The sequence below is a fragment of the Cryptomeria japonica genome, chromosome 9 (genome assembly GCF_030272615.1).
Source record: "Cryptomeria japonica chromosome 9, Sugi_1.0, whole genome shotgun sequence".
NCBI classification, from domain to species: domain Eukaryota; kingdom Viridiplantae; phylum Streptophyta; class Pinopsida; order Cupressales; family Cupressaceae; genus Cryptomeria; species Cryptomeria japonica.
In genome coordinates this window covers 488,065,257-488,209,435 of record NC_081413.1, presented here as the reverse complement: position 1 = coordinate 488,209,435, position 144,179 = coordinate 488,065,257, and positions in this window count along the sequence as shown.

Below are 144,179 nucleotides of genomic sequence, written 5' to 3'. Positions count from 1 at the left end.
GTGTTGAGATATTTGCCTCTTGCTTATAAACATAAGGTTGTTGCTATTGATGAGATCCAGAGTGTGACTACAGTAACAAGAGATGTGTTGGTTAGAAAACTTGTTGTATTTGAGTTGTGCGAAATTGGAGAATCACATGGAAATTCTAAGACAACATTTAGAGCATCAGCGTCAATATCCTGTAAGCAAAAAATTGATCCTAATGAATGCAAGATATCTAGATATGAAAGAGAAATAAGAGAGATAGTAGAGCAAGAAAGAGGGCTTGATGAGATTGAAGCACTGCTTGCCCAAAGATTGCCTAAAGAAGTCGGTAAGTATGATGGAAAGTTGCCTCTGAAATATTTTTCTTGTAATAAGATAGGACATTTTGCTTCTATATTCCCAAAGAGAATGGCTAAATATGACAAACATGATAAGTCTAATAAGCATGATAGAAATGATAGATATGAGAAGCATGAAAGATATGATAAGCCCTATAAGTCTAACCAGAAGTCTAGGAACCAGAAGAACTATAATTAGCTATAGGTGAAGTGTTACAGATGATGAATCAGAAGGAGATGAAGTTGTTTTTATTCCCATTAAAGAAGATAGACCTGTACCTATTGATTCCACTAGTTGTTTTGTTGAGGAGAAAGCTTTGACTGCTAAAGTAGAAGAGAAGGGTGAATGGGTGATTGACAATGGTTGTCCACATCATATGACCGGTGATAAAAGAAAATTTGTAAGCATGGAAAGGTATGATGGTGGAATAGTTAGATTTGGAGATGACAAAGCCTGTGTAATCGGTGGGAGAGGTTCTATTTCTTTTGATGGTAAGCATAACACCGATGGTGTCTTGTATGTTGAAGGTTTGAAGCATAATATTTTGAGTGTTGGACAGATGGTTGATATGGGTTATGATCTACAATTCAAGGATGGTAAATGCAAGATCTTGAATGCCTCTGGTATAGAGATTGCATCAAAGACTAAGACTGAAGGTAAAAAATTTCATTTGAATATTGGTGAGAAAAGTTGTTTGATTGCTAAGATAGATGAGAGTTGGCTGTGGCATAGAAGGATGTGCCATGTAAACTTTGATTCATTGATTAAGATCAGTTCTACACAAGTTGTTAGAGATCTACCTAAGATTGTTAAACCTGTTAATCTGGTATCTAAGGAATGTCAGTTGGGTAAGCAAACGAGAATTTCTTTCAAGAGAAAACCTTATACATATGATGGATTGCTAGATCTTGTGCATACTGGCCTATGTGGAACTACAAATATTAGAAGTGTGTAGGGTGATAGATACTTTATGCTGATAATTGATGATTATTCCAGGATGATGTGGGTTGTCTTTTTGAAGTGAAATTAGAAGCATTTGAGAAATTCAAGATATTCAAAGCTAAAGTAGAAATTGAGTCCAGATTGAAGCTGAAGTGTCTGAGATTTGATAGACGTGGAGAATTTTTTTCTAGTAAATTCAATTCTTTCTGTAAGATGCATGGAATTAGAAGACAACTATCCGATCCTATAACCCCACAATAGAATGGAATTGTTGAGAGGAAGAACCGTACTGTTTTGGATGCTGCAAGAAGTATGTTGATTGAAGGAAATGTTTCAAAGATCTACTGGAGAGAAGCCATTAGCACTGTATTTTATACATTTAACAGAGTTCATATCAAAGGTGATATCGGTAAGACCCCTTATGAGCTTTGGTTTGGTCATGTTCCTACTGTGAGATATTTCAAAGTTTTTGGTAGCAAGTGTTATATCAAGAGAGATGAGGATCTTAGAAATTTTGATGCTAGAAGTGATGAAGGTACCTTTTGGGCATATTCTACAAAGAGTAAAGCCTACCGATGCTTTAATAAGAGATTGAGAAAGATAGTTGAGAGTGCAAATGTGAAGGTAGATGAGAACCTTGGGAAGGAGATCAGAGCTTATGATGATGGTCAACATATTATCTTAGCTCCTATTCAGCCTGAAGAGCCTAAGAAGAATGATCCAATAGAGACTGTTAATCCAAATGTTAATGTTGATGATGAAGAGGATCAGAACAATTAGAAGACTCCAAGGTCTGATAGATTGAATCATTATGAAAAATTAGATTATTGGTGATAAGAAGAAAGGTGTGATGACTAGAAGAAGGTTAGCTGCAAAAGAAGTATGTTTGATTTCTAAAGTTGAACCTAAAGATTTTGTTGAAGCCTGTAAAGATGAAAATTGGATAAGAGCCATGGAAGAAGAGTTAGACCAGATTGAAAAGAACAACACTTGGGAACTTGTGTCTAGACCTAAGGATAAAAATGTTATTGGTACTAAGTGGGTTTTTAGAAACAAATTGAATGAAGTCGATGAAGTAGTCAGAAATAAATCTAGACTGGTCTACAAAGGATATTCACAACAAGAAGGGATTGATTATGAAGAAAAGTTTGCTCCGGTTGCTATAATTGAAGCTGTTAGACTGCTACTTGCTCATGCTGCTTATAAATATTTCAAGGTATATCAGATGGATGTTAAATCTGCATTTTTGAATGGTGACCTAGAGGAAGAAGTTTACATTGAGAAACTTGATGGATTTTCACTATCCGATGATGGATACATGGTATGTAAGTTGAAGAAATCACTTTATGGATTGAAACAAGCTCCTAGAGCTTGGTATGCTAGATTAGACAAATATTTGTCGAAATTGGGTTTACTAAAGGTGTTGCTGACAGTAATATGTACTTTAAAATTGAAAATGATAACATTTTGATTGTTGAGGTCTTTGTTGATGACATTATCTTTGGTGGTTATGATGATATGAGTATGAAGTTTGCCGATGATATGCAGAAAGAATTTGAGATGTCTATTATTGGTGAGATGAAATTTTTCTTAGGCTTGTAGATTGTATAGGCAGGAAAAGGTATCTTTATATCTCAAACTAAGTATGTGAAGGAACTATTGAAGAAGTTTGGACTAGATTATTCCAAACTAGTTGGAACTCCTATGGTGACTCATTGTAAACTATCTAAAAATGATGAATCCCCAAAAGCTGATCAAAGTTTGTACAGATCTATGGTTGGTGGATTGTTATATCTTACTCAGACTAGGCCTAACATTATGCATGTTGTGTGTATGGCTACTAGATATCAAGTTGATCTGAAGGAGAGTCATGTCACTGTTGTTAAGAGGATATTTAGATATCTAAAGGGAACTATGAATTATGGTTTATGGTATCCAAAGAATGATGATTTCATGTTATGTGCTTACACTGATGCAGATTGGGTTGGTGATATAGATGACCAGAAGAGTACTACCAGTGGAGCATTCTTCTTGGGTAAGAAGTTGGTTTCTTGGGCAAGTAAGAAATAAGATTTGGTATCTCTATCTATTGTTGAAGTTGAGTACATTGCTACTACTATTAATTGAACTCAGATAGTTTGGATGAAGAAAATGTTGAAAGATATCAAAGTTATTCATGATGAGCCTACTATTATATACTGTGATAATTCCAATGCTATAAACATGTCAAAGAATCTGGTGCAACATTCAAAGACTAAGCATATATCAATTAAATATAATTTACTTGAGAGAGAAAGTCACAAGATAAAGTTGGAATATATATCTACAAAGGAGAAAATTGTTGATATTTTCACTAAGCCTTTGCCTACAGATACATTTGTCTACTTGAGAGACAAGTTAGGGGTATCCACCCCTCCTGATGAGAATTATATGCATTGAGTTTCATCGATCCGGTGGATTTCAGAGCCCTATTCTTTTATCCGGATTGATGAGTTGGTGTTTCTCCTCTATTGGAGTAGTCTATTGATTTGGTTGTATGTTTCAGGGAGAGAGATTTGTGTTTCTATTTTGAGAGGGAGTTTGATTTTCTCTTTTGGAGATCTTTATCTATCTTGATCTTAGGGGGAGTTTATTGGTGATATCTTCTTTCTTTGCATTGATTGTTTTTCACATTCATAAGTTGTCATCAATGTCAAAAGGTGAGATTTTTGGATTTGGTTGATCATTGTTGTTGCTAGGGTATGTTGTTTTCATTGATGTCAACATATTCCTATGATTTATTCTAGTGAGTTTCGGAAGATTTTCTGATCTGGTTTTGTAGTTTGGTTTTTTTGATCACTGTTTTACAGAGACTCGTATATTCTGATGTAATTAGATCTTGTGCTGAGAATTTGGGATTTGTTTGGGATGATCTTATGTATCTTCATTTCAAATGATTCATGATTTAGTGCTCCACAAGTTATCTTTCTTCGCGATAGTTGTTGATTGGTTGTGTTCTTGAGATTTCTAGATGTTGATCGATGAAGATTTGAAAAGTGGTGGTTGTGCAACTGTTTCGGATGGTTCTAATGTTCTTGTTGTTTTTTCCTTGTCATTTCCTATTTGTTTTGTTGATTTGCATTCATTGTTGTGTGGGTTTTGGTGATTTCTATGAACCGATGATAATTTTTGTGTTATGCGGTATTTCTGATGGTGTAGCGTATTGTGATTGAACTTGGCGTGATTTCCAGTGGATGTGATCATTTAGGAATTTGAATTAGGTCCATTCTATGTAACGTGAATCATTATATTGGTCTGGTGATCGATCTCTGTATCGTGTAATGTATTTTTTATAATTATGAGTTGAGGGTTGAGGGTTTAGCCGACCTTGTTATCAAGGTTGATGATTTGTATATATAGGTGAGATACTTATGTAATTTAGGTGTCAATATTAAGTCTACATTAACAAAAAGAGGTGAATGTGCAAACAAGAGATTTATCATTCAATGAAGAGTTCAAGTGAGATTGGTGTTGTTGAGCAGACAATTGTGCTTAACCAAAACTATCATCAGCCATTTGTAGATGCTATCATTGCATTTCATTTCTTCTAGATTATAGTTTGAATTATATTGTAAGTCAATGAGACTTCCCTGAGGGTTGTAGCCTTTCGGGAAAATATCTTTTGAGCAGTGAGATCTAGGCAGTGTGCCTGAATGCATGTGCATTCCCCATTGTAATAGTTTCACATACTACTATAGAGTATCATCTTATTGTGGGTAGGTTCCCACCATGTTTTCCCTCTTAATCAAGTTTTCCACGTCAAAAATCTTGGTGTTGTGTGTTATGTTGTTAATTTGCTTATCTGTTATTGTTGTAGTTTATCAGTTTATGTTTTGAAGTTTAATTTTCTTAGATCTGGTGAAGACTGATTCACCCCCCTCTTCCTTCCTGTTTGCTGCTAACAATTCATGCCTCGAGCAACCATGTTAGCAAAGATGAGACTTTTATGACTCTTTATAACTTCTACTATTTGGGCATTATCTAGATTTGAAAGGAATTGATTGACTAGATGGACTTGGGAGTCTGACTCATCAGGTTGGTTGATCATGGTATCATCAGGGATGCTAGGATTGAGAGGATCATAAGTGGTGATAATGTTCCCTGATATGATAGGACTGACAATTGAATTGGGATTTTGTTGTGGGTCTAAAAATCCTAATCCCAATTGAGAAGGTTGTTGTTCCATAGCATGTCTAGATCAAGAACGAGTAGTGATGGGCATGAACTATAGAATGAGATGTAGAGATAATAAAAGTGTAACTCTAACATCAAGAATTAGATTAATTTGATTAGATCCAGCTGGTGAGAGGAATGAAATAGGGATGAAAGCTATGCCCAATGAGAGATGGAATGACAAAATGGTCGATACCTAGATTGCAATTGTGATGATCATAGAGTAAAATAATATGACAATAGAGTTACTCAAGAGGGTGCACTCAAGCAATGAAATAAGTCAATGGGAGTCAAATCTCTGACTCAAGGTGACAAGACCACAGTGAATGGCAAGATAAAAATCTAGACGCAACATAGTTAAAGAGTCACCAATGTCACATAAAGAGATGTAGACTATTTTGCAATTTGGGATGATGAAGACCAAAAGGATTGAGTTGATTTCAACTGGTGAATTAGACCATTGGAGTGAAAAGAATGATGGATTGGTGAAAAGATTCAACTATAAATAGGAGGAACTAATTTTGAAGAAATAGATTATCCTTGACTTTAGAGCGATCGTGCAAATGGTGATGAGATCTAAGCAACACGAGATGAGAAATGACACGAGTATCAATAATGCAGTCGCAAAGAGGAAAAATGATGATCGAGATGAGAATCGGATGTAGCTAGCTGACGAATGGACAAACCGACAAAGTCCAGTTAAAGGAAAATAAGAGAAAACTTGATGTACTAGAGCTCAAACCGGCCACAGAACAAATTTGGCAACATAAGAAGGCAAAAAGGGAAAACTCGCTGAAGTAAATGATGAACCCACCATAGTAGGGATCAAACCTACTAGACCTAAGTGCACGCCCATTATAGTATCAATGACTAAAAGAACTAGCAAGACTAATAGCAAACCTGCTAGAATAGGGTGTGAACCTACTAGATCTAAACACAAACCCAGTAGACCAAGACTGAAAGCAGATCAAACAAAGATAACACGAACCCACTATAGTAAAGAGCGAACCCATGGGTCTTAGCAACAAACCTGTGAGTGTTCGAGAGACAGTGACTATGGTAAGTATGTCAATCTAGCTCAAAACAAAAGCGTTCCCTCCATAACATACAAAAAACCCACTAGAGGATACCAACACACCCGTTGGATTGCATGAAATGTGACACATTTTATAACTTAGATTGAATTTGACAAAATATTTCTTGTGACACCAAACACAACAAGTGCATAGGTATGATAAATGCATTAACAGTCATGTACTTCCGAGGATGGTCAAATGATAGTACTTTTTGAATCCCCTTGCCAAGAATACCACATTCAGTTGGATAGATAGAAGCTTGGCAACACTGGTTCCACTCCATGACACACACTTCTCGAGCATGTCAAGCTTCGAATTTCTAAGGACCTGAAGATCCTAAGAGATTTACTATCTCAATTTGAAGGGTACATGAGGGGTTTATTTGGTGTGCCCATATCACAACACTTGAGTCAACAAGTAGAAGGAATGAGGTTGCTAAAAAAATTTGGTTTGTAGTAGGGAACTTCAGTGGAACCCAGTGTCTACCCATGCAACAATGACTCATTTAAGAACCCATTCGCAGAACTCATCCAAGGGTACCCAAGGGTGGCAAACCGTCGATGCAAGTGTGGTGCTCTACGACATCGGTGCCATTGGTAGAGGAACTTTTGCATGAATCAGGGAAGACGACGAGGGTTGTTGTGAGGACACCTATTGTTGAGAGGGTTCTTGTAGACTCACAGTCATAGGTGCATCAGGTGATGCAATTGTCATATTGGATTTAGTTTATTATTTCTATTGCTAGGGTATTTTGTTGTCATTAATGTCAACATATTCCTGTGATTTATTCCGGTGAGTTTGGGAAGATTTTCTAATCCGGTTTTGTAGTTTGGTTTTGTTGATCACTATTTTGTAGAGGGTACCAAAAGTGTTCCCTCCATAACATACAAAAAACCCACTAGAGGATACCAACACACCCGTTGGATTACATGAAATGTGACACATTTTATAACTAAGATTGAATTTGACAAAATATTTCTTGTGACACCAAACACAACAAGTGCATAGGTATGATAAATGCATTGACAATCATGTACTTCCTAGGATGGTCAAATGATAGTACTTGTTGAATCCCCATGCCAAGTATACCACATTCAGTTGGATAGATAGAAGCTTGGCAACACTGGTTCCACTCCATGACACACACTTCTCGGGCATGTCAAGCTTCAAATTTCTAAGGACCTGAAGATCCTAAGAGATTTACTATCTCAAGTTGAAGGGTACATGAGGGGTTTATTTGGTATGCCCATATCACAACACTTGAGTCAACAAGTAGAAGGATTGGGGTTGCTAAAAAAATTTGGTTTATAGTAGGGACCTTTAGTGGAACCGAGTGTCTACCCATGGAACAATGACTCATTTAAGAACCCATTCCAAGTCATCGAAAGGATGATTGAACTTGGCATGATTTCCAGTGGATGTGATCATTTAGGAATTTGAATTAGGTCCATGCTATGTAACGTGAATCATTATATTGGTCTGGTGATCGATCTTTGTATCGTGTAATGTATTTTTTGTAATTATGAGTTGAGGGTTGAGGGTTTAGCCGACCTTGTTATCAAGGTTGATGATTTGTATATATAGGTGAGATACTTGTGTAATTTAGGTGTCAGTATTAATTCTCCATTAACAGAAAGAGGTGAATGTGCAAACAAGAGATTTATCATTCAATGAAGAGTTCGGATGAGATTGGTGTTGTTGAGCAGACAATTGTGCTTAAACAAAACTATCATCAACCATTTGTAGATGCTATCATTGCATTTCATTTCTTCTAGATTATAGTTTGAATCATATTGTAAGTCAATGAGACTTCCCTGAGGGTTGTAGCCTTCCGAGCAAATATCTTTTGAGCAGTGAGATCTAGACAGTGTGCCTGAATGCATGTGCATTCCCCATTGTAATAGTTTCACATACTACTATAGAGTATCATCTTACTGTGGGTAGGTTCCCACCATGTTTTCCCTCTTAATCAAGTTTTCCACGTCAAAAATCTTGGTGTTGTGTGTTGTGCTATTAATTTGCTTACCTGTTATTGTTGTAGTTTATCAGTTTATGTTTTGAAGTTTAATTTTCTTAGATCTGGTGAAGACTGATTCACCCCCCCCCCCTCTTCCTTCTTGTTTGCTGCTAACAATTCATGCCTTGAGCAACCATGTTAGCAAAGATGAGACTTTTATGACTCTTTATAAGTTCTTCTACTATTTGGGCATTATCCTAATTTGAAAGGAATTGATTGACTGGATGGAATTGGGAGTCTGACTCATCAGGTTGGTTGATCATGGTATCATCAGAGATGCTAGGATTGAGAGGATCATAAGTGGTGATAATGTTCCCTAATATGATAGGACTGACAATTGAATTGGGATTTTGTTGTGGGTCTAAAAATCCTAATCCCAATTGAGAAGGTTGTTGTTCCATAACATGTCTAGATCAAGAATGAGTAGTGATGGGCATGAACTATGGAATGAGATGTGGAGATAATAAAAGTGTAACTCTAACATCAAGAATTAGATTAATTTGATTAGATCCAGCTGGTGAGAGGAATGAAATAGGGATGAAATCTATGCCCAAGGAGAGATGGAATGACAAAATGGTCGATACCTAGATTGCAATTGTGATGGTCATAGAGTAAAACAATATGACAATAGAGTTACTCAAGAGGATGCACTCAAGCAACGAAATAAGTCAATGGGATTCAGTCCTCTGGCTTGAGGTGACAAGACCACAGTGAATGGCAAGATAAAAATCTAGACATGACATAGTTAAAGAGTCACCAATGTCACATAAAGAGATGCAGACTATTTTGCAATTTGGGATGATGAAGACCAAAAAGATTGAGTTGATTTTGACTGGTGAATCAGACCATTGGAGTGAAAAGAATCATGGACTGGTGGAAAGATTCAACTATAAATAGGAGGAACTAATTTTGAATAAATAGATTATCCTTGACTTTAGAGAGATTGTGCAAATGGTGATGAGATCTAAGCAACAAGAGATGAGAAATGACACGGGTATCAATAATGCAGTCGCAAAGAAGAAAAATGATGATCGAGATGAGAATCGAACATAGCTAGGTGATGAACGGACAAACTGACAAAGTCCAGTTAAAGGAAAATAAGAGAAAACTCAATGTACTAGAGCTCAAACCTGCCACAGAACAAATTTGGCAACATAAGGAGGCAAAAAGGGAAAACTCGCTGAAGTAAATGATGAACCCACCACAGTAGGGATCAAACCTGCTAGACCTAAGTGCAAGCCCGTTATAGTATCAATGACTAAAAGAACTAGCAAGACTAATAGTAAACCTGCTAGAATAGGGTGCGAACCTACCGGATCTAAACACAAACCCACTAGACCAAGACTGAAAGCAGATCAAACAAAGATAACGTGAACCTACTATAGTAAAGAGCGAACCTGTGGGTCTTAGCAACAAACCCGTGAGAGTTCGAGAGATAGTGACTATGGTAAGTATGTCAATCTAGCTCAAAACAAAAGTGTTCCCTCCATTACATACAAAAAACCCACTAGAGGATACCAACACACCCGTTGGATTGCATGAAATGTGACACATTTTATAACTTAGATTGAATTTGACAAAATATTTCTTGTGACACCAAACACAACAAGTGCATAGGTATGATAAATGCATTAACAATCATGTACTTCCTAGGATGGTCAAATGATAGTACTTGTTGAATCCCCTTGCCAAGAATACCACATTTAGTTGGATAGATAGAAGCTTGGCAACACTGGTTCCACTCCATGACACACACTTCTTAGGCATGTCAAGCTTCGAATTTCTAAGGACCTGAAGATCCTAAGAGATCTACTATCTCAAGTTGAAGGGTACATGAGGGGTTTATTTGGTATGCTCATATCACAACACTTGAGTCAACAAGTAGAAGGAAAGGGGTTGCTAAAAAAAATTGGTTTGTAGTAGGGAACTTCAGTGGAACCTAGTGTCTACGCATGCAACAATGACTCATTTAAGAACCCATTCCCAGTCCTCGAAAGGATTTTTACACATCTCAACGCATCTCACACAAGTGTGGATATTAAGGGAAAATCATCAGTGTAGATGCACATCACCAGGTAGTCGCGGCTTTCACCCGACTTATTAATTTATATAGCGGGTTGAAGAAGTACTACTTGGGTTGTTCTCTCTCACTCGGTCTTAATGGTCACTCGAGTGGCAGACCCTCTACCTACTAGAATAAAATTTAGCATCACTAACACTTTTCTCTAGCACCTAGGACCATGAGAGCTAGGGGAGAGGATAGTGTGTGTTAGTTGTAGGTCCTCTCTACAAATGCACAAGTGTGCCAAACACAAAAGACATGGTGTTCTTCTCCTTTAATAAATTGAAGTGTTCCACTAAGCTAAAGCATACAACAATGGAAAAATTAAGGAAATTAAAGGAAACATAAATGTTTTCATGAAACCCCTCTTTAGCAGTCCTGCAGCAAAGTGTTATTGTTTTAAAAGCCTGGTGTAGTGTAAAATTTGTGTTAATCCCTTAATCATCAATTACACAATGTTTAATGAAGCATTACATGAAAGAGTAAAAAAACAAGTAAACAAATTTAAACAATTCCCTCAAATCGCTCCATTGTTCTCCATTCTTGAGGACCTTGTGTATTTATGGGTTGTCTCTTAGATGCATGATCACAAGATGACAAGTCAAGAAATGAGAGTGATACAATGCAATTTTAAGATCTAAATGATATGCAAATCCTAAATTATCATGATAAATGCAAGGGAAGCCATTATGCAAAATGATCTAATTGATTGCTAATTATGATGATAAAGCTAATGAGAGTGTTGTTGATAATGAGGATGAGATTGCTAAAAAATGCTAAGAAATGCTAAGGGGGGCTGTCATGGTTGAAAAGAGATCTATTTATAGACTTTCCAAGGCCAACGTTGAGGTACCATGAATCAACGGTGAGGATTCGATCCAAAGATATCAACGGTCGAAAGTGAAGAAGTTAGGAAGGAGGTTGAAGGGGATGACATGTGTCATCCCTAGAGGGAGAAGTGTCAGGGAATCTCCACCAAGTGCCAAAATAGAGACAAGTAGCAAGGAGAGGAGGGGCAAGTGGCAAAGGTGCCATGTGTCCTCAAGAGAGGGTGAACAACCCACAAGAGGTTAGGATAAGGAGGTTGGAGAAGATAGGGTTGGTTAACCCATGGTTAGATTAGGGGTAGGGGTTGGAAAGAGGTTAGGTTAGGAGGTGGTTAAGGGTTAGGACACATGTATCCAAATTTGAATTAAAATTTTTAATTAAATAATGAGAATGAATAAATAAATAAATAAATTGATTAAATTTGCCTATTTAATTAGAAAAATAGAAGAAATGAATTAAGGTGGGATGAATTAGGAATAATGAACTATATAAACAAATTATTAAATTCATTTACATAGTAGAAGAATAAAAAGCTTTAATTATTTAAATAAATTCGTATTTAATTAATTATCTCCATACCAAATTGTAGTGTATACATTTTGCCCCTCTTTGAAGCGATGTGTGACAATGCAATGGTTCAAAGAAAATTTTGCTTGATGCCCCAGACGTTCCAGATATTGATAAAAATGTCAATTTTTGCCCCAGATTTCAATAATCATGTGATAATACGTGTATGCCCCCTCGAGAGATGAATCAGATAATTTTTCCGATTTTTTAGGATTTTTCAAAAAAAATTTAAAATTTTATGATTTTTTGAAATTTTCCAATTTTAAAAAAGATTTTTGATTTTGCAAAAAATATCAAATCTTTAAATTTTATCGATCGATTCATCTCCCAATAGAATGAAAAAAATAATTAAATGGCTTTGAAAAATAAATTAATTTGAAAAATAAAACCATGCCACTTAATTCACTTACCTTCTCACCTTTTAAAAGGGGTAAATGTAAAATTCATTTACCATTTTAACTCATTTGCATTTTGGTAACTTGAAAAAATTGGAGGTCTAAGACAAAATGGTTATCCCATGTCGAACCCACCAATTCGACCGAGCACGACGATGTCAACGACCTCTCAAATATTGTCCTCTAGTACATAGATCAAAAAACCCTCTCTTGTACAATTTTTTTTTCAATTTTTAGCATGCTTTTTGGATTTTAGCGTCGTCCTTTTCATTTTAGCATTTAGGGTATTTGTTTTAGCATTTTCAGTTTTGGTTTTTAGCATTTTGCATTTTTTAGTTCCCTGGGTCTTGTATTTAGTGAATAGATAATAAACTTTAGTGCTTTCATTATTTTAGTGCTCTAGTACCAAGATGTAGCATTTTGATTACTCAGTTTAGCATTTCATTGATTTGGCATTTGGATCAAATGATTTAGCATTTTCAGCACACAGATTAGCATTCTCTTTTTTTTTAGCGCTACCAAGCACTGTTTTAGCATTTTGAGGAGGCACTTTAGTGTTTTGGTATTAGAATGATTAAAATGTGATAATCCATCCTTATGTTTTGATTAGTCTTGATTATTGTAATATGCATTTCTTGATAGGATAGATTAAAAACAACTTGATGATGAATGACAGTCGATGATAAATGTTGAACGAGATTGATTGAATCTCACCTGATCTACTTAGGTTGATAGATTGATTGACATATAGATTGATATGTCAAAAATTGATATAATGATTTGATGTGATTATAGGAGTACTTAGGTGTTTTACAATCTCGAGAGAGATTCTCGAAGACATGGCAGTTGATACCTGAGCTTAGATAGGCCGAGCTTGACATAATTGACAGATGCAAATTATCCTCACTGATAGATATGCCCCTATATACAATTAACTAGGGTTTGTTGACCACGCTAACCTAGAGATGGCATAGCGAGCATAACACCTTTTACCTACCTACTAGCGAGATGACTGTGACACGAAAGGACGTCTACAAGATTCTACGCATTCCTGTTGTGGGTGACATTGTTTTCTATGATTTGGTCAAGCAGGGTGGTACAAATGCCTTGAGGAGGATATTTCATGATGAGTAGATTTACAGGTATGACATCCCTTGGCAGGAGATGCTTGGCTTATCATATGCTCCCCTACCTTCTATTCTTGTTAGATTCGTTGGAGGATTCCTTGTCCTGGTCATAGGTCAAAGGGATTATCAGTTGGCTGGGGTCGCTTGCGAGAGAAGATGATCATCCAAGGTACGTAATATTCCTAGGGCTCTTGCACGCTTGCATACTTGTATCATGATCCCCATAGGGTTGTTTATCTTGGGGCCACCAATCTATTAGGAGTCACCCTATTGCAGATTTGGGTTTGGGAGCACATGGTCATTACTGTCTCTTGGCAAATACGGATCGACCAACTAGGAGACTGTATGTCTATAGCTATGCAGGTGTGGTTATCCAATGAAAGTTGGGAAAAATCGAGTATTGGCAATGGGTGTTGAATGAATTGGATACGGTCATTTATAGGCCTTACCAAGATTGCAATCCATGGCCAGAGGATGGACTCAAGATGCCTTATGTATTTTCTTCTCCATATTCGATTGGATGTACACCCTTTGTTATTAAGCGCTTCATTGTTACTCAAGTGTTGAGGGAATATGGCCAAGTACAGGGTCCTCCATAGGGTACAACACATTATGCGTAGAGACAATGGGATGTGGTCAATTGGGGGCCTACTATTTCGTATGATCAGGCTTGTGCAGAGTACCTGTTACTTGGAGCATGGGATTGGGACTATCTATGGGGAGCCATAGATTGAGGGATGACTACTGAGTATGCACATTATTTTATTACCCATCCATTCACTAGATTATCATGTCCCAATGAGACAATTGTAGTCTTTGATGATGAGGAGGAGTGACCACCACACAGGGCTCTGAGACAGCGGAGAGATGGTGATGAGTGTGGGGCAGGTGGAGGAGGCGATGGTGGAGATAGATATGGAAGTGGTGGAGATGGAGGAGATAGAGGTGGAGGCATCAGTTCAATAACAACAACAGGTACAATAGGGGCTAGCAGTTCTAGGCATCCTAGAGAGCTACATGGTGACTTGGAGACCCAGGTGGTTCGAAGGAGGAGATCTGGGAGAGCTCTTCCATCGGGCACATATACAGGAGTAGTGGGTGGAGCCATATAGGTACAAGAACAAAAAAGGCCATGGAGAGTACACATCAAAGTGCCCTCCCATCAACAAGATGCACAGATTTTTTCCCTACAGACCATGGTCTAGGGCCTACAGGGACATTTGACTCAGGTACATGGTCAGTTGACACAAGAACAAGCACAAATTGCCTCACTAATAGTTGAGCGGGATGTAGCTATAAATAGACCTGAGAGGGTACAAAGATAGACTAAGGGCACTAGTGTAGGTGAGACCATCCGAGCCATTCAATACTCTACCCAAGAGACAGATTATTATCATTAGTTGTATTATATAGTTGTCCCTATAGAGAAAAGAGCTCCTAGTTTTGCACAAGTCATTAGAACCACAGGGTGGAGTCGATCGTTGACTAGGAGTAAGTTCGTGACAAGACCATTGCAGAGAGACCCTAGATATCTGGATGTAGGTCCATCTAGAGGTGCAGTACAAGGATCAACAAGATGTGTAGCGTCCGGAGAGAGCTTAGCTCAACATCCCACTTGATGTGTGGATATGTTGATATTTTATATATGGATGTATACACATTTTGTAGACATTACATGATTCATGCCATTTTTTTATGTATCTCTTATATTGATGGGATATCATTGTACACTTGACACTGCTTATTTTGATTATATGAGATGCAACAAAGACTTGATGAGGTGCTTATATGCTTATGATATGATGGATGCACTTGGTTACACTATGGATGCATTTAATTTTACATGCTTTATATGGCTTATATGATGAATATATGCATTTTCTTTTACATGTTGTATATAATCCTATGATATGCAATTTATATGTTTTTGTTGATTATGAGATGTATTTCTATTTATGATGTAATTCATAATTATGTACATGATTATGATTATGATGATCTCTGGTGTTTATGCTATGAGTAACTAATGCCAAAATGATAATGTATCATGTGATGTATTCTTATATGATCATTTGATATTTCTACATGTATGATTTTCTCATGTACAATTGAAATAATTGTGAAATGGATGAGATGTGATGCAATTCTATGCAATGTGTAATGATATTTTGTGAATGCAATATGTTATAAAAAGTGATGATATCCTAAATGAATAATGCAATGCATGAATTAATTACATGAATGCACAAGTCTATAATGATCTAAAATGGAACTATGAATGACATGATATGTGATGATTAGCTGAATGCAATTGTATACCAAATGATTAATGTAATGCAAAACTTTAATACATCTACATGTGAAACGAATCTAATGACGATTGAATGCTAATGAAATGACATGTTATGCAGATGAATCACTTGTTTTTATTAATTTCCATTGTACTCAATCCTTTAATACTCGAGATAACATCATTTGAAACCTTAGCCTTGGAAAAATGCAAGATACAATATGAATGTAGTCTAGTCTAAGTATGCAGAAATATAAAATATTGCAATGCCATCATCGGACCGATCATTTGATCATGCTTTTTATCATCATTAAGCCTTTAAAATGATGTAAGCTAATACAAACATCAATGATATAGTTGAACAATGACGACCTGACTATCACTTACATGGATTTTGATATTCCAAGTTAACACAAGCATCGAGGTATGATTAAACCCAGATGACCTGAGTGTTGCTTGTGTGCAACAAATAGAAGTTAATCATTTTCCTTTGCAACTCTAAAATGTCCTCGATGATGCATTATTGATCATGTCTTGTGACAAATTTGCATAGTACTAATGATTAACTAACAGACAACAAACAAATAAAATATCATGCTCCTTCCTTTCTCCTCTAGTTCGAGACATCCTTGAGTTACTTGAGAGAAATGATTTCAAAAATCAAGATACAACAGTTGAACATTCAGGCTAAAGTGTTTCAATCATGATTCAAAAGATATCATCCATTGATATTTTTTTGTTTGTTGTTGAGTTTGATTTTGATACTTATGTTCAATGTTCAATGTTAGATTTTGCGATCTCTAGTTTTATAAGCATTGTTTGATTATTGTTTGTCTATTGTGCTTAAGCTCACTGCGGATTGCCCCCAACTAGGTTCATGATCTTGCCCCCAGTCTAGAAACAAACCTTTATTATGGATATATATTGTAGTCACATAAATCTATCCACTTAATTAAATGAATATTTACTATTTATTTAATTATTTAACCATCAATAATCAGTTAATTAAATTAATATTTAATTAATTCATCCTCAACCCCTTCTCCTATGAATTAAATAAATTATTGAATTTATTTAAATTAATTCATTAAGCTACATTCTAAATCAATTAAATGAATAAAAAATATTTATTTAATTTAACCCCCCTTTTCCTCTTTTAGATAAATAATAAAATATTTATTTAAACCCCTAAACTACCCCCCTCCCCCCACTTGCATTCTCCTACAAATGCAAGTTGCAACCATAATTGAAATAAATAAATTTTATTTTAATTAAAATCATATTTTCCCTCACCCACCAAACCCACTTGCGATCCTAAATCCCCTTCTAGAATCTTCTAACCACTTTCTAAATTCTTCTAACCACTCCTAATTAGCCTAATCCATCTCCTAAATATTGTCACATTCCTAAGCAACTTGAAGTCACTTCTCAAAGCCTCCAAAGTCTTTGAAAAGCATTTAATGCTTTATGTGTTCAACAAGCTAACCCCTAAAGTCTTCCAAACCACTAATGGCTCTTACATGACCATTAATGGATCTTACATAACCATTTATGGTTAAATCCACTTGCCCACATGGTTAGAGACTTTACCTCTAACTCGACCCTCATTTGACTCATGGGTCTCTTCAAGCATTTATTGCTTTGACCATGGTTATCCTCACTAACTCTTGCACAAGAGTTTATCCATTGGATAATGTCTTTATTCATTCAACTCAACACTAACCTTACCTCCCAAGTTAACCTTCAAGTCATGTCAAGCATTTAATGCTTCTTCCCTCTCCTCTCAACCCATCTCATGATGACATTTGTCATCCTGGGATTGGATTGAAAACCCTCACATGGATCATAAACCCATCAATCCTAACCCTTGTTGAGATTACTCAATCTCAACCATCCATTTCTTTATTTTTCCTATAAATAGAGTTCATTCCTTCATAATCCAGATCTTGAAATCTTGTATGCATCTAAGTTATAGTGAATTTTAGAGAGAATTTTAGAGTAAAATCATAATCTACATTGTCTTTTGGTTAAAATTGATAAAGCTAATTAACTCATTTTCTTTCATTCCTAGCTAGCTTGCATTTGCATATTTTCATAATCATCTTCAATATTAAATCTCCATAAGATTTCCATAGTAGTGCAAAGTTGAGAGCTACACTCATGTGGAACTTGGAGAGGAGAGGAACAAGGGAGGAGCAACTATGAGCATCTTTCTTAGCATTTGGAGGAGTGTAGTTTATCTCTTTTATATTTGCATGCTTTCCATTTCATGTTTAATATCTCTCTTGATATGCTTGCTTAGGATAATCTTTTGTTGCTAACACTAATGTTTCAACTTGTTTCTTGTGTTGTTTTGTTTGCATTACTATTCTAATCCTTTTTGCAGAGCATCATTTGGTGAACCCAATGTGAATTGAACATGCAACCTTCTGATCTAATTTGATAAACTACTAACTTTTCTTGTTGAAATTGACACAGGTCGTGCTTTAGCACTTTTGAACTCGCTTTTAGCGCCTTCAAAAGTCGGTGTTTTAGCGCTTTCGTTAGCTAAAGTATCACTTTCATCCTTCAAATAGCACTATCGTCTCTAGTTTAGTGCTATTGTAATTAAAATAGTACTATTGTACTTAGTTTAGTGTATTTGCGCTCTTTGTTTGACAAGATTTTTATTCTATTTGACAGAGTCTTTTAGCACATTTGCCTTTCTTGTAGCGCGGTTGTATCTATTTTAGCATGTTTGTCTATGATTTGGTGCTTTCGTGTTAAATAGTTCTTCTATTTTTACATAGAGTAGTGCTATTGTAACAGAGAGTTGTACAAAAAATTTTGTAACACTAACAAATCGATTTTCTTGTGTAGGTTTTACTAACTTTTTTGAACGGTTCAAAGAGTTAAGTTAGGAATCTAAATTTTCCTTTTCTTTGCTTTCTAATTTGTTTCAAAGTTGGGTTTGAATTGGATTCTTTTTCCCTTTTGGATTAAAAATAAACCTCTTTTACTTTGGGTCATAAAATCAATCACATTTTTTTCAATTTGGGCTTAAAGGGAACCTCATTTTGCAAATTAAAAAGAACCACAAAACTCACATCAAACAAATTTGTTTCATTGCGAGTTGGGGAAAATTTTCAATTGGTGTTTAAAATCAACAAACAAACTTTCATTTTCTTGCAAAAGGGCTAAAATTCATAATCAACACTTCATTTGTGCAAGTTTAAAAAGAACAAACAATTTGTCCCTTTGAGCTACAAATTGATTTACTTCAAGCAAAACGTGCTTCAAATTCACTTGACCAGGAGTTCAATTTCCTAGATTACACAACATTTTGCCTTGAAGTTAAAAAAAACACCATTTTTTGGAGCAACATCTCCCAATAGCTTTTAGATCACATTGCTATAAATCGGTTAAAAAAAACAAGTGTTTTCGGGGATTGGCACACTTGTGCAAAAAGTTTGTAGAGTGGTCCTACTTCTAACACACACTATCCTCTCCCTTGGATTTCGTGGTCCTAGGTGCAAGAGAAAAGTGTTAGTAACACTCAAAATTTTATCTTTTTAAGAGAGGCCTTCCAAGAGACACATCACTCTTGGGAACGACCTCGTGCATTAAATCCTTTGAGCTGCTATATAAATTAGGTGAGAGAGAAAGTTGTAGCCTTGGGTATAGTTGTTCCTACAGTGTAACTTTCTACAAGGACATATGGGCCCCACCACAAGTTACAAGGCTCTTAAGTGAGTCACTACAGAATGAACTTATGTCCAAAAACATCGAACATTACTAGACACCTTTTTATATAGAAACCCACCCGTTCTATCGATTGAGAATATTTGTGAAAAGTTCAGTGTAAGAGCATAGATGGTTTTGCTCCCAAGATACTCACCATACATGTTTCCTTGAGTAGAAACAGGGCTTTTTGAAAGGCTACTTGTAGCTTGATAAAAGTGGTGACTCCCCCATCATAGGGATCATCTATCTGTTATGCTCATGCAAGACATAGTATATCACATCCTTACCTGCTAAGACGGGATTCATAAGGTATCTAGTACCAAAGTTGAAGAAATATCAAGATGTGGGCTAAAATTATTGCAATGGGCCATTTGACCTTAAGGATAAAGTGTGTTTGAAGTGTCTTTGTTTTGTGTCAGACCATTGATAATTTGGGTTGACTTCAAGCTTTTGGAAAAACATACAAAAACATTTGAAAAGGGGTAAAAAAGTACAAAGATTGGGTTGATCTAGACCCACACCTATTTGTGCCTTTCAAGGCAAAATTATTGTGTTTGTGTGCTTGCTCTGTTTTCTTGTCAAAGAAATTCACAACCAATTCAAACCATGTATTCATCCAACACAATTTTCTATCAAACATTTGACCAACCAACAAACATCAAACAAAGTGTAAAACAAGATATCAAATTATATGACCATCCTTCAAATCTTGAGAAAAAGGAATCTTCATCAACATATCAACTTGAAGAAAAGACCATTGAGTTCAAAGGCTTTTATCAAAAGAAGGAAATTTCTTCTATCTCAATAGACAAATTTTTATCTCACACGGAGCCTTCTTGCATCATATGTGTCTATATCTTCAAGGAAAATCCAATGAGTGCGATAAAGAGCCTTTGAAAAATAGAGCTTTTACTCAATATAGAGCTTTGAGTTATCACAAAAACAAAGGAAGCAAAACCAACCCTGCTTTCTTTCCAAACATCTGCATTACATATAACATAGCTCGAGAAGAACCACCAACCCTTGAGCAAGAAGAGGAAGAAGAAGTCCCCTTTGTGACACGAATTTTTTATTGAGGTCCACATTCTATCCACTCTCACATTCATACATCATCAATCCATTCAACTCTCAAAACATAAAAAGGTCTTTTCCTAAGTTCTTTTTAGATATTGCTTATATCAAAACAATACATCACTTTTTAGAGTGTCTCTACATCTAGGATAAATCATCCTAAGAGGCATTTCTACGTAGGTTAAAACTAGTCTATGAGTGCATCCTCTCATTACTAGGTAGCTTGGTTTGTAACACATCTCAAACCTTTCTATACCTTATCACATCAACATTGTTGACAACACAAAGAGCAATTCACAAAGAACTTTGGTAACATCCAACCTTCAATGTTAGAGATACATCTTCTTAACACTTCACAAAAACACTTATTTCTCATTCCATCACCAACTCATAATCACTTTCACTAACCTCAAATAAATTTCAAACAAAATGGCTCACACCAGATCAAAAACTAAACAACTAGAGATCAAAGAAGAGGAGGATGAAAACCTCAATTATTTTCAAGAAGCCATTGGAGGAGGCCCAAATGATGAAGATCCTAGTACTCTGACTCCTGAAGCTATAGAAAGAGTGCAACACAACCCCAGGTTCAATCAAATTTTCGATGAAATCCTTAAAAACAACGCAAATGCTCATTTTTTGAGACTTGCTAAAGAGGGTGCTAAACTACCCTCCGATTTTGATACCGCACAAATATGGAAAAAATCAGAACACCATAGCCATAATGAGGGTGGAAGAGGTAGAGATTACTTCTGATATGACATTAATCAAGGAAATCCCCCACCTCTTCCTCCTACCGAAATAGACATGTTGAGGGAACAAGTCGCGAATCTCACTCAACAAATCCATAGTGGTGTGAAGATTACACAGTTTTCACTTAATGATATTTGTCCCTATCCCTTTGATAGGAACCTACATATGCCACCTTTTTCGTGAGGGTTTGAAACACCTAAGTTTGAAAAGTATCAGGGAAAACAAAACCCTAGAGATCATGTCCAGGAATTTCACTTAGCTTGCCTAGAAGTGGCTTATGAAGACACCTATCTAATGCGCCTCTTTCCTCAGAGTTTGGGGGGAACAACCACGCAATGGTTTTCTCGATTACGAGGTGGCATTAGGACGTTTGAGGAACTAGTCCAAAAGTTCCTCACACATTATTCACACAACATAGAACATGATGTTACCATGGCAGATCTATGCAATACCAAACAAAAGCCAGGGGAGTTGTTTTCAGCTTTCCTACAATGGTGGATGCAATTGTCTAGTAGACATTCTCTTCATCTACCTGAACGAGAGCTAGTGGAAATATTTATTTCCATCTAGACATGAAGGGCACAGAGTCCTTTGAAGACATGATCACCCAGGGATTAAAATGTGAACAGGCCCTTATCAAAAAGGGACTTGTCAAAATATACAATGAACCAAAAGATGGCCCTCGCCCGTGTTTTAACAATGATAAACCCAACTTCTGGAATAAGAACAAGAACATCGTCAATGATGGGGTCATAGATGCAAGGAATGTAAAAATTGCACAACTTGTGGTCAGATTTGTAGGGCAAAATCCCCCTCCTAAAAACAACACCATTGCTCCTCCACAAAATCAAGGTCACAATGTGTTGCAAGAGGAACCAAGACAACGACAACAAAACTATAAACCAAAACGTACATACACACCCTTAGGGGAACCCATCAAAATGAATTGCGTCAATTGGTCTCTTTGAATCTGGTGACCTTACCGAAGACATCTAACTATGAACCTCAGGTCAAACCTCCATGGTGGAGAGATAATGAACATTGTGAATTCCACTAAGGGAAGGGCATAAAATGAGTAACTGCCATAGACTGAAAGATCTTGTTCAAGATCTTATTGACTGAGGAGAAATTGAAATCGAAGGAAATGACCCAAAAACATCAAATGATGATCATCTAATGTTCAAGAATCTGCTTCCATCACATGATAAAAGGGGTCCTTCCACCTCAGGGCAAAACACAGATACAACTAATTATACACAAGTTGCCTATAATTATATTGTGAATCACTTCTATGAAGCTGATGAACAAGCTGCAACCCTCACCATCAAAGATCCAAATCCTGCCTGCAATGTTGTTACACGTCGTAGTAGGATCACTATTAAAGCAGCTCCACAAGGAACACCATCCATCCCTATCCATATTAGAGATTTTGCACTTATCCCCTTCACATAAAATAATCTTGGATCAAGCTCTCCAAGAAGCGTCAGTCCCCGCCAACCTTAACACAGATCAATTTCAAGCCATGGTTGGTAGTCTCAGGTCATCACCATGCCTCACTTTTTCCAAAAGTGACAATGCTTCATTCCAACAACCACATAACACGTCCCTTCACATTGAAGGATTTGTTAAACAACACAGAATCAAGTGAGTCTTGATTGACAATGGAGTCGGCCTGAATATATTCACCTTACAGTTGGCCATAGCATTGGGATATGTAGTTGAATCAGTGGACCCCTGCAAAAAGATAACCATTAAGGCCTATGATGATGCAGAGTATTCTTCCAAAGGAGCGGTTGTGTTACCTGTTAGAGTGGGCCCAGTGATGAAGCACATCATCTGTCAAGTTCTAGACCTTCCTCTGCCATATAATTTGTTGTTAGGAAGACCTTGGATAAATGCCATGCAAGTCGTTCCATCCACCTATCATCAATGTATCAAGTTTCCCCATAATGGTGTAGAAATCACAATCCTTGGCGATGCAAATCCATTTGCATATTGTAACAATATTAACCATCAGCCAGAGATTATCGTTCCTAACAACAAAGAAGCTATCCAGTCCACATCATATGTTAGTCCGGCCTCTCTTTCCAGCTCAATCACCCCTTTACCAAAGCAAGAGAAGCTAAAAAATGAAAATGGCAGAGGAAGGTCATGGGGAATATAATCTAAGCCAACTCTTTTGTGTTGGGAAATTACCCACCTCCCCTAGAACTCGTGGAAAACCTCAAAAGTTTCTTCAACCACCATTGGCCAAGCAAGCATGCACTTTGGTGCAGTTTATCCCTGGTAAAAGTTAGGAAGAGGAAACCAGAGATGAGGACCTAGCATAATGGATCTACAAAGACCATATCACCACAGAAATCCCATAGGCTAAGCTTCCTACTGATAAATATGGAAAAGGCCTCACCATTATGCAAAGAATGGGCTATGATGGTCAGAGTGCTTTGGGACATTGCAAACAAGGACGACACGAGCCCTTGCAACCTGAGTTGAAACCCAAAGATAACACTGGATCAGGCTTTCAAAAAGAAACTCTTCCTAAGCTCAAATTCAAAGGTAAACCCATCAAACCTATGTATCAAATAGTTACTCCAAGGAGTCCCTCCTTGATTATCTTTGTGGCACCAACGAAACCCACTGCACCAACAAAACTGATAATCCCATCAGTAGCACCAGTAGCACCAGTTTCACCAACAAGACTGATAATCAAATTAGAAGCATCACTCACACCCATTGCACCAACAAGACTGATAAAACCATCAGTAGCAGTAGCAGTAGCACCCACAGCATCAAAAAACCCCATAACTCCATCAGCAACATCAGTACCATCGGCAGCCTCAATAGCACTGATAATTATATCAAAAATAGCAGTAGCACCAACAACACTGATACTCCCAGTAGTAGATTCAACGATACTGATAATCCTACCAGTGGCACCAACAACATCAACAACTCCTACAATCCTACCAACAACACCCACAATCCCACCTATAAAAGTGCATACACATGTGACCAAAACACTCTTCAATACAAAAGACACCCCAGACTGGTACAGTAATAGGATGTTAGAGAGTGATTTAGAGACTGACTCGCATGAGTGGGAATTTGATACAGTGAATCTAAATACTTCAGATGAGGAAGACATGTCACCTCTTCTGCCTCGTAAAGATATCCCAATTTATAGAGAGGCTTGGATTAAAACCTTTTGGGGTCGTGAGGAAGCAACACCTTCCATAGGTCCTACATCAAATCTGACACTAGAACCTGACAAGGAGAGTACCATCAATGAACTTCACTCATCTATCTTAACCCCCACTGATGCCTCCTCTGAACTTAACTTAATTGATGAGGTCATGCCCATTATCCACCTTGAACTCATTAACTGGAACCAACCAAATCCCCCATGTTTGGATCACTTCCAAAACAATGAGGTGCTCATCGACTTTTTAGAAATACAGGATCACATACCAAGCAGGGATCACAAAGTTGGATTTTCCATCGAACTTAATAGCACAACATACTTTGGGGCAGATGCCAAACCTTTCAGCTACAAAAATATCACAACAAAACATGGATCTTCGAGTGAAAACCACACAATGGCACTTGTTGATCCACAAAAACTAAAAATAAAGAGCGTATCCAAAGGTGAAAACCTCTTTGAGGCGTCTGAGGATGAAAGGTTTGACATCCTCCCTTCTAGTACAAATCAAGAGAGATTGACAATCCTAATTGAAGAAACAAAATAATTCAATGTGGGGACCCCTGAGACTCCTCACCAAATACATTTGGCATCTCTACTCACTCCAGACGAACAACCAAAATTTGTAGAATTCTTCCAGAAGTGTCAAATCAACTTCACATGGTCTTATGTAGACATGCCTGGTCTAGATCCTAATTTGGTCATGTGTCATCTCACCGTGGCATAAGGAGCTAAACCGGTAAAACAAAAGCTCAGAAAGATGCACCCACAAATTGTTGTGCTTGTCAAGGTAGAACTCAAAAAGATCTTAGATGTTGGTTTCATCTAACCAATCGATTATGTTGATTGGATCTCCAACATTGTACCTATCGGCAATCCTAATGGGGGCATCCATATCTATACTGACTTCAGAGATTTGAATAAGGCATGCCCGAAGGATGACTTCCCCTTACCAAACATCGACATGATTTTCGATCTCACAGTAGGTCATGCCATGCTTTCTCTTATGGATGGATTTCTAGGGTACAACCAGATCAAGATTGCTCCAGAGGATCAACATAAAATTGCTTTCACATGCCCATGGGGAACCTATTGTTGGAATGTGATGCTATTTGGTCTAAAAAATGCAGGGGAAACCTATCAGAGAGTGATGACAACCATCTTTCATGACCTAATGCACACTATAATAGAGGATTATATGATTTACTCACTAAATCATTAACAAGAGAAGGTCATCTAGCAATCCTGGGTCAAATCTTTGCTAGATTAGAGCAAATCTCAAGCAAAGGCATTGAAGTAGATCCGGTGAAAGTCAAAGCAATCATGGACATGCCATCTCCCAAGAACATCAGTCAGTTAAAGACACTACAGGGGTGGCTACAATCAATTCGGAGATTCATTGCACAATTGGCTGATAAGTGTCATCCCTTCATGCATCTATTATACAAGAATATTCACTTTCAATGGGATACAAAGTGCCAGCAAGAATTCCAAATGCTTAAAGATTACCTGATGAATACACCTTTGCTAATCCCACCGGATCCAAGTAGACCTCTATTGTTATATATTTCAGCTACAAATATGACATTAGGAGTACTGGTAACACAACATAATGTAGAAGGAAAAGAGTGTGATGTATACTATATCTCTCACACATTGTTAGGCTATGAACTCAATTACACACCTATTGAGCGAGCTTGCCTAGCAGTCACACTCAATAGGTGTGTAATTGAGTTCATAGCCTAGTCGGTTCCAAATTCAACACACTACGAGTTCTTGGTAGAATAGCTTTGGATCCCCACATATGATATCCCCAAAACTGAAATGATATATCGCCTAGTCAGTTCCAAATCCCCATGGTACGATGAGTTCTACACCTACCTCCGTGATCACACACTCCCTCCTAACCAATCCAATAACCAATACAAAACCTTTATTCGCCAAACCGCTCGATACACCATCATTGCCGAAACCCTATACCAACAAAGTATTGATGGTACTCTCCGTTGATGTTTGGAAAAAGATGAGATAACAAAGGCCTTGGAAGAGGTACATAAAGGAATTTGCAGGGCTCACTCAAGCGGTCCTTCACTTGCAAAGAAGATCATGTGCACTGGATACTATTGGCCATCCATGGAAAAAGAATCCTACTATTTTGTGAGAAAATGCAAGAAGTGCCAAGTTCACAGAGCCCTGATACATGCACCAGCATAGGAATTACAACCAATCACAACACTACGGCCCTTTTGTCAATGGGTACTTGACCTTGTGGGTAAAATTTGTCCATCTTCATCCAACGGCCACAAATTTATCATTATCACCACCAAATACTTCACAAAGTGGATCGAAGCTATTCCATTTACCTGTCACCGGCAAGCAGATCACCCCATTCATCCTTAATTACATCATCTATCAGTATGGTATACCCATGTCCATCATCATAGAAAACGGGCTTCCTTTCAAAAATCAGGATGTTCGTGAGCTCTGTGAGAAGTTTCAAATCCAACACTATTTTTCCACCCCCTATTACCCACAAGGCAATGGTCCGGTCGAAGCATCAAATAAAAACATATTGAGAATCCTCAAGAAGATAGTCAAAGATGCTGGTCATGATTGGCACGTTCAATTAAATCCAGCACTATGGGCGTATCGATCTATCATTCAAACCCCTACAGGTGCAAATCCCTACTCACTAGTCTATAGCGCATAAGCCATCCTTCCTATTGAGGTTGAGATACCATCTCTATAGGTTTCTTTGCATAATCTGATAGATGATGAAGCATACCGAGTTTCCTATCTTCAAGACTTGGAGCTACTTGATGAAAGATGACAAGCTACATACAACCACCTCAAGGCCTATCAACAATGAATGAGTAGAAGCTATAATCATCAGGTTACACCTCATACATTTGAGGTAGGTGATATTGATCTCACGGAGAATCCTCATAATCAACCAAACAAAAAACATCAAGGAAAGTTTGAATCAAATTGGCTGGGTCCATATGTTATCACTGCTATATTTGGATTTGGGGCATATCAGTTTGCTACTTCTGAAGGAGAACCGCTCACAGATCCGATCAACAACATGCACCTCAAACGATTTCATACATAAGTTGTACAGAGCATCAGGCTCCAATACATACCAGAAAAACACCAAAAACATTCAGAAAAATGTCTTGAAGAAAATACAAAAAAAAAAAATGGTAAAAAGACAAATCATGCATCCAAACGATGAACAACCCACTCCGCTGGCACCTTGGGTAAGTATGATGGTGAAAACTTGGCAAACATGCACCACTCGTAAAGGCTATGGCTCCATTGTCTTTCAGACTTGTTGCGATCACATCCATTTCATCCATTCATTCATCATTCAAACCATGGCTTGTTATTGATTTGCAATTAGGGATAGTACTTCATGTGTCCTGCATCTTGCTTTTCATAGTAATGTCTAAACTGGGGGCAATACTCTTAACCTATTGATGGAAGTGGATTCTACATTATTTGTGATTCATTGATTTCCTCATTCAAAACTGTTTGGAAACAAAATCCAAAAACATTCAAAAAACACTCACAAAATCCAAAAACATTCAAAAAACACTCACAAAATCCAAAAACATTCAAAAACACTCACAAAATCCAAAAACATGATAAAACATAAAAAATCAATTAAAAACATGGCAACGCATAAAACCCTTTGTACATACACATCGCAAACAAACATCAAACAAACATTTGGAGCTACTCAAACAATGATCACTTATCAAATCAATCAATCAATCAACACAGATACACACAACTATCTTAACAAGGTTGCATCCTTCCTTCCAAAACAAAGACATGATAACATTTTCTTTGACAGGAAAATTATGTTTAAGCTATCAAGTACTTGGTCGATTTGTTAGTTATTTATTCATTTATATCAGGTTCCTATGTACTCTGGGATATCCACAAGTGATTAGAGTAGTCAGGATGGTTCCTAAGTATCATTTTATTTATTATTTTTGAATTGTTCCAATGAAGTTTTGGGGCATGTACTAATGGTGTCTACATGGGAAGTTCACTAAGCTATGTGATCATATGCAAAAATCTAATTATGGATCACTATGTCTTACTGACTACAACGTATACCTCGACCATCTACACACGAACCAGAATGGAGGGTCCCATTCTTTTACTTGTCTCAAATGCTTTCTTACAGGTGAAATGCTCCAAACTTGGTTCCTACTACCTCGGCCAAGAACAATACTACCATGCTCAATGAGGAAAATAAAGCACTATGAATACTCTATGGAACGTCATTCCATCTCATCTATTTATATTGCATTCTGTTGCATATCACCCATCCATTTGCTCATTCGTTATTCATATCCATTGTTGCATGCAAATAACTTGTCTTGGGTACAAAATCGTGATGAAGTTCTCTGATACATCATCTCACATTTGCATTCCACATTTGCAAATTCTCACCAACTTGCATTTATAAATAATGTAGGCTTGGCATTCTCATGTTAGTGACATAAACTGCATTTAATTCATTATCATTTAGTTTCACTTCAATTCATTTCAATAATCATTTAAGTGCATTAATTTGTTAATCCACTTTAAGGCATTTAACACATCAGATGCATTTATTATCATTTACTTGCATTTCATTTAAGTGCATTTGGTTATCAAGAGCATTCATTCATTCATATAGTGCAATCATTTTCACAACATTCATTATGCATTCCTTTCATGTTAATTGCATTATGGTGCAGTTATTCATTATCATGTTAATTGCATTAAGGTGCAATTATTCGTTATTCTTTTAATTGCATTAAGGTGCAATTATTCATCATCCCTTAGTTGCATTTATTTACATTGTCATTTCACTTTCATTTATCACTTAGTTATGTTTGGAATCTTTTTAAGTCATTTAGATTCATTTTTACATCACATTACTTAAATACATTTCTTTCAAGTGCCTTCATACATAAATATTTGTATTCACATGTTTGTTTATCCATATAAAGTGCATTCATTTAGAATCATACAAAAACATTTGTCTCAGCATTTGTTTATACATGTAAAAAATGCATTCATTTAGGAACATAAACATTTGATTCATTTAGGTTCATCCTAAACAACCTGCATCATTTACTCATATCCTCATATCATCAACATAAAACAAGTATTATCTATCCCATAATCATCATCATTCACTCATCAATATGCATACATAGTCAGCACTGCATCACATAACCGCATTACAACAAAGTATCATACATCTGCTAACCTGCATCCACATGTTAGCACCACATCCATAACATGCATATAGAAATCATAAAATCATCACCATACACATATAGAAAGCAAAATCATCCATAGCATGCATCTAAGCATAAATTATAAATCATCATCCTGCATAAACCCATACATATCATCAATATGCATATCATCACAAAATATGGGATCTCCTCATATATCATCTCGCAAAAACATACATGTATCAGAGTACAATGATGTCAAAAATATATCGGCTACCAAGAGCCATCCAAGTCACAATCCAAAATAACAATGTAACAAGTACATAAACTCTCTCAAATGGCACTCTGGCTAGATGTTGCACCACCATCACCACCTACTCCACCACTACCCCCTGCTCCACCTGCACTATCTCATCATGGAGGACCCATAACACCACCACTGCTCTGTATCCTCTAAGATCACTCTGACCTCACTGGTTGCATTTGGGAATAGCTCAATGCCCGCTAATTGGATGGCACCACCTGCTCATATAAACCCTACCAATAGTCAATCTCTCCACCTGTCTGTTGTAGTTCCCTCACCATCGAATCAGTAAAACCATGTCCCTGTGCTCCCTCCAAGACCCAAACTCTCTCCTGCAGCTAGATCACCCTATCAACTACATCATCTCGCTCTCACCTCACTACTGTCAACTCTGACTCCCATGCAAACAACTGAACATCTCTAGCTGCAATCTCTGCCTCACTATCCTCCAACCGTGCCTCAGCTGCTATTAGTCAAGTCTGTAAATATACTATCATGTGCTCCTGCAGGTCTCCCCCTCCCATCTCCATAGGATCCTCTCCTCCACCTGTAGCTCCCTCTCCCATCTCCATCGGTGCTCCACCCTCACCAATATCGCTACCTCCTACTCTGGCTGCTCCCTGTATCAAAGGACCCTATGACAGTCGCAATGGTTGTCCCCCTTTACCTCTCCTCTGTAATCATCCTCCTCCACCACCTCCACCTCCAAATCCACCCCCAACCCCTCCACCTCCTCTTGCTCCTCCAAAACCTCCTCAACCTCCTCCTCCACCTCCATCTTCTCCTCCTCCTCCATCACCTCCATCCCCTCCTCCTACTCCTCGGCTTCCTCTCCTCCTCCATCACTGTCTCATGTCATCCTCAAAGGATGGTATCAGCTCGGCTGGATCTAAAATGTGTGGAATAGGATGTGTAGTACGATACTGCGTGTACTCCTCTATCACCCCTGCATCCACAATCTCGAGCCTCATATGTCATGGTCTCGCCTGTAAGGTCCGAAACTTGGCTAGGGTCTGATTGTACGGTAACACTGGCCCCCACTTAAATCTCTCTCATACTTCCCGTGCATACTCCCTTGATCACCTCAGCAACCCCTACCTTCGTCCAAACTGTCTCATCACTCTACCTAGTACCTGTCTCTCTACATTGTAGGTTTTCCTACCAATCAAAAACTGTGTCATAAATACATATAGCAAGGCCTCTACATCATCCTCCCAAGGTTCACACTCAATATATGGCCTCCATATCACTGTATCCAAATCATCTAATGCTCGCTGCCAAAACTCCAACTTCCCCAAGTGGGGCTGGCTCATCATACCTCCATACATATACACATAGGGCTGATTTGTTGCCCTAAACCTCAAGCTGACCGGTCATGTCACTGGCAGGTGCTCCCATGCCCAGATATGTAGCAATGTAATCCCTACCCCTAGAGAACTCATCTCTCGATATACACCCTCATGTAGCTCCCTGTACAAATGTGAAAGCATGCATGGTTCCCATGCATAGCGGGTCCCATCTGTCACCATGTGCTTTATGACCTGGCCCCAACCCACAACCAGTCCATGTGATCGTCGATTGGGGAAAAGCAAGCTCCCAATAGTGCCTGATAAAATAGCTGGTAGTGGCTCATACAAGGCAGCAATCTCCTCCCATGCTATCGAGCCATCATGAATATACACGTCCTCTGGAAACATTCATCACATAGCTGTTGTCCCCAATGCTCGATCATATGTCACCAGCTCCCCTTGGATTGGGATGTGTAGTATCCTCTACACATCCTCTAGGGTAACTATCATCTCTCTTGTCGCCAGGTGGAAGGTACACGTCTCACTATGCAATTGCTCAACTAGTGTTGTCATCAGTCCATGATTCATCAAAATCACAGGGAGATACAACATATCGTATAAACTAGTCGAAGCAATACAATATACCTCTATCTCTATCAACTGCCCTCGCAGCTGCTGTATGGCAAGATGCTGCTCCGGCATCTGTAAGACGGGAAGATCCTCCTACACATACACACATCAAACATCATCATCAGTTGTTTTGTTTCAAACTTTCTTAAGTTTAAACCTAGACTATCAACAAATACTTTGATCAAGTATCTTCGAGTCTCAACAGGTAAGCGATCATGGCAAACCTAGACTACAATAGGCATTTATCATAATGACCTAGTCCTAATGGGGTGGCTATGATTCAAAACAAGTCATCTATCCATCCACCCAACACAGGCATCAGGAGATCATTTTCCGAACATTGGGGCATCTATTTTTTGGACAATAGCGCTATTCTACTAACAATCGCGCTACAATCTATACACAATAGAGCTAAAACCACACAAGCGCTAAATGAACCACACAAATGCGCCATTCCATGACAATAGCGCTACAACATTGATCCAATAGCGCTAACAATGCAATCGCACTATTACTAATATACAAATGTGCTACACCCATCGACGACGCTAAAACTACCACCCAAGAGCGCCATTGCGGCACAAAATCGCTATTTGGGCTAACAAAAGCGCTAAAACTGTATTGTCTTGATTAGACTTGGACGCTTGCAAAAAAATATCAAAAAAGCATAAAAAGAACAAATTCAAATTTTTGTACCCCTGGTCCGTAGTCATCTGGCCGCTGGAATCGACGGATCCACTCTAGTCGATGATCTACTATAGGTACCGACATGATGATCACTGCTCACTCCACCAAAAGTCACTATCAGAGCTCTAAATTGCTACGGAGATGGATGCAAATGAACCTGTTTTTACTCATTCACCCCCATATATACCCTCTAGCCCTAACCCAATTTCTCCCCGCTCGTCGTCGTGGTCCCTGTGAACTTCCAATGCCTCTTATTTCTTTGTTTTAATTCTGATTTCTTCCATTCGTTCACCATTAGTGCTAATTTTTTCTATTCTACCTCCCCTCTACTTTTCGTCCTTTTTCGAGAGATCGCCCGATTTTTTGAAATTTTTCAGCCCATCTCTTGAAGGGGCATACCACCCACTAAATTAATATTTATGGGGTATATTTCTTCACACCTATTTTTCTTTCTTTGAAATGACACGATAAACCGCACCGTCTCAAAGAGGGGCAAATGTAGTCACATAAATCTGTCCACTTAATTAAATGAATATTTACTATTTATTTGATTATTTAACCATCAATAGTCAGTTAATTAATTCATCATCAACCCCTTCTCCTATTAATTAAATAAATTATTGAATTTATTTAAATTAATTCATTGAGCTACATTCTAAATCAATTAAATGAATAAAACATATTTATTTTATCTAACCCCCCTTTTCCTCTTTTAAATAAATAATAAAACATTTATTTAAATCCCTAAACTACCCCCTCCCACTTGCATTCTCCTACAAATGCAAGTTGCAACCACAATTGAAATAAATTAATTTAATTTTAATAAAATTCTATTTTCCCTCACCCACCAAACCCACTTGCAATCCTAAATCCCCTTCTAGACTCTTCTAACCACTTTCTAGATTCTTCTAACCGCTCCTAATTAGCCTAATCCATCTCCTAAATATTGTCACATTCCTAAGCAACTTGAAGTCACTTCTCAAAGCCTCCAAAGTATTTGAAAATAATTTAATGCTTTATATGTTCAACAAGCTAACCCCTAAAGTCTTCCAAACCACTAATGGCTCTTACATGACCATTAATGGATCTTACATAACCATTTATGGTTAAATCCACTTGCCCACATGGTTAGAGACTTTACCTCTAACTCAACCCTCATTTGACTCATGGGTCTCTTCAAGCATTTATTGCTTTGACCATTGTTATCCTCACTAACTCTTGCACAATAGTTTATCCATTGGATAAAGGCATTATTTATTGGATAGTGGCTTTATTCATTCAACTCAACACTAACCTTACCTCCCAAGTTAACCTTCAAGTCATGTCAAGCATTTAATGCTTCTTCTCTCTCCTCCCAACCCATCTCATGATGACATTTGTCATCCTGGGGTTGGATTGAAAACCCTCACATGGATCATAAACCCATCAATCCCAATCCTTGTTGAGATTACTCAATCTCAACCATCCATTTCTCTATTTTTCCTATAAATAGAGTTCATTCCTTCATAATCCAGATCATGAAATCTTGTATGCATCTAAGTTATAGTGAATTTTAGAGAGCATTTTAGAGTAAAATCATAATCCACATTGTCTTTTGGTTAAAATTGATAATAGATAATTAACTCATTTTCTCTCATTCCTAGCTAGCTTGCATTTGCATATTTTCATAACCATCTTCAATCTTGAATCTCCATAAGACTTCCATAGTAGTACAAAGTTGAGAGCTACACCCATGTGGAACTTGGAGAGGAGAGGAATAGGGGAGGAGCAACTATGAGCATCTTGGTTAACATTTGGACGAGTGTATTTTATCTCTTTTATATTTGCATGTTTTCGATTTCATGTTTAATATCTCTCTTGATATGCTTGCTTAGGATAATCTTTTGTTGCTAACACTAATGTTTGAACTTGTTTCTTGTGTTGTTGTGTTTGTATTACTATTCTAATCCTTTTTGCAAAGCATCATATACAATTATCCAAACCATGGTGAGGATTTACCTATGATGTCTGATTATGCACAAAAGGTTTTATTTTGAATATGTACAATGGTAGCAAATGGATGCAAGCAAAAAGATGCGTGACCGAATAGATGAAAAAGCTAGCTTACAAATAGCACCTATTTCCAAGTTTTCACTATTTGTTTTTATTGCACTTTTTCTCATTTTTCTTTCTTTTTTTCATTTTTTGGATTTTTGCTTTTTTTTTATTTTTTTGTATTTTTCTTTTTTTTTGATTTTTTTTAATTTTCTTTCTTTTTTTATTTTTATTTATAATTTTCCAGACATAAAACTTTTTGGGATGCAGACTGTTAATAGGTTCTTCAAGCGGATCTCCTTCAGGTGTTGATAACTGATAAGCACTGGATCCATATGCAGCTGTGAATGATGAAGGGGCTCAACCAATTTGGCTCAAACTTCCCTTTCTTTTCTTGATCATGTTGGTTACATGGATTCTCTTCTAGCACTAGATCTCCAACTTGAAATGCCCTAGGCTTAACCTTGTGATTGTAGCTTCGTGACATTCTTTGTTGGTATGCTCTCAAATGATCAAAGGCATTTTGGTGGTGTTCTTGCAATAATTATAGCTCTTGTATCCTAAACACTCATTGTTCTTCATCTGGAATAAGACCCTTGAGTGATACAAACAGAGATGGTATTTCTACCTCAATAGGAAATATGACTTCATATCCATAAACAAGAGAATATGGGGTGACACTGTGGGTGTGTAGATACTGGTACAATACACCCATAGAGCAGGATTCAGTTGAAAAAGACAATCTCTGCCAACATCATTGACTGTCTTTTTTAGGATTTTCAAAGTTGTTTTATTTCATGCTTTTGCTTGACCATTCCCTTGAGGATAATATGGTGTCGAGAATGTATGTTGAATTTCAAATTTCTCATAGAGTTCTTGTACATCTTGATTCTTAAAAGGTCATCCATTATCAGTAATGATAGTCATGGGAATGCCATAGCGACATATAATATAATTCAATATGAAAGAAATAATCAGTTTCCCTATGACATTTGTGAGAGATACTGCTTCAATCCATTTTTATGAAATATTCGGTAGCTATGAGAATAAATTTGGAATATTGGAAGAAGGAGGATGAATTTTTCCCACTAGGTCAAGACCCCATTGACAAAAAGGCCAGGATGTTGCTAAAGCATTGAGCTCCTAAGATGGTGCATGTATGAGATTGCCATGGATTTGATAATGCTTACACTTCTTAATGAACTGAAAAGAATCTCTTTCCAAATTTGGCCAATAATATCCCAATCGTATGAGTTTTTTTGGGAGAGTAAGACCACTTGAATGAGTACCACAGATACCATTATGAAATTGTTTCAAGGCCTTCTCAGATTCTTCTTGCTTAAGGCATCTAAGGAAAGTATTTTCCAGACCTCGTCTATAGAGTGTATTCACGATAATAGTGTAGAGAGAAAATTGTTGAATGAAACTCTACTTTTAGTTTCTTGATAGGTCAGGAGGAAGGGTACCATCTTTCAAGTAGGTATATATTTGGCCATAGCAGGAGGAATCAGGTCCAACTAGGTGGCATATGAGTTGGTTATTAGGACAATCATAGGCAGGATAAAACAATTCTTCCACCAGGGATTTGTAACGATCTTGGTTTTTGTGTGTTTGGAGTAAAGACGCAATTGAAGCCATGGTGTTTGCTGCTTTATTGTCATTTCTTGGGTTTTGTTCAAAATAATTTTCCACAAAGTACTTTTTGAAGTCATTGACCATCCTTTTGTAAGGCATTAGTTTATCATCTTTTGTTTTGTAATTATCGTTGACTTGATTGATTACTAGCTGAGAATCTCCATAAACCTAGAAATTTGTGATGTTCCATTCTACAACCATCTTGATTCTTGTGACCAATGCCTTATATTCTGCCATATTGTTGGTGCAAGTAAAATTCAATTTATATGACTTCGAAATGGTATGACCTTGAGATGTGATGAATAGTATGCCCACTCCTGATCCATGCTATGTATAAGAACCATGAAAATACAACTACCAAGTTTTCTTGGTAACTGTGTGGACATCAGCATCTGGAAATTCAATGTGCAATGTATGATCGTCATAGAGTGGTGCCTCTGCAAATTGGTTGATGATCACCTTCCCTTTGATGGATTTTCTATCAGCATACTCAATATGAAACTCGCTCAAGATCATCATCCACTTTGCTAATCTACCTATTAAGGCCACCTTGCCAAGAAGATATTTCAATGGATCTTATTTTGGCTATTAGTTTGATTGAGGGGGTTAGCATATAGTGTCACAGCTTCTGGGATGCAAACACTACTTCTAGACATGCTTTCTCAATAGGTGAGTAATTGAGCTCATATCCAACTAAGGTCCTACTTATGTAATAGATGGCTTGTTATTTTCCTTCATGATCTTGTTGTGCTAACAAAGCTCCCAATGATACATTAGTGACTGATATATAATGAAACAATGGTTTGCATTGGATTGGTGACATCAACACAAGTGGATTCATCAGATATTCTTTTATTTCATTGAAGGCTTGTTCACATTTGTCATCCCATTTGAAAGCAACATTTTTATGCAGTAGATGAGCAATAGGATAACACCTATCTACTAATTGAGTGGTGAACCTTCTGATGGACTAAAATCTTCCTTGGAGAGAACATAGTTGATTGATATTTTTAGAAGATTTTATTTCCATGATTTCCTTTACTTTAGTCGGGTCTACTTCTATCCCTCGCTCTGAAACAATATATCCCAGAAGTCTGCTAGATGTGACTCCAAAAGCACATTTCTTTGGATTTAACTGTAGCTTAAAGTTTTCTAATTTGTCAAAGATCTTACCTAGGATTTCCATATGTATTTCTCTAGTGTGTGATTTTGATGGACTTGAAAAGCACTGAGAGGGGGGGTTGAATCAGTGACACCAAATTAAACACTACTTCAAACACTAACCAGTAGATGAACTTAACAAAGCTTTTAAACACAATGCATGCAATCCAAAATGATATTACAACATCCACAAAAAGTAAAGCATCACCATAACACAAGTGTTTATACGTGGAAAACCCAAATAGGTAAAAACCATGGTGAGATGGACCTCACAAGTTAACTATCTGTAGTAATAGATAACTGACCGGTTAAGGTCTATAAAGTGCTCTGCTAGGAGCGAAACTTGTTAGAGATCCCAAAGCTTGATTAGAAGCTCATACCCTGTTAAGAGTAGTACCCTGTTAGGAGTAACCTCGCTGGAGGATTTAAGAATCCAAACTAATGGATCACCTTGCTAAAGGATTTATACATTGAATCTTGTTAGAGCTTACTCGGTTAAGGGATTTGATTCTGTTGTAATGGTTAGAAAAAAACAAGAATGGTTTGATCTATTCTGAGTAGCACAATACTTTCTTGATTAGATCCTTCTAATTACATTCAACACTGCTCTTCAACACACTCTTCATCTTAACACTTATCGCTCTTCAACAAAAAAAAAATTACTCTTTATGCATACCATCACATATAAAGATTTACTGAGATGTCGATATATATAGACATTCAGATTTCATGTCAGCCTAAGGAAATCATGACACAATTTCCAAAGTGCAGTGTATCTAGACAAGTGATCATAACTCATCACAAAAATTACCGCCAAGTAGTCAGTGCTAGTAACTCATCACAAAAATTAACAAATACTGGTTGGAACAATTAATAATGATTTTGAATCAAACATATGAACCATTGTCCTTGAGTCTCCACTTGATCTTCATCTTGATGTCAACTTAGTATAACCATTGTTTGTCTCTTATGCACATATTGGTCAACACAAAGTACCGGTTGACAGTGTAAACAATTGAAGTTACACCGATAGTCAATATAATCATATGTGTGTGTGTGAGTGTTTCATCAATAACAATAAATGATGAATACATTACAATCATCATCAAGCCAACAGATTTAGCCAGTAGGTTACCAACAAAATCTTCCATAAATGTATGCATCATATCATAAAAAATTGTTGTCATCGCTCTTTGATATGTAGCACGTGCGTTCTTGAGCCCAAAAGGCATTACATTCCAATAGAAAGTACCCCAAGGGCATGTGAAATCCATCTTTTCCTGATCTTCAGATGCTATTTTGGTTTGATTATAGCCTGAGAAACCATTCATGAGAGAAAGCATGATGTGTCTAGTTGTTAAGTCCACAATGATATCTATGTTTGGTAAAGGAAAATCGTCCTTTGGACACGCTTTATTGAGACCTCTAAAGTTTGTGCATACCCTGGTACTCTTGTTTGGATTAGAAACAAGAACTATATTTTATACCCACTCTAGATATTCTACTAGCCTGATAAACCCCACATCTAGTAGTTTCTTGAATTCTACTTTGACCAATAAGGCTATGTGGGGATGTGTTTTTCTCAATTTTTGTTTTATAGGTTTAGCCCCTGGAGAGACATTTAGATTATGCATTATAAGATTTGGATCTAATCCTAGCATGTCTTCATATGACCAAGAAAATTTTATTTGTCTCTACTTGAAGGACTCAATGTAGTTTTTCTTCTCTTGCTCTAATAATGATGCTTTTAGGTGCAAAATCTTTGGATTTTCTGAGGTACCAATATTAACTAATTTTGTTGGCTCAATCAATACACAATATCTTTCTTGATAATATTCAAGAAGAGTGTCAAATCTCCCATCCTTTGGTGCCTCAAAGAGGTTTTCACCACTAGATACGTCCTTTCTTTTTACTTTTCCTTGATCTAATGTTGCCATTAAATGGTTTTCAGCATTACACCTGATATTTGTTTTTTATTTTCACATTTGTGGCCGAGAGATTTGGCACCCCCTCGAGTAGAAGATGTGTTACTGTCTTCAATGGTGGAATTTGTTTTAGGTTCTATTGCATTGAGATATAGAGAAATGACATGATCGTTAGAAAAGGTGTCCATCTCAATGGGTCCATCGTTTTCCCAATCAATTAGTTCAGGATGTACCAAAGGTAAAGGATCATCAGATTGTTGTGTGTCAAGGGCATTAAAGGTCATAATGGAGATATCAAAGTCTTCAATAATTATTTCTATGTCCAATATGTTACCCTCCTTAGAATGACCTCTCACAAGTAGTTCTTGATTGTCCTCCATGAAATCAGAATCGATAGATTGTGATTCTAATTCAAGCAATCTGTACTCTGACGTTTGTCCTTCACACGAGTGGACTACATTGACGTCAACATCTTTTACATAACTTGAATCTTCAAAAGATTGTTCAGTGTGATATGAATCCCACCTTTACTCATAGGAATCCGTTTCGCTAGAAGCCTGTAGTCTGAAAATTTGTCCATAAAGGTTATGGGTAGCTTCTTCTCTCTTTTTAGCGAGTTCTTCTTGTCTTCTTTCCTTTGCCTCTTCCTGTTTCTTGCGAGCTACTTTTTCATCTTGTTGTTTACAAACTGCTTCTTGTTGTTGTTTGTGTGTAGCTTCTTCTTCTCTCTTAATGGCAAGTTCTTGTTTTTGTTCATATTCTTCTTCTTGTTGCTTGTGAGTTGCTTCTTCTTGTTGTGGATCTAGATTGCTCTGTCCAAACCCCAGTCTTGATTTATCTTTAGCATGTTGAGAAGGATGTTGTAGGGGTTCTAAGATACCTTCTTTTCTTTTTCCTATGGGACCACTGCCATCATATCCCATTTTCTGCATGATATCATATCCTTTTCCATACTGCTCTAGTGGGATGCTAACATTGTTAATCGTTGGTTGAGCTTCTTCTTCATCTTTGTATAACCATAGTAAAACATCTTTATCCTCATTTTCTTCAAAAAGAGTTCATGCTTTGACAAATGACCCATCAATTATCTTAAGTGGTTTTGACGTCACTAGCTTTCCATATGATTTTGGAGAGAGTGGTAAGTCTGGTAATGAATATTCTCCTACCCCGGTGTCCTTCAATTGCACATTTTTCTCAAAATTTTCTAAGATTGAGGCAAATGCCTTCTCTTTAAGTGGTGTACTAGAAGGAGATTCCTCTCTATTGTGTGGAACAATGACCTCTTGCACTGGTTTCAAATTATTGCAATATTGGAACGGATTTGAGTTTTCTGAAATTATGATCTCTTGCCCATTGTAGGGAAACATGAGGCACTGGTGGTAATCTGAAGGAATAGCTTGCATGTCATGGATCCATGGTCTTCCCAAGAGTATATTGTAAGATAGATTTGGGTCCAAAACTTGACATACTATATCTTTTTGCACAAGTCCTACTCTAATCAGCAACACTACTATTCCTTTGGAGGAATGCTCTTCTTCATCATAAGCTTTGATTGTGATATTTTTGTGAGGATCAACTGCATCTTTGAAATAACCTAAGGCACGAACAAGACTTAATGAAAAAATATTTAGGCCATCTCCTCCATCTATTAGGACACGTTTAACGCATGTTTTATGGATGAGTACTTCGATATGCAAGGGAGCGTTATGTGGATGTTGTAAAGACATGTTATCATCTTCAGTAAAGGATAGGCAATGAGGCGTTGTTATGTGTCCCACCATGGTTTGGAATTGATCAACATCTAGATCTTTGGGGATTGTGGTATGTATTAGAGCTCTTTCTAAAATCTCTTTATGTGTGGGTGATAGTTTTAAAAGTTCTAGTATTGATATTAGTGCGGGAGTCTTCTGCTATTGGTCCACTATATTATATTGTTTAGAAGTGGAGGGTGTGTTGGTTGTAGGACTCGAAAAAGTTACCTTAGCCTTACTCCTAGTGATGGCATGTGTGGGTTGTCTATCAAGTCTTGAATGACATCTTTCAATCTTTGACAATCATTTGTTTGATGTCCCTTACTTTGATGATACTCACAATAATGAATGTCATTCCACCATGCAGGTTTAACTTTTTGCTTGAAATCCCTTACTTCTGGTAAGCTGCTCAAATTATTTTCAAGGAGCGTTTTTAATGCTAATTTGAGTGGTTCACTGATAGGTGTTTTCTGCGAAGGGCAATGAAAGGTGGTTTAGGTTTATTATTGTTGGTGTAAATAATTATTCATCTTGGATATTATTACACCTTACTTAAGTTTACTTAGGTTCATGCATTTCATAGCAATTATGGGTATGAGACACTTGGGTGTTTGTGCCACATTGGGATAGTGTGTGTAGGATAATTTCCACCTTTTATGGTGTGATCTTGTTACTAATTTATCATATCCACTTATTGTGGAGTGATAATTCCACCTTCGGTGGGTGATCCACCTCATGTGGAATATTTTATTGTTTCTCCTACCTACCACACCTATTTCCTACCTACCCTTGTTTCTTATTGAGCCACATGTCATGTTTGAGTGCTCACATATCCATATAGCCTTGCCTATATATGTAGGCTCATATTCATTGTATGAACAACTATTGATCTTTTCATCACCTATCTATTCATGAGAATACAATTTATTCTTGTCCTATATTTTGTCTCTCTATTTTGTACATTTCATTGAGTTATTGATCTTGGAAAAATCTCACATGGTATCAAATCCATTAGAGTGTCATTGATTCATCCTTGAGAGGCATTATTGTGACGTTAAGAGGTAGATATGAGGAGTAGCATCTTTTGGAGGCATCCTAGACCAGATCCAACCTTGCCATTGCGTCCAAGTGGTCGTTTCCATGAATTTTGACTATAAATTCGGCCTATTTTGGTGAAAATCAGATTTCGGGCTTGAAGTAAAACATTTGCCCAATTTGGGCGGTACGGTACGGATTTTTGAAATTTAAAAAAAATTCTGCAAAAATTTATACAGCTTTAAAGTTTTTGCAAGTCGTGTTGTCCCGCCTGTTCCACTATCATTGCCGCCATCTGTGCTGTTGTTGTACCTAAAACTGCATCTACTCCCGCATGACCTCATCTCCTGGCCCAACCCCTCTGTCATCGGTGACCCCGCATGTCGGCCTCCCTCTTGTCAGGCCCCTCTGCCACGTGGGCCACCCCGCCACACGTAAACCAGCCAGCAAGGAGGCAAAGTTTGGGCTATGACTAGATGGCCATCAAATTTAACATCGTGAATCACTGACATCATCTTTTTTTTTGAAAATTGGCAGGCCCCCTCTGTTGAGCTTTCTGATTTTGTAGTTCAACTTCAAATGGCCATATCTTGCTCATTTTTGCTCCTTTTTTGGTGCAATTTTTTTTAAATGGGCTAGAATTTCATTTAATTTCTTGTGGTGGAATTATTTTCTAATTTGGATGGACATATTTTTCATAAATATCAGTTTTTGGTGACTGTACCTGTCCAATCCCCGTTTCTGCCACTTCCGAGACTCCGTTTGGGCTCATACGAACTCCTTTTCAGGTGCCATTTTTTATTAAAGTGCATAATTTTTTGTCTACTTTCATAATATGCTATCGGTTTGTAGCAATTTTGGGTAGAAATTGTACTTTCAAAAAATGGTCTTTTTTGGCCAATTTGGCACTTGTATTGCATAGATCTATCTTACTGGTCTTTTGCATTGTAGTTCTCAACCTATTGGGGCAATTGTAAAAACAAATCAGAAGTCCACCTTGTCATTGTTTGCAAGTGGCCTATTGTACATGCACTACATATAAACTGCCAAAACCATCATTTTGTGGGGGCTGGGGGGGGGGGGGGGGGGGTACTTTGATTGATTGAATTTGGGGGGGTGTCTCTTGTGGTTTTGTGCTCTTTTTCTCCTTCCTTTTTACTGCTATGGGTTATCCTAAGTTTCCTCTCTTAACTCCTCATAATTATGCTACTTAGAAAATTGATGCATGGAGTAAACTTATGGAAAAAGGACTAACTCATTATATTGATGGAACTATTGTTGCTCCTACTGATCCTAAGGCTGATCTTGTTGGTCACTTGGATTGGCTTACTAAAATTATCATGCCAATTGGTACCTTAAGAAATTATGTATCAAAGGATCTCATTTTCATATTGATAAATGTACTCTAATCAAGGATGCTTGGAAAAAGTTTCAAGACTTGTATGGTCAAGTTGATGAGATTAGGGGATATCAGATTGAAAGTGATCTCACCATGTTAGATCCCAAGAACTTTGATACTATACAAGATTATGTCACTAAGGAAAAAGAGTTGAGGGAACAACTCAAGGATTGTGGCATTGATAAGAAGGATACTCAATTGATCTTCAATTTGATGGGCAAGCTTCCACAAGAATATACAGCATTTGTTTCTAGTTTCCAAACCCATAGGATGACAATGGGTTCAAGCTACACAATGCCTACATTTGATGCTTTCATTGAAATTTTGATGATGGAACAAATTAAGTTGATAAGCATGGGCATTCTTAAGGCTACTAAGTCTCAAGCATTAGTGGCAAATCAAGGGAACAAAGGAAATCAAGGAATGGACAACTCAAACATGAAGAAATGGAAATCAAAGTCTAAAGACAAACCACCATCTTCTCCACAACAAGGAGATTCATCCTCTTCCAAGAAGGACTATTCACCAAAGAGGGAGAGACCTACTTGTGCCTATTGTAAAAAGTTTGGTCATAGGAAGCATTGTTTCCATTCTAAGAAGATTGATGAGCTCACTCATTCTTGAAAAAGCATAACATTGATTTGCCTAATGTCTACAAGAAGGAGGATTCATCACCTTCCACTTCCTCACACTCAAAAGGAAAAGGGAAAACATTCATGGCTTCTACAAGTGAGAAGACTCACTCTTTTGGGACAAGAAAAGGAAAATCTCTTTGTGCAACTACAAGTCATGATTCAAGGAGATGGCTTCTAGATTCAGGGGCTTCTCATCATATGGCATCTTTGCAGTCTATGTTCTCTTCATTTGAGCCTTGCACCATGCCGAAGATTTTGATGGGCAATCATACATACATGGATGTGATTGGGAAAGGAACTATTTCCATTGGGGATAACTACTTCAATGATATGTTGTGTGTGCCCCATTTGACAAACAATCTCCTTTCTATCAATCAAATCACACATGTTGGAACTAAGAGAATTGTGGAGTTCACACCTGAGTCAGTTTTCATTAGAGACTTGGAGACTAGAGCTATCATTGCAACTGGGGTGGTTGATCATGCATCTTGGTTATAATCCTTTTCAGATTTTGTTGATGATGATGATTTCACATGTGATGATTCTACACATGATGATCACACTTCTTGTGATGATTCAGATTTTGAGGAGAACTTTGGGTACTTGAACTTGGGGATTCTCACATGTGACCTCGTTCATGAGCCTTGTGTTTCATCTCCTCCTATTGATATCACATTACCTATTGCACCTGATGATGCAGATAGTGCGACATTTTTTCCTTCTTGTGATTCAGTGCAGCAAGATATACCTTGTCTTCCAGCTTCAGTTTCATGGGATGAGTACTTGACAGACATTGCAGGTTTGTTTATGGAATCCTACATTGCAGATTTGGGAGACATCATTGATGATATTCATCTTTTCTTTGATGAAGATGATCCTTCTTTGATTGTTGCGAGGGAACACTCTGACCCTCTTGTTCATTCTCTACATGATCATTCTTTCGAGGTTGACATGATTGTGGATACTTATGTACAACAGTTGGAGCAGGTCTCTTTATGCTTTGAGGAGACATGTGAGTCTTTGGGATTTTTTCTACTTTCTTCTCCACTAAATCTTGCAGTGCCTTTTTCAGCAGTGTGGAGCAGTTCACCACCTTTGGAGGGGGTATTTTTCAGCATCGATATGGGGACACTTTAGCAGTTTTCAGAGATTCCATTCATCATGAGTTTTTTCATACATCTTCCCTTCATGATTGGGGAGACTTCATGGATACACCTTTGGTTTTGTTTCTTCCTAAGGGGAGGAATGTTGTTCGACGTTCATGGAGAAATTTCTTCATACATCATCGAGCTTCTATCATTGGTGCAGATTCCACATTGAGGGGGGCTTCCTATCTTCTCTTCTTCTCTCATATGGGGGGGACTTTTTCCTCACATGGGGTTTTGTTCCTCACATGCTTCTATGAGAGTTCTCTTGTATAGTTTTCATCTCTCTTTTGGGGGAGGGTTTTTTCCCATTGGGTTTTTCTCTCTTTCCCCACTTTGTGAGAGATTTCATTGCATTGGTTTGCATGCATTTGCATTTGTACATCATAGCCGGGACCCATCTTGCATTGTAGACTTAAGTGCATTCCCCTAAGTTGCACTTAAGGGGGGGTGTTGGTGTAAATAATTATTCATCTTGGATATTATTACACCTTACTTAAGTTTACTTAGGTACATGCATTTCATAGTAGTTCTGGGTATGAGACACTTGGGTGTTTGTGCCACATTGGGATAGTGTGTGTAGAAGAATTTCCACCTTTTATGGTGTGATCTTGTTACTACTTTATCATATCCACTTATTGTGGAGTGATAATTCCACCTTCAGTGGGTGATCCACCTCATGTGGAATATTTTATTATTTCTCCTACCTACCACACCTATTTCCTACCTACCCTTGTTTCTTATTGAGCCACATGTCATGTTTGTGTGCTCACATATCCATATAGCCTTGCCTATATATGTAGGCTCATATTCATTGTATGAACAATTATTGATCTTTTGATCACATATCTATTGATGAGAATATAGTTTATTCTTGTGCTATATTTTGTCTCTCTAATTTGTGCATTTCGTTGAGCTCTTGATCTTGGCAAAATCTGACAATTATTATCTTGATTAACCATTGTTGTGTGACTTGATAGATTGAATATAGGTTGCTTTGGTTTCAAATTGTTAGCGTCCACTATTCCATCATTGACAATGTTTCTATTTTTGTTCCAAAACTTGGGTTTTCCAGTGTTGTTATTAGTGTTATTGGAAAAATTTGTCCCTTCTTTATAAAGTTTCAATACTTCCTTATTGACCAAAGCTTCCTCAATCTTGATCTCATTTTTAATCATCTTGTAAAAGCTTGGTGGACATTGCAATTAAGTCTATAAGGCATTTCCTCATTTAGATTGTCAATGCAAATGTCCATCTTTTGATTATCAGGCACAGAATGAGGATATCTTGCAAACAATGGTCTCCACCTATATAAAAATGTCATGAATGGTTCTCCATTTTTATGTTTTGTGTTGTACAAATCAAGCATGGTGATCTCATGTTGAATATTATAAGAATATTGAGAAACAAATTTATCCACCAATTCTACGAATGTTCTAATACCAAGTAAAAGTTTAGAGAACCACTCCATGGCTTGTCCAATTAAACTCTTTGGAATAATCTCATTAGATAGTTGTCGCCATGTGCAAACTCCATGCTCATTGTGCAAAATTCCCTCAAATGATCTTGCGGATCAGTTCTACCATTATATTTGTCATATTTAGGGATTTCACAATTTGGAGGGAATGGTATCATGTTTAGATTTATGTCAAAGAGATAAGGGTAGATATCTTGTAACGAGTACCTCTTTGTAGTTCCTCTTTGCATATCTTGAATTTGTGCCTGAAGTGCTTGTATTTGTTGAGTGAGAGCCAAAAGAGAATTATCTATGTTCCTTGGTTCGTTGTCTTGGTTGTTTTGAATTCTTTCATTACGAGTTTGAGTATCATTGCACTAACTCATTTGACTGCAAAATCTGACGAAAATTTCCAATGAAAGATGCATAATTAGATGTATTGTTGGATACCTATGATATTTAATGTGAAAATTTCAATTTATTTTAAATTTATGCCCGACATTCATTGAAATTTCAACGAATGTTCGATGGAATTTCAACGATCCATATTTTTGTCAAAATTTTGATGAACGTTCGTCGAAATATCGACAAATGTTATTTTAATAAATAAAAGTGAGCTTGACGATTTATAAATGACTAATTTGATCATCAGATAAAATACACAACTAAAGATTAGATCTATGCTTGAACAACCGTTATATGTATGTATGTATGTATGTATGTACACATATATATGTATATGTATACGTATACATATATATACACATTGTATGTATGTATACATAGATATATGTATATATGTATATATATACATGTATATATGTATATATATACATGTATATATGTATATATATATATATATATGTATATATATACATGTATATATATACATGTATATGTATATATCTATACATGTGTATATATATACACATATATATATCTTATATGTATATATATGTGTTATATAAATATATATATATATTAATAAATATATATTTTTATGTTTTTATATATATTTATATTTTTTAATATAAATAAATATATATTATATTTATATACATTTTTATATGTGTATATATATATATGTATATGTGTGCATATATATATAATATATATTTAAGTTACACCAAGTTATGGGTACCTAACATTATGGTCCCACACTATGATGCTAGTCATTTAATTATTTTAATTTCTATAAAAAAACTTCCAGCCACAATCCTAATGGGTTGTGCAAAGAATCTCATCCATTAGATTATTTTAATCTCTACCATTGGATCTTAGGGCTTGAAAGGAAAACCCTAACATATATTAAGATGGAAAGTAACCCTATTATTGCATTTGAACATTTTCTCAAGCTTTCTAACCCTAGCCTCCTCCATTGAAGCAATTGTTGCAAGTTTCTCAAAGTGCTTCATCAAACAAGCTATGGAATCAAAGCTCTAATTTTTTTCTTACATTGTTTCCAAATTTGCAGGCTGGGAAGGAGTGGCGTCCATATGCATTTGTGGGAGATCAAAATCTTCATTTTATTTGTTTTGGGTTTGCACCAATTTTATTTTGAGATTTTTTTTATTTCCCTCTTGTTTTCTTAGAACCCTAGTTTTAATTTTTCTCTTATACTGTTTGCAGATATCTAGTTTGGGAAGGAGTGGCGACCATATGCATTTTTTGGGAGATCAAAATCTTCATTTTATTTGTTTTGGGTTTGCACCAATTTTCTTTTGAGATTTTTTTTATTTCCCTCTTGTTTTCTCAATAAAACCCCAGATCTAATGTCATTTTTCTTTTGTTTGCAGGTGCAGATTTGGAAAAAATGGTGACCATTTGATACATAAAAAATTAAAATCTCCATTTTATTATTTGCAGAAATTTTTATTTTTATATTTATCATTTTTTTAAACTTTTTTATTTGGTTTTGGGAGGGTGTGGGGAGCCGAGGCTCTACCCACGACCCCCCCCCCCCCTAGTTGTGGGTTACCACAAATGTGGCAGCCTCTGTGGAACCCATGGCCTGTGGTTTCCCACAGAGTCATGGGGTTTTCCACGGCCTATGGCATCCATAGTCGTGGAACCCATGACTGTGGATCTCCACAGTCGTGCAACCCACGGCCTGTGGTTTCCCACAGAGTCGTGGGGTTTCCACGACTTGTGGTTTCCACAGAGCCGTGGGTCTTCATAGAAGTAAAAAGTTTTGTTTTAAAATTATTTAATGTTATATGTATGTATGTATGTATGCATGCATGTATGCATGTATGGATGTATTTAGGTATGTATGTATGTATGTATGTATGTATGTATGCATGCATGTGTGTGTGTGTGTGTGTCTATATATATATATATATTAGTTTAATAATGAAGGTTAATTTTGAAAAAGGTTTTATAGATGAATGAGATTTTTGTGAAGTTTATTTTATAGTGTTTTTTGAACTCTAAATTTAAAATAATAGTGGACATTTTAGTAACAGTATTGCAATATTCATAATTAAAATGAATCTAACCAACATTTCATATCTAGATGACATCCAAACTTATGAATAATAGTCACTATCTCTTAATTGTTTTGATGCAAATGACTAAATATACTATAGATAGACATAAATCAATTGGTATTTAAATGACAATTAATGATTACAATGACTAAATAAATTACTACCATGACTAAGTAAATGGCCAGTTAACAAGAATCAATGACTAAATTAACCACTAAATATATTGTTGGCTTGATGATGATTGTAATGAATTCATCATATGTTGTCATTGATGAAACACATACACACACATATGTTCATATTGTCTACTAGTGTGACTTAAAAGTTATTTATACTACAACCAAAATATTAGAGGTTTATATCTAACCAGTACATGGTGACAACTGGTATATACATGGAGACAACCAGTGGATATACATAACTCGGCATCAACATGAAGATCCAACAGAGATTATCACAGGAGCATCAAAGGATAAACGATTTATATGTTTAACTCCAACCGGTATTCATTGATTGTGTGATGAGTTATCACAAGTCGTGATGAGTTATCCTTACCAACAAGTTTTTGCGGTATTTTTGTGATGAGTTATGATCACTTGACCAGATACACTACACCTAGGTAATTGTGTTATGATTTCTAGAGGCCGACATGAAATCTAAATGGCTATATATTGACATCACAATGAATTATTTTGTATGAAAAAGAGTGATATGTTATTTGCGAAGGAAGAAGTGTTAAGTCATAGAGTATGTTGGTAAAGAAGTGTTTAGTGCGCAGAAGAGGATCTATACAAGCAAGTTGTGACACTACTAGATCACCCCACCTGTTTGTTTCTAATCACTGCATTGGTCAAATCCCCTAACCGGGTAAGCTCTAACAAGCTTCATTGTACAAATCCTCTAACCAAGTGATCCATTAGTTTGGATTCAGAAATCCTCCACCAAGGTTACTCCTTATAGGGTATAGATTTTAACTAAGCTTTGGGATCTTTACCAAGATTCGCTCCTAGCAAAGCACTTTGTAGACCTTAACTGGTCAATTATCTATTATTGCGGATAGTTAACTTGTGAGTCCCATCTCATCGTGGTTTTTACCTATTTAGGTTTTCCACATACAAACACTTGTGTTATGGTGGATGTTTTACTTATTGTGGATGTTGTTATATCATTTTTTATTACATGCATATTATTTAACAAACTTGTTAAGTTCATCTACCGCTCAGTGTTTAAAGTAGTACTATTTTTGGTGTCATTGATTCACCCCCCCTCTCAGTGCTTTACAAGTCCATCAATTGGTATCAAAGCCTAACTTCCTTAAAGCCTAATCTCTTGGAAGAAAGCCCTAAATCTACCATGGGGGATATGAGCTACTTTGAGATGGCTGGAGAGCTTGAGGCTAGTAGGAATGAGCTTGAAACCCTAAGGGTCAAAATGAAAGCTTCTCAAGTCAAAAGGAGAGAGCTAATTGAACAACTGTTAGAAATATCTGATAATAGTTCTTTAGATGAGGCCAATATTGATGCTTTAGCTGAGGAAGTTGAAAAACTAAACAATGAAAAGCTAAATCTGAGGAGAGAGCTAGAAGGTCTTACTATCTGCATGAGTCAGGAACTGGAAGCCGGGAGAACTATTGAAGATCTCATCAAGGAAAGAGATCATGATATTGCCAAGATTAAGCGAGAGAATGCTACCTTGCATGAGCATTTGAATGTAGAAAGAGAAGAAAAAGGGAACCTACAGCTAGATCTTGAATTAGCATCATCTCTGAGAGAGAACCTGTCAAAACATAATGAAGATCTCACCAGATAACTCACTGAAGTGAATGGGAAATTGGAAAAGTTCAACAGAAGTTCTACCTAGTTAGAAGAACAAATTCAATCACAAAGGATGAATGGTGACACTTCTGGACTTGGTTTTCACACATTTGAAAAAGGTGAATCCTCCGATACCAAGAGCAACACTCTTAAGAACAAATCTGCTCCTAAGGTCAAAAAGCCTACCGATAAGAAGGTCTTTAAACCTGTTTGTTTTTTTTGCCATAAACCTGGTCACACTACAAATGTTTGTAGAGACAAACCTAATAGAAATGCAATCTACAATACTAATGCTAGGTATGTGTCCAAGAAATTTGAAGGTCATTGCTTCACATGTAAAATGTATGGACATAGATTAGTTGAATGTAAATATGGAGCGAATAATCTCGTACCACATATGCATCCAAGACCAAAAGGCAACTGGATGATTAATTTTGACAACCGGGTCAACATGAACTGACAAAGACCCTACGACAACTGGTTTAGTCCATTTGAGATGGAAAAAGTAACAAATGTCATTTGCACCATCTGTAACAACTTTGGTCATGTGGCTATGAATTGGAGAAGAAAAACTAGGAGAGGTAATGTAGGACCTTGGAGATCATCTGGTATGACCTGCTATCATTGTCATAAACTGGGACACATGGCAAAATTTTGTAGATCCAGAAAGACCAAACTGGTCAATCCTTCTAAAGATCAGAAAGGAAAGCAGAAGTCAATGTTGAAGAAACCAGAGAAGAAATGAATTGAATATGAAAGAAGAAGAGTGATGACTCACTTGGAGAAGAAACTGTTCCTTCACCAAGTGTGGAGAATCTTGCATTGAGGAATTAAACCTTTTCAATATGGCTAAGGGGAGCATAATGGTAAATCCACCTCCAGACCCCTTGAAATGAATGAGTCGTAAGAGAACTTGAATGCATGAAATTTTGATAACTTTTTGTCAATCGGTTATCAACCGGTTTTACATCTATGTATCATTAAGCGGTGTAATTAGGATTTGTAACCCTAACGGGTGAGCATTTAATGCAATAGGTAAAAAGGATAAAAGCGAGTTTTCACTTTGTTATTTTTACCCTAACGCATACGAGAAAGAATTTTTGAGCGCTTGTAGAGCTAAGAAAGGATTGTTAGCTGATTTTAGTCAGAGTTGCATTGTGATTTGAGTAATCAAGCTGATTTGAAGGTTGGTGAAGACTAAACTGGTGTGCACTTGAGCATTCAACCAATAAATGAGGCAGCGTGCGTGAAATAAGGTATTTCTTTGAAAAATCTTGCTTCGAATCTAGTTTATCTAGAATGGCAACATCTTCTAAAATAGTAGAGAAATTGATGATTACATCTGAACCTATGGAAGTGGTAAAAGCGGAACGAATTGTGTCTTATAATGCTTTATCACAAGTTCCTAGTGGTGTTATAGTGAAAGGAGATTTGTCCAGCTACATTGATTGCAAGATTGAGGATTTAGGATCATTGTCGATATATTCTCAGTTGAAATCCCTTTGCGATGAAAATGGAAAGATTCAAATATAATATATTAGGGTTTATGAAAAAGGTTTTCATAACGCAGCTTACTTTCTTGAAGATTTTGAAGAAGAACATATCCGAATTATTTTGAGTTGAGTTCATGGAGAAAACATGTATTTGGAAAGGACTCATACTATAACCAAGGAAGCTATTCAAGCTATATATGGTTTTTACTCAACTAGTGAAGTACCTAAGCTGAGGCATATTTCAAAAGAGACAGTAAACACTCTAACCAGATCAACATCTGATGGGCGAGCTTTTTCTGTCAATAACATCAGGGACCTAGCGGTAAAGTTGGCGGCTATGGTTATAGGCTACCGGGTATTCTGTTCTAGCAAATTAAATAGTGTTCCATTAGTAGCGGTGCATAATGCTTACAAGATGATTGCTAAAAATGCTAATTATGACCTATGTGAGGCCACAAGGAGCCAATTATTGTTAAATCTTCAGTCTATCAAGAAGGACATCAGTCTAAAGTTTAAATTTGGACAGTTATTGATCGGTCTATTCTTTTATTTCCATAATTTCCTACCGGGAATTGGTGATCTTGAATGGTCTAAGAATCTACTAGTATCTGCCTAGATTAAGAACAATATCAAGGTTGTGAAGAACACCTTTTTGGCTGCAATGAACAAATACTTAAATGAATTTCAAAAGAAAATGAGCATGAGAGTAAGATTGCTTGAGGATGTGGTAAAACACTTTGCTAAGGACATTATTTTCACAGTTACCACTGATTTTTGTCTGATGGAGGCTATTGAGCCTAGAGAAGAAGAAATGGAAGACATGAGCTATGAAGTAAACTATGACTTATTGATCGGTTATGCCAATAACCTGTTGGCATCTCCAAAGGATAAAAAGAAGGAAAAATTGGATACAGTTGAAGTTTAGACTGCACAAGTTGAAACCAGTAGTGTTCCTACCATAAGTGGTAAACGTAAGAAGAAGAAGATTGAGAAAGCACCTCCGGTGATGAAAAGTACAAGAGTGACATGAAGTGTCCAAACCAAAAAGGAACCAAAACCTAAAGTATATGAAAAGAAGGAGAGTTCATCAAAGAAAAGAGGTCGGAAACTAATTCTCCAAGAAGAATCTAAAGGTACTGATATTGAGGAAGAACCCAAGAAAATGAAAGCAACTGGTAAAACAGCCAAACCAGTGAAGGAAGTGCCAAAGGCAACTATGTCTTTTGATATCTCAACTTACAAGCTTGAGACTATCTTTGAGAGAATAGTGAAGACATTAGGAAGAAACAGATTTGATAATGTCAAAAATCATTTTGATTCATTCAATGAAGATGAAAAGGAACAAATTATTCAATAGGTAATCTATTATTTGTGCCATTACAATAGATTACCTCATGATCTTGAAAAGGATATCTCTAAATCCTTATATGCTATTCTTCTGAATAAATGGGACGAAGCAATAAAGAAGGGAAAAGGAATTATAGATGATATATTTGTGCAATATTTTCCTAATTTGTCAAAGGATGAGTTGAATGAATTGGTTGATAAGTACAAAGTTCATTTTGCTTACAAAACCAGAAGATTGAAGCTAATTAGTGGAAAGGTGCAAATTGTTGAGACTGAGACTCATCAGATAGCCTGTAACATCCAACAGATGGAAGAGCTTATACATTCTTCTAAGGATGAGCAAGATACTGTTGATTGACCTGAAATGGATGAAGAAGAAATTGTGCAAGCTAATGTTGTCTATCCTGTCAAAGAAAAGGATGACACTATTGTCCAACAAGTCATACATGTTGATGATATTTAGGATACAATTGATCTATCTAGAAACATTATTGTACCAGATATGTAGCCACCTGAAATCACTGACTTATAGGTTAATTCAGTTGAGAAACCGACAACTCAACCAGGAGTGGATATTCCACCAACAGAGGAACAACCTAAGAAACCCCAATCCCCACCAGTTTCACAGGACATTTAGAAGGAATCTAATGAAAACGTTGATACACAGATTTTTGAATAGGAAACAAAGAAAGGACAAGGGAGAGAAATTGTTAAGGTAACATCTTCTGAACCGGTAAAAACATTAGTCATACAACAGACTGATGAAGATGATGATGACTCATTAGGCATCTTGGGGCCTATAATTTTTTATAATATGAAGTGATGAAGATTGTAATTGTCATGCAATCTAGAGCACACAAGAAGAGACTTAAAGAACAAAGAATGGAAGCCGAAACAATTCAGAATGCAGTGGATATTCTGACAAGTCTACTACCAAAACTTCTACAGGGCATCTGACAACCCCTATTAGAAAACTTGGTCAATTGGTTGCTGATGCATCTGACCAAATTAAGTCCCTTGAAGAAGAAGCACAAACTTATGCTGAGAAGAGTTATAGGAAGAAGCATGGAGAGAAACTTATGAAAGAGATTGATACAGGAAAACTTTCTCTATCCCTTAAAAAAGATTTATTAAGAAATGCTATTGAAACAAGAGGGAGATATCTTGCATCTACTTCTAATGTTTCATTCTTTTATTCTGATATCAATAACAGGCGAACTGAAATAGAGCAAGAGCTAGAAAATATATGCATTGCATATGTACCACTTCAAGATTCTATTTTTGCTTTTAGCAAATCTATGGATGATTTGCACAATAGGTTAGACACCTATGATCTTGAGAAAGAAAAAAGACTCTGGTCACTAAAGGAATTGAAGAGTCTACTCGCATCCCAAGTGGACATACTGCAAAGAGCCTACAACAATGTAGAAGCTATTTTGGCTACTCCAGAAACCTGTACACTTGATTCCATGGAAGAGTTCCATACACAAATTATGTCTACACTTGAGTACACTGAGAACGTGCTGGAGACATGGAAACATGCCATATCTCAGTTGAAGAGAAACTTTAATGTTATTTTCATGAGACTTGCAATGCATGAATCTTGATTCAGTTTTTCAAGTTTTTGTATATGTAAAACATTTTGATACAAACTTTTCTATATATATATATATATATATATATATATATATATATATATATATATATATATATATATATATATATATATATATATATTGCTTATCAATTTGGCATTGTTGTCAAAGGGGGAGTAGAAATATGTATGTGCATTTTTTGAAAATTTTGTATGATGTATGTAGTAAGGGGGAATATGTGTATATGTGTATAAATTTTTCTTTGTAAGCACACTTAGCAGAATTATTGTAAAATTTTCTAAGTGTTGCCATCAATGCCAAAGGGGGAGATTGTTGGCTTGATGATGATTGTAATGAATTCATCATATATTTTCATTGATGAAACACATACACACATATGTTCATATTGTCTACCGGTGTGACTTCAAAGTTGTTTATACTACAACCGGTATACTAGAGGTTTATATCTAACCAGTACATGGTGACAACCGGTGTATACATGGAGCCAACTAGTGGATATGCATAACTCGACATCAACATGAAGATCCAATAGAGATTATCATAGGAGCATAAAAGGATAAACGATTTATATGTTTAATTCCGACCGATATTGATTGTTCCAACCGGTATTCATTGATTGTGTGATGAGTTATCACAAGTTGTGATGAGTTATCCTTACTGACAAGTTTTGGCGGTATTTTTGTGATGAGTTATGATCACTTGACCAAATACACTGCACCTAGGTAATTGTGCTATGATTTCTAGAGGCCGACATGCAATCTAAATGTCTATATATTAACATCACAATGAATTATTTTGTATGAGCGAAAGTGATATGTTATGTGCGAAGGAAGAAGTGTTAAGTCACAGAGTATGTTGGTAAAGAAGTGTTAAGTGTGCAAAAGAGGATATATACAAGCAACTTGTGCTACTACTAGATCACACCACCTATTGTTTTCTAATCACTGTAACAGTCAAATCCCCTAACCGGGTAAGCTCTAACAAGCTTCATTGTACAAATCCTCTAACCAAGTGATCCATTAGTTTGGATTCATAAAATCCTCCACCGAGGTTACTCCTTACAGGGTACTACCTTTTATAGGGTATAACTTTTAACTAAGCTTTGGGATCTTTAACAAGATTCACTCCTAGCAGAGCACTTTGTAGACCTTAATCGGTCAGTTATCTATTACTGTAGATAGTTAACTTGTGAGTCCCATCTCATCGTGGTTTTTACCTATTTGGGTTTTCCACGTACAAACACTTGTGTTATGGTGGATGTTTTACTTATTGTGGATGTTGTTATATCATTTTTTATTACATGCATATTGTTTAACAAACTTGTTAAGTTCATCTACCGGTCAGTGTTTAAAGTAGTACTATTTTTGGTGTCACTAATTCACCCCCCCCCCCTCTCAGTGCTTTACAAGTTCATCATATATTAGTATACTACCAAATTGATGACTAAAATATATTAGTATACTACCAAATTGATGACTAAAATATATTAGTTTTTGTCAATTTTCTGACGAAAACCGGTTCATCGCTTTTTTGACGAAATTAGGTTCATCGCTTTTTCGACAAAAAATTTGCGACAAAATTTGTAAGGGTGTTTTGTTGATAATACGACAAAATTTTGTCGATATTTCAACAAACACTCATTGGAAATTGGTGCCAAATATAGTAGTGTTGCTATCGTTTCGAGTCTCACTTGCCCTTTCACTTTGTTTCAATTATGTACAACGTCAAAGTCATGAGAAAACTTAACGCCTTAATGTGACAACATGAGGAAATATTTCTCTTTATCCATTTCCAAAACTTTTTCCATGAATTTACCAAAATTTGGATCTTGTTGGGCTTCTTTGATTGTTTCCTCAGTTATTTCATCATCATCATCATCATCTTGATTATGGGATCTATAGAAAGGATTTTCCTTAGCCATCATGGATTTTTGTTTTTGTTTTTGTTGTTTCAATTTCCTCCTCTGATTTATAGTCACAACTAGCATACAAGTGGTTTGAGATGTTTAAGCTTGGATCTTTATTTGGAGTGAAAGTTTAATATCATATAACCTAATCAAATAGGAAAGGTCCTATTGATAAGACTAGATTAGTCTAATTTTAACAACCTTTGCTTCATGATAAAGGATAATATATCCCGATAGAGGAACTGAGTTGAAAAATCAGTGGTTGGCGATATTAACTATGCACGTATGATGTTTGATCTTAGCTTTGTTAAAAAAAGGTTTCACTTGTAATACTATTCTTCCCATTTTTTTAATCAATCTAACAGTGATGAGGAAGTAATCTACTCCAAAATGGGTATCCAAAACTGTGCTTATCTTTTTGGGAAAATTCCAAATTTTCTCTCTATCTGAAGTATAAAGTTATCAATGCACTAGAACAGAGACTTGAAACGCTAAACTATTCTACCAAAACGCTACTCTGGGCCACTGATGCACGATGTTGCCCCTGCTATGTGCTAATATGAACCACTGATATGCTAATCTGGTTTTATGTCATGTTTCATTGATGTGGTTTTGATGCTTAAGTGTTGCACTAATCTGATCCCTTGATGCACTAATTTGGACTATCAGTGCGTTAGACTGTGATATGAGTACAATAATTTGAAACAGTAGAACGCTAATGTGTAGAATCTATGTGCTAATGTTTGTTCTGAATACGCTAATGTTTAGGTTGAATACGTTATTCTGAGATAACAATATGCTATAAAGTGGTCGGGATACACTAATGTTTGGTTTTTATGTGTTGTTCAGTATCGGTGAAGCGTTAAAATATTCTTTCTAGTTCAGTGTGAAGTAGTTTGACAGTTTGAGGTGTAATTTTGACTAATTTTGGGGGCGTTTCAATGGATGATATTTCTAATCAATGATTTTGAAAACATAGAAGACAATATTCAAGCAGTTGTCTTTGCCTTAAATTCTAAACACCAAGTGTATGTTTGAGGCTCAAATAAAAGCCCAAGATTTCCATGGGTTTGCACAAAGAAAACACTTCAAGCAGTTCTATCCTAAGGAATAGGATACAATGCAACAACTCAACCCACAGTATGGAATCTTCGTAGCGCAAGTGTAAACACCCTAAAGGGGGATGTCCATTTTTGTCGTTGTCAAGAGGTGGCAGATAGGAGCCTCTAGGATTGGAAGGATAACCCAATCACCCTCTCTCCAGAAGACTACAAGTAGTCTATAAAAAGTCAAGGATTCTTGCCTCTCCTCCAAAGAACCAAATGGTGAGTGTCTTGGGGGGAAAACTTGCTATCCCCTGGCACTGAAATTATCGCACCAAGGCTTATAAGGGTAGCTTCTATTCTAATGGTACTAGTAGGGGAATCTGTTTGGCATGTCGGAGTATAAACTCAATCAAGAGGTCTCCTAGCCTTGAAAACCAAGGTTTGACATACCCAAAGGTACAGAGGAGAACTATTCCCAAGCACTCTTGTTGACCTCGATTTTCATCGAAATCACTTTTATTTTATAGTGGGTTAGATAAACTTGGTGTTATTCATTCACACTTGGGGCATTCCCCACTCACCTAGCCTTATGGGCTACTTGGGAGGGCAGGCCCGCTAAAGTTATTGCACTACTTGAAAAGAAAAAATCGACAGGTCTCATTTTTTTATCACCTAATGAACGGGAGAGCATGCTCACCTACCATCTCAGATACATAATATATGGTGTTTATTGATCCCGTAATTATGTTATGTGCCTAAATTAAACAAAGAAATGCAATGCTCCAACGGCTGCAAACAACATTAGTAGTTTCAATTGGATGTTTTTGACTACATAAAGGTTTTTCAATCTTAGTCTCTGGTAGTGTAAAAGTACCTACAAAATGGACAAGTGAAAATTAGTTTCTGGAAATGGAATTTCATAAGCAGGATTAAAAACGCTACAGAAACTCATCCAAGTGCTATTCTGGTCTACCAAAACGCTATTCTAGGAAAGAAAAATGCTACTCTGTGAAATGAAAATGCTACTTTATGGCAGGAAAATGCTAATCTGAAGAGTCAAAGTGCTAATCTAAAAGATCAAAACACTAATCTACAAGAGATAAGTGCTAATCTATGAAACCCGACTGCTAATATTGAAAACGAAAATGCTAATATGTGAAGTCAAAGCGTTGATCTGGAAGACGTATGCACTGGAAAAGAGTCTTGATGTGCTAATTTGGAAGCTGAAAACACTGAAATCTCTCCCCGAAGTGCTAAACTGGTTCTCTGAATTCACTTGTCAAAGAAAAATCTGCAAGAAACTATTAAAAAAATAGGGCATGGGCCCCACGGTGGGTGCCAGAAATATTGTAGTGTAAAAATTGTGTCAATCCCTTAATCATCAATTACACAACATCCAATGAAGCATTACATGAAAGAATAAAAAAACAAGTAAACAAATTTAAACAACTCACTTAAATTGCTCCATTGTTCTCTATTCTTGAGGACCTTGTGTATTTATGGGTTGGCTCTCATATGCATGATCACAAGATGACAACTCAAGAAACAAGAGTGATACGATGCAATTTTAAGATCTAAATGATATGCAAATCCTAAATTATCATGAAAATGTAAGGGAAGCCATTATGCAAAATGATCTAATTGATATGCTAATTATGTTGATAAAGCTAATGAGAATGTTGCTAATAATGAGGATGAGATTGCTAAAAAATCCTAAGAAATACTAAGGGGGGATCTCATGGCTACAAAGAGAGCTATTTATAGACTTTCCAAGGCCAAGGTTGAGGTGGCATGAATTGACGGTGAGGATTCGATCTGGAGATATCAACAGTTGAAAGTGAAGAAGTTAAGAAGGAGGTTGAAGAGGATGACACTTGTCATCCCTAGAGGGACAAGTCTCAAGGAATCTCCACCAAATGCCAATAAAGAGGCAAGTGGCAAGGAGAGGAGGGACACGTGGAAAAGGTGTCATGTGTCCTCAAGAGAGGGTGAACAACCCACAAGAGGTTAGGATAAGGAGGTTGGATAAGATAGGGTTGGTTAACCCATGGTCAGATTAGGGATAGGGGTTAGAAAGAGGTTAGGTTAGGAGGTGGTTAAGGGTTAGGACACATGTGTCCAAATTTGAATTAAAAATTCAAATTTAATGAGAATGAATGATTAAATTAATTAATTAATTAAATTTGCCTATTTAATTAGAAAAATAGAATAAATGAATTAAGGTGGGATGAATTAGAAATAATGAACTATATAAAAAAATTATTAAATTAATTTACATAGTAGAAGAATAAAAAGATTTAATTAATTAAATAACTTCATATTTAATTAATTATCTTCAGACCAAATTTTAGTGTATACACATGGGGTCTTCAATTAGCACAAGCAGTTGTGCAAATGTTGACAAATAGCCAATTGAACATCAAATGTTAGCAGATTAGTCGTAATCTAATGAAATAATCATTGTGGAAAAATGATAAAAAAAAATACAGAATGCAAACCCGCTAAAGCACAATTCAAACCCATCGGACAACACTAGCAAACTTCAAACCCACTATAATAAACCTCAAACCCGTTGGAGTAAGGATCAAACCCGCTAGAGCTAGCTAATGCTAAAGGCAAACACAAGACCGAAATAATGAACACGTTGGACCAAGGTTCAAACCTAGTGAAGAATAGAACAACACAGACAACTCTAAACACCACAAAGGAGCCCGACAGTGAACCCACTATAGCTACTCGCAAGCCTGTTGGACTGATAAAATGCGGAATGTTAAACACAAAAGACCCAAGAGCAAAAAGACCCAAACTCGACCCAGCCTAAATCTATCAATTCAAACCTTCTATAACAACATGCAAACCCGCGGGAGTACAAAAAATTGACAGAAAAATATACTTGTAGACGAAATGGCGGGAATGCACTCCCGCTGTATCTGGCCACTAACCCGCTATAGTTGGGCACGAACCCGATGGAGTACAGAAATTGAGTTGGAGCTGAAATGACTTCTACCAAAGCAGAAGTTGACCTTTGAAATCATAGTTTTGCCACCAACTGTTGAAAATCTGCAAGTAAAGGCACTAAAACAACAATAAAATGAGTAAATTGACCCGTGAAGTGGGTCCCACCGAGTGTGCTAGAAAACAAGTGATGAAAATGTGATTGCAAAACTAAATTGATTAAAATTAAATTAATAATCAAACAACCACAAATCAATCAAACACCTCAAGATCAGGATGCTAAAAAGGAATAAACGAAGCTAAAATATCAAATAGACACAAAATGCAAACCCCCTTCAATTTTCTTGATTTGATTATCCCTCGATTTGATGTGTGCTCAGTGACGTCTCGAATGCTTGATTATGCTCCATGATATGCGATGTGAAAATGAGTTTCATGATTATGCAAATGGATGTATGAAAATGAGTGATGATTTCAGCATTATGACAGTATGATTGTGCGAAAGTTGATGAATTGCTTAGAAAAGGGAGGGATTAAATAGAAATGGATGAGGGGTGAAGGAAGGTTGAAAATGAGACACTTGTCCTCAAGTGGCAAGCCTCAAAGTGCCATGTGGAATAAGATTCCACACTTGTCCTCAAGGGGGGCAAGTGGCTCAACCAAGAAAGACAAGTGTTCCCAAGAGGGACACATGTCTTTTAAGGTAGTGACATGTGTCTCTAAGGACACATGTCCATTTTGGGCAATAACCACCCAAAATTAGATATTTTTCAATATTTGGAAAATAGGGAATGTGCACACACATGTGAGGGGGAATTTAGAATGGATAAGATAAGGTTGGTTAGATGGATAGGGTTAGTTAGAACCCATGGGTCATGATAGGGGTTGAGCTAGAAGATGGTTTGGGTTAGGAGACATGTGGGGAAATTAATTAATGAACTAGGAGAAAGGGATAAATGAATAAAATAAAATGAATTATTTTATTTAATAGAAGAAAGGCTTAAAAGGGGATTAATTAATCAACAAGGTCAATCAATTAATATGTTAGGGACATGGCATTATTAATTAAATTAATTTAGCTAACAGGGATGGGATATCACATATAATTAAATAATAAGAATTATTTAATTAATGGGAGCAACTAAGAGATTTAAATTTGATTAAATTAATTAGTCAAATTTAAATGTCTACAAATTTTAATATCTAAAAATACTACATACCTAACAAAGAATTAAATGCAAAACATAGAAAATCAAGAAAAAATTGTAACACACCTACCTAGCATTTGTTATGTCCAAATAATTTCATTATTAGTGCCCTTGTTTATGGAAATGTTCTAAACATTGCAATGATTTTTTTGGAAATGTTCAAAAAAGTTGCTATTAAAATTGCTCGTATATTGTGGAGTAAGTTCTTTTGAAATTAAGCACAATATTTTCATTGTACGTTTGTATCTAACGTATTTCTAAAGTTGGGGTCCATAAGTTTTAAATTGATCAAAATAATATTTGTGATTTACGCACCAATTGACATTTCAAAGTCTACCAAGTGGGACTAAGCAATGCACCAAACTTCGAAAATTTTGTTTCAATTTTAAGATAGCTATTTTCATACTACTCATAATTCAAGTCCATGAATGGATGACAACTCACCTACATCTCTTTATCACTAAATACGTGGAAGACGGTACATTTGATTTAAATATTGTTGACGTCATTCAATGAATTAAATTAAATGTATACAAAGTTAGTAGTTTAAAAACAAAAATGAATTTTGTACTTGCATGGACCAATGAAAACAAGAAAAAAATAAATTTTTACAATTATTTTAAATAAAAATTAAATATGAATTATAAAAAAATTGTTCAGCAATTTTTTTTTATTTTTTTTTATCGGTAATATTTATAATTTTATTAAAATTAGCTAAAACAGTACAATAAGAAAAAACAACATCCACCCAAAAAACCACCCTGTGTTCACCAAACCACCCTACCAAAAACATGATGTTCATCAAACCAGAAACTTGTGAACCCTACCCCACAGCTACTGTAGAAAAAAATGTCCAACTACACCAAGCCAAACTTAAATTGGCATAAATTGTTCAAGACGGAATTAACTGAAAGCAACTAATTCAACAATAACGAAAGGAAAATTGGTACCAAGAGGTACCCTTGTCCGCCATTCTTCATCTTTAAGTCTTCAGTCAACTACATTCGGTGCACTTGAAGCATCCCCCAACCTGTTAATTCCACCAACTGCCCCGCTACCCAGATCGTTCTGCCTTGCTAACTTCGTTGAAAGACGCCTGGTAATCGGTTGCCTCCTTCGCACCTCGTCCACCATCCTGGCTTCCTCTCTCACCTCACTGTTAATTTCCTCCAACTCCATGATTTGAACATAAATTATCAATCCTTCCCACCCTCTCCTCGCATCATCACGAAACCTGGCTTTAACCTCCTCACGGTGTCGCACGAAGGGAATCTTCATGTGTCTACCCCGGAGCTCTGCATTTTCTTCTGGTATACCTTTAGAAACATTGAAACCCCAACCTAGGATTTCCCACTCCAGCAAAGACTCCATGTTTAGAAGGTAGTCTCTCGGGACTATTATCGTCATCACCTTTCTGACCTCCTTGCATGAATAGCCCAAGTCTAGAACCCATGCCATGATTAAAGAGTAAATATCCACCCTCGAACGATATCTATGGCCAATGACCACCACCTCCTCGCCAAGACCCAATTGAATAGCTTTCAAAAACAGGGGATCTCTCGCCAAAAACATGTTTTCAAGCTTCTTCACAAGAACATGACCCCAAAATGCAAGCATCAACTTAGAAGATTTAAGGGTGAAATTAGCTTCGATGTTGGAAGCCTCACCAAACCGTCGAGCTCTACAACAAAATTGTAATCCCCACCACCAAACTCGCTCAACTGCCACAATGAATGAGCATAAATTCCATTTTCAGCTATTAAAGAGGCACGCACCACAACCGCTGCCATTATAGAAGAATTCGACATTAATTGCCTGTAAAGCACGATCCAGTCTCAACTCATTAAATTAGATGCAAGCCACATGTCGCACATATCAAGTATGCAATAGTACTGTATTTGGCAGGTCGTCTTAACTCCATTGAACGATGTTGTCATTACTATCCCACCACCTCACCTCACCCTTGGACAACTCACAAGCCATGTTGGACAAGCTGTCAGCAACAACATTTCCACTTCTCCTTACATGGGAAACACAAAAGTCTTGGAAAAATCTTAATTTTACACAGATAATGGTAATTAACTTATTCAATTTCCAACACGAGGTGTCTCCTTTCATAAGAGCATTAACCACCACTTGGGAATCCCCCTCCAAGTGGACTTTCGAAGCCTTCATATTCACTACCAAATCAGTAGCTAACAAAGCCGCTTGCACCTCTGCTTCATTATTAGTTCCATCTTGTAATCTGTTTGCACCTTTGAAGAGAACCTTCCATTCATCATCATAGGCCACGCACCCCGCTCCCGAGATACCTGAATTACCCCTCAAAGCCCCAGTAAAATTAATCTTAACCCAACCTCGCTTAGGTTTTGACCAACTCACCTCTTCAATACCAAGATCGTAGCCCAAAGGATTAACCCTAAAGAACCCATGAACGGGTCAACAATTTTATTTTTTTCTAATGATTGACTGAACTAATATAAAAATAAAAATGAATGAACATGCTTTGGAATATCTAATAAATCAAAGCTAACATTGACCAAATAAAAAAGAATATAAATTATGTTGTCAATAAATTGAATTGAATGTGGTGTTTGAAAACTATTTCAAGTGCTCATTTAATATATATAATTGCTATATTCTAAGCATTTTTATTATTATGGGTCATCCATGATTATTTATTAAAAAAATTGGTGTCCGGAATATTTTGGGAGGATGGTTATTAAGAACAATTATTAGAGTCATGCATGACAAAAGTTTCATTTTCCTTACTCTCTTTCGTCAATTATTTCATGGAATCTAATATCACAATGATTGCATTAAATATATATGTTTATTTTTAAAATAACGAAGATGGTGGAGAATCCAAGGTTTTGGTGAATGGTCACAACACACGAGTTCTTGTGGATAGTTTTTTTGGTTCAATTATTATGAATGGTAGAAAAAAAAATTAAACTATGTTTTGGGGATTTGCTTGCATCCTCTAATCTCAGTATAATTAAATGAATGGTTTATAATTAAGTCTATAATTTAATTTAGATTAATAATTATATGTTGTGTGTGGATAATTATGTAATTTTTAATTAAAAAGTAAACGGAAAAAGGAGAGGAGACATTCAGTTCAATAATTGAACATGTAATTTTAAAGAATATTTTAAAATTTGATAGTCATTAATTTTTTTTTGTAAATGATGGTTCTTTGTTTATTCAAAAAAAACTTTTGTTTTGTTTAAGTCAAGTCATGCCTCTAGGTCTTTTTTACTTCATAAAAATTGTCCTTCTATAAAATTTCTATAGTCAAGTCATGCATCTAGGTCTTTTTTATTTCATAAAAATTGTCCTTCTATAAAATTTCTATAAAATATTTATTATCTCTATCAAACATAGTTTATCAATGCAATTTAAAGAGGCACCATTATGTTAAAAAGATTGTATTATAATCATATTTTTTAGATGTAGTCCATCTCAAATAAGAAAATGTCATCTTTGCACACTAATTCATTATTCGGTATTTTTATTTATTCACTTATAGTGATTTGCTTAGTTTCACTATAAGAGGTATTAGAGTTTTTAGTTGTTGTTGTCAACAAGCTAAGAGATATATACTTAAGAAACCACTCAAAATTCATGACTAAGGATGAGTATAAGGATTTACTTAATGATTTTGTTAAGTTATTTCAACAAGAAATTTAATTCTTAGAAAAATGACTAAGTGATTCAAATTTAGAAAATAAAAATGACTCCCTTACATTGAGACTCATCAATGCTTAGGTACCCATTTCTAGGGCATCTCATTTTAGATTTCTTAGAGTGGACTAAAAATATCTCTAATTTTCTCAAAATAGTTGGACATTATCTCATAAGAAATCACTAAGTTCAATCTCCTATCTTATAGTCTTGCAAAACATTTTAGAATTATTCAATGATATAATGACTTACACTCCCTAAGTAAGAGTAACTCCATTGAATCTAAAATAACAATACTATATACCAACAGGGAAGATAATAAAGATCAAGAAATCTCAATGAAAATTTAGTTAATGCTATTTCATGGACCATGTTGTTACTATTATATCTGTACATGCCATTCATGCAAAGGTGGATGCCAAGAACCTCCTACCTCCTCACTATTCACACACCATTATAAAAAATATTTAATGTCAAATATGTATTATATGCCTAATTACATATCAATATTTTTTATATAAGTTATTCTTAGTTATATCAAGTATTTTGTAAATTTGGTTTCTCCTTTATCTTCTTACATTACATATTCTATGTATTTGGATTGGTTTTCCTATACCTATTAAGCCATTAAGATGCAAGTATACCCATTTCTAGAGGCATTGGCTAGCCACCATTTATGATTGACCATATATTGTTGATTGTTCATCATTTGTTGATTATATTATATATTGACATCAACCTATGATTTTTTGTTGGTCAATCACTTCTTGTAGCAATCAATACAACATATTTATGGTGAACATGTTGGATAGAAAATACCTAAATTTATTCCTCATCTGCCCATCTATTATCTCAGACTTGTTAAAGATCACTACACCAATAATTTGGAGATGACCATTGATGATTCTTTATAGTTAGATAGGCATGGCCATTGTGCTTGACCATTTCACTTATAAACATGTTTTATTTCTTCATTCTCAGCCTATTTCTTCCTTATTCACATTAATATAAAATAAGTACATACCTAGAAATAAATGTTTAATTTTCATTTTGCTCTATTCTAATTGACAAGTAAAACTTAATTATTGATGTTTTATAATTACTCTATGTTACTTACGATGTATGTGTTTTTAATGGAGAAAATCACACGCCTTAAACTTTTCCCCTTTATTTTGTACACAATTTGATCAATTATCCTTTATGTAATAGTTAGAGTACAAGTGATATATTCTAGTGTGAAAGTTGACAAATAAGCTAAACCTAAACTAGTTTAATTCATACACATTTCTAGAGACTAGTCTTGACCTTTAATTCATCCATTCCTTGTCCTAGATTATTTTAATAGTTGATAAATTAATTCATCCATTCCTTGTCCTAGATTATTTTTATAGTTGTCCTAGTGACCCCTATAATTTCAAATTACAAATATCATATTGGTCCATTATATCTCCTTTCAACTAGCTATTATGAATCAAATAATCATTAGCATGTTTTCTAGGGTGTTGTATTCATGGACTAAGTCATTGTCATATTCTAAAAGTTATCATTGAGAGCTATTTCCTACATTACATGAATATATATAGAATAGTTAAAGTGTCATCATTTTATCTTTTATTTATGTCAACTTAGGCATCAAATATGATTGTTTAATATCTTCAATCATTATTTTACAACTATATAATTGGTTTGCTAGGTTGTTAATAAAGGTAGAATTCCCCTACCCAACAAAATCCTTAAAGGTCTTCACAAACACCACTAACTAGCTAGCACAGATCACACACACCAAAGTAAGAAATTTATTGTCATTTAAATCTTTGATATTCATATTCACAAATAGATTCAAAGTTACAATCATGAAAGTGAATTAAAATGATAGACAAGAAAATCATAATTCAACAATGTTCATTTAATATCATAAAAAATCTTGATCAAACTAACAAATTGACTAACAACATTTACCATAATATTATCATCATCAAATTTTCAAATAAATACCATTATTTTATTTATTAATCTATCCCAACTCATTTATTATTAAGTGCTACATGTATTATTGATTTGCAATGAATATTTAGAAAGGAATCGTTTATTTGTTTTTATTGGTAGAACAAAATTATGCTTCATTTATCCTTAAACATTCTATCAAATCATGTAATGTATGAAAGCAAAATAATTTAAGAAAATTAAGGTCAATGAGTTTATGGGTCCATGTTTGGGTATCAATTAAATATGACACCACAAAAATGGGGATAGATTCTTTTTGTACTTGTGTGGGGATGTCTCATCCTTTGTTTAGTCAAAAAGGGAACAAACGACAATTTATATACAATTTATATGTTAAAGATATTCAAAACTCACTTTGTTGCATAGGAGCCCAAAAACATGACGTGTCGATGAATGGATGAGAGCCATAACTTTCACAAACCATAACATGTGTAAGTCTTAAACCAATCCATAGAGGATGAGAATAAAATAAAAGACATATGTAATTTTATGTGGTAGGTGTGGTTCATAATAATTTATCTTTAATAAATATGAATAGTCGATTTAGCATTTATTATATTTAAGTCTATTTATAGAACATGAATTTTTATAGGTCAAGAATCTCAATATTCATAGAATTCAAATATACTTAATATTGAAGCTTTCTCATATTTAAGCTTTCTCAAATTCAAATGTGTTGCTTTCTTAATCAAAAACATTGAAGCTTCCTCAAAATCAAAACAACTTGCCATCTCATTTACATTTTATTATAAAATATACATATAATTTTCAAGAGAACTAATTATACTTGTTTTTATTATTCAAATAGAAAAACATTATGATCACATGACTAATGATTCCAATGCTTTTATAAATTTATGTTTGCATGATTAAATATACATAAGATTTTAAGGAGTCTATGTTAGAAAATTCATCTTGCAAGAATTATGTTTAAAGTATCAATTTGAAGCATTATTAAAACTTAGATATATTTTAAATGTAAAAAAATGATTTTGGTAAGTTCATATTATGTAACTTAATTAAAAATAGAATTGAAAATAGTATTACATAATTTTTTCAAAGACAAAATACTAATAAGAAAAATTGTACTTGTAAAAGATAAAAATGTATATCATATTCTTTTAAACCTTCATTTTATTCCTTTACATACATGTTATATTATAGACACATAGTTATGGTCCTCAAATTGTTCTATTTGTTGCTCTAATTAAAACTTAACCTCAAACCTTTCAAATCAATCATCTCTATGTGGAAGCATAAAGATGTGTCTCACTTGTGGATCATATGCTAATTTAACAATTTGCACAAAGAAATATGCTCCAATCTTCAAACAAAGAGAAAAACAAGATTAAACACTTGTAGGTAGTGTAGACACTAAAAATTGTCCTAGGTGTGCAACAACACTTTTCACATACTTTTAGATATCTTCTCACTATTATCATATTTTGAAATTTCATTTTGCAAGGTTGTGTAGACTTAAAAATCTAAGAGCATTTGAAGGAGATTAAGAAGAATAATAGAGGCTACATGAATTGGATGCAATTGGATTTTTAGTTTGCATTTCATTTAGATTGCATTTGATTTCATTTTCTTCATTGGTTGAATAGGATTTAGCATTCAAATTTGAATTAGGGGTTGATTTATGTTTCTTTGCTTCTTATTTGATTATCTATTTGACATTTTTGGTGAACCTGATGTGAAGCATGCTTTGTTCCAACATATTTGGTGAATTTTTAGTGTTGCAAGTTATGGAGATGCAACTATGGATTCTATGTTTCAATCGAATATTCGATGAATTAACTTCACATTTAGATAATTAGATGGTGACTCATGCTTAGTTAATTAGATGGTCAATTAATCAACTTCATGATTAGTTAATTAGATGGTGAAAGAATCAACTTCACACTTTAGTTAATTAGGCGGTGAATGAACCAACTTCACACTTATCTAATAAGGGGATCAATTGAACCAATTTCACATTTAGTTAATTAGGAGGATCATGAATAAATCAATCAACTAATTAAGCAATTTAACAATCCAGTTTCATAAGAAAATTCATTCATTGAGTGTTTCCTTTTTTCTCATTGCTTTTTCTAATTTCATTGCATAATTATTTTTTTATTGAATGTTTTCTTTTTCTCATTTCTTTTTTCAATGCATGTTTGCTTTTCTTATTGTTTTTTTTCTAATTTCCATTGCATGTTTTTTTTTTTCTAGTTTTCTTTTCTCGTTGCTTTTTCTAATGTCCATTGCATGTTTATTTTTCTCATTACTTTTTCTAATTTTTGTTGCATGTTTTTTTTTTATCATTGCATTTTCTAATTTTTGAAAGCAATCTCTCAATTCTCTAGTCACATGTCATTGTTCTTAGGAGTACCTCTACTAGAAACCATTTGTCATTTAGAGGCTAGCCTTCGACATTGCTTGATTGATGCAAGGGATGTGGATCATACCCTAAAGTTACTCCACATGCACCCTCCCTAGTAAGACATAAATCCCTCGACTAATAAGGTTTTTGGACCTTTGGGGTAGAGGAAAGGTAAGCTAGTTGCCATTATGCACATGCCATTATAACTCTAGCTATAGACTTTGGAATGATGTGGAGCTACAGCCTAGTCAAGCAACATCTTACTTGAGTACTAGGTTGTGCATGCTTCTAATTGTCTTCAAACTGTGAAATAGTAGTGCAATTGTTTAAAATTTTGGGCTAATCTAGGCCCTTGGTCATACTCTAAGTATTTAAATCAACAAGCCATACTATTTGTTGTGTGTTAACATTATCTGAAAAATTAAATTGATCAAAAAAGTGAGTATAACCTTAGAAACAAACTAAATAATGCAATCGTCCTCAAAACCAACAATCAACTATAAACCCAATGTAAGTGTTTTGATAAACGTTGAAATTGTCCTCAAAATAGAACCCTCCGCAAAGATCAAAATTCATATCACTTAGATCAATAAGATTGTTGAAACCACTAAGACCTATGTCTAAATTGCATTAGCTTTCATCCTTAGTTTAAATCTCATTTAGCTTGTGCATTCTTAGTCAAGATTTGCATCCCCAATTAGGTTGGCCTTGAACAAATTAATCCTCAAACATCAACATTGACTCAAAATAATTTTCTCATAGTGAAAATTGCATCCTCATTTCTTACCTTGCACTTGTCATAAGAATCTTTTAACTTGCACCATTTTGTTCACATTTGACCTTCAAGTCTTGAGTCCAAATATTACATTTTAGTCCTTGCATCCTATTTTTACTCTAGTTTTGCATCCTTTAGGTCAATTTAAATCTGAGTCTTAAAACATTTCAAAGGTTTAGAAAATAAATCTTGAATCATACCTCAGTTATTGTTTGATTATCTTGACCTCGTTGTCTCTCTTCTATCGTTATCCACCAAAAAATCAATCATAACCACTAATTAGTATAGTGAGGGTAAGAGTTTATGAAACCCCCATCATCTTGATCTTTGTCCTAGTGATTTTTGGGTTTTCCATCGGTCACTTAGGTTGTCTTCATAGTTTGGGCTTTTTAAACATATTTGAAATCCCCAAAATCCCCAAAAACATTAGCTTGGTTGCACTTTCATCCACAAATATCCCAAAGACATAGTATAGCTTACTTGAATTATCATAGACCTTTCATTTCCAAGTTCTTTTCAAAATGTAAAATTTAAAAAAAAACTTCCAAAAACAAACATTGGGCCTTACATGGTAGAAACAGGATCTCAGACTAGAAAAAAAAAATAGATCCTGTAAAATAGTCTGTCTAATCCTTTTGATATGATGCAACCAAGATCACCTTCAAAATAACAATCTCATGAGGATGAGTTTTTCTTAAATAACATTGAACAAAACATAAATCGGGAAGAAACTGATGAGTCATTAAGCGATCCTTGAATTCCAAAAGCTATGGACACACTCACATTTGTTGATCCTACTAGATATTTCTTAATGCTTTCTCAACATACAAAAAACTTCTCACATATTTTAATGTGTCCAATGTTATAGATTGTACATCTAGTGAGTCCTCTCAAAACATAGATCTCATAAACATGAACCACAATCCACCAATCCTTTTACACAACTAAGTGTTAGCATGCCTTTGGGGAAAAGAGCACATAGTGCTACAAGTAAACAAATACCCCCATCAATGACATTTGAACAATTTGTCAATCCTTTATAAAATACCTTACCACCACTCCTCAAATGAGCAACACAACTTTGACAATGGTAGATAATCAACAACTGCATGTGACATTAGCGACACTAGGTCATTCACACTTAAATATACAATCAAGTGTACCCCCTTTTTGTCACAAACAAACATACAATCTAGTGTGCCACCTTTTGTATCACATACAAATGAATGTGACACCTCTTATGTCATGATCAAGCATGACACCTTTAACAAATGTAACTATTACATCAAGTCTAAGTGTGCCAGCTTTCATGCCATAGATAAACCCAACCAACGTATATGCAAACTTGATTTCACAAATGAATGCTTCAAGGACACAAAATATTACATCAAGTGGTCAAAGCACTTAGCCTTATATAAATGCATTTGCTAGCTTGATTGTAAATGCAAACCAACAACAAAAAAGCCTACCCTTCACAAGAACTGTACAATATACAATACCAAAACACTTTGAACACACAATCTTGAGGACAGTATCAAAATATTTCAAACCAAAACATCCCCTTGTTCAACCAAATACCAACTTATCAAAACTTGAATATATTCATGGGCACCACATATCATCAAAGTTCTAACTGGAATATGAATAATGCCCCTACTCAACTGTCACCTATAGACATGTTGGTCCAAGAAATGTAAGCTTTAAAATTAAAAAATGTCAAACAATCAAGTAGGTGGGACAATAAAATTCAATGCAAGACATATGTCCCTACCCTTTCAACAAGAGTCTTTTCATGCCTCCTTTTCTTAAAAACTTTGAGACACCAAAATTTGATAAATACAAAGGGAAAATGGACCCTAGAGATCATCTTAGAGATTTTTACATGACTTAATTAGAGGTTTCTTATGATGATACATACATTATGCACCTCTTTCCTAGAAGTCTTGTAGGGTATGCCATGGAGTGGTTTGCACATTTTCTCAAAAACATCAAAACATGGATCAAATTATCATACAATTTCTTGACACACTTTTACTTCAATATTGAAAATGAGGTAACAACGATAGAATTAAGTAAACTCGAAAAAAATAATGGAGAGTTTGTCACTTCATTCTTGCAAAGATGGAGAAACCTTGAAAATCAATGTCCCTATCATATGTACCTGAAGATCAAATGATTCACATACTCATAAAAAACCTTAACCCCAAAAAGATGTTCCATTTATAAGTCAAATGTCCTCACACGTTGAAAAATATCATTTCAAAGGACACAACTATTTAAAATACCCTTATTACAAAAGGACTTGTTAAAATTTTCTAAGAAAACAACAACAATTCAAATGACAAAATAAAATTATGGTCAAGAAATAAGAATGTCACAAATGATGGAGTAGTTGATGCAAAAACTATTAACAAGGCACAACCCACAATCAACCTTATAGGACCAACTACACCAAGAATACAAATGTCTAACAATCAACCTCAAAACCAAGAGTAGTCAACAAAGAGAAGCCAACAAAACTCCCAACACAGACCTCCAAGGACAAATGACACCCCTAGAAGAAAAATTACACCTTTGGGGGAACCGATTAATGAAGTCTTGAAAAAGTTACTTCAATCTAATGTCATAAACCACCTAAAATAAAACATTATGAGCTGAAATTCAAACCCACTTGGTGTAATGACAATGATTTTTATTAACACCATCAAAATAAAGGACATAAGACTTCAACATGCTTTAAACTCAAAACAATCATCCAAGATCTTATTGATAACGAAGAAATAGTGGTTGAAAGTCCTCCAAGATCCTCAAATGCAAACATACAATATTTAAGGATCCTTTATAAAATCATGGAAAATGGAAAACTTCCAGTTCAAGTACAAGCTTGAAAGATAACACCAATTATACTGATGCTTCTTATGAGTACACATTGAACTGTATCTAAGAAGTTAGTAACTATGTGTCTACCATGTAGAAATCAACGAAAAAAAATCCTAAATGCACAATAGTTACCCAAAATCGAAAGTGGCCCTACAAGGGATCACTTTAAAGTCTCAACCCACAAGACAATATAACCTCCTGGATCATCTTGGGAATGTTGGCAATAGGTGTTATGTGTTGTCATTGATAACAATGTCATACTTGTATAGAGTTTTTGAAGAGCCTGAGAAATGGTTGTATAGAGATATTGTATAGTGATGGATTTGTATAGTTGAAGAGGCCGAGAAATGGTTTGGACCAATATATGAGAGAGAGATGCTTTGACATAGATGGATAAATGGGATCAACATGATTGAGAAAAAGTATGAAAATCTAGAAGACCAACAAGTGTATCCATGATAGTATGATAGTCCAAAAGCATGGTTGTACGTGGTTAAGATAGTTGCACACTGTTTATACTTTGGATGAGGAATGCAATCACTTTGATTGGTTTCTTCATTTTTGAAGGAGTTAGACGAAGATTAGTTTTACTTTTGTTTTTACTTTTTTTTGTTGAAGAAAGTTGTCTAAGGGTTAAACAATATATTTTAACAAGTCTGTCACTCTATTTTTTGATCCACACTCCTCTGCCTTGCATAAATTGTCCTTGTGGTTCTAGAGTTAAGTTTTTCAATCACTAAGGAGGCTACTTCTAGTATTTCATGTCATAAGATTCATTTAGAAGAAGTGTTTTTGGGTCGACTGGTTTAGGGCTTTCATCTACATGTTACCTTGTTGCTGACTTGGGAGGATGTGCAACAACATGTGTGATGTTTGGGACCACATTGAATTATGTTATATGATTTTTTAGGTCCTCTGTATCTCCTAGATATGAATGCTTTCACCACAATTATGTTTTATGGCCAACTTAGTGGGATCATCTCTTGTTTCTTGTTTTGGCTAACCTAATTGATGTTTCTAGGTCTTGTGGATGGTATAAATAGAAGATCATTTTAATTGCAAGTGATGCCCTGCAAAATGGACAAGGTTAGTTTGAGATAAATAACACAAGACACACAAGAAAATCGTTAGTGTTATTCAATCAAAAACTAATCTAAATAGACATATCAAGAGAGACACTAAAATCATGCTAATATCTCTAACTAATGAAACAAAGATAATGAGGCATCTCCAAATGCCTCTTAGCATGCTCTTAGCTCCTTCTCCCTTGTTCCTCTCCTCTCCAAGTTCCAAAATAGTGTAGCTCTCAGGAGCTTTTTGCACAATGGATGCTTATGGAGGATTGAGATTGAAATGTTGCTCTAAATGTAAATAAAGAAGCTAATATTAAGCTATTGATACTAAAATGATTGATTTTATCCAAAATGACAAGATATTAGTTAATTATGCTAAAATGCTCTCTTAAAATGCATACAAGTTTTCAGGATCTGGATTATGAAGAAATGGACTCTATTTATAGGAACAATGGAGCAATGGATGGTTGAAATTGAGTAATCTCAACAAGGGTCAGGATTGAATGATTTCAAATCCATGTGAAGGCTTTCAACCCAATCCCAGGATGACAAGTGTCAATGTGAGATAGGTTGAGAGGGGAGGGAATAAGCATTAAATGCTTGACATGACTTTGGGAGTTAAGGTCAAGGTTGGTTGAATGAATAAACTCTTTATTCAAAGAATAAGGCTTTTATCTAATGGATAAACTCTTGTGCAAATGTGAAATGGAGGAATATGGTCAAAACAATAAATGTTTGGGGAGACAAGTTTGAAATAACCATAAATGGTTATGTAAGAGCCATAAATGGTCATGTAAGAGCCATTAGTGGTCTTGGAAGACTTTGGGGGTTAATTTGTTGAACACACAAAGCATTAAATATTTTTCAAAGACTTTGGAGTCTTTGAGAAGTGACTCCATTTTGCTTAGGAATGTGACAATAATTAGGGGATGGATTAGGCTAATTAGGAAGGGGTTAGAAGAATCTAGAAGGGGATTAGATTTTACAAGTGGATTTGGTGGGTGAGGGAAAATAGGATTTTATTAAAATAAAAATTCATTTATTTCAATAAATGTGTGCAAGTTGCATTTGTAGGAAAATGCAAGTGGGGTGGGGATAATGATTTAAATAAATGTTTTTATTTAATTTATTTAAAAGAGGAATAGGGGGATTTAATTAAATAAATAGATTTTATTTATTTAATTGATTGGAATTTGATTTAATGAATTAATTAAAATAAATTGAATAATTTATTTAATTAATAGAAGAATGTTTGGGGATGAATTAATTAAATATTAATTTAATTAACTAGTGGCTAGTGCATTTTTAATCAAATAAATAGCGAATATTTATTTAATTAAGCTGGACAGATTTGTGTGACTACAACAAGTAGTGTGGAGTAATTATGGATCATAGTGGAATATAAAAGATGCAAATGTGAAGCAGAAAGAGTGTGTGGTGAAAGTATTGGAGCTAAATTACCAAATGGTTGATTGAGGTAGTGAATCAAGAGCAATTTCAGGGAGATTTCATTGTAAATTATGTTTTCATGTATCTTGCTCTAAGATAGTGTGTCTCCTTAGCAATTCATTTGTATCTTTCCCTGAGGTAGTGAGCCTCATCCTGCAATTCCTTTGTATCTTGCCCTAAGGTAGTGAACCTCATCCTACAAATCCTTTTTAGAGTAGTGAGCTTCCTTGGGTAGTGATTCCTAAAAGAAATTGCAATATTGTTCATATAGTGTGAGTTAACTCTCACCATGGTTATTCCCTCCTTGATTTTTCCATGTAAATATGGTGTTCTCTTGTGCATCTGTGTTCATTATTTATCTATCTTTACTACCGACCAGATTAAGGTTTAAACTTGAATTTTAATTATGTTATAAAGTGTAATGTTTATTCAAGATGCATTTGCCCCCCCCTCTCAATCTTGGGGTGTGTTCAACAATGGCATCCAATAAAATCTCTACAAATGTGTTTGTCGACCCAACCAAATGGAAGTGATTTAAAACTTTTGAGTAGGTAAGGTCTATTTTGACCTTGTTGGGGCTATGATCCTTTTCATTGTGATGGATTTAAAACATATTTAACCTTCTCAATTATATTTTTTTGTGGTTAGGGTTTGTAAGATTAAAAAATGTGATACTTTTGCATATTTTTATATCTATGGTTCATGGAAATTTGGGGAATCTTTCTTCATTATGAATCTCATTTATTTTGTGATATTATTTGCAGATTTTTTTATAAAATATAGGATCTATAATTTTGTGGGTCTAGTTGTTATTCACAAACTTATAGTTTAATCTTTCACTTTTCATATATAAAGTTTTCAATGCCATACATTTATAGTGCAACACTCAATATTATACTCACCTTGGTAGAGCCGTAGTTGCTTCACAAAGGCCTAAGCGTTAATAAATGCCTCAACTTGTCACATTTGAAATTCCATAGCCCAAGTCCACTTCAAGTTGTTCCATGGTTTGAGTCCCACAAAACCCAACACATACAAGATATTTAGCACATCTCTTCTCGTTTTACCTTATTTGCTCCCTATTCTTAACCAAACATAATATCTTTTTTGCCAATTTATGTAGTCTAACCCAAACCCATTGTTTGGTAGCCACAAAGAAATGATCTCTATCTGTGTTACCTCCTTGTATGTTATTGCTAGATTGATACATAAAATAATGTATTGTTGAATTTGCCCCTACAATAGCAAGCCACCATGTTACATACATTATTTTCACTTGGATTTTCCTTTGCAAAAAAACTCCTCTTTTTTGTCGTCATTTATTTGTTCTATTAGAAGAAGCCAAAGGAGGGCCAATTATGATTTCATTATATTGTGATGGTAGCTAAGAATTTTTTCTATGGAACTTAAACCTCAATTATTAGCATTTCAATTATTTTACTTTAGCGCTAGGTCATGTTCCATTGGATTCGCTACATTATTTTTATATTCACATGGATGGATGCTTCTTTAAATAGTCCATTGGTTTATGTAAAACGATAGTGAAGTCATTTTATTTGAAAGAAACTACCTAATCCAGAAGCTCATACAAGTTGGAATGTGTAGCTAACTGGATAAGATTACTTTATTGTTTAAACATCAAGGCCTACTTAGGTCTTAAGCTTACATATTCTTTGAACGTTTGTATTTAATTGCTTGAAAATTTCTTATCACAGTTGGCCAAGCATGGTGGAGTAAAGTCCATCACTTTTATCATTTAGAACTGATCTATTGCTACATATTCTTGTTCAATTGTTGTATCAGATAAATCTAGTCTTAATTTTTTGATTATGATGTTTGGTTGATGATCAAAGCATGGTGAAACTCATTATTAATATTTTTCCATATTACCTAACATGACATATCTTGGTTTTATATTTGAAAGATAAGAATATATAGAAGTGGTAATGTCAATTGATAGGGGTGAAGACTGAAAGATTGTAATTTATGTCAAGATGCAAGTCATTTTTTTCTTGTGACATTGCATTTCTTGTATACATGTAAAAACTTGACATTGAATTCTATTATTTTGATCATTTATTCACTTACAATTGAGAAAAGGTTTAGTATTCAATGTTTTGTTGTCAAAATAGTCGACCATAAGTAAATAAGAATTTGCATTGCATTTTTATTATTTTTAATTCTGTTGTCATTGAATAGTAGTTTATCTCTATAGTATCAACATGTTTTATTTGTTTTTCTCTTTTTTTTTGTGAAGATAGTCTAACATGCTCAAACTAATGTTAATTTTTCTAACTATGATTCTTCATTCCTGATAATTAAAATATAATGGAAGTCATCATGGATATTTATCCATTTTACTTGAAGCTAGCAAAGGCGAGATGACATGGATACTTGTTTAGATGTGTGGTAGAAAACACATAAGACAACTATAATTTTCATTGGTTCTACTGTTGAGGAAAGATAGATTTACATCTTTTATAGGAAAATCATTGGTTTGTGGTGCACCTTTGTTGTTCCTGTATCCGAGCAAAAAATATTGGCATGGAATCGTACCATTGCAATATACTTTATAAGTTGACCCTCTTGAATTCTTCTAATAGAAGAAATATGCCATTGAATTCATTTTATCTTCCTCTAAGCACCACACGAAGCATAACTTTTTCAGTTCTTTACAAAATACTTATAGAGAAATTGACCCTAATAGCTAACAATTACACCCAAGATTTGTTTATGCTTCATTTTCTTATTGGATACAAAAAATCTACAAAACAAGGGATTTCATCACCTCTGGAAATACCCAGATGCTAATGGAAATTTATATTTAGAGAATTGGATCCACAAGCTAGAAGTGGAGAAATTTATCTAGAAGTCCATTGTTCTTCTCTCATAGCTATTTTTCTAAGGCGTCCAAGGTAGAACTTTCTCTTTTTGGAGACAATCTCTCTCTCTCTCTCTCTCTCTCTCTCTCTATATATATATATATATATATATATATATATATATAGCTAGTGATTATCTTCAATAATTTCCTTGTTGGACTAGTTGAATAATCTCCAAGTCAAGATAACTCTAGTGGTGTTGAGTGGTGTCTAGCCTACAAAAAATTCAGACATTTTGTTGTTTGAAGCATAAACATTTTGAAAATTGAGTTATTAATCTGTTGGTAAACATATTTGTTGCTTTAAGTGTTCTTCTTGAAGATCCTCATTTCACCCTGTAATCAACAACAAAGTGTTCACAACAGTTGAATAATTGCAAAACAATAACAATTCCTCTCTGCATTTGAGAGGGGCAGCTCCCTCGTATGATGGGGGTATATAGATTTTCTAAAAATTAAAGAACAATTAGATTATTCAAAACTGATCTAGAAATAAGATATAAACTTATCAATTTTAAATTCCACACATTCAAGTTAAGATACCAAAACTTGAAATGATAATCTTCCTCACATGCAGTGCTAAAGGAAAGCAAATGGTTATCATTGATAGGACATAAGAACATTAACAATAGCACTCAAGATGAATTGAACACACATCCAAAACATTTCTCTATTGCTTTCTTGCTTGAATAGTATTATCCGAGTCCTTCATACAATGCTTTGTGAAAAAGTGGAACCCCTTTGATTGAATTGAAATGAGGTATATATAGGTGAGGTCAGCAACCACTTAGGGTAACTACCTTAACCACCTTTATAACTACCTACAATAACCAACTCACTTTAAGTGCAACCACTTGAAATAACTAACTCATTTGCAATATTAGTTACTTAGAGTAACTACCTGAGTTGAGCACTTAAAATAACTACCTCAAAAGAAAGAGTTAGGATAAACCTAACTTTACAAAAAGAAATGAAGATAAGACTCGAAGGAGAAGACTCGATCATGAAACTTATTTACAAAGGAAACCAAAAACATGATTCGAGCAACACACACACGACAAAAATAAAAACTATACAATATGCATCACTATATTTATTCTACACCAGCTAAGGGTGTCGTTGATGAAGTTGTAGATTCTGAAAGCAGGTTCTGCTGACCGGATTCTTTATCCTTGAACATTCTGAAAAGTTTGATGACTGGAGTAATAGATTTTCCTTTAGGAATAAGGATGTTGGCTATCCTCATCTTCCAAGTCTTCAGGTTTCTGTAGATGTCTCTTAGCTCTGCCACCATATTAGGTATTTGAGAAATATAGGCCTTCAAGGACATGCAGGTATCAAACAACTTATCCATTGTGTTTTCATTGAAGACTTCTTTGTTGAAAAGTTGTTGGTCAACCTGTTGTATAATGATGAACAACAAATACCCTAATCGGTACTGTGGGGGGGGGGGGTGGTGGAGAAACAATACAGACAAAAACTTTCTCAACAACTTATCAAGTTAAAACAATACCAACAAGTTGTCTTCATCACTGAACTTAACCATGGCAATACTGGTTAACACAGTAAGACTTCAGACAACATAAACTGATAAGTCTGAACACTTCAAATACATTCAATACTTGATAACAACTTCACCAATAAACATATTCATGTGGTATACCAATAATACCATAACCTATTACCTCTGCATGCATAATCACTCAAACACATAATACTTAATCATCACATGAAAAATGCACAACTCATGACACACAAATTTTTTTCATGTGGAAACCCAAATGAGAAAAACCATGGTGGGGATTAATACCCACAAGCTTGTTTTGAACTATTTTGAATCTCGCTCTATTAGGAACCTAGTCTGATTAAAGACTTTACAATAAGGTTCTGCTAAGACCCGATCCTATTAAAGATCACCCAGTTAAGGGATGGCTATATACCCTGTTAAAGGTTGAAACCCTATTAGAGGTTACCTCGCTGGAGGATTTGAAGAACTCAATGATCTTGAGTCACCCGGTTAAAGGATTTACAATAAGCTTGTTAAAGCTACTCGGTAAAGGGATTTTCCAACTATTGAAATAGTTAGAAGACAACAGGTAAAACTCTGATCTGATAACAACACTACATGCCAAAGCAGATCCTTTTTGTTGAAATGTGGCAACTGATCAGCAAAGTGCTGTACACTTAGCACGTATCCTCGCGGGGGTCTGGGACCGGGCTGGGCCCCGGGTAGGGGTTCAGGGACGGCAGCCCCCAAGAAAAGCGGGGGTTTGGGGGCGGCAGCCCCCAAGAAATTTTTTTTTGCCATTTTTCATTGATGAAAACGGACATTGTAATAAGACCCTAAAAAGGCCCACTTTGTTTGTTGCCCTAAAAATGCATGTTATAAGCGGCTAGGATGCTTAAGGCATTGCAAGGTTAATGTACTCTTTTTTGCTGGATAATAAGAAAGATTGGACGGCTGTGTATGGTGGACGTAACCCATTCTGGGTGAACCACGTTAAATCTCTGTTTTATCTATGTCCTGTTTTATTTTCTTTATCTTTTGTATTTAAATTTGCATATAATTGTTAGTTCATATTTGCTTCGGATCTACTTGAAACCCTAACAATTGGTATCAGAGCGAGGTTTTCTGTAAATTGGCAGGACTTTCAGATTTGAGTGGGAGCAATGGAGGATTCCAAATTCAAGGTCGAAAAGTTTAACAGCCAGAATTATCAGTTATGGAAAATGCAGATGGAGGATTACCTGTATCAAAAGGATTTGTGGCGGCCATTGGAAGGAAAGGCAAAGAAACCGACCACAATATCAGATGAAGAGTGGGACATTTTAGATAGAAAGGCACTGGGATCCATTCGATTGTGCCTTGCGTTGTCTGTAGCATTCAATATAACAGAAGAAAAAACGACTGTAGATTTGATGGCAACATTGGCTAAGCTGTATGAGAAACTCTCGGCTTCGAATAAGGTATTTCTTATGAAGCGTTTGTTTAATTTGAAAATGAGTGAGGGAGGATCTGTAGCGGAGCATTTAAATGAATTTAATACAATTACCAGTCAATTGTCTTCGGTAAAAATTACCTTTGCAGAAGAGGTTAGGGCTCTCTTGATTTTATGTTCTTTGCCAGAAAGCTGGAATAGCTTGGTTATGGCTGTAAGTAACTCTGTCTCTGGTAAAAATACTTTGGTATTTGATGATATTGTTGGTGTTATCCTAAGCGAGGAAATGCGAAGGAAAAGAACAAGTGAGACTTCAACATCATCGAGTAGTGTTTTGAATGTGGAGAACAGAGGAAGATCAAAGGAAAGAGGAAAAGGCCCTGGGAATGAGAAGTCACGAGGGAAGTCAAAGAAAGGACGCTCTCAATCTAGAGGAAAGAAAGATTGCTGGTACTGCGGAAAGCCTGGTCATCTAAAGAAAGACTGTTGGTCTCGGAAAAAGAAAGAAGGAGACAAAAATGAAAATGACAGTAAGGAAGCTAATATTGCAAGTAATACTTTACAAGATGCTTTAATCTTATGTTTGGATAATGTTAATGATTCCTGGGTAATAGATTCTGGGGCTTCATTTCATGCTACACCCCATAGAAAATATTTTCTAGATTATGTTCAAGGTGATTTTGGACAGGTATATTTGGGTGATGATGAGCCCTGTCAAATTGTTGGAAAAGGAAAGATAAAGATCAAGTTGGAGAATGGTAATGACTGGTTTCTGCAAGAAGTAAGACATGTTCCTAATTTAAGAAGAAATTTAATTTCTGCAGGGCAACTAGGTAGTGAAGGTTGCATAGTTACCTTCTCAGACAGTATGTGGAAGGTCACTAAAGGATCATTAGTAGTGGCTAAAGGTGTGAAGGTAGGCACATTATATCTATGTATTGGTAACACTTACTCTACCTTAGCTGCTACAGATAAAGTTACTGCAGGGACAACAACAATAAATGTTGCAAGAATAGATTAGATAATGTGGCACCATAGGCTTGGGCACATGAGTGAGAAAGGGATGAAAATCCTTCACTCCAAAAATCTATTGCCAGGACTAAAGAAGATTGATTTAGAGTTATGTGAAAACTGTGTTTATGGTAAACAGAAAAGAGTCAGATTTCTCAAGGTTGGGAAAGAGAAGAAAAGTGAGAAGTTAGAGCTTGTACATTTAGATGTATGGGGACCGGCTCAGGTATCATCTCTTGATGGCTCTTGTTATTATGTTATTTTTATTGATGACTCAACTAGAAAAACATGGGTATATTTCCTAAAACAAAAATCAGATGTTTTTGAAACTTTTAAGAAATGGAAAGCTTTGGTTGAGAATGAGACAGGAAAAAAGTTGAAGTGTCTCAGATCGGATAATGGAGGTGAGTATTGCAGCAAAGCATTTGAAGATTACTGTTCCTTAAATGGGATTCGAAAGTAGAAGACAGTTCCAGGAACTCCACAGGAAAATGGTGTGTCAGAGAGAATGAATAGGACTATCATGGAACGTGCGAGGAGCATGAGATTGCATGCTGGATTGCCCTTACATTTTTGGGCAGATGGTGTACATATTGCTGTCTATTTGATAAATAGAGGGCCTTCAACCCCTTTGGATGGTGGTATTCCAGAGGAGGCATGGACTGGTAAAAAGGTAAATTATTCTTTTCTAAAAACTTTTGGTTGCGAAGCTTTTGTCCATGTTGATAAAGAAAATAGAACCAAGCTTGATGCTAAATCTCATAAATGTACCTTCATTGGATATGGGATAGATGAATATGGCTATCGGTTATGGGATTTTGAAAATAAGAAAATAATTAGAAGTAGAGATGTTATATTCAATGAGAAGGTTATGTATAAAGAACAGATGCAGGAAAAGAAGCATGAACAGGACAAACAAGAATATGTGGTGTTGGATGAGATTCCTGAAAATGAAATGCCACAGGTACCTGATGCTCAGCAACAACAGATTGTCCCACAAACTCCTGCAAGTGTTAGACGTTCTACGAGGACAAGTAGACCCCCTGAAAGATTTTCTCCTTCTTTGTATTCTATTTTATTAATGGATTCTGGTGAACCAGAAGAATATGAAGAAGCAATGCAGGTAGATGCCAAACAACAGTGGGAGCTAGGCATGAAAGAGGAGATGGACTCCTTGATGAAAAATAAGACTTGGGACTTAGTCCCTTTACTTGCAGAAAAAAGAGCCTTGCCTAACAAATGGGTTTATCAGCTGAAGGAGGAGGAAGGAGGTCAGAAAAGATATAAGGCCAGACTTGTGGTAAAAGGTTTTGCACAGAAAAAGGGTATAGATTATGATGAAATATTTTCTCCAGTTGTAAAAATGACTTCAATTAGAACTGTATTTAGTCTTGTGGCTGCAGATGATTTACATCTTGAACAATTAGATGTCAAAATAGCTTTTCTCCATGGAGATTTAGAGGAGGAAATTTACATGTTGCAACCACAGGGATATGAGGTCAAAGGTAAGGAGAACTTGGTGTGCAGGTTGAAGAAAAGTCTGTATGGCCTAAAGCAAGCACCCCGACAATGGTATTTAAAATTTGATAGTTTCATGGCTGAACACGATTATCATAGATGTCATTCTGATCATTGTGTATATTTTAAGAGATTTGATAATGGCAGTTATATTATCCTGTTGCTTTATGTTGATGACATGCTTGTTGTTGGGTCTAACATGCAACATATAAATGATCTTAAACATAAATTAGCCAAGTCATTTTCTATGAAGGATTTGGGTGCAACTAAGCAAATTCTCGGTATGAGGATTACACGGGACAGGAAAAATAGAACCTTGAATTTGTCCCAAAGTGAGTATATAAAGAAGGTGTTGAAAAGATTTAACATGCAGGATGCAAAAGTAGTTAGTACACCTTTGGCTAGTCATTTCAAATTGACTAAGGAGATGTGCCCAAAGGCACAGGAAGAGGTTAATAAAATATCTAACATCCCGTATTCATCAGCTGTTGGCAGTCTGATGTATGCAATGGTATGCACAAGGCCAGATATTGCACATGCAGTGGGAGTTGTGAGCAGTTTTATGAGTAATCCGGGTATGGAACATTGGAATGCTGTGAAATGGATTCTTCGGTATTTGAAAGGAACTACTACAAAGACATTATGTTTCAAAGGATCTAATGCTGCTCTAAGTGGATTTGTTGACTCTGATCTGGCGGGTGATATTGATTCACGGAGGAGTACTACAGGGTATGTTTTTACTATAGGGGGAACTGCAGTCAGTTGGATTTCTAGGCTGCAAAAGGTTGTTGCACTTTCAACCACTGAAGCTGAGTATGTTGCTGCTACAGAAGCCAGCAAAGAGATGATTTGGTTGCAATCTTTTCTGAAGGAATTGGGTCAGACACAAGAGGATAGCCCATTGTATACTAATAGCCAGAGTGCCATTCATCTTGCAAAGAACTTTTCTTTTCATTCAAGGACAAAGCACATTCAGCTCAGGTACCACTTCATCCGGACTATTTTGGAGGAGGGTCAGTTACGGCTTGAGAAGATTCACACAAGTGAGAATCCTGTCGATATGTTCACAAAGGCAGTTCCACAGGAGAAGCTGATTTCTCCATCAGTTTCTGTTAGTCTTCTTGATTGATAATTGTGGAATTTATACCAGTCAAGTCCTAGTGTTTTATCCAGTGGATGTTGCATGTACAGTGGTGTCATGTAGTATCAGTCTCCAAGTGGGAGATTGTTGAAATGTGGCCCTAAAAACTTTGTTTGTTGCCCTAAAAATGCATGTTATAAGCGGCTGGGATGCTTAAGGCATTGCAAGGTTAATGTACTCTTTTTTGCTAGATAATAAGAAAGATTGGATGGCTGTGTATGGTGGACGTAACCCATTCTGGGTGAACCACGTTAAATCTCTGTGTTATCTGTGTCTATTTTATTTTCTTTATCTTTTGTATTTAAATTTGCATATAATTTTTAGTTCATATTTGCTTCGGATCTACTTGAAACCCTAACACTTTTCATTTCCTCTCTTCTGTAATCACACTCTGCAAGTTTTCTCTTACTAGTTTGGCAAGTATCTCATCACTCGGATACACACACAACACTTTCCAACAACTAACAATAATAAACATCATCAACCTTATAGACAACAGTTAGGTTGAAAGCATAAACCCTAAACCCTAAGTATCTTAGGTTTACAATATAAGCGGTCCAATCCTGACTGTCTAAAACACTTTGCATAGAGAAATACAATCTTAAACAGATCACAAGACAATCTACATTGTTCATTCTTCACTGCATATGGCAATCAGTAACCCATCATGATCTCTTCTCATACTGCTAGGAAGAATGATCATTCCCGAGGTAGACATTTAATGCAATCGATCTTCACATGCAAGATCCTCAAGGAAATCCTTCACTGGCACAAAACTGACATGGAACCTTGATCTCATTCTCATCTCTTAGCTAGCTCATCATAGGATGTCTTCAGTTGCATCGCACAAGCTAGATTGCCAAACCGGAAACCCTAGAGCTGAGACTACCAACCGGTAGTCACACTTAGTGAAACCCCGACACCAGTTCACAACATCTCTTCATACCTCTTCATACCAGTTCACCAACTTCTTTTAATCTACATATCGGTTCACTTTCACTTATTGACATCAATGACAACATACATTATCATCATATCAACATGTCGGTTCAACATATGCCAACAATATCCAACACAACCATGCTTTGGAAACCATTTTGTAACATTTGTGAATCTTCCATCAATGATGCACTTGGAAGAATGACAGTGAGCTGACTTTGAAGTTTTGCACACACTTGATCACAAGAAAGCATAAGCTTTTCTTGCTCGGATGAAACTTGATCAATGATCACTAATTTCCAGCTTATACTTTATGTCCATATCTCCAAGTAGTTCTCTTCAGTGTTAGGTAAAATCTTCTCAGCTACAAGGATGTCCATTCTGATCTCCATCATTTGTCTAAAATCATTCATGATTTCCTTCCAAGCTACTTCTTATTTCTTAACATTCTTCAGATCCTTTTCAATGGTTTCTTTCTTGATTAAGGCTTCATCATGAATAGCTTTGGCCTTAACAATTCAATCAAATGCAAGAGATTTGACTTTCACCACCTAGGTTTTGGTCACCTTCCCGTAAAATTGATACTTTTGACGACCTTCAATAACATCTATTTCAGCCTCTCCTTCTGGACTTAAAATAAATATTTGGTGAGCCACATTGAGTGGCATGGTGGAAGTGTCAACTATGGACTTCAAGTAAGAGGACAGAGTTTACACTTGTTGTTTCAGTTGATCCTTTGATTGCTTCATTTTTTGTTCTTTCCACTAACTTTGCAGCTACCACATTGAAATTTTGTATGTCAGCTTCATGAGTAGATGGACCCATATCAATTTTAGTCATAACAAAATCTGCAGGACTGGCTTCATTCACATCTTTTTCAACGATGGGTTGAGCTATCTCTAGGAACATATTCCCTGAATTCAAATCAGTCTTTATTCTTGAAGACACTTTGATTTCCTTTGGCTTCTCAGGTCTCCTGAAAAGATCAGATATTGTGTTCAATTCAGGAATCACTAGTTGCTCCAGTCTTCTCTTTTTCAATAGGCTTTATTCTAGCCATGGGAGTGAAATATTTTCTGAGGTCTCTTGCATATTACTTTGTTGAAGATTTTGTTGTTCAGGCACTAGAGAGGTTGCTTCCTCTCTAACCTCCTCGATTTGATCAACTGGATTCCTTAGGAAAAAGGGCTCCATAGCTGAAATAGGGTCTTGTACTTCATGATGAGGGGATTCAATGAGGATTGAAGGTGACATAGTTTGTATATCTTCATCAGGCCTTGGATCATCCCAGACCTCTATTGGATCTTGATCTTTCTTTTCTCTGGAAGTAGATTCTTCTTCTTTGTCCTTTGATCTTGATTTCTTCTTCCTTTGTCTGGGCTCATCTCCGCATGTATTTTGGAGATTATATCTTCTTGGAGGATCTTCATCTCCACTGCTTCCTTGAGTATTCTGGTGAGAAATAATACTCGCAATTGGTGTATGAGAAGGAACTGATGAAGTAGAACTATCTTGATGGTCGCTTCTCCTTGGTGTTTCCTTCTAACTTGTTGGCATTGTAGCAATTATTTATGCTATCTTCTTTCTAACCCAAGCTTCTGACTTTTTTATCGCAAAGCTGGTTCTTTCTCTGATGTCTCTAACTTCTAGATCTACCCAATTAATAGCTGGTAGAGGTTGAGCCTAGATCTTCTCAAAATAAAAGGGATCGATTAGATCCGATTCATCATCTTCAATGCCTTCAATAATCCATTCCATCTTGAAATCACAAATTTGTTTCAAGGTGAATCTTGTCGAATCTCTTTTTCTAACTTCAAATTCATCTTCTCAATCTTCCCAGAAATCTTCAATATTTGGGAAATGGAGGTATCCAGGACCAAGTCTCAAATTATTCTTGATATATCCTTTTCTATCAAAGGGAAACCTCATCTGACAGGTTTACAAATTGATTTTGGCCAGAGTCCTTTCTGCATCTTTTGCTTTTGAGCTTGACTCAAATTTATAATGACCAAGGCAAATCGAGAATGTAACTCCTTTGTTCTTCCTACTTTTACATTTCTTCTGGACCGACATCAATTATCTATAAAGCTCAATCAAAAAGAGATTATCATCCACATACCTTGGTAACCTATAAGGATAGCGATCGAATCCCCCTACTCGAAGATAGGTGAATTTTGGAAATTGAATGAAGAAACTTTCGTACTCCTTTATCAATATTATTGCTTCCTTTGATATCCTCATAGCTTTATTTTCTTGAAGTAGCCTCACAGATAGCATTGTAAAGGCATCATTTACTCATCTAAAATGCACAAGGCTCTCCTCAAACTGTAGCTACTTGTAGTAGTCATAAATTTGTGTTTCCACGGTCAGAATACTAGTGGTACTCAAACTTGGCCATGATCTTAAATTAGCAATTGCATATATCAAATAAGAAGACATGTGGAAGCATTTACTTGTCTTAAAATGAATCAACTGATTGTGTATGCAATCACTAATAAGATGACCCAATCAATGAATTGTTTTCCTACAAATATGACTATGATGAAAAGTTACATCCACATTTCAAATTCAGTAGAATCAAGGCTGCTTGTTACTCTATGAAGGCTATTAGATGAAAGATATCTTTAATAAAAAGAGAGTGGTGAAGTGTCTTAGGAAGCTGAGATTGTCCTCCTCATGATGTCACCATCCATTATTTGGCTAATTTATTCAAACATTTGCTTATGCTATCAACAAAATATTTGTAAGCCTTCTTCTTATCGATGCAAGTGAACTTCTCCTTGTATGACAATCGAAGAACAGTGGCAATAGAGATTCCATCTAGCTTAGCCATCAAATGTCCATCAGCAGTCCTTATTTCTCTAGCATGAAGGTTATAACCTCTTGCACATTCTACCACCAGTTGTGAACATTGCACTGCTGTGGGAAAACAAGCTGCATCCACCAACCTGTTGTCAGCTATCCTGCAGGACAATTTTGATCTATCTCCTTTTGTTAGTGATTTGTGGATGTCCTGTAGGTTGATATGCCCTATTTTGGTGTCAAGAACTTCTAGAAGCATAGTGTCAATCATAGGAGCATAATCATAATCCTGAGCTTTATACTTCATGATGAAAAGAACTCAAACTTTGAAATCTCCTTTACTCTAGCCGGATGTGCTTATGAGAAAATTTCTAAAGCCCCGTCACAATTTATGTAACCTTCAACTTTTATACTTCAATGTATGTACATTACATGATTTAACATTCATATCTCAGTGTATCAACATGATCATGAGAAGCTAACATGAATATCTGAGATGAGACTTTGTGTTTCTTTATAGTAGAATTTAGAAAACTTCACAAGGCATCTCTATACTTCTATATTCCACAAAAAAAATCTACAGAGCATTTCTAACTAGAGACTAACAAAATTCCTTCTTCATCATATTCTGATGTGAATCAACGTGTTGATTATATACTGCGGGTAACTTGAAATCTGCATGCAAAAAAACCATTCTCCTTTATAGGGTGGACCAAGGTCTAAATATCATCAAATGTCTTATCTGTCACAGCAGGTCGATATTTTTGAACCATTATGGAGGTCGACGTGAGAGTTCATCCAACAACTTCACAGGAGTCATGATTGCAATGGCAACACAAGGTCTTAGTTGATAGATTCCCAGCCCACCAACTGGCACGAGGAGCTCTAAAGAAGATGGAGAAGTCTTCAAATATCTTGTCGATTACATTTAACCAATGCTTGCATCTTATAAACCCCGAGACGCCGAGAGAAGACGTAAATGCATTCACTGCAACTTGAAAACTACAAAAATCTCATTTGCTTGTAAAATCTATCAAATCCTCCATGTGCGTTTTAGATGATTATACTTTCTGCATGTTTGTGGAGGAAAGGGTCGACAAGGGACATCATCTCCTTTTGTATGCACAACAATGATTCGAGAAATCGTGAATGGCGATTTTATCTGCACATGATATCATTTGCTTGAGGATCTTGTTGATCTTTCATGTATGTTGAGGTGCATGTCTGTGGTGGAGAAGATGGACATGGATCTTCATCTCCCTTGCATGTATATTAACAATCCAAGAAACTAATCTCATTCAAAATACTGCAACTTCATCTGTAAGCAACATGCAGATTTGACATCAAAACTGGTTATCTTCCTTGTATGCATGCATTGGCGAAAGCTTCGAAACGGCTGCATAAAGATCTGGCACATCTACATTGCGTAATACATCTGCAATTACAAGACTATCAACCTTTCTAAACTTTGAAATAAGGAGTTAGTTAAATAAGTAACCGTGCATTCATTATCTTTCAGTCATGGACCACGTGGTGTGTTCACAATGCCAGATGGAGGTTAAAACGAAACCGTAGAAGAGATGTCATCTTTCAAAAATCTCCCAAGTTGTCATTGAAGATAGAACTCCAAGTGTTATGGTCACTTTATTACTTTGGCCAACTGGCCGATGACTTGATAATTTCACTGTTATCCTTCATGAGTCGATTAGAACTTAGAGTTACACATTAGCTGAATCACTTTATTCATCGGTAGTTTAGGGAGAAGACACAAGTTACCGGAGGAAACAAAAGAAAATGTTTGGGCTACTTTTCATCAACTTGGTCAACTTACCAATAAGATCAATTATATTTGCCAACTTACATTGCCCATATCGACCCACCAAGAAAGCTGCCGATTAAAGTGGATAATGGGATAATTGGAGTGTTTGAAACTAACATCAACTTCATCGTTATGATCTTGGAGATTGGTAAGTTTATTGAAACTACCGGTTTGAGTGAAGAGATCTTTGAATTAAATGCAACATTGGATACTGTGTAGGGGAAAAAGTGACACCAAGCAAACATGCCCTAATCTCACTTTCAATCACACACTTGTGGAATACGAAAGAGCCTAGAGGTATCACACAATTGGCTACTTCTTTTTGTGGAAGAGAGAGCCATGGGCTACCTATTAGGATTTCTATTCCTTTGTTGCAAATGATAGATAGAATGATGCAAGTTCAACTATTAACCCTAAAGTGTAAGTATGAACTAGTAACAAGATTGCAAAATTGAGATTAAACAATGGAAAGCTATAAACACAAGGACAAGATAAGAATGCAGATGTGTACCCAGAGTTAAAATCTGAGTGGAAATGTTCAGGACAGGGGCGCAAGCGCCACTGTCCTGATACTGCTATTTTGCAACCTGAAAAGCTGTCAGAAAAATGCTGAAACTGTTGTCTGACAGAAGGACCAAGGCGCCCAGTGCCCCTGTCCCAGGGACCAGGGCGCCCAACGCCCCTATCCTGGCAGGACCAGGGCGCCCCACGCCCCTGTCCTGGCAGGACCAGGGCGCCCCACGCCCCTGTCCTGGCAGGACCAGGGCGCCCCACGCCCCTGTCCTGGCAGGACCAGGGCGCCCCACGCCCCTGTCCTGGTCTTTTTCTCTGCAATTTGGTGTGTTGTCCCGTCTCAATCTGCTTCCGTCGGATCTGCAACTTGCAGCGTCATCCGAATCCCGAAACCTGCACTTATATCTGAAAAGGTATGGTGGGTGGCTATATAGGGTTTTGCCTTAGCCAAACCCTCGCTTTGGTGATTTCCACCTCCACGAATAGCCAAGTTGTATTGTAAAAGTAGTGTGTGCAGACCTTTTGTGTGTGCAAGATCCTAAAATGCAAGTAAGCAAACTAGAGCAACCTAGAAAGTAAACCCTAATTGCTTGTAAATGATAATGTAAATGCTCCAAATCAAGATGCAAAGTGATCTAAAGCATGAATACAAATGATATAATGAGGCTTACGCAAAGACATGAAAACAACATGAAATCATACCCAACCCCAAGGGAGGGGTACAAGCCAATCTTCAGTCGGTGATCCCTTATTGCTCTTCAATGTCTTCAAAGCCCTAAATGGATGAATGAAATTGATGAATGCTTGATGGATGGATGTTGAATGTTGTTGAAGTCTTCAAAGATCTGCTCTTTCGCTGCATAGAAGGTCCTTGAAACCAAAATTCTAGATCCTTTCAAATGAAGAAAGAGAGCTCTTATATATGAAACCCTAGGTCTTAATTTCAACTTTTGCCCGACCTAGAGATTGAATCTCCCGCCAATTTCTTGGGGTTAAGCTTTATTTTATGATTGGATCGCGCTCCTAAAATTTGAGAAAAATGTCTGGGACCATGTGCACGTCGAGCGCCATGGTCCCGACAACTTTTCACCAAATTTTCAGGGTCGTCGGATATGATGATTTTAGAGAGAATCCCGAAGTTAAAAGTGATTTCGAGATGTTTTGACCCCCGAAATCAAGCCCCCAAGTTCAAAATAGGACCTAATTAGAGTTTTAGATTAAATGATGTATTGGAAGAATAAAATGAAAGGGGCATACTTTAATGAAAAGGGCCCAACTTTATGATATGGAAGATGATGAAAAAGGACCTTAGACCTAATTAATTTAATTAATTAGGTGCTAAAGGGGAAATGCAATGCAAAATGAAAAATGCGCCAAGGCGGGTGCTAAACTAGGTGTGAAATTGTACCACCCTAGCAAGTGCATACAATTTACGACGCTACATTTAGCCCCCACTTTAGCAGTCATATGAACACTACGTGCATATTCAAGCTAAAGTATAGAAAAGTAAACATTATTTGAAAAAGGATATATCCATAAGTCTGTCGAACGAAGCCCCCAGCGGTATCTGCAGTACACAGTTAGGAACCACACCCTACAAAACACACGTTAGATCACAAAATCACCTAATGCTTACTAAGGAAGGTGATGAAAATTCAAGGGTAGCTATATGCCCCCCCCTGTTTCGGCTTGCTAATTTTAGTGAGTTGAAACAGGGTATCATGTTTACCACTTCAAATTGTTAAAGAATATTGATGACAAATGCTCACAAGAAGATTTGATATGAGATCAAAAACTAATGGAGAATCATTTGGTAAGAAAGAGGACTAAATCTCAATTCCAACACAACAAAGAGTGTGAGGATTTGAGAGTTCTCTAACACAAGATGAAGGATGTAAATGGAAACCAAATGCAAAGAGAAGAAAAGAAAGGAAAAAAGCATGAATACACACATTGGTGATCCATGAGAAGAATAGTGAGAGAGAAAACATGGACTTCTTGCCCCTAGATCTTGTCTAGGTGATCCATGGGAAAAAGGACATGAAAAACTAGCCCCTAGAGTCTGTCTAGGTGATCCATGTAAGGGAGGAGAGTGAGAAAGTCTAGCCTTATGCCGCTAGTTCCACTCAACCTCGTGCATGTGTGTGTTAGGAGGTTAGAAGCACCTCATAGGAGTCTATGCCCGAGTATGCTACAACCTGTATATGTATAGTACAAAAGCGTGACATCTCGCTCTAAGAGTCTATGCTCTAGTTCCAAGAATAATCACCTTGCATAAAAGAAAAATGGAGACATCTCACTCTAAGAGTCTGTGCTCTAGTTTCGAGAATGACCCACTGCTCAAAAAGTGTAATGTTTATGTCATAAGCAAAGTAGAACAAGGATACCTACCTTCATCACAAAAGAAGATACCCCAAAAATGCCACAATGTCATAGATCCAAGCAAGAGAGTTTTGTACTCTGTAAGCAAGTATAAGATAGTTGAAAAGGGATATCTTGTAGTATGTGTAAAGGAGATCCTTAGAGGAGAAGAGATCTTTGTACAAAAGACACCTATCCCCGAGAGGAATTGTCTTAGACAAATATAACATCTTCTAGAATAAGACAAAGAAGAGAATAAGAATGCAATACTGCCTTCTTTTGTGAGGTGAAAGTGATTCTTAATGAAGGATGATGCTCTTTTTAACCCAATTGGGAGAGTGAATTCATTATGGATGCATTTTACCAAGTGCAAAAGAGGTTGTAGTCAAGGACTTACACCTCTTGTAAGAGAGAATCCTTGAACAAACAACAACAAATGCATACAAGGAATAACATCAAGTAATAAAGTTCACACCATCCACAAAATAGGAAAAAGTGGATCCTTAGATAAAAATAAGGAAATCTCGTTGCCTGAGAAGGACTTACATAATCTTAAAGGAAGAGATTTTGACATAAACAAAATGTACTACATACTCACATGAGTTCATGCAAGCAAGACATTAGTGTATGTAAAATGCTCCTCATAGGAAGTGGGTAGGATAAGAAAGAGAATACACATCTTCTCCCATATCTAGGAAAAGAGAATTCTAAAGCAAAGATGATCAATATTTCCACACTATTACCCCATAGGAACAAGAGATAACATAGAAAAATTAGGCTATTATGTTGCTTCAAAAATATGATTGCACTTGAAATTGTACCATCATGAATGACAATGAGCCCCCAGTAAATGAGCTACCAATGTCACATAATGATGAGCAACATAATAGCCATTAATGTTATTTAAAGACATGATAGATTGGATGAGGTATTTGAATATGACATGCTAAATGCTCAACTATAAGTGAGATAAAAAACATGTATAAAGTGATAAAAATTGAAGAAGAAAAGTCACAAGAAATCTTAGAAGAGGGATGAGTGTAATTTATTAGAGCCTTATCCCTGGAGGAAAGGACTTTATGATGAATAGGAGATAAAGATTCATAAGTGGAATTAGAAATTTGAGGGGAGTCATAAAGAGATTTGTTCATCACCAAGATTTCCTTATGAGGGGAATGAGAGTTGATAGAAGTAAAAGATGATTTAGTTGAAGTGAGATCATCATCATTACTAAATATAGCATTCACATTGAGAGATGGTCTTTTAGATGCTTTGGTGGGCTTAGAAAGATTATATCCAAGTCCAAATGAATATTCATGCACGTTATGTTCTAAAGGAACTTTAATTCCTTGTTCATTTGCGCCACAACCATTTCCACTGTAGCCACTCTTAGCCAAAATATGAAAACCACGACCATAACGATTAGCCATTTCAGAAAGAAAAGGTGGTTTTTCATAAGACAAAGAATCAAATTCTTTAGAATTAGAGGTGTGAGGAGAAGAAGTTTGAGAAGTGGCCACAAAATTATTGCTCATAGGTTCAGGTAAGACTGATTGATCTCTAGTTTCTTCCTTCTTTTTAACTTTAAGCTCTCTAGGAGGAACCCTATACTCACCTACAAAGGTGGGATTGAAATCAAGAGATCCCCAATCATCTTCTGCGAGAACCTTCTCAGGATCAAAAGCCTTTTCATGTGTAGATTCAAGTTGAGAAAAATCTTCTTCAGGAACTTCAGACTCATCCAAAGAATTTTGATTATCAGAGGGTGATGATTCATCCATAGGTATCTTGTTTAACAAGTCATCACTAGAAGAGGAAGGCTTAGAAGAACTCCCTTTGGAAGTAGATGTTTGCAAACAAGCTTGAAAATTAGTATCACCTATCAAGGTATATGTCTTATTATTATAAATAAATTTAATTTGTTTATGCAAAGTAGAGGGGACAGCTTGCATACTGTGAATCCAAGGTCTCCCTAATAACAAGTTGTATGTTAGATTTCCCGACATAACATGGATAGGAGTAGGCAAAGTAACAGGTCCCACTATGATGGGTAAGGTGATAATACCTAATGAAGACTTAGCCACATTATCAAAGCCTCGAATGGGATGAGAGTCGGGCTCAATAAGGGATGTATCCACATTCATCTTATGCAATAGATTAATGCTACACACATTAAGGCCAGAACCATTATCTACCAGTGTTCGTCTTACAGCAGTGTCATTTATGATAACCACAATCATCAAGGGATCATATTGATGTTGAATTTCACTAGTAGGCAACTCATCTTCAGTAAACATAATTTGAGCTTTAGGATTCATCACAGAGTTAACCAAAGACACTATATTACTAGATGTATTAGGTGGAGGAACATTCAAATCTTTCAAGGCATCTTGTAACATTCCATGATGAGCGAAAGAAGTTTGGATCAAATCCCAAAGGGATATCTTAGCAGGGGTAGCTTTAAGTTGTTCTATGAGATCATATTCCTTATCAAGAACTTGTGAAATACGTGGAGCTTGAGGAAGAATAGGTTGGGAAGGAGGAAGTGAAGTTGGGATAACTGGAGGAGGATTAGGTTGCCTATTGTTTCTTGTGTTATAGGTATGAGCAACCGCATTATAACTCTCTCTAGTCAGTTGCTTAGCATACTCATAAGGGCTCTTAGAATAACCTCCTTGCACAGTAATAATAGGTTTCTTAGGAGTGCAAAAAGAATCATTAGCATAACCACCTTGAACCACTAAGATAGGCTTATTTAAAGGTTGAGAATTTTGAGAAGGACGAGCACCTTGGACAGTGAAGAGAGGTTTATTAGGTGTTTCATTCACATGTATCAAATTGATTGAGGATGGTTTAGAGGAATGAACAAAAGTGTTGGAAGAATTATCGATAGTCTTCTCTTGCACTAAAATCTTATCATGGATTAAATCAATTTTAGGAGAGAGACAAGGGGTAGGCATTGATGTTCCAGTAGGAAGAGTAATACTAGGAAAGGTCATATCATCCTCTATCATCAAAGGATCCACATGGGGAATAAACTCTCTAGGAGAAGGATCAACATTACTCTCTAAAGTCTCACTTTTGAGAGGGAGACCTTTGAAAGAGATGTTAACCATCTTGCCTTGAACTAGGGTTGCCTTATGAGTTGAACCAGGTTGAGGAAAAGGAGAATAATTGAGATTCAAGGAAGGTGAGAAACTATCAAGGGAGTTTTCAATCTTGATTTCATCCCCTTTGGCTAGGGTTCTCTCATGGGAAAGAGAATAATCTACACCTTCTTCTAATGGTTCATCCCAAATAGTGAAGTTGTTGAAAGGAATGTTTGAAGTATTGTCAATTTCAGGAGAGGAGATAACATTGTTTATTAATTCCTTATCCTTAGGAGGGAGAGCATCAATAGATGTGTTAAACTCATCCTCTTTCCTCAAAATATGTTCAATATGATCTTTAGGGGAGAGAGAATTAAGGAAATTGCTTATTATTTCATCTTCTTTCTCTAAGGGATGCTTATGGGTAAGACAAACTTTAGGAGAAGGGTAAGCATTTATCATTAATTCATCATCTCTAGTGGGAATTTTGTTGGAAAAGGATATGCCATCACTAGGGAATGTAGGGATAATGTTATCTTCTTGCACAAAAGGATCCTCATGAAGGGAGTGTTTTTTAGGAGGAACATGAACATATTTCTCCAAAGATTCATGCTTAGGAAGGAGATCTTTGAAAGAAGTGTTCATAACCTCTTGTTGCACTAACATGCCCCCATTGGAAGGACCAACTTTAGGAGAAAATAAGTCAATGTCCATCAATACCTTTTCACTTAGAGAGGCATCATGTAGGGAAGGTGAAGTAACATTAAGAAAGGTGTTTATGATATCATTCTCTTCCTCTAGGATAGCTAAATAGGAAGGGCACATTTTAGGAGAATTGTTAAGATCACTCTTCAAGTCTTCATCCTTAGAGCACAGGAGAGTCTCAAAGGGATTGGAAGCAACTCTTTTAGGCACTAAAATGTTGTTATAGATGGGGGGAGGTTCTTTAGGAGAAGGAAAAATTGAAACAAGGGAAGCTAACCCATTATCACATCTATGAAAAGAATGCATCATGACAACAATTTTCCTCTTTCAAATGATAACACATGCAAAATAGAAGGAAATGTTTAATTTTAACCAATGCAAGCACGTAGAATGTAGATTTAGAAAATGAAATTTATGATTCAAATGAGTTCCTAAATCAGATTTGAAATTATTGATCCCAATTAAGCTATCCACAAGTTCAACTTTGAATTGAAAAATTTAGGGTTTTAGCAAAAATTTCCTCTAGATTTTTGAATCTTGCAAGAAGTTAAAACTTGTAAATACAAATTTGAATTTGAAATAGCATAAACACTCAAATTTGAAAACATAAATCAGAATTAGAGAAGATTGGAGTTCACGTCGGGTTCACCAAAATGTGTAGGGGAAAAAGTGACACCAAGCAAACATGCCCTAATCTCACTTTCAATCACACACTTGTGGAATACGAAAGAGCCTAGAGGTATCACACAATTGGCTACTTCTTTTTATGGAAGAGAGAGACATGGGCTACCTATTAGGATTTCTATTCCTTTGTTGCAAATGATAGATAGAATGATGCAAGTTCAACTATTAACCCTAAAGTGTAAGTATGAACTAGTAACAAGATTGCAGAATTGAGATTAAACAATGGAAAGTTGTAAACACAAGGACAAGATAAGAATGCAGATGTGTACTCGGAGTTAAAATCTGAGTGGAAATGTTCGGGACGAGGGCGCAAGTGCCACTGTCCTGATACTGCTCTTGAAACTGCTATTTTGCAACCTGAAAAGCTGTCAGAAAAATGCTGAAACTGTTGTCTGATAGAAGGACCAAGGCGCCCAGCGCCCCTGTCCCAGGGACCAAGGCGCCCAACGCCCCTGTCCTGGCAGGACCAGGGTGCCCCATGCCCCTGTCCTGGTCTTTTTCTCTGCAATTTGGTGTGTTGTCCCGTCTTAGTCTGCTTCCGTCGGATCTGCAACTTGCGGCATCGTCCGAATCCCGAAACCTGCACTTATATCTGAAAAGGTATGGTGGGCGGCTATATAGGGTTTTGCCTTAGTCAAACCCCCGCTTTGGTGATTTCCACCTCCATGAATAGCCAAGTTGTATTGTAAAAGTAGTGTGTGCAGACCTTGTGTGTGTGCAAGATCCTAAAATGCAAGTAAGCAAACTAGAGCAACCTAGAAAGTAAACCCTAATTGCTTGTAAATGATAATGTAAATGCTCCAAATCAAGATGCAAAGTGATCAAAAGCATGAATACAAATGATATAATGAGGCTTACGCAAAGACATGAAAACAACATGAAATCATACCCAACCCCAAGGGAGGGGTACAAGCCAATCTTCAGTCGGTGATCCCTTATTGCTCTTCAATGTCTTCAAAGCCCTAAATGGATGAATGAAATTGATGAATGCTTGATGGATGGATGTTGAATGTTGTTGAAGTCTTCAAAGATCTACTCTTTCGCTGCATAGAAGGTCCTTGAAACCAAAATTCTAGATCCTTTCAAATGAAGAAAGAGAGCTCTTATATATGAAACCCTAGGTCTTAATTTCAACTTTTGCCCGACCTAGAGATTGAATCTCCCGCCAATTTCTTGGGGTTAAGCTTTATTTTATGATTGGATCGCGCTCCTAAAATTTCAAGAAAAATGTCCGGGACCATGTGCACGCCGGGTGCCATGGTCCCTACAACTTTTCACCAAATTTTCAGGGTCGTCAGATATGATGATTTTAGAGAGAATCCCGAAGTTAAAAGTGATTTCGAGATGTTTTGACCCCCGAAATCAAGCCCCCAAGTTCAAAATAGGACCTAATTAGGGTTTTAGATTAAATGATGTATTGGAAGAATAAAATGAAAGGGGCATACTTTAATGAAAAAGGCCCAACTTTATGATATGGAAGATGATGAAATAGGACCTTAGACCTAATTAATTTAATTAATTAAGTGCTAAAGGGGAAATGCAATGCAAAATGAAAAATGCGCCAAGGCGGGTGCTAAACTAGGTGTGAAATTGTACCACCCTAGCAAGTGCGTACAATTTACGACGCTACAAATACTAACTATACATATTGGCGAAAGTTCAACACTTTGCAAATTTAATAAGGCACTAAGGGATAAAAAAGACATAAATCATTATTTCTTGAAACTTCATATCGCCCCCTTTCTCCACTTCGGAACTTGTCAACTACGAGATTGATGAACACTCAAACACTTTAAATGTATCCGGAAAGAGCCTATCTCTGTTTCATCAACCTTTACTTTATCCAAAACTAGTGTTAAACATTCATGAAGAATCAACCAACTAGTATATTTGTACAAAATATCTTGACTACTTTCCCTTCATCAATCATGATTTAAAAATGATACTCATGCAAGATTTATAACTTCACAACGACTTAAAATTTCAATTGTCGAACTCATGGGGCAAACAATTCACCATTGGATGACAATTGAAATTTGTATGCAGGAGACTCTTATTAGAAACAAAAAACTTAAATTTCTCAAATTTTTCTATCGAGGTCAACATAATTTAATCTTATATTTGAAATCTATTAATATAAATTATGCATTAAATGGTGAGACTTATAGTTTTTTTTCTCGTAGGTGCATTAATATTTGGTTGTGCAAGTCTTCAAAATGAGCATTAATTGCATATTACATAGAAGAGAAAGGATTGTTGTGTGTGTATTTAGACTATAAATTGTACATTATATATTATTTTAATTTGGTTTAGGATGAGAAGCACACTTGTGTGTATTTTAATTATTACATATATGAGTAATATAACAATAATATTGTATGTCTTTGTACAAAATAATTGCATATTACGTAGAAGAGGAATAATTAGTTTTTGTGTGTATTTAGCCTATAAGTTGTACATTATTATTTTTCTAAATTTTGGTTTAGGATGAGAGGTACACTTGTGTGTATTTTAAATTTCAAACCTACATCTAATTCTCACACATGGAGTTCATGGAGGGTGGGTCCCATGCTCCCCTACTTGCAAAACCTCCTCTAGTCGTTGTTGTAGTGTCGACTTTAGAGGAATCTCTTCTAATGACCTCACTTTGATTAAGGATGATTCTTAGCCTGTGAGCTTTGTTGTTCCTAATCCAAACAATAATGATAATATTGTTAACTCCAATAAGTTGGAGCGTGTACATCCAAAGGAGAAGTCACAACCCAATGGATGGAATAATGTTCTTGTCAGAGAGACACATAGCCACATTGACCTTAACATGGTCCTAGAGTGCTTAAAAACAAACGTAGGCACTGTTATTTTGTTATCAGATTTGATGGTGGACCACATTGTTTCTTCAATAAATAAAGATTTGGTGGAGAAAGTTTTCTCCTTTAGATCAACAATTTATAGGGTAAGGAAATGGGTGTCTCTAAAATGGAGATTGAAGGGAAGTGTTACAATAAGTGTCATTATCAACAATCTCTTCTTGTTAAAATTTACTATGGAGGAAGATCTGGTTGGGATCCTCTCAGGTTCATGGGCTTATGGAAAGCACCATCTCTCACTTTGTAGGTGTAAACCTAGTTTTGATCCTGCAAAAAATTTAAACAAGACAACTCCTGTGTGGGTTCGTTTGTCATAACTCCCACTTGAGTTCTAGGATGAGCAAATTTTTTGTTGAATTGCAAATAAATTTGGGCATTACATGTCTATAGATGATGTGATCAAGACAAGATCCAAGTTAGTTTTTTCTCATTTTTTTGTGATGGTTGTTAATAAGAATCTTCCTAGCTTTATTCCCTTGCAATCTAAGTTGGGAATCTAGACCCAAGCATTATTTTATGAGAATGCCATGGTTTATTATCAAAAATGCTCTAAACTTGGACACATGATATATGAGTGCAAGCCCCCCCCCCCCCTACAAAAACCTTTAAAACAAAAGAAAATATGCATGTCCATAGTGTTTGTGGTTGTGGACAAGGTGTCAGGTAGGGATGGCTCAGAGGAAGAGAGAAATGAATACCCTTTCACTAAAAGGATCCTCAAGATGATGGAAATCCCCAATAAGTCCACCTAGGGGGAGCAAAGAAGTAAAACTTCTAAGAAAATGAAATCTCGACTCGAAGGAGAGCTTCCTTGTAATAACCCACTTAACTTAATCCAAAACTTTCAACCGATTTTTTTTTTATTACTTATTCACTTGTGTTTGATTCAATCTCATACTCTGGGCATCTATCCAAATGGGATAGGCATCCATTCAACTGGGATGAGCATCTAACCATATGGGTTAGGCATCTATCCATACAGGACAAGGGGTTTCTTATATCCAATTTGGGATAGGCATCTACCCAACTGGGTTAGGCATCTATTCAAAGAATAGGAAATGCTCTGGCCAGAGACTTTAGACTAATCGGGACCATCCAAGTCCCGAGTCACTCTCTAAAGACTACACTCTTCTAATAGGAGTGCACCAAGGTCACCATCTTTAGGATTAAATAAAAATAAAATAAACAAGCTTGAGTTCCGCCTAGGAATTTGGCCTAAAGCCTCGAGAAGTCAAGCGAACCCATATGGGATTCCTTCTGAGTATGCATTGAAATAATTTTAATCTTCAAAGTAGTGTTACTATACCCTTTGATTGAAAGACCAAGGAGCTACAAAAGAAACATGATCAACTCATCCTTAACCAAATCCTAATCCCTATCCATGAGTGCCTGAGTACAAGGGACAACTTCGTCCCTAGACTGCCTACATACCCGTTTTGGCACATGATCAAGGCATAGAGTATGTAGTTCTGGTTTCTAACTATAGCTTAAAGTAAACTATATAGTGGGTACGTTGTGGTTGCTACCCATGATGGTAGCTCAATAGAAAAAAGACTCAAGGTGGCCTTCCACTTGTGGCCTAAAAAACTAAGTCCTATTTCCTATTAAATACGTCACCCTTAATCCGTTATCATGCTTTGAAAATCATGAAGATAGATAAATTCTAAATTATCACACACCACCAAACCCTAATGGGGTTTTCTAAGGTTTAACTAAGCAGATGTAAATTCATTTTAAAAATTATCTTTTTAGATTATCAATCCAAGGGGGATTGCCTGCCCCTTGGATTTTTAACTTTTACATGACCCTTATTTCTCCCTGGTGATTTATAGGGACGATGCCACAGATGTTGTTGTTCTAACTTTATTAAGCATTAAGTGTAGTAGTTCAACACAATGACATTACCTGTAAGCATGACCCAGAGGCACCATAGATACCGAACGCTACTAAGGTTTTGATTTCATCTCCTCTTGTTTAGTTGTCCAACTAGGAATCTAATTTTGAATTCACAAATCTTATGTAAAGTAATATACTAATACAATCATGAAAATAAAACTATAATATACAAGGAATTTTTGCTTGAAAACTTGTAAAATTATAACTTATGAAAAAGATTGAAATACTAAATTTCTTAAGAAAATCCAATGCCTAGGTGGAAGGCCTTAGAAATGAATTTTAACACTTACTGGATTTAAGGAAAAACTTAATATTAATGAGCTTGAAAGTAACCGCATTATCGATAACCAACTAATTCTTCCACTTGAAGCAACATGAATTCTATCTTTAAATATTTTCTACAAATGATAACCTAACTTTAAATATGAATCTTATTGCTTGAAAGGTACTAATTTTCTTAAAGAAAATTAAATTATCTAATAATAATACTTTGGAAATAAATTTAATATTCACTTGTTTGAAGGAAAAAGAAAAGAACTTTTAACAATAAGCTTTAATAACCACAATATTTTAATCACTAATTGTTCAAAAATAAGATTAGAAAAGAGTCTAATACTTGCTAATCAACTAACACAAAAATGGAGACCCTAAGTAATTCGAATCAATCTTCTTGTAGTTGATTTAGATCCAATGTCAATTCCTTTGCAAGATTATAAGAGAACAAACTAATTCTTCCACTTGAAGTAACATTTTACTCTTAGATATTTTCTACAAAATAATATCCTTATAATTTTCAATTTCTTTACTTCAATTTAATTCTCTAAGTGGCCATAAGATACGTTTCTTGAAAACTTATTTGCTTGGCCATAAGATACGTTTCTTGAAAACTTATTTGCTTGATAAGGATAAGGATCCAATAATCTAACTTTATTTCATCTTTAAAACTAAGTTTGTTAGACATACACAAAGAATATGATTACTTGATTTGAGTTTCACAAGATAAGTCAAGTATTATGTTAAAGTATTTCAGATTTGGTAAAACTATTTGGTTTCAAATAAAGTCTTCTTTGAATCCTAATTAATATTACGTTCTTACAAATAGTTCATATCATTAACTTATATATAAGGTATCTCTAATTTAGATGTTAATTGGTTAATCTCTACTAGTTTCTTTACAATATTAATGTAACCTTACCCTTTAATAGTCTCATATTCCTTTGACTATTCAGAGATCGATTACCCTCAAATGCCTTATGTTGGCAATATGGATGAATTGATTATGTGTTGCATTGATGTTTTGTCATTGATGTCAACACTAGCTATTATGGTTGGTTACCGACAAACAGGTTTTGGTTACCGGTAGACAAGTTTTGGTAGACAAGTTTTGGTTACCGGTAGAAGATCTTGTGTTACCGGTATGGGTTTAAGGTTTAACCAGCAGAGATTTCATTGAGAAACCTTGATAGAATGCTAAGTGGTGTTGGTGCGGCTTCTAAATAGAATTCAGGATGCAGAAGGTGATCCCTGATCGTGCCTCAACTAATTGGAGACATCGCTTTGGTGTGGTGGACCCATATTAGGTCTAGTACCTATCTAGGTTATGGACCGGTATCATGTTAACGTGTTCTCTACACATTATCGGGATATTTTGTGGATTGGTTATTGTTGTTTTGGTCTTAAGTCGACATGGCATATCATTGTAATATGGATATATGTAATGATCTTATTGTAATATCTTTTAGGTGGCTGACCTAATTGGTTTAGGCCTTAGGGTTTGTATAAATTGATGTAAGATCTCATTGTAAATCATGTGTAGTGGTCATGGAATACAATATCATATGCGAAGGAGATTTGGTCGATCATAGGTGATCGAATTGGGATTAAGTAAGAGGTCAAAGGCCTCTTGTATTGAGCTTAACCAGGACTGTAATAAGGCATGGTAGATGCTATCTCTAGCAGCTCATTATTCTAGATTGTTGTCCAATTCTCTCGAGGTGGTTATAACCTCTCTGTAGTCAGTGAGACTCTTTTGTAATGAGCAGTACACTCTAGGCAGTGTGCCTTCTTGCATGTGCAGGCCCCTCATTGTATCACATACTTTCTACAGAAGTATCATCTGACTGTGGGTAGGCTTCCCATTGTGGTTTTTCCCTTTAGTGGGTTTTCCACGTATAAATCATGGTGTTATGTGGTATGGTTGCATTGTGTTAATTCTTTGCTTAATTCTTAAATTTTATTGCTTACCAGTATCTATTTTTGCTATTCCGGTATTCAATTTTATGTGCTCCGGTTAAAGGTTATTAAGTGGTTTGATTAATATAATATGTTAACAACTGACTCATCCCCCCCTCTCAGTTGTTCATCGATTATCCTAACACCTTACACACTCTATATCTTGAAATTTAACTAGTGAAATCAAATATATTCAATTCCTAGAATTGAGGAAATCCTTAACTAACATTAATTTATATTTATTGAAATACACAAGGGGTAACTCTGAATCTAAGCATATTTTTACTTGAGAGGTAGATTCTTTTAACCTTTAATACTTACTCCAATTTCAAGTATACAAAAACCTATTCGATGTCTAATAAAAAACATAATTGTTTGAAATGGATGAGGCGATCTATTTACTACCAAAATTTATTTGAAATTAACTAGTGATACTTGAAAAGAACCAATACTATGGAATAAGTGCAAGGAATTAATGCTTTAACTAAGATTATAATTCTATGGAATAAACACTTGCTTGAGAGTGAAAGTATCAAGGCAACTTGTAGGGGGATGATTATTACTAAAAGAGTAAGACTATTAAATCCTTTCTTTGAAATTGACAAGTACTCAACTGCATGTCTAACCAACCATTAATTTCACACTGCTTGAAATATATAAATCGTTTCTGAGAAGGAACTACACATATTTACATGGAAGATAAATCCTCTTAAAATTTGAACTACGTGAAGGAACCCAATTTTTTGAGATGATAGAACTAGGTGAAACATACAAAAGTTGTAAGGAATTTGAATATTTAAGGGGGTGTTAGGTAAACCGCTATTTGGAATAAAATTATTTGACTTGCAAGAGTTTGTAAGTTCTCATTCCCCCATTTGAATCAATTGATTAAAAATAGTTAGTTAATGGGCCACTTAATGTTTAGCATAGAAAAAATTATAAATGGAATTCCCTTTGATTATCAAAATTAAAGAGAATTCATTTACAACCAATTAATATATATGAAAAATAATTCTCCAAAATTGTTGGCCATTGACATATTTTTTTTCATAAACAAATACAAAATAATGTTATCAATCCATAATGAATTTATATATTATCAAGATTTAACTATAAACTAACAATACTAACTATAATCGAAATTTATGATATTAAATTTCAGAAATTACAAACTATGGACAAAATTTCTATTATTAAATTTTAATTATTAATCAAAATTACAACTATAATCAAATTTGTATTATTAAATTTTAATTATTAATCAAAATTACAACTATAATCAAAATTTATATTATTAAATTTTAACTATTAACCAAAATAATTATAAACGAATAAAATCACAGTGAAATTCAAGAAAAACAGCTGTGTTAAAAAAGACTTTTTCATTAAAATGCGATTAATAGCACCAACAATATTAATAACCCTTCACAAACACACACACACACACACACACACACACACACACACACACACTATATATATATATATATATATATATATATATATATATATATATATATATATATATATATATATATATATATATATATATATATATATATATATATATATATATATATATATATATATATATATATATAACATAGGAGAATAATATGTTGAGAGTCAACAAAATATAGGGAGTAAATTATTTTGGGAGGAGAGTAAACACAGGAATAAAAATTATTCAGAGAAATGAAAAGCATAGAGAAATAATTTATCCCGAGAGATAAATAAATTCATAAGAGAAAAAGAGACTAAATTAAATTATTCCGGGAGAAGGTGAATAAACACAGGAAACCAAATTACTCTCAGAAATAAAATGCACAGAGAGATAATTTATCGTGAGAGATGAATGAACTCATAAGAGAAAAAGAGACTCAGCAGGGAAAAATATAACATTCACAGGGGTGAATAGATACAGAGATGGTTATCCACAGGGCTAAATATTTCTCAGAAAATGCATTTGAGATAAAGAGATAAAGTTTTCATATTGAGAAAATATTTCTCAAACAAATAGTTTACACGATGCATTTGAAATAAAGAGGTAAAGTTTCACAAAGAGGAAAATTTCCCAGAGAAATAAATTGTACAAAACATTTGGGGTAAATTTATATTTATGCATATTTTGAGGAAAGATTTCACACAGGAAAAAAAACACATTAATTTTTTCTCTTTCTATCCTGATTTCTTTTTAATAAAACAAAGGTATTTACTTATATTATTTTATTCCTAAAAATTAGATCATTTCTTTTCTCTTTGAAAAAGATTTAAATGAGATTTGCATATTTTGAAAAAAAAACTACTAGATCATTTCTTTTCTCTTTGAAAAAAGATTTAAATGAGATTTGCATATTTTGAAAAAAAAAACTAGATCATTTCTTTTTTCGTTGAAAAAGATTTAAATGAGATTTGCATATTTAGAAAAAAAAACTACTATCAAATATTTTCCTACATGAAAACTGAAAAGGATAGGAAAAAGGATTTCTCTTATTATTCTATCAAAATAATTGAGAGATAATTTATTTTAAAAATGAATATTTCAAATAATAAATAAATAAATAAAACTAAAAGAGATTATAAAGATATTTCTTTTGAAGAAAAAAAGATTCATACATGCAACAAGTGAATGGAAAAGGGGGGTAACCTAGATTGGACATAGAACTTGTTGTAGGAATCGACTTCAATCTCTCAGCTAATCTTTTTCAATGCTTCCTTGTGGCTTGATAGAATCTCCTCCAAGAGACTTTAAAAATCCTATCTTCTACCTTACAAAGTGTTCACAAAATCCTACTACTACTAACATGAAGAATTCAAGAATACTTTTCATCCAAAAAACATGAACTACTATTTCGAAAACCAAAATCCATTATATAGAAAGGGGGTCATTTTCCCACTACTAAAGCAATTAATTGATTCACATATTCTTTTTTCCATGAAAAAGTGGGGGTTACATGCATATTAAATTTTGCATTCGAAACTATTTCATGCAAGACATATTCCTTACAACTTGTCATAGTGGCAGTTACATTTGACCATGCATTTTGAATTTGAAACTCCCTTCTAGAATCTTCTTATTTCTCCTACACCATGTGCTCAATTTAGAATATTAAGAGATAAATAAATTATGACCTCACATGCGAGTCACCACTTATTAATTCTTCTATTTAAAATAATTCCATACTTATTCAATTTTTCATCTCTAACTAATATTACTCATAAGATTAATAATAATAAAGATGATAATAGCAACAACAACAAAAACAAAAAACAACAACAACAACAACAACAACAACAAGTCCAATCAAAATAAAAAAAGAGGGTTATGACAATCCTCCCCCCTCTCCTAACAAGGCTTCTGAGGGGGAGTTGAGAAATATCATGAAAATGGGACCCCTAGAAGAAGGGGACATTCCTCTCCCTTTTACCCCACCCAACTGCAATATTGTAGATGAGATCCCAACTCCTATCACTCCAAACAACTATAATTTTGGTGGGCAACAGGAGCCTACTAACCCCCCCCCCCCCCCCCCCCCCCCGCTTTTGGACCCTATATCCCCTCCCCAAGTATGGTGTAGACCTTCTCCTCACTCAACGCTTCCCCTAGTGGTTGTGCACAAATAGGTGATGATGGTTGGATGACACAAAAGAGGAAAACTAGGAATAAGAAGATTGATTTGGGTCCGGAACCAAAGACTAGACGACCATCACAGAGACTCACTAGACATAAGGAAGCGGTCAAGGAAATTGTAGTTTAGAAAAAAGAATTGATATTTTGTTTCTTCAAGAAGTTAAGATGAAAAATGGCTCTTTTAGTACTATTGTAGGAAACATTTAGTCGAGCTCCTCTTTTTTTGTAAGTAATGCTAATGGAACCTCTGGGGGAGTTGTCACTAAGTGGGATCCCATGAAATTGGTAGGCTCTCTTATTTATTCCTCAATTAGTTCTTTAACTATCAAGTTTTCCTCTCAATTTGACTCTTGGTGTCTTATTAATGTGTATGCCCCCAACACACGGACAGGTCGTATGGCGATTTGGAATGAGATCTATGTTAGCAACAACAATGAAGAAAACTAAGAGGGGGGGGTGAATTAGTTTTCACCAGATCTACAATCTTAATCACAAATTCAGATATGACAAACTACAACAATAACAAAGATAAGCAAATTGAAAGCACAATGCACAATACCAAGATTTTGACATGGAAAACCCAGTTAAGGGAAAAACCACGGTGGGAACCTACCCACAGTAAGATGATACTCTGCAATAATATGTGAAAATATTACAATGGGGAATGCACATGCATTAAAGCACACTGCCTAGAGTTCACTACTCAAAAACAATGACCCGGAAGGCTACAACCCTCAGATAAGTCTCACTGACTTACAGCAAGATTTAGACTACAATCCTGAAGAAATGAACTGAAAGAATAACATCTCCAAATGCCTGATTATAGTTCTGGTTAAGCACAAATGTCTTCTTTGCAACACCAATCTCTACTCAATCACAATGTTGAAGGATGGCTCACTTGCTCACACATACACCACTCTTTGATAATGTAGACACAACCTTGATACCTAAATTACATGAATATATCACCTATATATACAAATCATCAACCTTGACAACAAGGTCGACTAAACCCTCGACTCACAATTACAAAATTGCATCACACGATACAAAGATCGACCACTAGACCAATATAATGATTTACATGACATAACATGGACCTAATTCAAATGCTCAACTCCACCAAAAATCACCCCAAGATCAACTGGAACATGCTACAACACCAGATACTGCATAACACGAAATCATTACCGGATCATGAAAACCACCAATAAATCACACAACAATCAATGTAGATCATAAAAAAAAAAAGGAAATTATTAGGAAATACCAGCAAGCACATTAGAATCGTCAATAAGAGCTGCACCAACATCACTTATCAAATCTTCATATGTCAGCATCTGAAACTCAAGAACACTCAAACAACAACAATTGTCATGAAGAAAGATAAATTGTAGAGCACCAAATCATGAACCATCTGAAATGAAGATACACAAGATCATCCCAAACGATATCCCAAAAACTCAGATCTTGAGCTGATCACATTGTAATATACCAGAGGAAATACTGAACTCTGCAAAGCACTGATCAAGAAAAAAATTGCAAAACCAGATCATAAGATCTTCCCAATCAATCACTGGAGAAAATCATATGAATATGTTGACATAAATGACAATAACATATCCTAGAAGCAACAATATCCAATATTCTCCCCCTTTGGCATTGATGCCAACATATGAACGTGAAAAACAATTAATGCAAAGAAAGAAGATATCTCGAGCAAACTCCCCCTAAGATCAAGACATATAAAGTAGTTTTTCACATGATCTCTCTCCCCCTTTGACATAAATGACAAATGTCCTCAAAATAGAAAAGAAAACTCTCTCTCCCCAAAATAGAAACATGAATCTCAGGAATCTCTCCCCCTAAAACACAGACTACTCCACTAGAGGAGCAGCACCAACTCATCAATCTGGATAGAAAGAATAAGACTGTGAAGTCCACCAGATTGATGCAACTCATTGCATCTAGTTCTCATTAGGAGGGGTGGATACCCCTAACTTGTCTCTCAAATAGATAAATGTCTCTACAGGCAAAGGCTTAGTGAAAATATCAGATATTTGTTCCTTTGTAGATACATACTCTTGCTTCACTTTCTCTTCACTTGTTCTCTCAAGTAATGATATTTTATTGACATATGTTTAGTCTTTGAATGTTGCACCAGATTTTTTGACATGTCAATAGCACTTGAATTATCATAGTATATGACAGTAGGCTCATCATAGATAATTTTGATATCTTTCAACATTTGCTTCATCGAAACTATCTGAGTGCAATTAATGGCAACAACAACGTTCTCAACTTCAACAATAGATAAGGATATTGAATCTTGTTTCTTACTATCCCATGAAACCAATTTATTACCCAAAAAGAATGCTCCATCGGTAGTGCTCTTATGTTCATCTACATCACCACCCCAATCAACATCAGTGTAAGCACATAACATAAAATTATCATTCCTCAGATGCCACAAACCACAATCCACAGTCCCCTTCAATCATCTGAATTTTCTCTTAACAACAGTGACATGACTCTCTTTCAAATCAACTTGATATCTAGCAGCCATGCACACAACATGCATAATGTTTGGTCTAGTCTGAGTAAGATATAGAAGTCCACCAACCATAGATATTTACAAACTCTAATCAGCTTTCGGAGATTCATCATTCTTAAACAATTTACAACCAGTCACCATAGGAGTTCCAACAGGTTTGGAGTCATGTGAACCAAACTTCTTCAACAATTCCTTCACAGATTTAGTTTGAGATGTAAATATATCTTTTCTAGTCTGTGAAATCTGCAACCCTAAGAAAAATTTCATCTCTCCAATAATAGATATCTCAAACTATTTCTGCATATCACCGACAAACTTCATGCTCAAGTCATCATCTCCTCCAAAGATAATATCATCAACAAAGACTTCAATGATCAAGATGTTATCATTCTCGATCTTAAAATATAGATTACTGTCAGCAACACCTTTATTAAATCCCAATTTCAACAAATATTTAGCTAATCTAGTATATTAGGCTCTAGGGGCTTGTTTCAATCCATAAAGTGCTTTCTTCCTCAAGATCACCATTCAAGAAAGCAGATTTGACATCCATCTAGTACACCTTGAAATCTTTACAAACAACATATGCAAGCTATAGTCTAACAGCTTCAAGTATGGCCATCGGAGAAAAAGTCTCCTCATAATCGATTCCTTCTTTATGTGAATATCCTTTGCAAACCGGTCTAGCTTTGTTCCTAACAACTTCACTAGCTTCATTCAGTTTGTTCCTGAATACCCATTTAGTACCAATTACATTCTTATCTTTAGGTCTAGGCACAAGCTCCCATGTGTTGTTATTTTCAATCTGATCTAATTCTTCTTCCATAGCTCTCATCCAATTTTCATATTTTCAAGCTTCAACAAAATATTTAGGTTCAACTTTAGAAATAAAACATACTTCTTCAACAACTAACCTTCTTCTAGTCATCACACCTTTATTTTTATCACCAGTAATTTGATTTTCTAAATGATTCAATCTTACATACCTCAGGGTCTTGTAATTGTTCTGATTTTTAGGTTCATGCACTTCTTCACTGATAGTAGCAACATTCGGGTTAACTATCTCTACCAGATCAGTTTGCTTCAGTTCTTCAATCTGGATAGGGGCTAGAACATGTTGTCCATCATCATATCCACAAGCTCTGATCTCTTTTCCAAGGTTCTCATCCACCTTCACATTTGCACTTTCTACTATCTTTCTCAGTCTCTTATTGTAGCACGGATAGGCTTTTCTCTTTGTTGAATATCTCAAGAAAATTCCTTCATCACTTCTAGAATTAAACTCTCCTATATCTTCATCTCTCTTTATATAGCATTTGCTACCAAATAATTTGAAATATCTCACAGTAGGAGCATGACCAAACCATAGCTCATAAGGCGTCTTACCGGTATCACCTTTAATATGAACTCTGTTGAATGTGTAAACATCAGTGCTAAGAGCTTCTCTCCAGTAGATCTTCAAAATATTTCCTTCAATCAGCATAGTCCTTGCAGCATCCAAGATAATTATATTCTTCCTTTCAACAACTCCATTCTGTTGAGGGGTTCTAGTAGCAGATAATTGTCTTCTAATCCCATGCTTCTCACAAAATGAATTGAACTCACCAAAACAGAATTCTCCACCTCTATCAGATCTCAAATACTTCACCTTCAATCTAGACTCAGTCTCAACCTTTGCTTTGAATATCTTAAATTTGTCCAATTCTTATGATTTTTCCTTCAAAAAGACAACCCACATCATCTTGGAATAATCATCAATTAACAACATAAAATATCTATCTCCTACACACTTCTAACATTTGTAGGTCCATATAGGTCAGTATGCACAAGATCTAGCAATCCATCAGATGTATACTATTTTCTTTTAAAAGAAATTCTTGTTTGCTTACCCAACTGACATTCCTTACATACTGGATTAGCAGGCTTAACAATCTTAGGCAAATCTCTAACAGCTTGTGTAGAACTAATCTTAATCATTAAATCAAAGTTAACATGACACATTCTCCTATGCCACAACCAACTCTCATCAATTTGAGCAATCAAACAACTTTTGTCACTGGCATTAAACTGCAAAATGTTACCTTCAATCTTAGTTCCAGATGCAATCTCTATACCATAGGCATTTAGGATCTTGCATTTTTCATTCTTGAATTTCAAATTATAACCTTTATCAACCATCTGTCCAAAACTCAAAATATTATGCTTCAAACCTTCAACATACAAGACATCATCAATATTATGCTTACCATCAAAAGAAATAGAACCCCTACCATGGATCACATAGGCTTGATCATCTCCAAATCTTACTATTCCACCAACATACCTTTCCATACTCACAAATTTTCTTTTATCATCGGTCATATGATGTGAACAACTATTGACAATCACCAATTCATCTCTTTCCTCAACTTTAGCATCTAAAGCTTTCTCCTCAAGACTGCAACTAGTGGAATCAATAGGTACAGGTCCATCTTCTTTAATGGAAATAAATGCAACTTCATCTCCTTCTGATTCTTCATCTATAACACCCTCATCAACAACATAATAGTAGTTCTTCTGATTCCTATACTTCCAGTTAGACTTGTAAGGCTTATCATACTTCTTGTGCTTCTCATATCTATCATTTATGTCATGCTTGTCATATTTAGCCATTCTCTCTAGGCATCTAGAAGGAAAATGCCCTATCTAATTGCAAGAGAAACATTTCAAAGGCAATTTTCCATCATACTTGCCAACTCCTTTAGGTAATCTTTGGGCAATCAATGCTTCAAGATCATCCAGCTCTCTTTCTTTCTCTTCCATCTCTCTTCTCTCTCTTTCATAGCTAGATATTTTGCACTCATCGGGATCATACTTCTGATTTCCAGATATAGATTTTGATTCTCTATGTCTTATAATTTCAATGTGATTCTCCAAACTCGCTCAGTTCAAAAGGAACAATCTTCCCAAGCAACATATCTCTTTACACTATAGTCACACTTTGGATCCCATCAATAACAACTACCTTGTGTTTATAAGCAAGAGGCAATGATCTCAACACCTTAGCAACAATTTCATCTTCTTCAAGGGTTCCACTGACACATCTGATACCTAGAATAAGGTCATTCACCTTAGCCATGAAAGAGTGTATGTTCTCATCTTCTCTCATCTTCTGCATCTCATACTTTCCTTTCAAACTCTACAACTTTCACTTGTTTGTCTCCTTCATATAGGGTCTCAAGATTTCCCAAATCTCATGTGTGATATGAAGTCCCATTATATTTGTCATCTCTGAATTAGTCAAGGCACTAAGAAATGCTTCCTTGATCTCACTAGCAGTAACCGGTCCATTCTGAGAAACAAAATAAGCATTCTTTGTAATCTTCCAGTAATCTTTTTGAAGAAATCTCAAATGCACCTCCATCGGGTTCTTCCATATAGCATAGTTACTTCCATAAAATCTCAAACTCTCCTTCTTAAAGATAACACCTCCAATTGTCATCCTGGATCTCCTCAAGCGGTTAAGCTTCTTCCGAAGGATCTAGCTCTGATACCAATTGTTGGCAACAACAATGAAGAAAACTGAGAGGGGGGGATGAATCAGTTTTCACTAGATCTAGTATCTTAATCATAAATTCAGATCTGATAAACTGTAGCAATAACAAAGAAGTGAATTAAAATCACAACACAAAACACCAAGATTTTGATGTGGAAAACCCAGATAAGGGAAACTCCATGGTGGGAACCTACCCACAATAAGATGATACTCTATAGTAGTATGTGAAAATATTACAATGGGGAATGCACATGCATTTAGGAACATTACCTAGAGCTCATTTCTCAAATACAATGACGCGGAAGGTTACAACCCTCAGGGAAGTCTCATTGACTTATAACAAGATTCAGACTACAATCCTGAAGAAATGAACTAAAATAATAGCATCTCCAAATGCTTGATTATAGTTTTGGTTAAACATGAATGTTTTCTCTGCAACACCAATCTCTTCTCTATCACATTGTCAAAGGATGAATCACTTGTTCACACATACACTACTCTTTGATAATGAAGACACAACCTTGATACCTAAATTACATGAATATATCACCTATATATACAAATCATCAACCTTGACAACAAGGTCAACTAAACCCTCAACTCACAATTACAAAATTACATCACATGATACAAAGATTGACCACTAGACCAATATAATGATTTATATGACATAATATGGACCAAATTCAAATTCCCAAATGTTCAACTCCACCAGAAATCATGCCAAGATCAACAACAACATACTACACCACCAGAAATACCGCATAACACAAAAATCATTACCAGATCATGAAAACCACCAATAACTTGCACAATTATCAATGCAGTACATCAAAACACATAGGACACAATTAGGAAACACCATCAAGCATGTTAGAATCATCAATAACAATTGCACCAACACCACTTATCAAATCTTCATTTGTCAACGTCTTAAACTCAAGAACACTCAAACAACAACAATTATCACAAAGAAAGATAACTTGTCGAGCACCAAATCATGAACCATCTAAAAATAAGATACACAAGATCATCCCAAACAATATTCCAAAAACTTAGATCTTGAGTTGATCACACCGGAATATACAGGAGGAAATACTGAACTTTGCAAAGCACTGATCACCAATACAAAACTGCATAACCAGATCATAAGATCTTCCCAATCAATCATCAGAGAAAATCACAGGAATATGTTGACATCAATGACAACAACATATCCTAGCAGCAACAATGTCCAACAATCTCTTCCTTGATCCAACATGATCAGGATTCTCATTGGATTGTGGCGGTTGATTTTAATTCCCCCCTTTTTTTCCCTCAGAGAAAATGGGAGGTCTAGCCAATTATTCTAATAGTATGATAGATTTGACAGACTTCATTTGTAGGAATGACATGCTTGATATAGACTTGAGGGGCCAACCATTCACTTGGTCTAATCATAGGAAGGGGGAGAACCTCATATAGGTTTAGTTGAATACAAGTTTAGGTGAACAAGTTTTTGGTCTCAGCTAATTGGGACATTGGATATAATGCCATTCTTTATGCTCTCCTTAGGACAATGTCGGATCATAACCACATTCTTCTACAATGGACTGATAGACCTGTTAGGAGATGCATCCCATTCTACTATGAATTCATGTAGACAATGCATTTGGAGTTTAGAGATTGTATCTATAATTGGTGGAATACCCCAACTCAAGGAACACCTATGTATAGAGTTGCCCAAATACTTGATTTGATAAGGAAGAACATGAAAGGTTGGAATAAATTCACGTTTAGAAATATATTTGCTAAGAAGAAAGAAATTAATTCTTGATTGACTGTTATTCAAGAACAAATGGCACTTTAGGATTACTTAGTGTCTACTCATAGAGTGGAGGAAAATATAAGAGAGAAGTGGAAGGAAAATCTGAAACAAGAAGAAATTTAGTGGAAACAAAAGTCCAGGGTGCAATGGTTGAGAGAAGTTGACAGAAACTTGTCCTTCTTCCATAGGTTTTTCCATAAACACAAGAGGAGGAATATGATTTTAAGTCTCATGGATGACTCTGTAATGCCCATACCCTAGTCGGACTTTTAAAACCCGTTTAACCTTGATTGACTTCCTATGTGGCATTCTCGAATGGTAGATTAACCGATATGCAATGTGTAGTTTAGATAATATAAATAAACTAAGCATACTTATTATTGTGCTTTTGCATCGATTCTCGTGTAAATGTAATTGTTCCTAACCCTTGTGATAAATCTTGAGCTAACGTCTTCATTGAATATGTATTTGTATATGCATGCTTGTATGAATTCATGAGTGCAGGAGATTGCAAGTACAACACCGCTTAAGGCAAGGTTCATCTCCTTTGGATTTTGCAAGGTTGAGTATGCTTCTTCATCTTTTGGATTTGGATTTAGTGGTCATATAACTCTCGTGGATTAGCGTGCTCATTTACACAGTTGAAACATTTACGCATATGTAGTTGGGAAATTAGAATAAATAAGACTCTTGCATTAGATCGGTCATTTATTTTAAAATGTCGCTTTATTTTGTTGTAGCGAGTTAATTTAATAGTTAATTTTAATAACGACGATTTTAATAGATTATGCGTTTTGGAAAGGAAAAATTTAAAAATCAATTGTGAAATAGAAATAAATTAATCGTTTTCGCTTGTTGGGGGAAAAAGGGTAAAATTTATTATTTAAAAGAAATTAGTCCCATTTTACTTGTTAAGTCGATATAGTATAAAAGTTGATTTCTTTTAGAAAATTAAATTAATCAAATGCTTTACTCGGTCAATGGGTTCAAAAAAAAAGAAGTAGGCCTAAAATTAATATTGAGGAAATTAAAAATTTAAAACTCAAAAAGAAATAGAAGCACTTTAATTTTAATAAGGAAAACAAATAAGATGTAAGAGAGAATGGAAATGAAGGACTCCTATTTTGATTTTCATCTATTTTATTTTTAAAATAAAATGCCTAATTTCGAAATTGAAAATTAGGGCAAAATTAGGGCTTTTTCTTTTTAACCTAGTTTTAGAGACATTTTGGGGGGTTTTTTTTGGAAAAAAAATGGGGGGATTTGCATGGGAGTTGCAGGTGGAGCTCTTTGTCAAAGAAATCTCTTCCCGGAATGCATTTGGAGGTAGGATTCTATCTACCCATTTGTTTATTGTTTGATCTCCATGAAATGTTGAGAAGAGAAAAGAAAGAAATGTTTTTTTTTTTAAAAAAAACCATGAGGGTTCTTGAAGATTAGTTTTAGATTCAGTTTTGGAAGCTTCTTGTTCTTGGATTCAAGTTTTGACATGGCTGCTTGGACTTTTAGAAGGAAGAAAAAAAGAAAAAAAAAATCTCCCCCAATCCTTGCTTATACATTCTGGAAATATAAAAAAAAAAGATAATAGAAAAACAAGGAATGGCTGTGACTGTGTGTATTTTTTTTTCAATATTCATTCAAAAGAAAACGTTTTGGTGTCCAGCTGTGAATTTTCTTTTTCAAAAAAAAAATATATTAAAAAGAAAACACAAAAAAAGGGAATATTAAAAAAGGGGACAAAAGAAAAAGAGAGAATTTTATTTATTTATTTACGGGCTAGGGTTTGGTGGGCGGAGGAGCCGAAGCTCGGCTCCCGCCGCCGCCGCCCCCTCCCCCCATCTCTTCTTGCCCAGCTCTCGTGGCTCGCAGGTGGTTTTCCCTACGACCACGGTGGGCCGCAGGGGACCCCTGCGTCCACCGTGACTCGCAGGGAAGCCCTGCGGGTACCGTAGGGCAACGCCTTCAGTTGAAAATTAATATTTTAAGTTTGTTTTTATGTATTATTTTATTTTAAAGTTTTAAAAAAATTGTTTTTTATTTGTTTTGTTGAATGGAAGTATTAAATTAGTTTTTTTGTAAGTTTTTTTTAAAAAAAAAACAAAACGTTTTTGTTAATTAAAAGTCAGTTTTTAAGATGTGTTCTTTGTTATGTATTTCTTTTAGTATCAAAACAAAGAAGCATATAATATTTAATATTGTATTTAATGTAAGTTATTTTAACGTTTAGCAATATTGTATTTTTTTTAAAAGAAAAGAAAGTGTTGAGGATTTATTTTAGTGAATAATGTCAAAAAAAAAAAGGGGATATAGGCATGTGATATATAATAAAAAAATAATAATAATATAAAATAAGGAAGAATTCAGATTAACAAATGAATTTAAAAGTTTGTATAAGGGATTTTAAAATCCAGTCTCCTTGATATTATCTAATTTTGAATTCAGATCTTATCCTATTTAATTTCAAATTAGTAAATAACATAGTTGGATTTCTTAGAGAACCAACATATAGAAAATCCATACTCCAATACCCGTTTTAAAATTTCATAATGACTACATCATACTCGAGTTAATGCCAATTATTATCATGGACGAGATAGTTATGGTGGACCAATGCGAAATTTTTAATAAAAGTCAAATTATCAAATCCGTAAACTTGATCGACATTAATGGTTAGACAGATATGGTAAACAATCCTCTCTACCGGATAATTGCCTATATAGGTTTAAATTTCTATAATAGAATTTGGTTATGAAATGGCAAGACTTGCTGTGACAGTGGTTGGTTATAAGTCGGTCAAGCCACTAGTTAGGCTACTGTCAAGCAAGAGAATCTAGGTTTGTTTGTTCTTTTGTTATGATTCAATTTGACCCGCTTTTAAAAGGGATCACTATGTAATAATCTAACGAGGTAGATGTTGAAAAGTGTATGTGTTCGCCTAAAAGGCAAGAATGTAAAGACTTATAAATTATGTAATTCCTAACGATATAATACCATAGGGGTCTTGCAGTTGAGCAGACCCGGAGATGTAGCCCATCCGGGGTGAACTCCGAGATCATATCTGTGTTATGCGATGTTTATAGCGTGCTTTGTTTTATGTTTTTAAATTATCATGAATGATTGTATTCTTGCATAAGTGTATGGTGAAAATTTAATGAATTCAAAAATTAAGTGCAAAACATTATTCATATGGATAAATGTAGTTATTTAAGTTCATAAAAAGTTGTAAATTATGAATATGGCAAAATATTTGAATATTGTAATTAAAGTTGTGGAAAAAGTAATTTGATAATGTTAAACGTAGTAATAATGGAAAGAACCTCGCTAGATTACTTTACTGGATTAAATTGTTAATAAGTATGTAAATGGGTTGAATGTAAAAGGGAAAACAAAGTTAAAACATATGTCACAATTCCCAGATTGAGATTAAAAGGGTGAACATCATATAAACATCTATCTTTTTACCTTAGTGAATGAAAAACACGCCGTGTCAATTATGTTTCATTGCATTGAACGAAATGATAAGTTATTTTCACGTTTTAATCCTAACAATAATCCTCACCAGAGTTATTTTATAATTGGGTGAACTCAATTAGACATCCTTATTCTAATCTTTATAAAAGGAATCCCTCATGATTGCTAAAGTTGATCTAAGATGGGAAATAGTTGATTTGTTGTTAAAACGTAAAATCTTAGTAAGAGCACCTCCATCTCATTAATTTCATCAAACAAAAAAAAAGAGATATGCAATAATATAATTGTATTCTAATCCTAATAGAAGAACGTCATTATGATTTCATTACTCTAATCTTGAAATGATAATGTGTCATCTAGTAACGATACTTTAATTTAAAGGATGTTTTCCGTTGTCCTAATGCATATCCATCTTAATGAAGTTAGTCCATTGATTGCATGATTAAAACTTCAAATGAGATCTATGGCTACTCATATTTTACCCTTTCATAAAAGAACTTCAATTCATTAATTGGCTACGCACGAAATCAAATAAAGGGACCTCACTCTATTAATAGTAGATAATCCTTAAGGAACGAATTCTTCCTATTAACCATACCTTTTAATATTTAAAAAAACTATATATATCAAATGTGAGTGAATGCTTTAAAATCAAATGATGGAATCCTCGTTTTACTAATCGTAGTTTAACCCTAAACGAATGAATCTCATTAAGCATATTTATAGCATTAAAGGATGACGTCCAGGGGTGGATGGTTATCTTAAAAACCTACTGAATGAACCTCATTATATTAAACGCTTGGAACCAATTGGAGACCTCCAAAAGAAATTATGAATTTAAGTGCACTGAAATAAATAATCTACCAAAGGCCTCCTAACCCCTAAAGTAAATGAACGCCTCCTAAAATTTTAAGATGTCATATCCTTGAACACATATGTAATTAAGATCTATGCATTACCTCGTAATTAAGATATCTAGTTTAATGGATCTAATGACGCAAGTTGAGTTAGGTGTAAGGTTATGTAATCGCGTTAGGAAACTCCTTAGGATTGGTTGAGCCTTCCGCTGTGATATCTAAGTTGACAGATAATCCCCATTGTATTTTAATGTCGTGCCTAATTATGAATTGAGTTAACTTCAACTATCTTAATGTTGTAACTTTGTATTAACGCTCTTAATTATTAAACAAAACAAAAAAAAAAAAAATTTGCACTCTAATTGAGTGTTTTTAACTTAAACCCTTAGGGGTTTCCTGGCGGGGCATTACAGACTCAAACTGAGAAATCAAGGATGTCACTCAGTTGGAAATACTAGCTTTGAGTTATTTTTGTAACACTTTTAGAGAAGAGAACAAAGTCAGGAATTTTATATGGAAGACCAATTACTCTAGTGCCTTCCTAATGCTCTGAATTATTTTGATAATGTGCTAATTCTAGCCCCAGTTACTAATTATGAGGTTAAGAATGCAATTTTTTGTATGGGGTCTTATAAAGCCCTAGGACCTGATGGATTCCCTCCAACTTTTTTTTTGGATTTTTGGGGTATTGTGGGATTTGATGTGACCATGGAAACTAAGGATTTCATTCAAATTGGTAAACTATTGAAAAGCCTAAATAGTTCTTATATTGTCTTGATTCCCAAAATACAAGAGCCTCTAAGACTATCAAACTTTAGACCCATCAATTTATATAATGCTATCTATAAAATCTTCTCTATGATTTTGGTGAACAAGATTAACCCTTTCCTAGATAGTCTCATCAACTGTAACCAAAAGGGGTTTGTTCCTAGAAGGTAGATTCTTGATGTTGTGATTACTACTCATGAAGTTATTCATTCTATGGAAAAATGTGGTTGTAATGGTAAAAATTAGGGTTTCACCAATTAAGATAACAAAAGTAGTAATTTTTCTTAAGAGATCATTACATTGAAAGAGGGATGGACCTAATAGATCTAGGCTTAATCCCTCTAAGGAACAATCTCCAAAACTTTAATTAGGTTCACCTCTATTATGGTTTTGATTCCCTCTTTCTAAGTTGAATTGTAAAAATGTTGAAATTAGGGTAAAGTAGGTGATAATTGAAGAGATCGGGCATAAATAGTGAGCTATAGTTGTCCTATGGGACACCAACATAGATCTGGGGAAAAGAGGATGTTTCGGATTTGTTCTTAGAAGTTCAGCCTAATTCTTTGAGATTGTACCACTCCAATTTGGTTTGGTACTTCAAATTTCTCCACATCAAAAGGTGAACTTGTTTATCTCTGCAAATCCTATCGATCTTCCCGATTGTATCTCTATACCTATTTCTTGCACATAGAAACACGAAGGAAATAGTTGGGAATAGGGGTTTGCCTAAGTCAAACTCTAGTTTGAAATCAACCTTGAATGAATAAATGCAATTACGAGAAAGATATACCTTGGATCTATGATTGTTGATGATGATGTTATGTTCTTTGAATGTAATCACATATGTTTTATGAAATGGAATGAACATGACAAAACCCTAATCACGCACACATACTTGCATAGAAATTGACATGACTTTGCTCCATAATGCTAGATGATGGATATGCAACCTTCAAGATCTCTAAAAAATGCTTCATAATGAATGCTTCACGGATGAAGAATAATTTAGATAGCTAGAGAAAGATCAAAATGAATTAATATAATTTCTTTATATAGGGATATCTAGGTAAATTACTAATTAGGATGACCTCCAATGTGTTGGAAAATGCACACTCCAATGATAAATTGTAGGTGATTGAAGGTATTGTCATTGATGGCAACCTTACAATCATATGATACTGGTAGGCACCGGCACCGACATATTCTACACCGGCATATAGTTCATCGGCACTGAAAAGATTGATTACCAATACCATGGCCAACAGGAATTTTGTTTAATTGTATTTTGTATTTAATTGTAAAATCCTTTTGTCAGCCGACATGGCGGATTGTAATAAGATTCATATAAGTATGAGATATTGTAGATCATTTAGGAGATATATAGATGGAAGGATTATTGCAGACCTAAGATGTGAATTGTAAGGCAAATTTTGGATAATGGTGTATGAATATTGCAGAGCTTAAACCGATACTGAATCTGGCATAGTAGATGCTGATCTAAAGCAGTACATGACATTGGATTTGTATAATCCATTTTTGTAAGTCAGTGAGACTTCTTTTGTAACTGAGCAGTGAGCTCTAGGCACTTGGGCTTCCTGCATGTGCACGCCCCTATTGTAAACAATAATATTCCCTTATTGGCCAGTAAGATAATATTGTGGGTCACAAATCCCACCGAGTTTTTTCCCACATTGGGTTTCCTCGTTAAAATATTGTGTTATGGTGTGTCTTTCATGTTGTGCTTATTGTTCTTAATTTCTGCATTAATTTTGGTTTACTGGTACACAGTTTTGGTATGATTTTCATATCATAAGTTCAAAAAATTCATATACCAGTCAGATACTGATTCACCCCCCCCCCCCCTCTCAGTATCTTTGGGAATCCTAACACAATGGCCATATGGAGCCACGGGTATCAAATCTTACCAGGGAGATATAGCACCTACCTATTGACGGTGGTGTTAGTATAGCCATTGGTAGGCGATCTACAATGAAAACTCTTCTCTTGAAAATCACATAGAGTATGCTCCAAGGTTTTGGATGGTTAGGTCTTAGCCGTGCAAGGTAGTTCAGTGGGAACCAATGTGTTGTAATTGAGGGGTTGCTGGTTTTCAAGCCTAGAAAATACAATTATCCTTCCCTAACATGCATTTTTTTTTTCGAGAATATATATGTGAATGAAATACTAATTTAAAAATGATAGTTTATGTTAATTATCCTATGCTAATCAAATCATTAAAAAAATAAAAAAATGCAAAAGATGCAAAGTTTAGAAGAGATTGCTTTGACAATATAATGAAACCTGAGCGGACAATCTTAAACAATGAATAACCTAAGCATGGAAGGTAAAACCACAACAATTAAACACACACATATATGTCAGATCAACACAATTTATATGGACATGATGAGATCATCAAAGGAATACACAATATCATAGCCATTTTCAGAACCCATTAAATTACATAGCTAGATTGAATGTGCACATGCAAGAAAAGATTCTTAATATACTCACAAAATAAATGTTGTAGCTAATTTATATATTGCTTTAAATCACCCAATGATCAATAATTCCAACTATGTAATCTATTGGAATTATTAAGCATAAAATAGAGATACCAGAACATGAACAAACTTCATCCATATTCAACTAAATTTCAGCAAAAAAACTCACACCAAAATTGCATTAATATCTCATAGAATGTCTATGCCAAAAATCCCACCCTTATTACAAACAGTGGAGGGGTTTATATAGAGTTCAAAACTGAAAATGTCCAAGCCCAAAACTAGGGTTTTTGGGCAAAATTAACACCCAAAACTAAATAAAACTACCAAAAAAATTAGAAGAAAAACAAGTTTTAAGTGAAGCATACGCTTTCTAAACTCTATCTAACACCTTAAAAAATTATTTGGGTGGCTGAATTCTTTTAGAAGATGTGCCAAATCCACCGTTTCAAACTACCAGAAGCTAGTTGTTTTCTACCTGTGAGAATGCATAAAATAGTTTTGCTAGTGGTTGATCGGCTTACTAAACTCAACTGGGAGTTAACTAGAGGTTCATGGCATGGAGAACAGTAATTAAAAATTTCTTTGTCTTTCAAATTTGACCCCACCGAATTGGAAGATTTGAGTTTGAAATTGAAGTTCAAAATTTAGCTATTTTTAGGAATTTTACTGTACAAGTTGAACTCAAATTTTTGAGAGAAAATATTGCTCAAAACCCTGCAAACTTGCCTACAATTCTTTCGCATTCAAAGCCTTCGTATACTTCAACTTTATTATTAAGTTCTTAACAAAAGACTAGGATTTCTTACTATCATCAACTAATTGGGGAAACTTTGCCTACATTGTTTCTAGATGCTTCTTTGTTGCCATCATTTCTTTAATTACCTATGGAGAATAATTATTGTATATTTTATCCTTAAAGGACTGAATGACCTTTGTGATTGTCTCATGATCCAGTTTCCCATTTGGGACCGTCTTGTGTAGACCTTCAATGAATTATTCGATGTAGGATGGTAAAGAATGAATAAAATTGATTTGATCAATGATTTTTTCTTGAGCCTTAGTATATTATTTTATTACCATTTTTTCATAGCTCGTATCCTTTCTACCAGTCTACCTATTGGCATCTCCTAAAAAATTTGCCTTATTGAGTAACAACTTCACATAAAACTTCTTTATTTTCCTCAAAACTAGGAGATAATTTTCCCACACATTAATTGAATCTTGAATATTAATGTCCTCTTTCCCAGTCCCTTGCAATAAATCATTCAAAACTACAATTTGGGACTGTAGCTGAATGTAATCTAACAAAGCTTGGTAGATAACACCCTCTCCCAATTTCTCAATTTTCGCTCTCCAACTAATTGCCACAAGAATGAAAGAATGTTTACTCACACCTAAGTCAAACAAACCTTGTGTAAGAGGGGCTTGGATGCTCAAGGATGGGCCAGTTGAATCAAATGGACCAAGGAGTTGGCTAATGAACTTCACTAATTTGGCATTTTGTTCTTTCAATTCCTCCTTGGATTGATCCTCCTTATCCACTTGGCAAAAAATGGTATCAACAACCTATTTGAATGATTTTCTTTCTCCTTATTCATCTGGCCAAGATCTACCTCCTGGATTTGGTAGTCTTGCTCCAACATTTTTTACTCATGCTTGTCGGCCTTAGGCATGACAATTTGGGTCTTTTGATACTCGAATTCATCTATTGATATGAAGGCCAATTTGCAGGCTCTCTTCTTACTTTTAGGATTTTTGAAAGCTTTCTCCAACATGGAGAAATCTATTTTGGTCACCTCCTTATATTTTATTATACATGCTAATGAACGTACATGCTAGGGAGGGATGGAACTAGTAGAAGCTTCTATCACTTGTAAATTACTAGTTCCTTCCTATTGTTGTTGTTCTTGTCTAACATCTTGTTGCTCTTTCCTTCCATTCTGCGGCTCCTCCATAGCTTTCTCAATTTTTTCTTCAAAATTATCCCTTAGGAGTCCTTTAGTAGGCATTTGTTGTTCTTGCATTATTTCCTACACAATTCTAGTTGTAGTATATTCCTTGTCTCATGTTTCAACCTATCTTGTTGGTTGTTGAGAGTCAGGGAGAGGTGTTTCTTGATTTTCCTCTTCTACCTCCTTCAAATCTATCCTAGGAATTGAAAGAAAAGTGTCCTTCGTAGCCTTATCAAATATTTTATTATCTTAAGGCACTTGTTGTTGTTTTCCACTAGGAATTTCTATGTCTTTAATATACACTTTGAAGGTTGGCTCCTTAGTTCTTAATTTATCTCCTTCTTCCTGCACATAAGGAAACTATTTTGGATCTTTCTCTTATTTAGGCTCTACCTTAGTGTAAATTTCTATCTGGATTGTGTCATGATGAGGCTCTTGGAAATAAGGCTTTGCAAAGGAAGGTAATGGAATATCTTGTTGAAGGGTTGGAGCTTGTGTATAATCAAGAGTTTAGGAAGAAGGACCCTCATATTGAAGTTACCCTAATTCAATCCTCGACCTTTTCTTTCTGACCAATTGGGGACCTACCTCTCCCTCTTCCTCTTCACACTAGTCTCTTATGATGTTGATCGATGGGACTCCTTTATGCTTCTTCAACTTTTTGAAGACTCTTGTTGAATAGGTAGAAGAAGTTATAAGTTCTTATTTATCTTTGGATGTTGTTGATCTTGTCATTCGATGAATTGAAGAAGTGACAAGGGTCAAAGGAGTTCTTGGTTTCTCTTTTCTCTTTCTAGATTGAGGAGGAGTAGAAGAAGAAGAAGGGATAGCTTAATTAGTACCCATTCATTTCATTTGTTTATGCACCTTAGAAGGAAGCTACTCCATGTAAGGCCTAGTATGCCCAATTGGATTGCTAGAAGGAGAGTGGTTCCTTGATGAGGAGGAAATAACACCGATAGTTTTCTTTCCTTTTCAAGGGGTGGGTATTTGTTGTTGAGATGGATTCTCGACAGAAGGAACATGGAGAATATCATATGGATTCCTCATCCAATGCTTTGTCCAAAATAACACATCCTTAGCTCTTATCTCCATATCTTCCTGCTCTACTAGATGAGGATAAACATTATGACTAGGAATATCAAAGATTTTCTTATTTTCATATAGGCAGTGCAACACATTTTCATTCCCACAAGCCTTATGTTGGTCTAAAACCCAAAAAATGGTAGCATCTGATGTGAGGCTCAAAATCAACCTACATTAATCCCTTACTCAGAACTCATGATCATCAATATAGTTAGCCTGATGGTCCTCAATATTTGGCATATGTGTGAAATGAGTACCCATGACTTTGTTAATTGTGCCAATGGGATCAAACTTATCCCAATTAATACATAGTGGGTTTAGAGAAAATTCTAGTAGCTCAACCTCAATATTCTTTACTACTTTCATACCAGAGTAGAATTGGGCCCTTACTACAATTGGGAGGTGAAAAAAAGACTTGTGTTTTCCCTTTATCAAACTATGTGCATCTTCCACATGCCTGCATAGTTCAAGAACAATTAGGTGATCAAAAGGATATCTGGGCAATTTGTACAGAGGCATTGTGCAGCCTACAACCCTTACATATGTGAATGTATTAAACATAGTAAAATAGCTACCAAATTGTTTGATTTCTTTAACTACCTCTGGAAATATCCACTTGCTAAAATCTCCTTCAATAGATTTTATCATTGTAAAAATAAAGAAGTCATTGACCACCCAATGTTCCTACTCCTATTCAACTACAACTGAGGGTAGTAATGATATATCAGAGTGTTGGGAAGAGATCATTCTGTTCTTACTCTATGGTAAGTAACCTGAGCTATTATCAAGTACATATAACATATGAAGTCATGTAAAACCAAGGGTTTGTCTTTACCCCCTGGAGCTACTCATCCAAGTTCTCACTTATCTTTCCCCAAACGATATACTCCTTCCTAGCCAAATTTTTTTTGATGAAGAGCAACATACATGGATGGAACTCCTTAGCATCAAGCAATCTCACCACTCTACAAAGGAGAGTGATGTAATCTTTTGCATCCATGTGGAAATAGACCTAGTGAAAGATCTTAATCTTCTCTATGTGATTTGGCTTCTTGGTCTTCTCCATCAAATTTTCATTTATATATGTCATGGGATCTCCTTCCTCTTGAAAGTATCACTCCCCTTGAGATACAGTTACATGCGCGTAGGAGTCATCTTTAGGAATGTGAAAGACATCTTCTATAACATCTGGAGAGATATCAAGGATTGAATTGCCAAGAGGGCCATAGACTCTCCTTTCATTTGGCTTATAGTTGTATGCAAAAGCCATGATCAAGTTTGGAGACAATAATGCCACTGGAAACCCTGTTGTTGGAACTATTGGTATTATGAATATATTTCTTGGTTTTGTCATTGATTTCAACACTTATCAACACTTATCCTTCTGGAGATCTTTGATTATGTTCACCGGCAAGTTCAGTGAACTATGCACAGTCACAGGTATTTGGATTCACCGGCAGGTTATATTGTTCATCGACATTGAGGATAACTTTTTATCATCTGGAGATTACTTGGTTATGTTGAAGACATGGTTTGGACACTTGGTTTTAGAGATTTGATTATTTGTCTAATCGGGTTGACATATTTGTTATTACCGACAAATTGGTCTAGGTTATGGACCGACATGCATTATCTATTCCAGATTAGCACGACACATTATGGAGATGGTTTAATCAAATAATATTGTTGTTGAGCCGACATGATACATCGCATCTTGACTTGTTGTAATTGATTTTTATTGTAATATTCTTAGTGAGCCGACCTACACATTTGGTCTTAGGTTTTGGTATATATGTAAGATCTCAATTGTGAGATTAATATGGTATGGGTATGGTATGTAATAAGGTATTGTAAGGTTATATTCAATATATGTGAATATAAGAAGAGCTACTCACACAGACATCATTTGAAGATTCAAGGAAGGTTTGAAGAAGACAATCAGAGCTTAACTGGTATTGAATCCAGCATTGGAGATGCTACTTTGAGAAGTACATTATCATTGGATTTAATCATCTATTTTGTAGTCAGTGTGACTCCCATTCTGTGATTGAGCAGTGAGCTCTGGGCAGTTGGCCTCTTTGCATGTACAGACTCCATTTGTAAACACATACTATCTACAGTAGTATCATCTGATTGTGGGTAAGGTTTCCCACCATGGTTTTTTTCCCCTACAGGGTTTCCACGTACAAATCTCTATGTTATGTGTTTTGTATATTGTTTCTCTTTCTGTTTCATGCATTAAGCTTCACTGGTACTATTATTAACTATTAATTTATTTATTGGCATTTGGTTTGGTTTACCGGTATTATGTTTCAAGTTTGGTTAAAGTTGTATTTGAGATAAAATTATTAGACAACTGATTCACCCCCCCCCTTCTCAGTTGCCTCTGGGTCCTAACAATTGGTATCAGAGCACAGTCCTCTTTCTGCAGAAGTTTAACAACTTACGGAGATTCTATGGCAACTAACTATTTTAGGAAGGACAGTCTGAAACTTGATGGAACTAATTATGGTATATGGAAGATCAGAATGGAGACACATCTGAATTGCATTGGAAAAGACATATGAGATGTTACACAAAATAATTATATGTTGGTCCTACACCAGGTCAACCTAATCCACCTACATTGGCTAAGGATCAAGAGAATGATTATAATGCAAGAGAAGCACTTTTGAGTGCCTTTTCAGATCAACAAATCATGGGACTATCAAATTGATCTACTACTAAAGCTATTTGGGATAAGTTGGAGACATTAAATGAAGGTGATACCACTATCAAAATTGCCAAAACTGGAATGCTTCCGGGCTAGGTATGAAATTTTGAAAATGGAAGAAGATGAAAGAATTTTTGCTTTTATGGAAAGGGTTAATGAAATTGTTTTGGGAATAGAATCTTGCAGAGGTTACTTAAGTGAAGATGAAAATATTTCTAAAGTTTTGAGAGAATTGCCACCGGCATACAAAATGAAAGTAACTGCTATTAATGAGTTGAGAACTATGCCTAATACATCAGTATCTAGAGACACCTTGGTTGGAAAACTTTCAACATTTGAGCTTGAGGAGTTTGGTCCTATTGCTACAATTAAGATAGATTTGGCTTTCAAAGCATCATCATCTACAACATCTTCATCATCAGCTGATAAATCTTATTGGAAAGCACTCTATGCAAGAGAACTTGAAGACATCAGAAGGGAAAATGAAGAACTTGAAGAGCTTGAAGCATTATTTGCAATAAAAATGCCTAAAGGTCCTATTGGAATTAAGTATGAAGGTAAAGCACCTTTTAAATGTTTTAACTGTAATAAAATTGGATGGCATCTAGATGTCTGGATAGACATGCAAGATTGAGAGAAGAAGCTAAAAGAACATATAAGCCTAACCCTGAATATCAACGATACAGATTTAAGAAGAATAAAGACAAATCATGTTACTATGTTGATGAAGGAGTTACTGATGATTCTGATGAGGAACTAGGAGATAATGGATGGGCTTTTGTTGCAATATCTGAAGATCAATCGACACCTACTATTCCATCGGTAGAATAGGCCTAGGTAGCTAAAATTGAAGAAAATGATGAATGGATTACAGATTCCGGATGTTCACATCACATGACTGGTGATAAAAGTAAATTCTTATCTTTTTAGAAATACAATGGAGGTCTAGTAAGATTTGGAGATGACAAATCTTGTTTGATCAGAGGAAAAGGCACTATATCTTTTGATGGTAAGCACAATACTGACAATGTTTATTATGTTGAAGGTTTGAAGCACAATCTTTTAAGTGTTGGTCAATTAGTTGAAAAAGGATTTCAGTTAAAATTCAAGAATGACAAATGCAAAATCATGAATAGAACTGGTTTCGAAGTTGCAACCGGTAATCATACTAGAGGTAATATCTTTCATTTGAATAACATTAAAAAGACATGCTTGATTGCTCATATTGATGAAAATTGGTTGTGGCATAAAAGACTTTGTCATGTAAATTTTGATTGCATTGTGAAGATTAGTTCATCTAAGGCAGTAAGGGATTTACCTAAGATTGTAAAACCTCACAATCCGGTATGCAAGGAATGTCAATTGGGAAAGAAAGTTAGAACAACTTTCAAAAGTATTTTTGAGAAAAACAATAATGTTCTTGATTTAATTCATACTGACTTATGTGGTCCAGAAAGAACAAGAAGTCTACAGGGAGATAGATATTTTATGTTAATCATTGATGATTATTCTAGAATGTGTTGGGCTACCTTTCTCAAGGAGAAATCAGAAGCTTTTGGGAAATTCAAATTATTCAAGGCACTTTTAGAGAATGAAATCGACAAAAAAATCAAATGTTTAAGATCAAATCAAGGAGGTGAATTTACATCTAAGGAGTTCAATACATTTTGTGAAGTGAATAGAATTAGAAGATAACTATCAGCACCTTGGACACCTCAATAGAATGGAGTTGTGGAAAGGAAGAACAAAACTATTATGGATGCATCTAAAAACATGATATCAGAAGAAAATCTACCTCATGTATATTGGAGAGAAGTAGTGAATACAACAGTTTACACTTTCAACAAAGTTCACATCAAAGGTGAAGTCGGTAAGACACCCTATGAACTATGGTTTGGTGATATTCCTACTCTTAAGTACTTAAGAATATTTGGAAGAAAATGTTACATTATAAGAGATGATTATATTGGCAAATTTGATCCTAGAAGTGATGAAGGAATATTTCTTGAGTATTCATCTAAAAGAAAAGCATATAGATGTTTTAATAAGAGACTATTGAAAATCATTGAGAGTGCAAATGTGAAGATTGATGAACACTTTAGAAGAGATTCAAGGTCTATGGACTCTGAACCAACAATTGAGATAATCACAAATGAACCTATACAGAATGCACTAGTATAGAATGTTGATCCAGTCACACCGACATCATCAGAGAATTCCACAGTGACTAAAGAACAATAGCAAGTGAACAGACCCAGGTATGTTAGATTGAATCGCTCTGAAAGTCAAATAATTGGGAATAAGTATCAAGGAGTTATGACTAGAGGAAGACTAGAAAATGAAGAGGTATGTTTAATTTCTTAAATTGAACTAGCATCAGTTAATGAGGCATGTGAAGATAAACATTGGATTAAGGCTATGGAAGATGAATTAGAACAAATTGAAAAGAACAATACATGGACACTGGTTCCCCGGCCTAAAAATAAAAATGTAATTGGAAGTAAATGGGTATTCAGAAATAAACTTAATGAAGATGGTAAGGTAATCAGAAAAAAAAAAAAAAGATTAGTGTGCAAGGGATACTCACAGAAAGAAGGAATTGATTACAATGAAGCCTTTGCACCAGTAGCTAGAATTGAGGTAGTAAGATTATTTCTTGCATTTGCAGCACACAATAACTATAAAGTTTATCAAATGGATGTTAAATGTACATTTCTGAATGGTGATCTTGAAGAGGAAGTTTACATTGAACAACCCGATGGATTTTCATTGACAAATGATAAAGATATGGTTTACAGGTTAAGGAAAGCTTTATATGGATTGAAGCAAGCTCCTAGAGCTTGGTATGCTAGATTGGACAAATATCTTTTGAAGCTTGGTTACACTAAAGGTAATGCTAACAATAACTTATATTTCAAGGTGACTAATGAAGATATTCTGGTTATTGAAGTTTTTGTTGATTATATCATTTTTGGAGGAGAAGATGGATTGTGTAAAGACTTTTCTAATAAGATGCAGGAAGAATTTGAAATGTCTATGATTAGGGAGATAAAATTCTTTCTAGGATTGCATATTTCTCAAACTGATAAAGGTATATTCTTATGTCAATCAAAGTAATTGAAGGAATTACTAAAGAAATTTAGTATGGAAAACTCTAAAGCGGTAAGTACTCCTATGACAACAACTGATAAACTATCATTGAAGGATGATACAACCCCTGTTAATCCGACAAGATATAAATCTATGATTGGAGGTTTAGTGTATCTGACACAAACAAGACCTGATAAATGAATGCAGTATGTATTGTTTCAAGATTTCAGAGTAATCCTAAGGAAAATCATGAATTAGCAGTGAAAAGGATTTTTCGGTATTTACAAGGCACAACAAGTCTTGGTTTATGGTATCCTAAAGATGAAAATTTTGAGTTATGTGCATACACCGATGCTAATTGGGCAGGAGATATAGATGATAGAAAGAGCACTACCAGTGGGGCATTCTTTCTTGGTAGAAGATTGATTTCATGGTTGAGCAAGAAACAGAGTTGTGCATCATTATCAACAGTAGAATCAAAATATGTTGCAACAACAACTAATTGTACTCAGGTATTATGGATTAAGTAAATGTTGAAGGACATAAAGGTAAAATGCAAAGAACCTATAATCATCTATTGTGATAATTCAGCAGCAATTGATATATCTAAGAATCCGGTATTTCACTCTAAAACTAAACGTGTTTCTATCAAATACAATTTTCTGAAAGAGAATGTTGAAGCAAAAGAAGTGAAATTGGTTTATGTGAATACTAAAGAGAAAATTAAACGTGTTTCTATCAAATACAATTTTCTGAAAGAGAATGTTGAAGCAAAAGAAGTGAAATTGGTTTATGTGAATACTAAAGAGAAAATTACAGACATTTTTACTAAGCCTTTGCCTGAGGAAACCTTCGAATATCTAAGAGAGCAGCTTGGGGTTATACCCTCACCGGTAGAGACTTAGACAATTTATGATTGGCATCAGACCAACAAAAATTAACAAAGGAACCTTTTTTTTCTGGCTTTGATGGAGGAGAGCTACTTCTCAGGGGGAGTAGTTTTATAAGTTGGTTCTATGAACTAGTTGTATCTGGTATTTATATTACTTTGGCATTTGATGTCAAAGTGAGAGAGATATCTATGAAAAAATACATTATCTTTTGGGGAGAGCTTATTCATTGGGGGAGTGATTATACAAATGCAGAGATGATTTGTATTTTAATTTATGACATTGATTTATTCTGGAGATTGTTGGCTTTTGGTTTATTGGCATTTCTGCTTTGGCACTTAGACGGTTTTTCTATCTTGTGTTGCCATCAATTCCAAAGAGGGAGATTGTTGGTATTATAGATATGTTGCTTGGTTTTGTCATTGATATCAACACTTATCCTTCTGGAGATCTTTGATTATGTTCACCGACAAGTTCAGTGAACTATGCACAGTCACCGGTATTTGGATTCACCGACAAGTTATATTATTCACCGACACTAAGGATAACTTGTTATCATCTAGAGATCACTTGGTTATGTCGAAGACATGGTTTGGACACTTGGTTTTGGAGATTTGATTATTGGTCTAATCGGGTTGACATATTTGTTGTTACCGACAAATTGGTCTAGGTTATGGACCGACATGCATTATCTATTCCAGATCAGCATGACATGTGATGGAGATGGTTTAATCAAATAATATTGTTGTTGAGCCGACATGATGCATCGCATCTTGACTTGTTGTAATTGATTTTTATTGTTATATTCTTAGTAAGCCAACCTACACATTTGGTCTTAGGTTTTGGTATATATGTAAGATCTCAATTGTGAGATTAATATGGTATGGGTATTGTATGTAATAAGGTATTGTAAGGTTATATTCAGTATATGTGAATATAAGCAGAGCTACTCACGCGGACATCATTTGAAGATTCAAGGAAGGTTTGAAGAAGACAATCAGAGCTTAACCGGTACTGAATCCAGCATTGGAGATGCTACTTTGAGCAGTACATTATCATTGGATTTAATCATCCATTTTGTACATTATCATTGGATTTAATCATATGTAATATCACGGTTTGATGAGTGTAGTTTTGTCAGCGGGAGGTAAAAATCAAACTTGTACTTCATGGCTACTACTCTCCATCAAGACATCGACAATTCTACACCCAAAAGAGCCATGTCAAGAATCCTAATAAAACATAGAAATACTAGACTAACTGGTTACTTGCACCTTATTACAATGCAAATCTAACTCTACTAAGAAAACTAATTGAAATCAATCAAGGGCTGGGAATAAGAATATTCCCAAACCCAAGTTTTATTTCAAGCCTAGAAAGCCATCGAGTGTTGGGGATCTTTACATCCCTAATCCCTAATGGACACATTGAAAGAAACATGGGGATTAGGGATTGGACCATCCTCAATCCCCAAACATGGGAATTGAGGATGGACAATCCTCGATCCACAAAGACACTGACAAAAAGAAAAAGAATGGGGTCAGGGATTCGACCATGATCAATCCCTAAAAATAGGAATTGGGTATAGAATATCCCCGACCCTGAAGGACCAAAAAAACATAGGCAAGTAAAAGAAAACAAGAAAAGAAACAAAGTGAGACAAAGGGGGAGGATTGCACATCCTTGATCCTTGAAACAAAACCTAGAAAGAAACTAAGGCAAAAGAAGAAACAAAAGAATGACAAAAACACAAACTACCCAAGAAGCCAAGAAGCAGACCGAAAATGAACCAATGCCCTACCACCAAAATAAAACTTGAACAAAAAAAGGAAACAAGAACCAAACAAAAACCCTAGGCATAAAAATGGGCAAGCAAAACAACAAACCAACAGAGAAATAAAACAAAACAAACAAAAAAAAGTCCAAATCACAAAGACCAGAAGTGAGGGCATACCTTGAGAGTGACTACACAAACAAGATAGAGGTCCTCAATTGTTGTAAATCACTCGAGAAGGAATGCACAATTCTCACCAAAACACCGCAAATTCAAAGTTTCAAGTGAGCTAAAAAAATGTAGAAACCCCAATATATACTCTCGCATGGATCCTTTATTGCAAGTCAAGGTGGATCCCAAACATGGATGTCAAGGATCACAAATCCTTGAGACACACAACCAAGGGGTCAGGGATAAAAAACCATCCCCAATCCTTGAAAGATCGACAGAGAAACAAAAACAAAGGAAATCAAGGGTCGGGGATTTTGACAACCCGAAAGCCCAAATAATAAAAGGAAAGAAGGAAGCCCAAACACCAACCCACGGAAGAACAAAAAACAAAAGAAAGAAAGAAAGAAAGGGGAGACAAATAAAATGAAATGGAGAAAATGAGGGAGATCAATGTTGGCATTTGAGGAATCGATATGATGATATGATGATAATGTATGTTGTCATTGATTTCAATAAGTGCAAGTGAACCGATATGAAGAGTTGTAGTAAACCGGTGTCTGGGTTTCACTAAGTGTGACTACCAGTTGGTAGTCTCAGCTCTAAGGTTTCCGGTTTGGCAATCCAATTTCTGTGATGCAACCAGTGATAGTATGTGATGAGTTAGCTAAGAGATGAAGATGAGATCGAGATGCCATGTCAGTTTTGTGCACCTAAAAGATTTCCTTGAGGATCTTGCATGTGAAGATCGACTTCATTAAATGTCTACCTCGGGAATGAACATTCTTATTAGCGGTATGAGAAGAAAGCATGATGGGATACTGATTTCTATGTACGGTGAAGAATGGATGATGCATAATGACTTGTGATCTGTTTGAGATTGCTTCACTCTATGGAAAGTGTTTGGACGGTCAGGATTCGACCGCCTGTAATTGTAAACCTAAATGCTTAGGGTTTAGGGTTTATGCTACCGACCTAATTTTTGTCTATAAGGTCGATGATTTTTGTTATTGTAAGGTGTTGGCAAAAGTTGTGTGTGTATCCGAGGGATGAGATACTTGCCAGACTAGTGAGAGAAAACTACAGAGTGTGATTACAAAGTAGAGGAACTGAAAAGGATCTACCTTAGCATATAGTGTTGTTATCAGATCAAAGTTTTACCTATTGTCTTCTAACCATCTCAACATAAGGAAAATCCCTTTGTCGGGTAGCTTTTACATGCTTACTGTAAATCCTCTAACCAGATGACTCAAGATCATTGAGTTATTTAAATCCTCTAACAAGGTAACCTTTGACAAGGTTTCAACCTTTAACAGGGTATATAGCCATCCCTTAGCCGAGTGATCTTTAATAGGATCGGTTCCTAGCAGAACCTTATTGTAAAGTCTTTAACCGGACTAGGCTCCTAACGGAGCGAGCTTCAAAAGAGTTCAAAACAAGCTTGTGGGTATTCATCCCCACCGTGGTTTTTCCCATTTGGGTTTCCACATGAAAACTCTGTGTGTCATGAGTTGTGCATTTTTCATGTGATGATTAAGTATTCTTTGTTTGAGTGATTATGCATGCAGAGCTAATGGTTATGGTATTGTTGATATACAACATGCATATGTTTATGGGTGAAGTAGTTATCAAGTATTGAATGTATTTGAAGGGTTCAGTTTTACTAGTTTATGTTGTCTAAAGTCTTACTGTGTTTAACCAGTATTTCCATGGATTACTATGTTTAACCGGTATTGCCATGGTTAAGTTCAGTAATGAAGACAACTTGTTAGTATTATTTTAACTTGATAAGTTGATAAGAAGTTTTTGTATGTACTGATGCACCCCCCCCTCTCAGTACCAGTTAGGGTATCTGTTGTTCATCATTATTCATCAATCACATCTCACAGTGAGAAAAATGGGGCATGAGTTTTGTAGGCAGAACAACAACCCCGAACAAACATAGGATGCATTAAGTATGCTCCAACTCAATACATCACAAATTGTCATCCTTCAAAAAATGAGAAAATGACACCAATATTAGGTTACTATTTTTTATGAAAACCTAAAATATATCACAGTCACATTGAAATCAAGTGTGTGCAAAGTGGGTTTATCCAACCCAAGACTTTGAAAAAAAACCTAAAGAGGGCTCAAATTAGAATAACACTTTAATAGCTTGTGTGAAATTATTGGGCATAAATCTACTGCCACTTGAGCGTCCACAACCCCAATACAGATATATTTAATTCAATCATAGCATATCTTTACTGTTAGCCATGCATCTATAGCCCCAATGGAGATACTAGAATCACCCCCTTATAAGAACTTTTTCTTCTTTTTCTTAAAATTTTTCATTTTAAAGTATCAAGTAACTTCTACTCTAAAAGTTGTAGAACTTACATCACATTCATTATGGGGTTGGAATCATAATTTGGAATTACAACACATTTAGATAGAATTATTTTGATGGGAGCCTTCCTCAAGAAAATCCCTCAGAATCTGATATTTAAATGTAGATAATATAAGCTCAATATGGTTGGAAGGAAGACATATCACTCATAACAAGATATCTAATTAAGTGCCAGGTACCAAGCTACTCAATCTCTGAAGGGGATAAGAATCTAGAATAATATTTAGGAGGAGAAAACTTAATTAAACCTATGAATAGGAAATCTAAAGACCTACAACGCTTGAAAACTAGCCCCTAACAAACTCACTTTCCCACAAAAGAGACACAACAAGAGAAGAACACAAAAAATAAAGAAAAGGGAAAGAAAAAAAGACAAATAAAACCAAAACTACTATAATAAAAAGGGAGAACAATCCCCTAGAAGAGTCAAGATACAAAATAATTCATGAAGAACTACCCATTGATAGGTGACGGGATCAAGTCCCCTTCCAAAGTACCAATCCAAAAAGAATTATACCCTAAATCTCTGCTATTTGATATGGACCAACCCATAGATGCTCAGACTTTGTATTCCTCCTAGGATTTTCCTTGGACTTATCTCGCATTAAAACCAAATTTGAGATTCAAAATTATTTAACTTTATCCCTCTTATCAAACCAATGCTAGACAACAACTTGGTGTTTTTCAACATGCTCTAAGGTAGCCGCCTTATCTTTTTCTAATTGCAGAAAATTCAATAATCTAGTGCATTTGCGATCATCCCCTTCAACAAAGCCTTCCATAAACCTAAGGATTGGTATTTTAAGATTCATACAAAAAACTAGTTCCAAACCATAGACTAATTTGAAAGAAGTTCCAAAGGAATTTTTTACTCTAACATGATCAATCCACAATGCAAATTTCAATTGAGTATGCCAATCTCTAGGGTTATCTTGTAGTAATTTCTCAATGATATAAATGTTGAGAAAAATGGTGTCTCAACCTTGCATTTACATGAGGTTACTATTTATAGTAAGTTTTCATTTGAGCATGAAATGGTTTGAAATTCTACCTAAAGCTTCTCGTTGGATAGATAAGCATTTTGATAAAGTTTCATCGCAAGATCACAACTAGTTTTGAAGACATGAAAGTTTCCATTTTAGAGGGGTGTGATGAAAGGTTTAAATTTAATTTTGAGGACTTTAGAGGCTCTAAAATTCCATGAAAAGTGGTTGTAAATGGCATAGTTGTTTACAAGGTGATAGATTAATTCGTGAGCTTTCCAGCGCTTCAAACGGTTCGTCAATTAGACACATTGTTCACAAGTTATGGCCTCCAGAAGTTTGTACTCCTGAAATAGGAAATATAAAATGCATCACACTCATAAATGAGTTGTAAAAGGGAATGACACATTGATATTTATTTTGACATATCATAGGGCATCTAGATAGGAGATAAGGTTGGCTCCACTTTATTGGGTGGTTTTAGTCCATGGTTTTGTAATACAATTTGATAGTTTCTTGTATTGTATCTCCTATATATGAGGTGCATGAGATAGAGGTTGTTTGTAAGAGTCTCATGGCTATTGAGTTACCTCTGAATCTCTGATTACTGGTACTCATCTAAAGAGATTTCTCTGCAATTATATTGTAATATGTTGTTGATTACTAAATAATATATTGGGTGGCTTTTGGAGTGTGGGGTTTTTCTCCCGAAAAGGTTTTCCCCACGTAAATTAGTATGTTGTGGTATGCATGTTGTTGTGTCTATTTATGTTAAGTTTTTATAACTATTGTAATGATATATTAAATTTTTGCATTAACCTCCTCTCAAGGTTAGTGTAGGAATTTGTTCCGCTACTTAACTTCCTTACAAGTGGTATCATAGCTTGATCACATTTAGTTTCAATTTGTGGGTTGTTGGGTTTTTTGAACTAATCCAGATCTAAGTGGGAGCTTGTGCAGAAGACACTTTTTGATCTTGTTGCAAGAATTTTTAGATGGCAATTTCATCAGGGAGAATAAAGGTGGAGAAATTTAATGAAAGTAATTTTGAGATGTGGAAGCTAAAGATGGAAAATTTGTTAATAGATCAAAATTTGTGGCATGTTGTAGATGCAAATGTATTAAGACCCTCAAATCCTATTATGGATGCTCGGTATGATGTTATGGACATAAAAGCCAAGGGTCTAATCAAATTGTGCCTAGCAAACTCTATTATAATCAATGTCCATGAAGAGAATACTGCAAAGAAGTTATGGACGAAGCTTGGTGAAATGTATCAAGTGAAATCCTTATTGAATCAGATTTTATTGAGGAAGAAACTATATTCCTTGAAGATGGAATAGGGTGGACGAATTGAAAACCACCTAGAATCATTTAATATGTTGGTGGATCGATTGGTATCTATTGGTGTTAAGATGGACGAAGAGGAGAAATGTCAGATCTTACTTTGTTCTTTGTCTAATTTGCAAGATTCTCTTGTTATGGCTATCGGTAGTACTTCTGTTGTTTTGAAGTTTTAAAATGTGGTGGGTTCCCTACTTGGTGAAGAGATGTGGAGGAAGGTATCCATCAGCTTGAAGGAAACCCTAACTATTTGAGTAAGATCTAAGGAAAAAGGCAAGAAGAATGAGAAGTGTAATAAGTCCAAATCCAAAGGGAGATCGAAATCTTCTGGAAAGTCCAAAGTCATATGCCATAATTGTGGTAAACCAAGCCACATCCGTAAGGACTGCAAAGAAGAAGAAGAAGAAGAAGAAGAAGAAGAAGAAGAAGTTCGATTATGATTTTGAGTCCAAGAAGGAACATGGTGATGCATTCATTGCAGCTTTGGCTACTCATGCAGGTAATGATGCATGGTTTATTAACTCAGGTGAATCTTTTCATATAACTTCCAATAAAGTTTGGTTTTTTGAATATGAAGAATTTAATGGAGGTAAGGTGTACTTGAGTGATGATTCACATTTATACATTTTTGGTCAAGGTAAAGTTAGAATCAAGTTTCATGATGGTAGAATAAAAAGGATTAGCGGTGTGTTGCATATCTTTGGATTAAAACAAAACTTGTTATCTATAAGTGAACTGAAAGATGTGGGGTGTGTAGGTAGTCTTTTCTGATGCAAGATGTAAGATGATTAAGGGTTCTATGGTGATTGCTAGAGGTGTCAGGTTCAACACTTTGTATAAGCTATAGGCATACACAGTTGAGTGTAATAGCACTTCTATATAAACTAAATCTGTGGATACTTCATCAGAAGATTTGAGGATTTTGCCTTTAGCAAATGGACATGGCTTTTGGGTACTTAAGGGTGCTCTTTCTTTTGAAGAAAAGTTACCTGCAGAGAACACTATGTTATGGCACCAGAGACTTGGCCACATTGGAGAAAATGGTCTAAATACCTTGAAAAATAAAAAACCTTGTTGAAGATTTGAATGATTGTAATATTGACTGATTTGTGTGAGCATTGCATTTATGGAAAAAAAGTTTTATATTGACTTAAAGAATTTAAAGCAATGGTTGAATTCCAGACTGAAAATAAAATAAAATGTTTCAGGACTGATAATGGTAGTGAATTTTGCTCTAATTATTTTGATAGATCCTATAAAGAATGTGGTATTAACAGAGAGAAGACAACTCTGTATTCTCCACGGAAGAATGGGGTTGTAGAAAGAATGAACAACACATTGATGGATAATGCTAGGAGTATGCTAAGTGGTATTGTTCTAGAACAAAAATTTTGGGCTAAAGTTGTTGCCACTGTTTGCTACCTAATTAGCAGGTCTCCTACATCAACTCTTGTTGATAAAATGCCTATGCAATCATGGTCAAGTCACAAGCCTTCATTGAGAGATCTTAGAGTTTTTGGTTGTGAGGCTTATGCACATGGCCAAAGGATAAGTGAAAAAAGTTGGAGAACAAGGCTGTGAAATGTATCTTCATCAATTATAGTTATGGTGTGAAAGGATATAAGCTTTGGGACCCTATTGCACAAAAGCTAATTCATAGTAGAAGTGTTATTTGCAGAGAAATTAAGTCTCCTTCTATTACATTGTAGCCAGAACAAAGTAAGTAGGAAAATGTGATTCAATTCCCTTCTATGCTTGATAGAGTTGAATCGAGACCCCTTGATAGGAAAGAAGTTGAGGAAAGCTCATCTAGCTCTAAATATTTAGAAGAGGAGGAATAACCTCCAACTCAGCTTGTTCACAGGTCTACAAGACATAGACAACCACCTGAAAGGTATTCACTTGATGATTGGAGATGTATTTTTTCTTTGAATACTAATATGGATGAACCTAGATCTATAGAAGAGGCATTAGGTATGAATGATGCAGAATCTTGGAAGATTGCTATGCAAGAAGAAATGTCAACTTTGAAAAAGAATGATATATGGGACCTTGTACCATTTCCTTAAGGAAGGAAGCATGTTGATTGCAAATGAGTGTTCAAGAAAAATATTGGTTTAGATTGAAGCAGTGAGAAGTATAAAGCAAGGTTGGTTGCAAAAGGCTACTCTCAAGTTGAGGGTGTTGATTATGGTGAGATATTTTCTCCTATTGCAAAAATGACATCCATTA